We start from the raw sequence: 144,179 nt of genomic DNA on the forward strand, positions 1-144,179 counted from the left end.
TGAACATGGTGTATGATCCTTTTAATGTGCTGTTGGATTCTGTTTGCTAGTATTTTGTTGAGGATTTTTGCATCTAAGTTCATCAGTGATATTGGTCTGTAGTTTTCCTTTTTTTTGACATCTTTGGTTTTGGTATCAGGGTGATGGTGGCCTCGTAGAATGAGTTTGGGATTGTTCCTCCCTCTGCTATATTTTGGAAGAGTTTGAGAAGGATAGGTGTTAGCTCTTCTCTAAATGTTTGATAGAATTCATCTGTGAAGCCATCTGGTCCTGGACTTTTGTTTGTTGGAAGATTTTAATCACAGTTTCAATTTCAGTGCTTGTGATTGGTCTGTTTATACTTTCTATTTCTTCCTGGCTCAGTCTTGGAAGGTTGTGCTTTTCTAAGAATGTGTCCATTTCTTCTGGGTTGTCCATTTTATTGGCATAGAGTTGCTTGTAGTAATCTCTCATGATCCTCTGTATTTCTGAAGTGTCAGTTGTTACTTCCTCTTTTTCATTTCTAATTCTATTGATTTGAGTCTTCTCCCTTTTTTTCTTGATGAGTCTGGCTAATGGTTTATCAATTTTGTTTATCTTCTCAAAGAACAAGCTTGTAGTTTTATTGATCTTTGCTACCGTTTCCTTCATCTCTTTTTTATTTATTTCTGATCTGATCTTTATGATTTCTTTCCATCTGCTAACTTTGGTGTTTTTTTGTTCTTTTTTTCTAATTGCTTTAGGTGTAAGGTTAGGTTGTTTATTTGAAATGTTTCTTGTTTCTTAAGGTAGGATTGTATTGCTACAAAATTCCCTCTTAGAACTGCTTTTGCTGCATCCCATAGGTTTTGGGTCGTCGTGTTTTCATTGTCATTTGTTTCTAGGTATTTTTTGATTTCCTCTTTGATTTCTTCAGTGATCTCTTGGTTATTAAGTAGTGTATTCTTTAGCCTGCAAGTGTTTCTATTTTTTTACAGATTTTTTCCAATAATTGATATGTAGTCTCATAGAGTTGTGGTCAGAAAAGATACTTGATATGATTTCAATTTTCTTAAATTTACCAAGGCTTGATTTGTGACCCAAGATATGATCCATCCTGGAGAATGTTCCATGAGCACTTGAGAAGAATGTGTATTCTGTTGTTTTTGGATGGAATGTCCTATAAATATCAATTAAGTCCATCTTGTTTAATGTATCATTTAAAGCTTGTGTTTCCTTATTTATTTTCATTTTGGATGATCTGTCCATTGGTGAGAGTGGGGTGTTAAAGTCCCCTACTATTATTGTGTTACTGTCTATTTCCCCTTTTATGGCTGTTAGCATCTGCCTTATGTATTGAGGTGCTCCTATGTTGGCTGCATAAATATTTACAATTGTTATATCTTCTTCTTGGATTGATCCCTTGATCATTATGTAGTGTCCTTCTTTGTCTCTTCTAATAGTCTTTGTTTTAAAGTCTGTTGTCTGATATGAGAATTGCTACTCCAGCTTTCTTTTGATTTCCATTTGCATGGAATATCTTGTTCCATCCCCTCACTTTCAGTCTGGATGTTCTTAGTTCTGAAGTGGGTCTCTTGTAGACAGCATATATATGGGTCTTGTTTTTGTATCCATTCAGCCAGTCTATGTCTTTTGGTTGGAGCATTTAATTCATTTACATTTAAGGTTATTATTGATATGTATGTTCCTATTCCCATTTTCTTAATTGTTTTGGGTTTGTTATTGTAGGTCTTTTCCTTCTCTTGTGTTTCCAGCCTAGAGAAGTTCCTTTAGGGTTTGCTGTAAAGCTGGTTTGGTTGTGCTGAATTCTCTTAGCTTTTGCTTGTCTGTAAAGATTTTAATTTCTCCATCAAATCTGAATGAGATCCTTGCTGGGTAGAGTAATCTTGGTTGTAGGTTTTTCCCTGTCATCACTTTAAATGTGTCCTGCCACTCCCTTCTGGTTTGCAGAGTTTCTGCTGAAAGATCAGCTGTGAACCTTATGGGGATTCCCTTATGTGTTATTTGTTGTTTTTCCCTTGCTTTTAATATTTTTTCTGTGTATTTAACTTTTGATTGTTTGATTAATATGTGTCTTGGCGTGTTTCTCCTTGGATTTATCCTGTATGGTACTCTCTGTCCTTCCTGCACTTGATTAACTATTTCCTTTCCCATATTAGGGAAGTTTTCAACTATAATCTCTTCAAATATTCTCTCAGTCCCTTTCTTTTTCTCTTCTTCTTCTGGGACCCCTATAAGTTGAATGTTGGTGTGTTTAATATTGTCCGAGAGGTCTCTGAGACTGTCCTCAATTCTTTTCATTCTTTTTCCTTTATTCTGCTCTGCAGTAGTTATTTCCACTATTTTATTTTCCAGGTCACTTCTCCGTTCTTCTGCCTCAGTTATTCTGCTATTGATCCCTTCTAGAGAATTTTTAATTTCATTTATTGTGTTGTTCATGATTGTTTGTTTGCTCTTTAGTTCTTCTAGGTCCTTGTTAAACGTTTCTTGTATTATCTCCATTCTATTTCCAAGATTTTGGATCATCTTTACTATCATTATTCTGAATTCTTTTTCAGGTAGACTGCCTATTCTTTTGTGAGGTCTGGTGGGTTTTTACCTTGCTCCTTCATCTGCTGTGTGTTTCTTTGTCTTCTCATTTTGCTTAACTTACTGTGTTCAGGGTCTCCTTTTTGCAGGCTGTAGGTTTGTAGTTCCTGTTGTTTCTTGTGTCTGTCCCCAGTGAGTAAGGTTGGTTCAGTGGGTTGTGTAGGCTTCCTGGTGGAGGGGAATGGTGCCAGTGTTCTGGTGGATGAGGCTGGATCTTGTCCTTCTGGTGGGCAGGTCCACGTCTGGTGGTGTGTTTTGGGGTGTCTGTGACCTTATTATGATTTTAGGCAGCCTCTCTACTAATAGGTGGGGTTGTGTTCCTGTCTTGCTAGTTGTTTGGCATAGGGTGTCCAGCACTGTAGCTTGCTGGTCGTTGAGTGGAGCTGGGTCATGGCATTGAGATGGAGATCTCTGGGAGATTTTTGCCATTTGATATTACGTGGAGCTGGGAGGTCTCTGGTGGACCAATGTCCTGAACTTGGCTCTCCCACCTCAGAGGCACAGCCCTGACACCTGGCTGGAACACCAAGAGCCTGTCATCTACACGGCTTAGAATAAAAGGGAGAAAAAAAGAAAGAAAAAGATTAAATTAAATTAAATTAAATTTTAAAAAGAGTTATTAAAATAAAAATCAAAAAATAAGTGTTAAAAAATTTATTTTAAGTAATTTAAAAAAAGAAAGAACAACCAAACCAAAAAACAAATTCACCAATGATAACAAGCATTGAAAACTATATTAAAAAAAAAAAGGACAGACAGAACCCTAGGGCAAATGGTAAAAGCAAAGCTATACAGACAAAATTGCACACAGAAGCATACGCATACCACTCACAAAAAGAGAAAAAGGGAAAAAAAAAAATGTATATCATTGCTCCCAAAGTCCGCCTCCTCAATTTGGGATGATTCGTTTTCTATTCAGGTATTCCACAGATGCAGGGTACATCACGTTGACTGTGGAGATTTAATCCACTGCTCCTGAGGCTGCTGGGAGAGATTTCTCTTTCTCTTCTTTGTTCTCACAGCTCCTGGGATTCAGCTTTTGATTTGGCCCTGCCTCTGCGTGTAGGTTGCCTGAGGGCATCTGTTCTTCACTCAGACAGGACAGGATTAAAGGAGTAGCTGCTTCAGGGGCTCTGGTTCACTCAGGCCGAAGGGAGGGAGGGGTATGGAGTGCAGGGCGAGCCTGCAGCGGCAGAGGCCATCATGCTTTTCTTGGCTTCTTTTGAATGAACTTTTTTATCATTCAAATCCCTACTCCCCAATAGTTTAGAACAATATACTCTGTTTCTTTTCTTTTGTTACTTTATTTAGTTATTTTGCTCTTTGGATCTCTTTTTTTAAAAAATTAATTAATTATTTTTTTGCTGCGTTGGGTCCTTGTTGCTGTGCGTGGGCTTTCTCTAGTTGCAGTGAGCGGGGGCTACTCTTTGTCGTGGTGTGTGGGCTTCTCATTGTGGTGGCTTCTCTTGTTGAGGAGCATGGGCTGTAGGCACGTGGGCTTCAGTAGTTGCAGCATGTGGGCTCAGTAGTTGTGGCTCACGGGCTCTAGAGCACAGGCTCAGTAGTTGTGGCACATGGGCTTAGTTGCTCCATGGCATATGGGATCTTCCCAGACCAGGGCTCAAACCCATGTCTCCTAAATTGGCAGGCGGATTCTTAACCACTGCGCCACCAGGGAAGTCCCTGGTTTTCTTATTGTAACTCACACCTTCTATCCAGGATCATTTTCTTTTCGCCTGAAATACATCCTTTAGTGTCTCCTTTGGTGATAGAATGCAGGTGATGAATTCTGATTTTGTTTATCTAAAAACATCTTTGTTTGGCTCTCATTCCACTATAAGACTCTTAGAGGAAAACATAGGCAGAACACTCTTTGATATAAATCACTGCAAGATATTTGTTGACCCACCTCCTACTAATGAAAATAAAAACAAAACTAACAAATAGGATGAAAATAAAACAAAACTAACAAATAGGACCTAATTAAACTTAAAAGCTTTTGCACAGCAAATGAAACCATAGACAAGACAAAAAGACAACCCTCAGAATGGGAGAAAATATTTGCAAACGAAGCAACTGACAAAGGATTAATCTCCAAAATATACAAACAGCTCATGCAGCTCAATATCAAAAAAACAAACAACCCAATCAAAAAATGGGCAGAAGACCTAAATAGACATTACTCCAAAGGAGACATACAGATGGCCAACAAACACATGAAAGGATGCTCAACATCACTAATTATTAGAGAAATGAAAATCAAAACTGCAATGAAGTATCACCTCACACCAGTCAGAATGGCCATTATTTAAAAATCTACAAACAATAAATGCTGGAGAGGATGTGGAGAAAAGGGAACCCTCTTGAACTGTTGGTGGGAATGTAAATTGATAACAAACACTATGGAAAACAGTATGGAAATTCCTTAAGACTAACAAGATAACTACCATATGACCCAGCAATCTCACTCCAGGGCATATACCCAGAGAAAACCATAATTCCAACAGACACGTGAACCCCAGTGTTCATTGCAGCACTATTTACAATAATAGCTAGGACATGGAAGTAACCTAAATGTCCATCAATAGAGGAATGGATAAAAAAGATGTGGTACATATATACAATGGAATATTACTCAGCCATAAAAAGGAACAAAACTGGGTCATTTGTAGAGACGTGGATGGACATAGAAACTGTCATACAGAGTGAAGTCAGACAGAAAGAGAAAAATATCGCATATTAACACATATATGTGGAACCTAAAAAAACCTGGTATATATGTTCTTATTTACAAAGCAGAAATAGGGACACAGACGTAGAGAACAAATGTATGGACACCAAGGGGGGAAGGGAGGGTGGGATTAATTGGGAGATTGGGATTGACATACGTACACTGTTGATACGATATATAAAATAGCTAACTAATGAAAACCTACTGTATACCTCAGGGAACTCTACTCAATGTTCTGTGGTGACCTAAATGGGAAGGAAATCCGAAAAAAAGGGGATATAGGTGTGTGTATATATATATATATATATATATATATATGAAGCTGATTCAGTTTGCTGTACAGTAGAAACTAACACAACATTGTAAAGCAACTACACTCCAATAAAAATTAATTTTTTAAAAAAGGGGGGTTGCTCTGAAGGTGTTTTGTAGATCTGTAAAGTCCAGAATCAGTTGACTTTAAGTTAGGAAGATTATCCTAGATAATCTGTGTGGGCCTGATTCAATAATGGAAAGGCCTTAAAAACAGAGCTGAGGCTTCCCAGATTGAAGAAGAAATTCTGCCAATGGACTGCTATTTCAGCCTGTTTCAATGAGTTCCGGTCCACGCTTCTGAGGGCCTGCCATACAGATTTCAGACTTACCTAGCCAGGCCCCACAATTGTGTAAGCAGATCCCTTGCAACAAGTACCTTCATATGTATCTCCTGCTCGTTCTGCTTCTCTGCTTGAACTCTAATGCAGCAGTTATTTTCTTTCAGCTAATTTTCTTTGAGACATTATGGCATTGTTTTCTGGCTTTCATTTTTTCTGTCAAGAACTCAGTTGTCAGTTTAACTGCTATTGTTTTGAAGATATACTCTTTCCTTCACCCTCTGGCTTCTTTTACAATTATGATGTATTTCAGTGTGAAAATCCCAAGCGGCAAAAATAAAAAGATATTCTGAGTCTCTGGAATCTGTGGATTGGTATCTTTCATTTTTTTTTTTTTTTTTTCCTGAAAAATGCTCTGCTATATATTATCTCTTCAGATATTGCCTCTTCCCAGTCTCTGTCTCCTTCTGGGATTCCAATCACTAACAGGTAAGAATTTCCCACCCTGTCTTTCATGTCTCTTATTTCTCCACAGTATTTTTCATCCTTTCATTTGTTACACATTCTGAGTAATCTTTTTTTTTTTTTTGGCTGCGTTGGGTCTTCGTTGCTGTGCGTGGGCTTTCTCTAGTTGTGGTGAGTGGGGGCTACTCTTTGTTGAAGTGCGTGGGCTTCTCATTGTGGTGGCTTCTCTTGTTGCGGAGCATGGGCTCTAGGCACATGGGCTTCAGGAGTTGTGGCACATGGGCTCAGTAGTTGTGGCTCACGGGCTCTAGAGCTCAGGCTCAGCAGTTGTGGCACATGGGCTTAGTTGCTCCACGGCATGTGGGATCTTCCCAGACCAGGGCTCAAACCCATGTCCCCTGCATTGGCAGGTGGATTCTTAACCACTGTGCCACCAGGGAAGTCCCCTGAGTAATCTATTTTGATCCATCTTTCAGCTCATGAATTCTTCTGTTACCAAACATGTCTTTGAGTTTTCATTTGGATTGCTGTAGCATTCATTTCTAGAATTTCATTTCCCAAATCTGCTGTCACTTTTAATGATTTCCTTCAGATATTTTCAAGCTTGTCATTTATATAATTTGTGCCTGATAATTCTGACATCTTAGATTTAGTTGAGTCTGTTTCTCCTGTCACGTTTTTCTACTGGTTTTCATTCATGTTACCTTGCTTTCTTGTGTATGTTTGCTTGCTGATCATCACCTTTAAGAAAAACTTGGTGGGTTCTCTGGTTTCTAGGCTAAATGAACCTTATTTCATAGAGGTTTTCTGCCAAGTGCACAGGCACCCCAGACGTGGACCATCTCACCTTGAGATTCTCTGGTTCACCCAGGCTATGCTTATGGAGGATACAAATTCTTTTAAGGACCAGTCTATAACATTTTTAAAAAAAATAAATGTATTTATTTTTGGCTGTATTGGGTCTTCATTGCTGTGCGTGGGCTTTTCTCTAGTTGCGGTGAGCGGGGGGCTACTCTTTGTTGCAGTGCTCGGGCTTCTCATTGTGGTGGCTTCTCTTGTTGCGGAGCATGGGCTCTAGGCACATGGGCTTCAGTAGTTCTGGTACGTGGGCTCAGTAGTTGTGGCTTATGGGCTCTACAGCACAGGGTCAGTAGTTGTGGCACACGGGCTTAGTTGCTCCGCGGCATGTGGGATCTTCCCAGACCAGGGATTGAACCCATGTCCCCTGCATTGGCAGGTGGATTCTTAACCACAGCACCACCAGGGAAGTCCACTATAACTTCTTAGGGACTCTTTCCTTGTTACTTTTTGTTTTTGTTTGCTTGCTTGTTTTTTTCCTTTCTGTTACTTCAGGGAGGTGGGAGCTTTGTTCTGATTTACCATTTCTTTAATTATGTAACTAATATTCTGTCTCCAATTACAATGTGTGGGGCTCCCCTTCACACACCCCTGCACCCCCCCATACCAAGCAGCTCTCTGACACCAGCTTAGTGTCCTACAATTCAACTCAATACTGACACCAGCTACCCAGAGATAGCATCAGATCCCATGGGTTAAGGGTTTATTCCCACAAGACTGTCCCCATGTTGATGTCAAACACAAGTCAAGGTTGTTATCTGTGCTTCTGAATAATGGGCTGTAAATCAAAGGTTCCCATGACCCCCTCCTTGGGTTTGACTAATTTACTAGAGTGGCTCTCAGAATTCAGGAAACCAGTTTACTCACTAGATAATTGGTTTATTATAAAGGGTATGAATCAACAGCCAGATGAAGAGATGCATAGGGTAAGGTATGGGCAAAGGGCTCAGAGCTTCCATGCCCTCTCCAAATGAGCCACTCTCTCCAATTCTCCACATGTTCACTAACTTGGAAGCTCTCCAAACCACATCCTTTTGGATTTTTATAGAGGCTTCATTATGTAGGCATGGTTGATTAAATTATTGGTATTGGTGAATGATTCCATCTATAACCCCTCTTTCATCACCAGAAATCAGGGGGTGGGACTGAAAGTTCCAACCCTCTGTTTATGGTTTGTTCTCCTGGCAACCAGTCCTCATACTTAGGCGGCTCCAAATGTCACCTCATTAACATAACAAAAGACACCTATGTTGCTCTCTTTGCTTAGGAAATTCCAAGGGTTTTAGGATCTCTTTGCTGGAAATGGGGACAAAGACAGAATATATGTTTTTATTATAAATTACAATATCACAGTAGCCTTTTTGGGTCCCTATGATGTAGGTAATGTCCCCTCTTAGTTTCCTCTTCTTGGGTGGACTCTGAACCTTGACTGTCTCCTTTGCCACATGAGACCGGGGAACTCAAGACTGAGTGTTCTGCATTAGGAGACACCTGAGCACAAAGAGGTTTCGGTGCTCAGATACTTTCCCTTGACTTTTAGGTTCAGGCTTTCCCCCAAAATTTAGCATGGCAGGTCCCACTCTTTTTTCTTTATTGTTTTTAATGTGATTTTAAATATATTTTATCCAACATTTTTCATTTTAGAGAAAATTATTATCTAGCCCATCATGATGGAAACTGAATTATTGTTTGTATAGGATATTACAACACACAAACTAACTTTCGACTTCCTTTTAACACTCCCCAGTCAGCTAGCCTGGGAGTGAAGAATCTTAGAACTGCATGCTAGATCTGTACTTCATCATTTCATCCAACAGGCAATGCATTTTCTAAAACTGGCTTCCAGGTACCCAAACCCCAACCATTAAAATAAACAAATTCAATTGTGAGCTCATCTACAGGCATGTTCTAGCAGGAAGGTACTATGCAGGGTCGGGTGGGAGGGTTTCCCTGAGAGCTTCTTTCTGAGAGTGTGGAGCTTGCAGAGACATACGGAGGGTGAGACAGAGATAGAACCTGGACTTAGAGTCAGTTCCTGGCAGGTGATCTTGCTGGTGATACAGGCAGTTAGAGGGGACCCTCAATATCCAGTGATTAGAGAAGGTAGCTAACTTCACCTGGAACTGGGGAGATTGGTTTCACTTGAAGCTAGGCTTAACAAGCAAGAGGCTTGAACCTTCTTAGAGAAGGAATAAGACTTGGTGGAAAGCATGGTGTGGTGTGGTTAAGAGAACAGAGCTGGGTCAGCAGGAGCTATTTGCTTTTGGCAGGGGTGGAGCAATGGGAGTTATCTGGGGGTGGGAGGAGTGTTTAGCAGCAGTGTTTTCAGGCGCAGAAGGCTTGGGAATGAGAGTCTGAATAGCCTAGAGGAGACCAAGGGCTTGGTGGGCTAGAACTGTTCCCCTATACCTCTCTTCTGGCAACTTATCTTGTCTACCAACAGCTTTTCCTCTCTGCCATTTCTGTTTCCTGCCCATGTAGGTCTCCTTTTCTCTGCTTACTTGAACTATGGATATAAATAGAGGTGAGTTCTGATGGCAGATCCTACAAATTAGTGTGCTCTAGTATCATGCTCAAAGAATATGCAAAGTTCTGCTGGGAGGTACAGAAAACTATAGGACAAGGGAACATCTTCAAGTTTTACTTCTGTTTGGAAGATTTGGGGAACAAAATTCTTTCTTTTTCTTTTTTTAAAGACTTTTTTTGATGTTGACTTTTTTTTTTTAAAGTCTTTATTGAATTTATTACAATACTGCTTCTGTTTCATGTTTTGGTTCTTTGGCCGTGGGGCATGTGGAATCCCAGCTCCCCGACCAGGGATCGAACCCACACTCCCAGCATTGGAAGTGGAGTCCTAACAACTGGACCACCAGGGAAGTCCCCAAAATTATTTCTTTATTCAAAGGAATAATTTACTTTATAGTCTTCTACTACCCACCTTCTTTTCTTAGCTTTCTCCATACACTTTTCCAGGGGATCATTTCAAGACCAGGGCTTCAGTTACCAAATATATGCAGTTAACTCTCAATTAACATTTATAGCCCTGGTATCTTTCTGAGGCTCCAGGCTCTTACACCTCAAGCTTTACAGGTCTAAAACTCAGCACAATCTGCTCTTCCCAAAGCATACATGTTCTTCTCCTGCATTCATTCATTCCTTCATCCACTCATTCAAATAGCTATTGGGCTCCAGGTACTACATTACACTAGGCACCGTAAGATGAATAATGAGCAAGATATATATGGTCCCTGCCTTCATCAAGCTTCTAGTTCAGTGAAGTATATTCATAAGAAAAGAAGAAAACTTCTCAGAACTGAAGAACATGAATCTCCAGGTTAAAAAGACCCACCAAGGGCCCAGAACAATAAAATTTTAAGACTGACCAAGAAAAAAATCATAAAATACCAAAAGACTTGGAACAAAGAAAGTATTTTTTTTCAGAGATTTTTTTTTTCACATTCATTCAAAGAAACTGGACTAGAATGACAGTAAGACTTTTAGTACCAACTGTAAAACTTGAAGACCACAGAAGAATGTCAACATTCTGAAGAACTGTTATCTTCAAGGGAGATTACTATGTCTTTCAAACTAGCAATTATGTATGAGTGTATTAGTCAGCTTCTTCAGAGAAACAGAGACAACAGTTTGTGTATTTACATATAAAAAGATTTATTTTAAGGAATTGGCCCATCTGATAATGGATTCTGGCAAGTCCAAAATCTTTAGGGTGCACCTGAAGGCTGGGGACCAGGGAAGAGCCAATTCAAGTCAGAAAGCCATCGGCTGGCAGAATTCCCTCTTGCTCAGGAGATCAGTCTTTGGTGTCATTTAGCCCTTCAACTGATTAGATTAGGCTCACCATGTTATGGAGTACATTCTGCTTTACTCCAAGTCCACTGTAGTGTGTCTGACATTAAGCTTTTCTTTTTTTATTGTAATGTATTGCCTGACATTAAGCTTTGATTACCAAGACATCCATTTCAAAGACCTCCATGCCGAATAAGCATGTTGCCAGCTCTATGATACAGCTACTAGTCAAACAACTAGATAAGAACCCAGGCCACCCTACCTATGAAGTTCCCTTTTCAGAAACCCTTGGGTAACCTAGATGACTGACCACTTGAATGGTTCCACTTTTCCCTTCCTGGGCCCTAATTGCCACTCTTACATTTTAAATTCGCCAATAAAAAGTGAACCCTAGGCACATCACCCTCAGACCCCAATTAAGGCAGAGCCCCAGGTCTGCGCCCCCCTCCCTCTTTTTCTACCTTTGACCTCAGTGTGTGGCCACTGGGTGTGCCATGTACCCTTCAGGACCTGTAATACATTTTGTTATTCAAAGTTCCCTCATGGTGTTTGCTTAGGTGTGTCTTCTGATCATAGTAAGAATCACAAGGGCCAGTCCAGCCACAACACTGGCTCCAGTCAAGGAAATGTCAGTGGGGGCCTCACCACAAGTAGTACGGACCAGGCAAGTGCCTCAGGCATCCCTAGCTGACAGCATCACTATCAACAGGCAGAGACTGACAGAACATCTACCTACGTAAACATTAATCTCATCCAAATACACTCTCAGAGAAACATCCAAAAAACTGTTGGACACATATCTGGGCACTGTGGCCCAACCAAGCTGACACATAAAATTAACCATCACAATGAGGGAAGAAAAAAATATTTTTAAAAATTCAAGGCCTCCAAAAGTTAACCTCCCATGTATCTTTTCCTATGAGCCCCTTAGAAAGCTTCAGAAAACAAGAGAGTAAACTAAGAAAGAAAAGCCACAGATACAGGAAAAGGTTCTCACAGGCTAGTCTCAGGGCAATAGCAATGCAGCAGGCAGAGGAAGCAACCTGGGCAGACAGGAGCAGCAGGATGGCGCTGTTCAGGGGAAGTAAATGGAAGATGGACTCTCTGATGTATTCCTGTATTTTTTCTCAGAGAGTCTCTGTGGGATGGTTACTAAGGGCACAGACACTGGAGCCATACTTCTGGGGTTTAAATCCTGGCTTTACTACTTTGTAGCTGAGTAATATTAATCTCCCAGTCTTCTGTTTCTTCACATGCAAAACTAGGAAGATTACACTATGTTTTGTTGGGAGGGCTGGTGGATGGACAGGATGAGCTAGGTTGTGTTTCTTAACAACCCTGAAATCTCAATGACTTATAACCACAAAGATATTTTTCTTTCTCATGCTGTATGTCCCGCGGGTTGGCTGGGGGTCCACACTTAAGCATACAAGTGGAGGGAGTCTCCATCACCTGGAATGACAGTGTTTTCTGTGGTAGGGGAAAGCAAAGTGGGAGTTACATACCAGCTCTGAAAGACTTCTGTCCAAAAATAACATGTCATTTCTGCTCATGTTCCACTGGCTAAAGCAAGGAACAGGCAGGGACAGGCAACTCTACCTTATGTCCAGGTGGAAGAGAAGGACGAGAATGCTGAAAGACACTCTACTGACCACCACAGACCCCCAAGCCCTCCCACCACAGGGAAGGAATCTGAAACTTTATATAAGAAGTGCACCATCTCAACGGAGGAACAAATGGGTCCTTGAGGAGGGAATAAGGAGAAGGCCGGAGGGAGGGCAAGGAGCCGTGAGTCCAGGGACACAGGTTTGGAGTTTAAGAGAGAGAAGAGAAATGTATGATTTCCTATGAGAAGTAGAAACTTAAGAGAACATGAGAGAGCTCTGACTAGGGCTGACAGGAATTCTTGTTAGATGACTGCCATGTAACAACACATATCAGAGAGGAACCCTCTGATAGCTCCTCAAGAAAACTTAGCAGACTTTCCTTAGGTTTCTTTAAATGTATCCAATCCCATTTAATTACATCTTCATATATTTATGGCTCATTTAACAAAGTCCTTCTTTCCCATATTCAACTTGTTCTGCAAAAATATTGTTTTTAAAATATTTTCCATGGTTCCAAAAAGAAAAAGAAGGGAAATTAGGTTCTTGTCTCACTTTTTAAAATGTATTTTAAAAATAAACTTATTTTGGAACAGTTTAGACTTACAGAACAGTTATAAAAATACTAAGTTCCCACATACCTTATGCCCATTTTCTTCTATTGTTAACATCTTACATTAGTATGGGATATTTGTCACAATTAATGAACCAATATTGATACATTATTAATAACTAAAGTCAATACTTTATTCAGATTTCCTTAGTTTTTGCGTTATGTCCTTTTCTCTTCCAGGATCTCACCCAAGATAACACATTGCATTTAGTCATCATGTATCTTCATTTTATTTTTATACAGATGAAAATCGCACACATTCACTTGTACTGAAAATAAACTGAATTCAGAGCTAGCTGACTGCGAGTTGGTATTTAAAACGCTCCAAGAGTTTTTTTTGGGGGGTGGGGGTAGGGCTGGTGGAGAGGGAGTGGAAAAGAAAACAAAAAACAAAAAACAAAAAACCACCACTCCAAGAGAAAACAAGATCTCCCCCTAGTGTTTAGAATAGAAAACAGCACCTTGACTTTCCAACTTAGTACTAATACAGAACAAATCGTCCTAAAAAAGTTTTTTTTGGAAATAATAAACATCATAGTTTAAATATCACCCACAGAAAGAGAAGGCACAGTCAACTACTAACAAAAATGTCAAACAACCTCAACAACAAAATGTCCTTGAAGAGAGAGGGAGCTGCAGACCTGGTCGGGGGTTCGTGTAAAAGCGAGCAGGGTTGGCGGGCAGGTATCCTCTGCGGCGCCCAGTATCACGCCTCCTAATAGGTAATCAAGGACTGAATGAGCAGTTTTCTGTGGGCTTACATTTTTTATATTCATTATAATATAATAGAATCAGGATTAATGAATATAAAAGGTAAGGCATTCAACTCCTGTGCTGTCTACTTCCCTAGTCTTGATGAGCATTACAGTTAGTAGCACTTTTCACCTTCCCCACCCCCAATGACTGGGTATCAGATTTCTGGCTATTCAAACATTTGAACATAGTGAAAAATCAAAAAGCATGTCGAGGGAGGCTTGTGAAATAACTGTCCCAAAGAAAGAGAAACAGAAACTTGGCATCCATGCAGAAATAGACATAGTCAAGGACTTAGAACTTACTGGCTATTCTTATATGTAATTCTAATAATTAGGATGATGTGATTTGGGTCCACATATGCACATGGTAAAGAATTCAAAAGTACAAAAAAGTATGCTGGTAAAATAAGTCTTTTTACTACTATTAACCTAGTCCCCAGTTCCCCTCTCCACAGGTCAGTCACCAGTTTCTTTTGCTTTCCTCTAGAGACAGTCGTTGTTAATCAAGCAAGTATCACACACAGATCTTTTTACTCCACAAATGGCACTGTTTGGCACTTTGTTTTCACTTTTAACACTGTATCTTTGGTATCATTCCACACCATTATATAGAATTATTGTATCTTGGTCTTCCTTATGGCTACATGATACTTCAGTGAATAACGTATCATAATTTATCCAGTGTCCTACTGATTGTCATTTAAGTTCAGCCTTTGCCACAAATAACACTATAATAAATGTTCTATATTCACATCTATACAAGCACACATACAGGTGTAATATAAATTCTTGGAAATCACTGGATCTACATTTTAATCTACACTGTAAATTTTGTTAAGTGTTACAAATTGCTCTCTCAAGAGATTCTCACCAACAATGCTTTCATTCAATATTTAAGTGCCTACAATGTGCTAGGCACTGTTCTAGGCACTTGAGGTACAATGATAAACAACTCAACGATCTCTGCTCCTGTGAAACTTATATCGTGTGTGTGTGTGTGTGTGTGTGAGAGACAGAGGAGTTATCAAGAATGACTCCAAAGTTTTCAGCCTGTTGCCATCAGCCAAGATGGATGCAGAAGGTTTGCAAGATCAGAAGTTTGTTTTGCATATGTACACCCTGAGATTTCTGTTGGATATCCAAGTGAAGATACTGAATCAGCAGATGGGTGTGTAAATCTGGAGTGCAGGAGATGGGTCTGAATTCCAGACATATAATAGATGATTTCTAAGCTATGAACCACTGAGTGAGTACAGAGAGAGAAGTTGACCAAGGACTGGGTCCTGGGATACATCAAATTAATAGCTGCAATTAAAAAATTGAGAAACTCTTGGTGAAACTGATAAGGGAGGAGAGGTGGGAGAAGGACAGGGAGAATGCAAGAATCCCCAAATATCAATACAGGAAATGAAAGGGACATCACTTCAGATTATATATTCATTAAAAAGAATCGTGAAAAACTTTACTAAAAACTATCTAAATGTACTTATCCACGATACATATAGAACTCCTACTGATCAGTAAGAGAAAGAAAACTCATCAGGCAAGCTAGCTGAACCAACTTCACAAGAGGATATCTAAATGATCAATGATCATATGGAAAAGCACTCAACCACATAAATTATCAAAGAAATGAAAATTTAACCCACAAAGATATCACAACACACTCTGAATGACTACAGACTGTCAATACCAAACATTGGCAAAGATGTGGAGCACTGCAGGTAGGAATGGGAGCTGGCACACCACTGTGGAAAACAGCGGCACATCATTTTACCCAGAAATTCCACTTATATACATATATCTAGCAGAAATGCATGCACATGTACAAGAAAGTTCATAGCAGCAGTACTTTGACTCCACTGATTTCCTCAATTGTTGAGGAACAACACTGCTTGCACTGAACATGCCTGGACAGTCTCCCCATCTCAAAGTCAGCAGATTAACCTGAATTCCATCTACAACTCAATGCTCCTTTGCCATGAAATCTAACACACTCATAGGTTCTAGGGATTAGGATGTGAATATCGTTGGCGAGCTATTATTCTGCCAACCACATTTTTACTTAATATAAGCATTTAATACTGTAAATTTCCTTCAAGTTACTTTAGCTGCTTTCCCCAAATATCAATGTTTTGTACCTTCATTTTCATTCAACTCAAAATATTTCCTAATTTCTCTTGTGACTTTGTCTTTGATGTGTGGTTATTTAAATATATGTTTTATATAAAATTTCCAGATAGTTGTATTTTCCAGTTATCAATCTTACTGTAATTTATTTGTTTTTTATTTTTAAATTTTATTATCACTTATTTATTTTTGGCTGCGTTGGGTCTTTGATTCTGTACACGGGCTTTCTCTAGTTGTGGTGAGCGGGGGGTTACTCTTCGTTGTGGTGTGTGGGCTTCTCATTGCAGTGGCTTCTCTTGTTGCAGAGCACAGGCTCTAGGCGCCAGGCTTCAGGAGTTGTGGCTTGCAGGCTCTGGCGCGCAGGCTCAGTAGTTGTGGTGCACGGGCTTAGTTGCTCCGTGGCATGTGGGATCTTCCCGGACCAAGGCTTGAACCCATGTCCCCTGCATTGGCAGGCGGATTCTTAACCACTGCGCCACCAGGGAAGCCCCTATTTCTGTTTTATTCAGAGAATAAAATGTGTTAAAAAGTCGTTCTTTTTGTTTTCTATAATCCAGCATATATTTTGGTTACTATTCCATTTGTACTTAAAAAAATATGTATTATGCTGTTATTGGATTGAGTATTCTTTAAATGTCAATTCAACCAAGTTGCTTGATAGTGTTGTTCAAGTCTTCCAAATCCTAATATTGTCTATTTCCTCTTTCAGCTCCATCAGTTTTTGCCTCATGAATTTGAAGACTTTTAGGTGCGTACATTTTTAGGACTGTTACAGCTTCTTGGTGAATTGACCTTTTATCATTATGTAATTTCCCTTTTTTATTCCTGGCTAACCTTCCCTGTTCAGAAGTCTACTTCGACAAATGCAATCACTCTAGCTTTCTTTTGATTGATGTTTGCATTGTACGTCATTCTTCATCTTTGTATTTTTAACCTACACGTTCATATTTATATAAAACATATAGTTATAAAGCATACAGCTGAGTGTTTTTATGCAATCTGACAATCTAATTTGGTGTGCTTAAATCATTTACAGTTAACGTAATTATTGGTATGGATGGATTTAAGTCTTCCATTTTAATATTTGTTTTCTGTTTGTCCTGTTTTTGTTCTTCTATTCCACCTTTCCTGCCTTCTTTTAGATTATGTGAACTTAAATTATAACATCTATTTTCTCTCTCTTAATTGCAATTGCAATATCCATATTCTAGAGATTACGATATATACACCTGACCTTTCACAGTCTATTTAGAGTTAGTATTTTGTCACTTCAGGTAAAATATAGAAGCCTTACAACTATACAGGTCTCTTTACTATTCTTATAGTTGTCATATGCATTATTGCTAAATGCACTGAAAACTTCTTTTGACAAAGTTATAGTTTTTGCTTTCAACAGTCATACATATTTTAAAGAACTCAGAAAATTTTTCTTTTATTTTTAACCACATAATTAACATTTATGCTGGTTTTCCTTCATTCTTGCAGTTCTAAGTTTCCCTCATCCATCATTTTCTTTAAGTCTGCAGACAATAAATTCTTAGTTTTCCCTCACCTGAAAATGTCTTTGTTTTGCTTTGATTACTGAAGAAAATTTTCAATGGATAGAAAATTGAGTTATTCTTTTTTTCAGCACTTTAAAGATCTTTTTCAGTATTTTCTGGCCTTCAGAGTTTCTGACGAGAAATCTGTGATCATTTAAATTGTTGTTCCACGGGCTTCCCTGGTGGCGCAGTGGTTGGGAGTCCACCTGCCGATGCAGGGGACGTGGGTTTGTGCCCCCGTCCGGGAGGATCCCACATGCCGCAGAGCGGCTGGGCCCGTGAGCCATGGTCGCTGAGCCTGTGTGTCCGGAGCCTGCGCTCCGCAACGGGAGACGCCGCGGTGGTGAGAGGCCCATGTACAGCAAAAAAAAAAAAAAAAAAAATTGTTGTTCCACGATACATAAAGTGGTTTTTTTCTTTGCGCTGTGTTGGGTCTCTGTTGCTGTATGCGGGCTTTCTCTAGTTGAGGCGAGCAGGGGCTACTCTTCATTGTGGTGTGCGGGTTTCTCATTGTGGTGGCTTCTCTTGTTGTGGAGCACGGGCTCTAGGCACAGGGGCTTCAGTAGTTGCAGCATGCAGGCTCACCAGTTGCAGCATGCAGGCCCTAGAGCACACAGGCTTCGGTAGTTGCGGTGCATGGGCTCAGCAGTTGTGGCACACGGGCTCTAGAGCACAGGCCCAGTAGTTGTGGTGCATGGGCTTAGTTGCTCTGCAGCATGTGGGATCTTCCCGGACCAGAGATCGAACCTGTGTCCCTTGCATTGGCAGGCAGATTCTTAACCACTGCCCCACCAGGGAAGTCCCCATAAAGTGTTTTAATCTAGCTGCTTTCAAGATTTTTTTTTCTTTATCTCTGGTTGTCAGCACTTTAATTATGATGTGTCTCTATGTGTATTTCTTTTGAGTTTTTCCTTTTTGAGTTAAGCAGTTTAATTATGATGTGCCTTGGTGTGGTTTCCTTTCAGTTTATCCTGTTATCAACCCAGGTAGGTTCAGTTCACTGAGATTTCTGAATCTGTAAATTTCTGTCTTTCATCAAATTCGGCAAGTTTTATCCATTACTTCTTCAAATAATTGTCCCATACCTAGCTCTTTCTCCTCCTTTTCTGGGATCCCAGCATTGCTGTGCTAGAGCCAGCTTGTACCAACTCACAAGCTGATTTTGCACAACTCTTCCCAATACTACATTCAATGACATCATGTTGATAGCTTGAAAATGGCCATGGTGGGAATATTTACCTGGACATTGGAAAGCATTACAAATGACTTTTTTTGAGAGCTAGTTTACTACTAGACTCCAGTGAAACCAATGTTACGCCTTTTGATATTGGTCCTCTGGTTCCTGAGGCTCTGCTCATTTTTTCAATCTTTTGTTACTCTGTTATCTAGGTTTAATAAATTCTATTGATCTCCCTTCAATATCACTGACTCTTCTGTCATCTTCAGTTAGCTACTGGATCCATCTAGCAAATTTTTAAAATTTCAGATACCTTTTCAGTTCTAAAATTTCCTTTTTTTTTGAAAAAAAAATTTCTACTTTGTTGAGATCTTCTATAGTTCCATTCATCTCAAGAGTGTTTTCATTTGTCTCATGTTATAGTTATAATGGCTGCCTTAAAGTTTGATAATTCTAACATCTGGACCATATTGGTGTTGACATTTGTTGTCATACTTCTTGAGGAATGATCTCATTTCCTTGGTTCTTTACAGGCTGAGTAATTTTAGATTATATGCTAGACATTTTGAATATTATAGACTTTAGACTCTAGGTCCCATTAAAATGTTCTGGACAATGTTGATTTTTGTTTGTTTAAACAGTCAACCTAGATAGGTTCAGAATGTAACTTCTGTTCCATCTTCTGTGGGCTGTGGTTCCAATGTCAGTTTAGTTTACAAAGGCTTTGTTATTCTATGTTGGATCTACCTCACACATGCACTGCTCAGTGCATGACAGACACAGTTAGGCTGTGTCATGTTCAGTGGTTTAAATTAGTTCAGTTCTCAAAGGCTTTGCTGTGCTGCTTTGGGTCTGAGTATGTGTAGCTCAGGGGTAAGCCTGGTGCTTGCACTAATCAAAACAAAGGACCGCTTTCTCCAGCTCTCTCATCAGTTCCCCCCTTGCCCCAAAGGGCACCTCTGCCCTGTCCTCTGACCAGATATAAGGGTTCTCTCAGAATTTTAGCTCCATCACTATTACTGTGCAGTTGCCACAACTCAGTTTACCTTCAGGACAAAGAGAGTAGAGAAAAATGGGGATTATCTTCACATTCTTCAAACTGCAGAGGTTCTTTTCCCATTTCCTCTGTCAGAAAAACAGGCTTCCCATCAATTTTAACTGTTGGCACTGTTTGCTACTAGGGCTTAACTGGGGTGCTCACCAGTGACAAATCATGAAAGAAAAGCAAAAATAAAAGCCCCCAACATGCCCTAGCTTCCAAGAGCTATTTTTTTTTCTCATTTTTTGGGATTTTCCTTTCATAGGTTTTCCCTCAGAATTTCCTCTGGTTCAAACTATCAGAGGAGTCCTTATGACAGCTCTGTTGGGTGCCCTCTCTGAGCTCAGGGCTAAGATAAAAGAGGAAAAAAATGGAAAACTCATCCCTGTATGGGTCTCTTCTCCAGGTTTGACTCTCCTCCCAATCCACCTGCTTTTGTTTACTTTTCAGTGTCCTCAGGTAGGTGTCTTTTGCATTTTGTCCAAAATTTTTAGTTGTAAGTGGGAGAGAAGGGCTTTTGAGGGCTTACTCCATCTTGGTTATCCCTGAAGTCAAAATCTGCATTATTTTCAAGAGACCTAAACTGGAAACAACCCAAGTGTCCTTCAACATTAGAATGGATAAATTGTAATATATTTATAAAATGGCATATAATATGGCAAGGAGAATGAACACACTACAGTGACATCAGAAACATAGGTGAATCTCACATTATCTTTGTTGTTTACTGCCAAGTCTGACAGAAACACCACTTTTAGCCTTTAATCAAAATGATAGGCAGAAAAAAATTACAAAGTGTCTGGTTACATTTAGATAAAGTTCAAAAATAGGCAAAACTAAATTATAATGTTGGAAGTCAGGATACCTGTTATCTTTGAAGGGGAGGAAGGAAGTAGTGATTGGCAGATGGCATTAGGGGAGTATTTTTGGGGTGCTCTTAATAGTCTAATTCTTGCCTACATGGTGGTTACACATGTATTATAGTTACTCAGTAATTCATTCAGCTGAACATTTGTTTTGTACACTTTTCTGTACATATTTTATATATCAATTTAAAAAACACTTAAAAAGTTAAAAAAATTAACTTCCTTCTGGTGGCAGATGCCAGAATCTTAGCTTAAATCAACCTTTGTATTAACGGGAACTTATAATAAGGATACTGAGGTGTTTTGTGGAATTCAAGGCAGGAATGATACTAGGCTGCATGAACAATTTGAGCCAAGGGCTCAAAAATACTATCGGAACCTTCCCTCTCACTACAAATGTTTTCTCCAGGAAAACATGACCATTGACATGAAATAACCATTCTATACGATATACACTGAGACATTTGTGTAAGTACCTACTGTTTTGTTTGCTCAAGACTAGGCCTACTTACTGGGGATAGCACCACTTTCAGGGAAAACGGTCTTCCCTCATTCTCTCCATATGGTTTTCACAAGAGCTACCTGGTTTTTGTTACGTGGTTGTTACTTAACCCCAATCACCTGCCATAGTCAATTAGCCCAGTAATGGGCACCTGACCTGTGCTGGGGAATCCTATTCCTAGAAGTTTTGTTCTTGGGACCAGGGTTCTATTTTTAAACAGGAATGCTTGGGGTAGGGTGCAGAAATCTGCATTTTAGCAGTCTGTCAGGTGATTCTAAAGTCTGAGAACTCTAATCTAGACTATCTTGATTCTTTATTTGGTTGTGCCTATTTCTTCAGACGTATTTTATTTTGAAACGGGAGTTGTACTCAACCAATACTGTCAATTCATGGCTTGGTAGACTGGGGTGGGGTAGGGTGGAAGCTCAAGTGTCAATAAAAGATACTATATAAAGAATATGAGAATATAAATTTGGTAAAGTTTTGGAATATTTGTATACTCTTTCTGGAACTTATTTCTCCCCGAGCAGAACCAATCTAAATGATGGCAGTCCTCAGTGACCTCAGAGTTAAGAAAAAGTTACAATGTCAATCATGAATGTCAATACAATTTCATTAGGGGGAAAAAAGACAATATCCTTAAATTAAGTGAGTGATTACCTATGGAATTAGTGCTTTTTCTTCTTTATAATTTACTGTTTCTCTACTTTCCTAAAATAATTTTTCATAACAGAAACCAATTGATGTTATAAAGATACAAACAATATATTTTTTTAAATCAAGGAATATCTACAATCAGGAATTGAGAAATGTGTCATGCTTTCAGCAGGCAGTTAATATACACGTATCTCTGTTCAAAAGCAAACTCATGTCAGCATTGTAAGTGAAAAGTATTTTCTCATCTTAAACATAGACTTCTTACCCTTCCACTTAATACAGTTTTCTCCTGCTACTGAAAGTAGAAGCATTTCTATGAAACCTTTCCTAAGCTGAAATGGCATAAAGTGAAGAAGCAATTATCTGAGGACACATCTTACTAACAGATACACAAAATAAATCAAGATAAAGCACAGATGCTCACATAGTTCCAAGCTATGGTGGCTTGATGCTGAGATGCTGAGTAGTTCCTGATGAAGGAGCTTCGCAGTGGGGGGCACACTGCTCCCTGCAAAATAAACACTGAATGCTATTTTTGCTTTCCCCTTTTTCCATAAAAGCAAAAATACTCTTCAGATTTCTTTTGATTAGTGAAAACAGCTACTAATAGGTCTTTCATAAAAGCAAAGTGGCATACAGTGAACCTTTGAAATGTGGGAGATACCTGCATTTTATAACCATGTTAAGGTCAGCACTTAAATATTTATTTCTGGAAGGTGGGATTGCAGGATCCCAAGGTGAAATGTGTGATCATTTCCCCTTTTACATTTCTTAGTATTTTCAGTTAAGTAAAAAAGTAATGGGTCTATTATTTTTAAAATCAGAAGAAATAAGCTCTTTTCCCCTTCTTTTTAAAGAGAAAACATTAAAGTTATCCAGTGTAAAGAATTGCTGTGAAATTAGCATGCAGTTAATAGTTTTAACTGAGTTGTATTAGCTAAGGTCCATGAGTGAAATCCGTTCCATTTTCATACTAGTAACCAGAGGGCCATTTAGTCTACTCAGACTTTTATTTAGATCATTCAAATATGTTAGTGGTTGCTAACTTCGGCTTCATGCTCATGTGAACATGCTGTTCACTACCTCCCTCCAAGTTAGTTTCACTATCATTTATTCTTATTCTATTTTGTAATTCAAAGCTAAACTTTGATACAGCAAATAGTTCACAAGAACCACCATAAACATTTTCCTGTTACACAGGGTATATAACAAGTTTAAGTAAACTTTTCATTCATTAATTTACAAGTATAATGGCATTTAATTTTAAATGGTTCTTAAAAGTTTTCAGGTTGGCTTGGGAGAAAATTCAAGCAGGAAGGTGTCATTTCTTATGACTCATTAGTGAGACTAATTTTAACATGGAGGACAGTAAAAACTTCCAAAAGGGATGCAGGGAACTAATAAAACAGTGTACGATTCTTGATATTTTCTGTTTATCCATAAGAGAAAGATGCACATGATCAACTAAACAAATATTCATATTTGGTTTGAAAAAGTAATTAACTTTCCCTCCTGGATACTCTTATATAATAGTTTTTTGCTTGTTTTACGTATGCTACCTTTTTCTAACTAGATATCAATTCACAGCAAGTTAAAAAGTTCCAGGAAAATAGCAATTTTGAGTAAACTACAAATTTTACCCCCAAATAATCCACATATGAAATAACTAGGGCAGAGAGAATACAACATGATATATTCCAACCTCACAGAGATCAAGTCTGGAGGGCAATATGATTTGGGTTTGTGTTTTTAAAAAATCAACTGAGCTATTTATTATTACCAATTGTAGGCAACTGGTGGGAAGGGGGGGCAGATCTTACCATATCCAGAAATTAATAAAACACTTAAAAAAACAATATAAATTTAATAATAAACATTATGGTCAGGTTGTTTATTAAGGAGGCAACCACACATACAAGTTCGGCTATAGAAATGTTTTTGCAAATCAAACTTCATGTGATCTAAAAGGACCATGCATAACGTCAAAAATGGACGCCTGTACATTCAATAAAAAGTTAAATATACATAGTCTAGATCATTCTAGAGTTATACAAACATCTGGGGACACATGTATCTAATTTCCTTTCAGAAAAACTTTTTTATAAAAGTGATGTACTGAGATAATAATTTTAAAAAGTATCTGACAATTATGAATGGTCCCCAGTATTACAAAATGTGATTTCCAGGGTATGAAAACCAAAAAACGCCAACCCTTCAGAGAGCGTTTTATATTATACAAACAAGTTTTGTAGAAAAATGATCCAGCAAATGCTTGAGTTAAGAATATTTATATTTTTTCCAATTCTTTACACTTTTATTAACACACTTACAAAAAATAACATTCAAACACTGAGAAAATTAAATAACTTTGGAAGCAGAGCTCACAGCTTTCTGCTTACATATAAGTGACAATTCTGGGCTGTTGGCACAAAAAAATAATCAACATTCATAAAACCCTTACTACTATATATCAAACATAAGTTAAAATCATAGGCACTAGTTTATCAAATCCACACTTCATCTGTAAGACTAACCACAGTGAATCCTTAGATTTTTCCCAAACAGAAAAATTGGCAATACACAAAGGCTTTCTAGTAAATAGGCAATTTTTCTCTTTAGGAAACTAAAAGCCAATAGTCTGTGGTAGTACAACAGCAGGTAAAATAATACTTTACCCAACTCAGATCCAAATATGTTTTTAACAAGTGATGAAATATTTTAATTAAAAAAAAATAGACATTTTTTTTCTGATGCAGCCATTTAAAAACAAAGTTAAATAACCTGAATATTCCTTTTGAAACTGATAATCTAACTTAAAAATGTAATGGGTGTTTTGTAATAGGGTTAAAATTCCTTTTAATTAGTAGATTGCAGCATTTTTTTTTCCAATGTTGCACTGAAAACTGAGACCTATTTTCTTTTGTGTATATGTGGTTTCAAAAAGAGACAGTGGCTAGTTCTTTCTTTTACTTACTTAGATTTTTACATGCGATACCCCTCTACCCAAAAACAGATGCTTTATCTTCCTCTGAAAAGCAACATTTTTAAGTTCATCATCATGTGGAATTCTGGCGCCATCCTTTCCTGACCCATCCCCATCACCCTCAAATCCATGGATAAAATTTCTTCCTTGCATGAAACACCAAAATACATTAGCACTGGCATTTTGAATCTCCAGCTGTTTGTGCTAACTGAATGACTCCCTACTGGTCAAGCTAATAAAGACTACCATGGGGTCCATCATGGCAGAACAGGGGTCTTGGTTTTAAAAGTTTTATCATTCTCTCAACCTATCAACCTCAGTGCTATCCTGAATATAAGCTTCCCATTTCTCTCTCAATTTCTTTTGCCAACTTACAGAATGTGTTTGACTAATAGGAAATGAACTTATGTTCAAATATCTAAAATCCTTTAGTGACCCAGCTGCCAATATTTTAGAGCTGTTCAAATTAAATACTTAAAAACAGACTTCACCATGAAAAATGAGAAGCCTGCTGAAGAAGGAAGTTTTAGTCTGGTAATAGTCGAATAAAAACCAAAATAAGTGATTTCCAAGATATACATAACGGCCATCATAGAGCAAGTGTTTAACAGCTTAGACTCATATGCAGTAGGTTTCATTTGTTACCAAAAATGCAAAAAATTGATGTCAGGCAGAATCCAAAAGGGGCAGTATTTTCAAAGGATGTTTTGAAACAGTTAGTTTAAAGTGGATCGACTTAAGTAGGATTCAGCAGGCTATAATTTCCCACCACATAATAGGCTACTGTGTCAATTAATAGTAACAATACAACTGTCATTACCAGAGATTTTGTAAGGTAAGTGCATAGATTTCCCTCCCCGGTTTTACTGTATGGTTTTGTTCCAGGTTGTAAGCACTGAGGTGGTGTTATTTATATCAAGAATAAACACGCATACTACTTGCTCTTTCCCATCGTGGAAACCTGCTAATAAAAACAAGAACTCTTAGTTCTGTAACAGATGACAGCATGTGAAGAAGTTGGCTTCAATAGCAAAGGCTATCTTTCCTGAGCCAGGAGCTATAAAGTTTAGAAAGATTGTACAACTGATATTAAGCCCTTTTGGCAATCAAAACAAACACACAGAAGTCCGATGTGTCAATGCAACATGATGGATGCATGCTGTAACACTAACTTGTGGTGGTGATATGTGAGCTACACCCAAAACTTAAGATTAAACAAAATAATTTTTCTAATCTAATGAATCTGCAAAAATAACTTATAGGATTCTTCCAAATTTAGGTATCATGTTTTAAATCTCTAGCCCAGGTTTCTTCCCACCCTGCCCCCCTGCCATCTCAATCTAGTTTCCTGGAGAACTAGTGAAACACTAGTGAAACATTTTAGATAAGTAGTCAGAATATTAGTTCTCATTAACACAAATATTTATTGATACTATTTATACAGTAAATTAGGTTGAATGTGAAGTTTTGGATAGCTTGAATTCACCAGTTTCTTGTGCACAAAGGTACTCTCTCATTTACAAATGGGCATTTCTCTTTGGCATCCATTAGTTTTTTGCCCAGATATTGGCCTCTGTCAAATATTAAAAAATCAACCTAGTTTCTATTAAACAAAACTAAAAGTGATTCCGTGGAGAGTGATTGTATGATTACCAAACACATCTGATGTTAAATGTCATTAAAGTGCTGCTTGATCATCTCTGTCAGTTTGTGCTAATTAAGACAGAGAGGGCTGGGATTTTATAAATCCCAAGAGTCTTATCTGAACAGTCTGCATATAAAAGTTGTCTCTTAGCCTGGTGAAGGGGTATCCATGAAGCTGTGGACTCTGCATTCTTGTCTTTGCTGGTCAATAACAGCCATCTTTCCAACTGTCATCTTTCATGCTACTGTAGGTTTTAGGAGCTGGCAAGGATCTGAAATAAAGCAATTTATAAAGTGATTTGCAAGTTTTAATGGAACATTACCATTTTATCTTCCAAATATATTAATTACTTTGCAGGTGGCATCACGATCCAATGTTCTAGGGCACTGCTGAGATCAAAGCTCTAAACAGCTATTAGCGCAACCATCCCACACTCAACATGTCTACAACTTTCAAGTTTCACTGGGCATCAGGTGACTGCACTAACCTCTTTTTTGTTAACATAGCCACTTGAGTAAGAGAAAAGATTGTCTTGTCTTTTCCAACTGAATGGATCACCAAGCTTATTATTTACTTATTTATTTGAGGGGCAAATTAATGAATGTGATATTAGAGGCGTAGTGTCACCATCACGAGAGAGGCAGAATGGGACAGTGCTTAAAAGGACTCTGAAGTCAGACATACTTAGAACTGAAGGTCTTACTAGCTGAAGTCTTAGGTAAATTACTTAACCTCATTAAATTTTAATATTCTCCTCTGAAAAATAGGCATAATAACAGTACCTACATGTTTAAAGCTATTGTAAAAACTAAATAAGGTACAGATATGTTATTTAGCATAGTACGTAGCAAAAAGCTGTTATGCTCTATTGAATTCAGAAATGTAATATGTTATCTTAGAATAAAAGAGGTACGGGTAATTCAGTTTCAATGCTTACAGCACAAAAGCACTTTTTTCATGCAAATAAATATTTCAAGTTTAATTATATTTGACACCTAAGTTTACTGATAGTGGTAAGCACATTTCTGAAAGGTAGATGAAGACTACAGATACAGGTTCCAAACCTGGCTAGGCTCAGAATCACCTGAAGATTAAACAAACAAATTTAAAAACAGCATACCTACAGATTTTGGGCTTCATACCAGATCTACTCTCTGTGGGTAAAACTTAGGCCTCTATATTTACATAAATTCCACAGAAGATTCTGAATTGTAGCGAGGTTTGAAAACCACCCTCCTGGATTACATACTCAGACCTGATGGCTAGAAGTTTTATCTTAAATCTCATTCTAGGTTCTATTATGCTTTTAGTATCTTTATTGAATATCAATATATTCAAAATGAACAAATACCACATCCAAATGAAGTGGTTCTAACAATTTTTTCTAGAAGTTCACCAAGATACTTAGTCATGTTAGGCATCTGGGCAAATTTAACCTGTAACAAAGTGATATAATACCCCAATGTCCCAAGTGAGAATTTCTTAAGTAAGGAAAGTAATGTTTTATTCAAATTGTACTAAGATGCTAGTGGGAACCCACTAGGACTTTTGATCTTCACTATCAAATGCAGAGATGAGGATAATTCCAGTCTACCCACTTCCCTATGCTCAAGAAGATCAAAGCAGGGCATTTGCCACTTACCTGCGAACAGGCTGTGCAAGTTTGCTGCGAGGCACTGGTATACCCCCAGCAGAAGGGGCACTGGGTCTGGGCAAGCCACTTCTCATCACAGTTGTCCCTGCAGGTCTGGTTAGAGTAGTGCTGTTGATATTGCTGGGAGGATTTGCTGGGACTGTGTTCTGAACCATGGGAGGCCCAGGTGAGGAGGTGGTTTGCATGAGTTGTGTTGTTTCTTGGCTACCAGGAGAACCAGAGCCATGGTTACTAAATGCTTTTACTGGTTGCCGGAGAGCCAAAGGAGATGGTGCTGCAGGGGAGCGGAATTTGCCTGGAGAAGGTACTGTAGAATGGCAAAGAAAAATCAATGTTTTCAGTGGAAACCAAGTGCAAGTGAAACCACTGCTTTATGACTGGGCACCAGTACATCTGTATTCATGAAAACTCACTCTACAGAAATGCAAGGAATAAAGAATATTTCTAGGGAGATAGATAGATAGATAGATAGATCGATCACTGGTAGCTCTTAAGTAACCAAGTCCTTACTCAGAGGATTGCAACTATCCTTGACAACAGTGTTTTAACTAGATCAGCTAGGAATCTACAAAACCAGAAAAGGCACTGCAGCATTCTGTTTTACTGTGGAAACCAACCTGAGCCATATTCTAGAGGTAAAAAAAATGCTGACTACTAGACAGCTGACTGGAATTTGAAACACACTTTCCCCTCAAAGAAACATTCATGTAAACATGTATCAAGTATCTGGAGAGTGTACCTCCAAGTCCTGCACCATCCATAGTGTAACTTATAATTTAGAAACTAAACCTGCTTCTATTGTTGTGCTTCACCAAGTAGGGAAGTTATAAATCTAGTTAGGGGCATATCAAGAGGTATATGAAGTCACAGGATAAAGATGGTACATTTTGCTGGAATGTCAATTCTACTAAGTGGTTATTTAAAATACATGTTGAAACAAATAATGATATATGAAAGAATTAAATGTACAATTTGCATTAACTTTTAAGTCAAAATAAGACTTCAAATAAACTTTATTCTTGTAGTGGTCCCTTAGCATTGTAAGTTCAGATGTCCTGGGGGACATTCATCCTTTCCTGTTTATCCTATTTGGATAAATCATCTCTGGAAGGTTTCTTCAAATGCCCATGAATGGCTATATACAATATAAATAAAAAATATTACCTTAACATGCTTTACCTAGCAAAGAACTCTGGGGTGAGGTTCAGAGTGAATTGGGCGGGGGGGCAGGGGGAGAGGAAGGGAGGAGAGTGCAGGGGAGAAATGAATCAGAGTCACCATATTCTCTCTCAACCTCCATTAGTTTGCCAAGGATATGAGTAGAGGAAAGTTTGACTGTGTGTCAGAATCCGAAGAAACTTTAAAAAAAGGTTGGCAGGGTGAGGGGGAAGCCTAGGCACCACCCCTAGAGAATCTAGTGTGGAATGGAAATCAAGATATTTATTTTAAAACCACCATAGGCACTTCCAACCATGTTGACAAAAACAGGACAGGGCTTACCCAGTTAAGGTACATAAGAACAGTTTTCAAATATTGGACAATAGGCAGTACGGGACTGTAATCCCTGAGAGAGGGAAAATAAATGTGGTGAGCTCTACTGGCACCCTGGCTTATTTTTTTTGCGGGGGGGGGGGGCTTGGATTATAGAGTGAGGAGGAGGATCCAGAGTAGATCAAAGTTATCTTGCTGACTTGAGAAGACTAAACTTGGAATCTGAGGGGAAGGTTACCTTAGAGGAGGGAGGTGCTCCAGAAGACCTATATAACTCAGCTTAGAGGTCTGCTTGAACCTTTGCTGGAATATTGAGCTGTGCATGCACCAAGTGAAGCTCCATGACACTGGGCAAAGGAGGGCTGGAGCACTGTAAACTGAACAGTTTCCAAAGCTCATACAGGACTAGGAAACATCTGAGTTTCAACCAATTAGATCAGAGAATCCTTGTCAAACACCCAGGGCAATCAGGGGACACTCCAAAAGGAATAAACTAGTTCTAGAATAAAGCTACCCCAAATCCACTCAAACAAAACTTAAAAACAAGCCACTAAAACAGGGGTCAGCAAGCTACCACCATGGGAAAGTAAAATGCTTTTTTAAAAAAAATTTTATGAGAATATGGCAATACTCATGTGTTCTGTATTGTCTATGGCTGCTTTCCAGCTACAAGAGTAGCTGAAAATTTACAACAGAGACCATATCACCCACAATCCTAAAATATTTACTATTGGGCCCTTTAAGAAAACGTTTGCTGATCCCTGCTATAAAGGATTAAACTAACCCATAAAAAACTTACCTGTTTACCACAACAAAGTCTACACAATTTAAAAGAAGGTAACAAAATCCAGCACAGAACATAAAACTTCACAATGTCCATTAACCAATAAAAAATTAGTAGACATATAAAGAAATAGTAAAATGATAACCAAAACTAGGATAAAAATTAGTCAAGAGAAACAGATTAAGAAGTCACAGGGATGACTGAATTACCACGCAAGGACTTTAAAAAGAACTATTACACATATGCTTAAGGATATAAAAAAACATATACAAATATGAGGTAATAAAAGATTTTTTAAAGAGCTAGATAGAACTTAAAAAAAAAACATTTTTTCTATTATTATTGTTATTATTATTAGCCATGCCCTAAAGCTTGCAGGATCTTAGTTCCCGAACAGGGATCGAACCTGGGCCCCCTGCAGTGGAAGCACAGAGTGCTAACCACTGTACCGCCAGGGAATGCCCAATAGAACTTTTAAAGATGAAAAACTTATAATATATTCCAAGTGCTAAGTTCACTGGATGGGAATTAATAACAATTTAGATGTTGCAGAAGAAGAGGTAGCTGAAGACATAACAATAAGAATTATCTAAACTAAAGCATACAGAGAATAAAAAGACTCAAAAAAGAAATGATAAAGCCTTACTGATCTACACGTCAAAATCATGTGGTCTAATACATGCAACTGGAGTCCCAGATGAAAGGGGTTGTAAGTGGGACAGAAAAGATTTGAAGAATGGCTGAAAATCTTCCAAATTTGATGATAACTATAAACTCAAGTATCTAAGTAGTTTAAAAAACAAACTTTTTTTTTTTTCCGACACAGACCTACTAAAGAATGGACTTGAGGATATGGGGAGGTGGAAGGGTAAGCTGCGACAAAGCAAAAGAGAAGCATGAACATATAGCTAGTGGGAAGCAGCCGCATAGCACAGGGAGATCAGCTCGGTGCTTTGTGACCGCCTGGAGGGGTGGGATAGGGAGGATGGGAGGGAGGGAGATGCAAGAGGGAAGAGATATGGGAACATATGTATATGTATAACTGATTCACTTTGTTATAAAGCAGAAACTAACACACCATTGTAAAGCAATTATACTCTAACAAAGATGTAAAAAAAACCCCAAAAAACTCAGACTTCGATCTAGAGTTCTATATCCAGCAAAATTATCATTCAAAACTAACATCAAAGTAAAGACTTCTAAAGACAAACAAAATCTGAGAATATCTGTTGCCAGCAAGTCTTTCACTAACAGAAATACTAAAGGAAGTTCTTCAGGCAGAAGGAAAATGATACCAAATGGTAACCCTGATCTGCATAAAGCAATGAACAGTGCCAGGAATGGTAAATATTTTGGGAAACATAAAAGACCTTTAATAAATCATTTTTAATTTCACTAAAAGATAACTCTGTAAAATAAAACTAACAAAAACATTCTCTGTGATTTAATATAATATATATAAAGAGAGTAAAAGTAAATGATAAATGTAGCACAAAAAATGGGAAGGAATGGAAATATACTATTCTGAGGTTCTTACATTATAAGTGAAGTGGTACATTACTTGAAGATAACTGTAATAAGTTAAATATGTGCACTGCACACTCTAAAGCAACCACTTAATAAAAAGAAAAAAAGAGAAAGTAAGCCAACCGTGAAAATAAAATGTAATATATAAAAAGTACTCAGATATTCCAAAAGACTGAAAGCAAAGGAGAAAAGGAACAAAAATCTGAAGAGACAAAGAGAAAACAAGTTGTGAGACAGATTTTAAACCAACCATATTAATAACTGCATTAAACGTGAATAGTGATCACTCCAATTAAAAGGTAAATATTGCCAGTATGGACAAAAAAGCAAGAGCAACATGCTATCTAAAAGAAACACATTTTAGATATAAAGACACAGGTTAAAAGTAAAAGGATAGAAAAAGTTACCTTATACAAAACCAATTATGAAAAAGATGGAGTGTTTATAATAATATCAGAAAGCAATTACCATCAGAGATAGAGTTCATAAAGTTAAAGGGGTCGATTCAGCAAGAGGACATAAGAATACTAGCTACGTATACCCCAAAACAAATATACAAAACACATGAAACAGACATAACTGAAAGGAACTAAAAAAGTCCATAATTAGTTAGATATTTCAACACTCCTTAGTAACAGATGAAACAAATAGGTAGAAAGTCAGAAAGGACAAAGACATGACCAACACCATCAATCAAGCTGACCTGACATTTATAGAACACTCCATTCAACTGGACACAGCTCAAAAGTCCATCAGCAGGTGAACAGGTAAACAAATTGTGGTATATGCATACAACAGAATACCACTCAGCAACAAAGAGGAGAAAACTGCTGATACAACAAGGATGATTCTCAAAAATTAGGCAAATCTAACTTATGGTAACTAAGCACAAATCAGATATTTGCCTGAGGCTGGGAGAACTGACTGGGAGGAAGTACAAAAATAACTTTGGGGGATGATGTAAATGTTCGATAACTTTACTGGGCTGGCTGCATGAACGTATACTCTTGTAATTAAAATTGTGCATTTAAAATTCCACCTGAGTAAAGCTGATTAAAAAAAAAAAACTCCAGGACTTCCCTTGTGGTCTAGTGGTTAAGACTCCGCGCTTCCCCACGCTTCCACTGCAGTGGGTGCAGGTTCGGGAAGTTCTGGATGCTGCAGGGTGCAGCCAAAAAAAAAAAAAAAAAAAAAAACGAAAACCCCCCCAAAACTCCATAAGGGGCTCTAAAGTAAGGCCATAATTGAGAATAATTATGAACCAATTATATCTTGAATCAATTATATCCAACAAACTGTTACAGTCTCTTCTGGTAGAAAACTGAAGACAAGATGTCCACAGGATCCAAGTACCCTGAATTGCAAATTCCATGATCTTCACAGAAGTTGTTTTTTTTTTTTTTTTTACCTTACATAATCCATCTTCCCCTTTCTATAGGTGACTATGAAAGTGTTTTCTCAATTCTATTCCCTGCAGTCCCACCTTTGTCTCTGCCCAAGTTGTTTCACTGTCTTCCTGGAAGCTCACTGAATAACTGAGACTCTATGTCTAAGTTATCCTCTAGCCACTATCTAAGGGTGGTGCCTAGACCTGCTCCTTCCAGTACCAACTCCAGAAAAGCCACCTTCAGTCCTAGTTTTTTTTTTATCATACTTGGCAGCCTTTTGACTGGGATTTTGTTTTGGTGGGGATGCAGGTTTCAGATAGGAGGCAAGAACAGTAAAGTTCAGAGGAGGATCACTGAGTTTCAAGGAGTATTTTGGAAAAGTCTGGAGAGATGGGGATAGACAGAAATGAGGTCAGGTTAAGAGATTCACTAAGACATTGTGAACGACAATCTAGTAGGTGAGAGACGACCAAGGAGTCCTAGGCTTCTTTCTTATGGTGACTGATGTAGAGGGTATGCTGAAATTAGGCAGATCATCTTGATGAGGCTGACAGTGTTTCATTTCTTTCTTTCTTTTTTTTTTTTAATAGTATTTATTTATTTGCTTGCGCCAGGTCTTAGTTGCAGCAGGCAGGCTCCTTAGTTGCGGCTCATGGGCTCCTTAGTTGTGGCATGTGAACTCTTAGTTGCCACATGCATGTGGGATCTAGTTCCCTGACCAAGGATCGAACCCGGGCCCCCTGCATTGGGAGCACAGAGTCTTAACCACTGTGCCGCCAGGGAAGTCCCTGAGAGTGCTTCATTTCTACATCACAGCTTTATAAATACTGGAATATATCTATAATGTTTGGAATGTCTCACCAAAGCTTATCTTGAAAATAGGCTTTGTGAAAGCCTTTTCCTCTGGAAAAACTTCTGACCACCATTTTAACTATTAATAGTTATGCCAGGGAAATGGTTGTCTCCTGAAATTTTTTAAGAATGTGAATCTCAGACTTCCACTTGGAAAATGGAATAGATGAACTTTTCCCTATTTCTCCCAGTAAGTATAATTTAAGACCGTGGGCACTGTATATAAAACAGACATAAGACTGAAACATGGAGAGAAGAAGAAACACTACCCAGGAACCTTGAGATCTGAGGGATGACATGGTAATGAGTTCCCAGGATTTTCTTTTGCCTCATATACCCCAGATTAAAGCTGAAGAAGGCAGCAACCCAAAAAGACCTTTGGGTATGACAGACCAAAAAAAAAAATCTGCTCTCTCTAGCCAAAGGACTAGGAAAGAAAACTTTTAGATAACTGCTCTGCTCCAGCCAAACACCACAGAAAAAACTGTGACACTACTGTCACCAATGCCAACAAAGGGTAGTGGGGAGCCTGGACTTCTATCCTTTTGAGACTGAACAAGGCCTACAAACACCTTATCCAGGGAGGTAAGAGAGAAGGAAGAATGAGGTGCTCTTTTCCCTCCTCTTGGGTTGGTGTCAGAGGAGGACTAATGGAGAGTCAGGACTTTCATGATTGCTCACTGGTAGTAAGACCACCCTCAACACAGTTTCAGTGGAGACCATATGGGGAGCCAAAATTTCTACCTCCACCCAGTCGGTCCCTCCCCCTTGGGTGTCAACAGGAACTGAGTGGGGAACCTGGGCGTCTATTCCCATAGCAGTAATGAAATCCCCTGCCCCATATCCACCAAATGCCTGAGTGGTGTCAGAGAAAGACATACCCTTTCATAAAAGGGTAGGTTTAAATAAGATCTAGACTCTCATAATCTGAAAATGTCCAGATTGCAATTTAAAAAAAAATTTATCATACCAAGAACCAGGAAGATCTTTAAATAAAGAAATACAATCAAGAGATGTGAACACCAAGATGACAGAGACGTTAGAATTATTTGACAAAGATTTTAAAGTAGCTATCACATATAAGGAATCTAAAACAACAGTACTGAAGAACCTAGTGGCAGGGCAGTAATAAAGACACAGATGTAGAGAACAGACTTGAGAACACAGGGAGGGGAGGGGAAGCTGGGACGAAGTGAGAGAGTAGCACTGACAAATATACACTACCAAATGTAAAATAGATAGCTAGTGGGAAGCTGCTGCATAGCACAGGGAGATCAGCTCGGTGCTTTGTGACCACCTAGAGGGGTGGGATAGGAAAGGGTGGGAGGGAGGCTCAAGAGGGAGGGGATATGGGGATACATGTATACATATAGCTGATTCACTCTGTTGTACAGCATAAACTAACATAACATTGTAAAGCAATTATACTCCAATAAAGATATTAAAAAAAATAAAGTAGCTATCATAAAATTTTTTGAATGAGTAATTCTTAACACTTGAAATATGCAAAAATACAAAGTCTCAACAAATAAATAGAAGACACAGAGAAACGGGAATCAAATGTAAATTTTAAAACTTAAAAATGCATTAACCAAAATAAAAAACTCAGTGGATGAGCTCAGTAGCAAAATGGGGGCTGGGGGAATGCCAGTGAACTGCAAGATAGAACAAAAGAAATTACCCAATTTGAACATAGAAAAAATAGACTTAAAAAAAAAAAAAAAGCCTCCCAATGAAATAGAAATAAAAGTGAAAATAAACAAATAGGACCTAATCAAACTTACAAGCTTTTGTACAGCAAAGGAAACCATAAACAAAACAAAAAGACAGCCTGCAGAATGGGAGAAAATATTTGCAGATGATGTGACGGACAAGGGCTTAATTTCCAAACTATACAAACAGCTCATACAGCTCAACAACAAAAAACAATTGAAACAACCCAATTGAAAAATGGGCAGAAGACCTAAATAGACATTTCTCCAAAGAAGACATACAGATGGCCAATAGGCACATGAAACGAAACTCAACATCGCTAATTATTAGAGAAATGCAAATCAAAACTACAATGAGGTACCACCTCACACTGGTCAGGGTCACAGGGTCATCGTTAAAGAGTCCACAAATAACAAGTGCTAGAGAGGGTGTAGAGAAAAGGGAACCCTCCTACAGTATTTGTGGGAATGTAAGTTGGTGCAGCCACCTTGGAAAACAGTATGGAAGTTCCTCAAAAAACTAAAAATATATCTAGCATATGATCCAGCAATCCCACTCCTGGGCATATATCTGGATAAAACTACAAGTCAAAAAGATACATGCACCCCTATATTCATAGCAGCACTATTCACAATAACCAAGACATGGAAACAACCTAAATGTCCATCAACGAATGGATAAACAAGATGTGTTAAATATATACAATGGAATACTACTCAGCTGTAAAAAAGAATGAAATAATGCCATTTTCAGCAACATGGATGCACTTAGAGATTATCATACTAAGTACGATAATATAACTAAGTATGATTATCAGAAAGAGAAACACAAATACCATATGATATTACTTATATGTGGAATCTAAAATATGACACAAATGAACCTATTTACGAAACATTAACAGACTCACAGACATAGAGAAAAGACTTGTGGTTGCCAAGGGAGAGGGCAGTAGGGGAGGGATAGATTGGGAGTTCGGGATTAGCAGATGCAAACCATTATATCTAGAATGGATAAACAACAAGGTCCTACTGTATAACACAAGGAACTACATTCAATATCCTGTGATAAACCATAATGAAGAAGAATTTTTAAAAGAATGTGTGTGTATATATATATATATATAAGTGAATCACTCTGCTGTACAGTAGAAATTAACAAAACACTATAAATCAACTACTTCAATAAAAAAAAAGAAAAAACTGAACAGAATTTTTGGGGACCTGTGGGACTACAAGAAAAGACCCACATTTTCTTGCCAATGGAGTACTGGGAGGAAAGGAGAAAGAGAAGACAAAAAGTACTGTGAGAAATAATAACTTCCCATATACGAAAACTTCCCGTATTTGTCAAAGGACATAAACCTGCAGATTCAAAAAACTAGGAGAACACCAACTAGGTAAATCCAAAGCAATCCATGCCAAGACACATCAGTTATAAACTTCTGAAAATGAAACACAAGAAAAAACCTTGAAATCAGAGAAAGAAATAATACCTAACCTATAGGGGAAAATGAATTCTAACAACAGTGGATTTCGCATCATAGCCCTCAGAGGCCAGGAGAAAAGTAGCAAATATTTTTCAAGAGTTAAAAGAAATGTCAACCCAGAATCCTATACTCAGAGAAAATATCCCAGAAGAACTAAGGGAAAAATCAAGACATTCTCAGACAAAAGAAAACCAACACAATTTGTGGCCAGCAGACTCCCCTCCCCCCCAAAATCCCCAGCTAAACAAATTCTATAAACAGAAAGAAAATGATAAAAACATGGAAACCTGGAATATCAGAAAAGAAGAAAGAACAAGGTAAGCAAATATATGGGCAGACACATAGGACTTCCCTCTCCTTGAGTTTTCAAAATTATACATGCAGGTTGAAGAAAAAATTATAACACTGATGTTGTTGAAATATTATTTAAAGAAAATATTTAAGACAATTATAAATGGGGTGAGGGTAAAGGTACATGAAAAAAGGTAAGGTTTGGGCTTCCCTGGTGGCACAGTGGTTGAGAATCCGCCTGCCGATGCAGGGGACACGGGTTCGTGCCCTGTTCCGGAAAGATCCCACATGCCGCGGAGTGGCTAGGCCCATGAGCCGTGGCCGCTGAGCCTGCGCGTCTGGAGCCCATGCTCCGCAACAGGAGAGGCCACAGCAGTGAGAGGCCCGCGTACCGCAAAAAAAAAAGGTAAGGTTTACATATTTGAACTGATAAAATGATAACATCAACAGACTGTGATATGTATATATGATGTTATGTATACGTAATGTAATGTAATGCAACCACTACATATGCAAACATATGGACTAAAAAACACTATATATAAGTCAAAACGGAATTCTAAAGAATGTTCAAATAACCCACAGGAATGCAGGAAAAAGAAAATAGAGAAATGAAAAAGAGAAAAAACAATAAACAAATAAAATGGCAGACTTAAGCATATCAATAATTACATGAAATGAAAATGGTCCATCTACACCAATTATTAAGACAGAGATTTGGTAGAAATGCATTTAAAACATAACCTAAGTTTATGCTGTCTTTATGAAACTCACTTCAAATATAAAAATAGGGCTTCCCTGGTGGCACAGTGGTTGAGAGTCCACCTGCCGATGCAGGGGACACGGGTTCGTGCCCTGGTCCGGGAAGATCCCACATGCCGCGAAGCGGCTAGGCCCATGAGCCATGGCCACTGAGCCTGTGCATCCAGAGCCTGTGCTCCACAACGGGAGAGGCCACAACAGTGAGAGGCCCGTGTACCAAAAAAAAAAAAAAATATATATATATATATATATAAATATAGGGAGGTTGAAAGTTAAGGGATGGAAAAAATATATCAAGCAAATAATACAAAAGGAAAGCATGATGGTTATATTAACATCAGATAATGCAAAAGAAAATTATCAGGGACACAGAGGGATAATACATAATGAAAGCAGGGTCAAATTACCAAGAAGGCAAAACAATCCTAAATGTGTATGTACTAAACAGAGCTATAAAAATGTGAAGGATAAACTTACAGAACTGAAAGGAGAAACAGACAAATCCACAATAGTTGGAGACTTTAACACCCCCCTCTTAACAACTGACAGAACATGTAAGAACTCAACATCACCACCACCAACCACAGAATCTAACTGACATTTATAGAACAATCCACTAAACAACAGCAGAATATACATTCTTTTCAAGTGTCCACAGAATATAAGCCAAAATAAGACTATGCCCTGGGCCATAAAGTAAATAACAACAATTTTTTAAAAACTGAAATTACAAAGAGTACTTTCTCTGACCATAATACAATCAAACTAGAAATCAATAACTAAAAGGTAACAAAAAGATGAAAAAAATCACTTGAAAACTAATGATATACTTCTCGATAGAAATTTTATAATACATGGAATGGAATAAAAATTAAAATACAAAATATCAAAGTTTGTGGGTCATAATTAGGAAAAAGAAAAGTCTTAAATCAGTAATCTAAGTTCCTACTTCAAAAAGCTAGAGAAAGTAAAATAAACTCAAAGCAAGCAGAAGAAGATAATAAAGAGCACAAATCAATGAGACTGAATAAAGAAAACCAGAGAAATCAAAGAAATAAAGATTTCTTTCAAGAGGACAATACAACTGACAAGCCTGACAAAATAAAAAGGAGAGAAGACACAAATTACCAATATCAGTAATGAAATCGGATATCACTGCAGACCCTGAAGACATCAAAAGGATCATAAGGGAGTACTAAGAACAATCCTACACACATTAATTCGACAATTTAGATGAAATGAACCAATTCTTCAAAAAACTAGCACGACTCATCTTGTATATAACAGATAAACTGAATGGCCATATAATTATTAAGGAAACTGATTTCATAATTCAAAACCCTCTGAAAGAGAAACCTCCAGGCCCAGATGGTTTTGCTGGAAAATTCTACCAAAGGTTTAAAGAAGAATTAACACCAATTCTATACACTCTCTATCAGAAAACAGAAGAGGAGGGAACACATCACAATTCATTTTACGAAAGTAGTATCACCAGTAGTACCAAAAACTACTGTGTCACTAGACAGTGACAAAAAAGATAGTGTCAAAAAAGAAACCTATGGACCAATATCTGTCAGGAAAATAGACATAAACCTCCTTAACAAAATATTAGCAAAGAGAACTCAGTGATACATAAAAAAAAATTATATACCATGATTGAGTGGGATTTATTCCAGGATGCAAAGTTGGTTCAGTATTTGAAAATCAATCCATGTAATCTACCACCATAACAGGCTAAAGAAGAAAAATCACATGAGCCTATCTATTGCTGTAAAAAAAGTGTCTGACAAAATTTAACACATATTCATGACAAAATTTTCAGAAAAACAGGGAATAGGAACTTTAACTTGATAAAGAGCACCTACAAAAAATCTACAGCTAACATTATATTTAATGATGAAAGACTGAATGCTTCCCCTCTAAGATCAGGAACAAGGCAAGGATATAGCCTCTCACCACTCTTATGTAACACATGCTGGAAGTTCTAGCCAGTGCAATAAACAAGAAAAGGAAATAACGGACATATAGATTAGAAAGAAAGAAAGAAACTTTCTCCACGATTGTTTACAAAGAAAATCCCAAGGAATCTAAAAACAAAAGAACAAAAAAAACCTTCCAGAAATTTCAAGTTCAGGAAAGTCACAGGATGGAAGATTAACATACAAAAATCGATTGTATTTCTATACGCTGGCAATAAATGCATGGAAATAAAAATTTTAAATGCAATACCATTTGCACTGCACCCCAAAAAAGAGAAAATAGATATACAGATGTAAACCTAATAAAACAAATCTCGGCAAATATCACAGGTTAGCTGCAAAGATCAAATGAGCAATGTGTAAGTAAACTGTTGGTAAAATGTAAAGTATTATAGGATTTGTAAGGCGTATCATGTCCATGCCTCCCTTAGATAAGGGAGATGGTGCTTTTCAGCCTGCTGCAGCTCAGTTATCTGGAAAGATATTCAACAATGTCACTCAGGACTCTCCTAAGCTGTCCTTATAAATTAACTAAAACATAGGGATTAAGTAAATTAGGCTCCATTACCCAAATTAATTATGACAGCAGGCTATAGTTTCTCTTTACTCATTGTGGATACTGAGAATTACACTTGAATCAAGGCACAAAATGAAGGAATGTTATCGGCTCCAAGCAAGAATTAGAATTCTATTTATAAAACTGAGATACGACTAAGAATGTTAACTGTGGTGTCTAAGTCATCTCTAAAATGGAATGGTGGGTGATATGAGGATTCTTAATTTTTCAATATTCATTTTTGTCTTTCAATAAGCATTTCATAAAAATGGTAAGTTTATTTTCTAATTAAGGCTTGTATAATTCAGCAGGCACTTTAAAATGGAGAAATTGAGTAAACTGTATACTGTTTTTAGCTTGATACTCACTGAATACAAAATGTTTTACAAGTAATATATCTCAATATTAAACACTATCTTGCAATATAAAAACTAGACACTTCAAGTGGTTATCTTCACAGTCATGTGTCAACCAAACTACAAATTACATTAATTGTATAATTTTTAAAAATATGTAAATATCCAATAAATGCGCAGTTTGCAATAAAAATACACACATTGTCAAACACTGGCTACCATGACTGATGGGGAGCAAAGTACATATGCCATTCAATTATTTAAAAAATAAAGACAAAAATACTTCCTTGTCGGGCTTCCCTGGTGGTGCAGTGGTTGAGAGTCCGCCTGCCGATGCAGGGGACACAGGTTCGTGCCCCAGACCGAGAAGATCCCACATCTCGTGGAGTGGCTGGGCCCATGAGCCATGGCCGCTGAGCCTGCACGTCCGGAGCCTGTGCTCCGCAATGGGAGAGGCCGCAACAGTGAGAGGCCCGCGTACCGCAAAAAAAAACCAAAAAACTTCCTTGTCAACTATCCCTTACTTTATAGGTATATCATTCCAGTCACTCAATGGTCTATGCACCATAAATGATGGCAACAGGTTACTGACATAATAAAGACTTTAAAATAATTTCTGGTTATTAAAGACCACAGAGATGAAGTAAATATGATTCTCTCATTACAGAGTTAAAGAATCCTTGTTAGGACTTCCCTGGTGGCGCAGTGGTTAAGAATCCACCTGCCAATGCACGGGACACGAGTTCAAGCCCTAATCCGGGAAGATCCCACATGCCGCGGAGCAGCTAAGCTTGTGCGCCAGAACTACTGAGCGTGTGCTCTAGAGCCCATGTGCCACAACTACTGAGACCATGAGCAGCAACTACTGAAACCTGTGTGCTCTAGGGTCCACATGCTGCAACTACTGAGCCCATGAGCAGCAACTACTGAAACCCATGTCTTCTAGAGGCCGTGAGCCACAACTACTGAGCCTGAGCGCCACAACTACTGAAGCCCGCATGTTCTAGAGCCTGCATGCTGCAACTACTGAGCCCACGAGCCGCAACTGCTGAAACTGGTGTGCTCTAGGGCCCACGTGCTACAACTACTGAAGCCCGTGTGCCTAGAGCCTGTGCTCTGCAACAAGAGAAGCCACCACAATGAGAAGCTTGAGCACCACAACGAAGAGCAGTCCCCACTCACCACAACTAGAGAAAGCCCACGCTCAGCAACAAAGACCCAACGCAGCCAAAAATAAATAAATAAATAGATAAATAACTTTTAAAAAATCCTTGTTAAAAGAGATACTAGTAATTACTACAACCCTTCCACTTTACAGAGAAGGAAAATTGCCACAACCACAGAAATCAACTGAGCAAATAAACAGGAAGTCAGGACTTGAATTCAGGTCTCCTGATTCCCAGATTGGTGTTCTTTACCTCTCGGTAATACCAAAAGAGAAACACCTCTGGGAGTAGACATTAAAATGTCTTTTTTGCCATTTTAATTTTCAACTAGACTCAGAAAGTTTATTTGTGGGGCTACTATCCTATGCAGGTTTTATAATATACAACACCAAGGCATATTAAGTTTGTAATGGCTGACAAGTAATCATAAAAAAACAAGACATAGAATCCCTTGATTTCTTCTTTCATTAGGGTACAGTACTTACCATTATTTTTGTAAGCATATATTTATCAAGAGAATATTTATTAAACATAAGAGGCAGAAGAAACCCCTGGGAACAGGTTTTGCTAGCTTTTCTTCCATACATACAAAAAGACTGATAGATAAGAATAAATAAGCTACCAGCAAACATTTGCAGCATTAGCAGCATTATTTACAACAGGTACAAAGCGAAAACAACTCAAATGTCCACCAACTGATGAATGGATAGACAAAATTTGTTTGAAAGAAGCCAGTTGCAAAGATCACATATTGTATGATTCCACTGATATGAAATGTTCAGCACAGGCAAATCCAGAATCAGAAAGATTAGTGGTTGCCAGTGACTGGAAGGAGTGGGGAATGGGAGTGACTGTTAATGGGCATGGTGTTTCTTATGGGGTGATGATAATCTCTAAAATCAGACAGTGGTTAACAGTTGCTCAACTCTGTGAATATACAGTTGACCTTTGAGCAATTCAGGGGGTTAGGGGTGCTGACCCTCTGCACACTGGAAATTCCACATATAACTTTGCAGTTGGGCCTCTACATGCATGGTTCTGCATCTGTGGATTCAACCAACTACAGATTGTGTAGTATTGTAGCACACACTTAGTGAAAAAAATCCGTGTATAAATGAACCCATACAGTTCAAACCCGTGTTGTTCAAGGGTCAACTGTACTAAAAAACAGTGATTTATACACTTTAAAAGGATGAATTTTAAAACAGGGGAGGGGAGTAAAAGCAAGAAATCTCAGAAAATAAACAGCCATATATATATTTTTTTTGCGGTACGCGGGCCTCTCACTGTTGTGGCCTCTCCCGTTGCAGAGCACAGGCTCCGGACACGCAGGCTCAGCGGCCATGGCTCACGGGCCCAGCCGCTCCGCAAACAGCCATATTTTTGAACAGTTTCCTAAAACAAAAGAAGAGGGAGCACTAGAGCCATAAATTAGAAAATCTTAAACTCCCTTTCTAAACGTTTAGAAAAACCAATTTCACAGAAAAATGAGCAATAGAAAAAGAGTAAGGCAAAATCCCATATAAAGTTATTAAATAAAAAATAGAGAGAATAAGGAATAGAATAATATTCCTACTAATGGTGAAACCTTGCCAAATATGTCCACCATGCACACGCACAAAAAGATGAAAATTACGAGATATGAAAGAACATAAATCAGAATGAATAAACACTCAAAAGGGAGGTGGTGGAACACAGAAAAGAATCAGGCATAAAATAAATCATTTCAAAATGAAGTCTAAGACAGAAGGAATACAAAAGTCACCATACACATGACCTTATGCTTTAAAAGAAATAAACAATGAAAATAAACTTATAGAACAAGAAGAAATGAAGAAAGATGAAAAGGATTCAAGAGAAGGCAAGAAACACAGAAGAAAGGCAAAGAACACCCAACATGTGTACAAGAAGAGTCCCCACAAAAAAAGAAAGCCAAAGCAAAAGAACACAATAAAAAAAAACTATAATTCTAAAGAACTTGCCTAAAATTTTTAAAACTCTGCAATTTCAAATTGAAATAACACACCACATATTTGGGGAAATCAACTCAGAATGACAAACACTAAGACATATTCTAATAAATTATTGAACTTTAAAGGAGAAGAAAACAACTTTTGGACATCCAGATAAAAAGACCAAACGATTGGAACGGAAACAATTCTTTATTCCTGACAAAAATGGAGCCATATATTTAAGATACTCAAGGAAAGAAAATGTGAGCCAAAGATTTCGTATCTAGCTAATGACTTTCAAATATAAAAAGAGCAGACAAGCTGTCATCGACATGCAAAAATTGAGGGAATGGATATTGTTCCCATAACTCCTTAAGGAATCTAACAGAGGATAAGCTTTAAACAAGAAAACTGACTGGTGAGACAATATCAACAGACAGGTAGCAAGCATCAAATATTATTTAAATGTAGGGCTGAGACTAAATGAGGCATATAAAGGAGAGTATATAATAGTTATTTATGGAAAAAGTTTTTTTATTTTTATTGGAGTATAGTTGATTTACAATGTTGTGTTAATTTCAGGTGTACAGCAAAGTGAATCAGCTATACATACACATATAACCACTCTTTTTTTAGGTTCTTTTCCGATATAGGCATTACAGAGTATTGAGTAGAGTTCCCTGTGCTATACAGCAGGTTCTTATTAGTCATCTATTTTATATATAGTAGTGAATATATGTCAATCTCCCAATTTATCCCTTCCCCCCTTATCCCCTAGTAACCTATTTATGGAAAAAGTTTTATAAACTGCTTTTAGTAACCATATTGTATGGTATTACACTAATGTTATCCCCAGAAGATTCTGTGTAAAATGTGGGAGAAAACAAATTATTAAATGATACTCTATTTCTATGTGTTTCTGAGAGACAGACTTCTCGGAGCAGAATAAAAGAAAGAAAGCTTTAAGTTAAAAGAGGTTAAGTAATTATCCTCAAGCCCTAAATTTGATTAGGAAGTATCAGCATGAACTCATTAAGGCATTCAATCTTAAAAAATATACAAACACAAATCTACACATATATATTTCTAGTAACTGAAAAGAACTAGAAACAATGACCAACTGGATAGTAAAGAGCACAACTAAAAACTCAGACTTTGGTTTCGAAATTCCATTTCCTACCAAAAGAAATCAGGATTTTTTTTTTTGAGAAATAACTAAATTCAGGTCTGTGGCAGGAAGTGTATAAGATGAGCCTATCTTGTCATACCAGTTATCAAGACGTTATCAAAGACTACCAGGGTTGTGTCAAAAAGACCTGAACACCAACTTGAAGATGCTTCTACCAAAGTTGGGAAAATACTCAGACTGAAACACATTAAAAAATGTTTAAATCTGTAAGTTTATAATGATATATATATGTACGTGTGTGTGTATATATATATATATATATATATATATATATATATATATGAAAAATATTGGTCACCTTTGGAGGATCCTAGATTGCCAATTTTTTATTTTGTAAACTGGTAAACAAAGGGAAAGAAAAAGTACTGAAATAAAACCTCAGTGCTAGTTAACCAAAGAATAAGGTAAAGTTTCTCTTAGGAATGTTAGAATTGAAATAACCCAATTCTGCAATTCCTAATAAAGTAAGGATATAGGCATTATGCATCAATGCCTGCTAATATCATATGAAACAGGCAACGCCAAGAAGTACCACCACCTATATAGTAGTCTTGCCAAAAATAACATAACTGAATCTAATTAAGCATGTGGATAACTAACAATTTATAGGAAATACAGAGGAATCTGATAAATGACACCATGGAAAATCCAGTCTGTGTGAACATCTACAGGACAAGTGATTTGGTGGTTTCTTCAAACAACAAGGGGGAGTAAAGAGTTGGAGGAAAACTATAAATTAAGAGAAACTTTAAAAATACATATATTAAAGAGGCAAAACTATAATTTCATTACTTGGATGATAAAAATTATACAGAAAAGTAAGGAAGTGATTGCTGTAAAAATCTGGAAGAATGGCTATTCTTGGGAGAGGGGGTCAAGAGAGGATTGTGTTTGGAAGCAGATGGGTATAGAGTATCTGAGGTAGTAAGTTCTAGTCTCCTGATATGAATGGTAGTTACAAGGGGGTCACCTTATAGGAATTCATTAAGCTCTCTATGTATTATATGGTTTTCTGAATTTGTGCTATATTTTAAAATAACAAAGATTAAAAAATAGATTTATAAATTAGAAATCCTTTTAAATTTATTAATCCTTATATTCTTAGGTAAATGTACTACAGTTTATGAAAGGACAAGTCAAAAAGTTCTACAATCTCCAGATATGGAGAGAAATGCTTTAATAAGGTTAAAGTATAAACTGAGGGAAAACTAGAGTATATGAAGAGGTGCACTAAGCTGTAGTTTCACTATTGTAAAAAATGTTTCCTCCTCTAATGGTAGCAGCATTTTGCCTTATCTATAAACTTGGGAGTTAGGGAGGAATAAAAATATAATGAGGGTTAATTGGAATCAGGTGATCTTTTAAAACCACAGAATGTTAAAGGCTTTTAATATTTTAAAATGCAGTCCCATTTAATCAGGAAGATCAAGGCACAAGTTTCAGAGAGGTGGAAATTTTGATCTAGGACTTTCTCAGCAAAGAAAATTGATAGATGTAGTCAAGATTTAACTAAAGAGGAAAAAAGAATCTTAGAAAATCATAAAAGCCTTAGCAAGTCTAAATATAAGTAAAATCTATTCAAGTATCATTACAAAGACAGCATGAAATGATCTAACACAAATTTGTGTGTTTGGAGGGAGCCCCAAGAACAGCCCCCATGCTCTCTCCTTTCCTTCTCCCAATTGTATGTAACAGTCATGGGAGGGAGAGCAACTCCTTCAATTTTAACTGTATCTAAAAACTGTTTATGGCAGAGGCTGGCTTTGATCACAACTTTTAACAGAAGAAAAAGTAAAGAGGGGCTAGAACAGAGGAAAAAAAGAGAAAAGAATGTAATGCATGTATCTTGTTCATGCTTCAGATTCAATATGCGTTAGTTGATAGAAAAGGGAACACGAAATTTAAAATTTCGGATCCAGGGTAATGACAAAATCCCTGGGTTCATATCAATAAGGCCTCTTATAAATATTGCTTATGTCACCTTAAATATCTCAAAATATAGTGAATTAGAAAATTAAAGCAGTATTAGACAACTACCATCATGAACTCCTCCTTAGTTGTTTCTTTCCTTCTAAATAAAAGTATGTTTGTACATTGAAATTTGTCCTTACCTCTACATTCACTTCTCTAATTAGTCTTCATTTTCTTCCCCTGACTTGTTGAGGTTTCTACCCTGTTTATCTCTACTTGACTGAGTTCCCAGCAACTGGAGATAAATAAAATATATCTTTATCAAAGCAGTTTAAGCAGTCACTTCTACGAAGTCTTAAAAAAACACAATGCGTTCTTTCCCTCAAAGAGAAAAGTGGGCTGAAGAAACACAAAAGCTTTGCAAGAAGAAAACGCAAAGAGGGATGTGTCCAGCCCTTCCTGAGTTAGTGGCATGATCGTGTTCATCAAGAAATGTTTATGGAATGTTTCTTTGTGCCAGGCAACACAGTTTTACTTCCCTTCCCATCTTCAAACTCCAGCTACTACTAAGTGCAATTAAAATCAAAGTGACCATTTTTCCAATAGTTAAGGAAACCATCTTCTTCCTCTTCCCATGATTCTGTGACTCCTTAAAATAAGTAAATCAGCTTTCTAGAAAATGTTATAGGCTCATCCCCAGGATGAGGAACAACTGATTTATGTGGCAATTTACTATCTAGTCCATGTTTCTCTACTGGATGGGATTAATGTGCAAAGGTACCTATGAAAACGTGGTGTCTGAATCCTGTCTGCTTCACATCCCTACAAGAGCAGAGAATCCCACAGTCCAATGCAGACTCCTCTCTCTCAAAGTCTAGACATGAGGGTAAATTAGAAAATCCATTTTGACCTTGGATCCAAGAGATATTCTCCAGCTCAGCTTTACCAGTAATTAAACTAGTATTTTAAATCCTATCATATATTGTTCCTTTTTCAATTGGTTTAGAATTTATAGTGTAAAATGATCATCACCAAGCCACAGTACTGACCAGAAAATAAGGGAGTCTGGATTAAGATAAATGAGAGATTAAACAAAATGAAACAAAAAGGAACAAAAAATCAAACATGCACACGCACAAACTTCTCTCTCTTTACCATGTCATCTAGACAGCTAGAGGTACCAGGAATTATGAGACTGGGTTTTCCTGTTATCACAGAGGGCAGGCAGTTTGGTAGTTCAGAATCACAAAAATAATGTAACCTCCACAGGCGTCCCCCACTCCCCCAAAAAAAATCAGCCAGAAGTTATGATCTTCTCGATCTAATAAACAGCAACGTAAAATCTTCAAGTAAAATTTTTAAATTATATAAGCATACCTAATGCCAAAAACCATTATGAAGCAGCTTATAGAGGCATACAAAAAATAAAATTTATATAAACTTAAAATCCTCTCTTGCCCTGGTATAGATACTACAACCCTTTTATAATCATCTGTTTTCACCTACCTTCTACACCTAGAAGTACTCAAAAGTATCTGGAAATCTCAAAAAAGAGGTTTAAGGTCCTCAAATAATTTAAGAACCGTTTCTACAATGATCCTTAATAAATCACCTTCTTCTCCATCAAAAGAGCATAATCTATTCAGTCTGTTATTATTTCTGACAGTGGCACCAAAACACACCCTTACTGGAGGCCTATAATCAGCCCCTGACATCCAAAACACAAACAATCCAACATTCTACTTTTCTATTTGACTATTCTCTTTTCTTTGGATTCTAATATCTAAAACTATTTCCTTAAATTATACTTAATCCACCAAATCACTGCTAAAACATCTGCATTAGTGAACTTGCTAAAGTACCTATTTCAGTACTTTTATAACCATATTAACTAAATCATTTTTTCAACAAATCAAATCCCAAACCTCCTCTTTCCATATAATGTCCTGTTAGTGTTTTATCCTTCTTATATATCTTTGTTATTTATTGAGTTCTGAAGCTATCAGGAAATCTACATGTCCTGGATAGGGGAAATATTTTTCCTCCTTGCCTATATTTGTTCTGTACCATTTCCTCTGAGGCTTCTATTCATTCTTATTACTGCTGGTCTATCTAATCCCACAGTGTTTCTCCCAATTCTACTTCTTCCTAGCTGTCCATACATCCAATCTCTTGAAACCAACATGATAACTTTGATGTCAACCTTCATATATTTCTTCAGCTGTCAGTTCTTACAAAAGCTACCATTCCATGAATGTTCCAAACATCATCAGTTAACAACTCTGCTTTAACATCAATCAATTTCTAATATGAAAACATGCTTGTTTCATCCTACAGGTAAGTAAATCCAAAAACCAAAGACAGAAGAAAAAACATAACATACAGAATGTCTGGCATTTGGTTCATTTTAAAGCATTTATTAGTTTACCTAACAAAGTTAAAACAATAACCTTCAGTTTTAGGTAAGAAAAATGATAAATTCTCTAATATTAAATGCTATATATCACTTATTCCTTTTAGAATTGCAACCCAATACATACCTCTGTAGAAAATGAGTTTCTTCTGGATTTATCCAAGTAACAGAGAATGAATACACATTATTTTAGTATTAAAAAAAAAAGACTAAAATGTGCCTTATAGACATCACTGACTCAGTATGCCAAAAGGTAAAAGATTTAACTAACTTGACCATTTGCTGAAATTTAAAACTTAGTAAGAGGCTGTAGTTACCTCTTTTTGTAGATGAAGTTTGAAGCAACTGTTTGGCTTTGAGGGAAGTACGAGGCAAATTTTTCAGCCTTTGCGAAGCTGTTGAAAAATAAGGAACTGTAATATTTGCCTGGAAGGACAAGATAAAGACTATAGCTTCTGTAAACTTGAATATTTTAATACAAACTTGAAAATTTATCAAGGAACAGATAAGGTGAGACTATGTTAGAATCCTAGAAGCAGAGGAATCTTAAAGTGATGCTTAGTGCATTAAGTTGGAAAAGAAAGGGAATGGAAATCTTAGTGCAAAGTGCATACTTTCCAAAATTATTTCTTATAGATGAGAAAATCTATAATATGTAAACCAATCAAAATATCAAAGAGAAAACAAACCACCAGCAAACATGCTACAGGATGCAAAGAATACAAAGCTAATAAGTAAAGTGATGAACGCAAGCACACAGTACAGAAAAAAAATAAACGTAGTACTTGTTCAGCGCAAAAAGCAGACTTTGGCAAAGCAGTTATTGTTAGATGAACTGTCCTAACATGAAATAGTAATCCCCATACTCAAAAAGGAGAAGAAAACTCAGAACCAGGCAGGTCCTCAAGGGAGTAAACCATCTAGTTGCTTTAATATGTTCAACATCATCTTGCTGTAGAATTCAACTAATTGCACTTTAGACTTTGGGTAGCAACATATCTGGACTATGCACACATGCATATGGGGTGGGCAGGGGTGTGTATGTGTTGGGGTTGAGGGATTTGGAAGAGTCAGAGCATCTGGTTTTTAAAGTGATCAATGAGGAGTTCTAAGCTTTCTTTGGAACTCCTAATCTATTAACTGCAGCAAAACTCTCATAACCGGCAATTAAGCTGCAGTTCAGAGCCATCTGGAGTTAAATCTCACTTTGGCTCCAATGACTGATGATTCCCACATGTACCACTGCAGTCACCTATTTAAGTGGCTCTAAAATGTCGTTCTACCCATTTGAAAGTCAGACTTCATATACCTCTAGGATCTATATGCAACGCCCCCAACCCGCCCACAAAAAGAGATCTCAAACCATAAATCTGGCCAGAGTTTAAACTATCATTGGGTTGATAAATGGATTACTGGATATATCACCAAAAAGAATTAAGGAGAATTTTTCTTTCCCTCTGTTGCTTAACCGTATCAATGCTGATAGGATTTCCTCACTGTCTAATAGTAAACACTTTTAATGTTAAACCAAATGCATTTGATTTCAATTTCTGTAACACTTACTACAACACATTACTGCTGCTAAACAATATTGTATGCCAGTTTAAGTTAAATATATTGCCAGGCAGACAAGCAAAAAATTCTCCAAACCTAAAAAATACCAATTTTATAATGCATTACCTCATATCTATCCCACAGAAATATAGGATGCTATCGTCATTGAATATTCTTCATTTACATATTTATTCATACATGCTTTCAACCATTCACATTTTCATTCATTCACTCGTTCATGCATTCCTGCTTTCTTTCATTCTTTCAAGTAATTATCTACTTTATTAGAGGCACTGTTTTAGGAACAATGGATTCAGTATCCAGCTAGATAGACAAAGTTCCTACTTTCATGTAACTAAGATTTTAGGGAAGGGGAAACACAATAAACAAAGAGTAAAATATATGGCCTGCAAGATGGTGATAGCTGCTAAGGAGAATATTAAGTAGGAAAGGGTGACAAGAAGTAGGAAATTTAAGTTGCAATTACAAATAGAGTCATCAGGAAATATTTCCCTGAGATGACATTTGCCCAAAGATCTGAAGGAAGAGAGGAAGTGAGCCATACAGATATCAGGGGAATGCACTCGATATGGAAGGAAAAGCAGCAGTAAGGACCTGAGGTAGGAGTGTGCCTGCTATATTTGAAGAACAGAAGTAGGTCATGGTGATTGGAGTGGAGTAAATGAGGGCAAAAGGTAACCAACTGTACATACACTGGCAATCCACAGTATCTATTAACTATTAAAATTTTTTAAACGAGGGTTTAACATATCACCTCTAATCAATTGTCCTGGAAAGATCTTATTTAAATTAATAGCTACAATAACTCCAATGGAACTTATTTATCCCTCAAGTTTCATGGGTGATGCCACAAGAACAGCATCTACAGACAAGTGAAAACTGTCCAACAATAAGTCAAAGAATCAGATAGGATCCTGTTTATAGCAAATAGGATCAGGCAGTATACTCTAAATTTGCCTGATACAGATGGAATGAAATGAATGATTTTCATGAGATACCACAAAGTCACATAATGTTACTCAAATAAGAACAAAAACTAAATTTTAATCTGAATTATCAATCGTAATTTGATCTGTTTTCTAATGACGAAACCACTTTTTATTTATTTTGTCCGCACAGCTTGCGGGATCTCAGTTCCCCAACCGGGATCAAACCCAGGCCCAGGCAGTGAAAGTGTCAAGTCCTAACCACTGGACCGCCAGAGAAGTCCCCAAAATCACTTTTTAAAGACAAATTATAGTAGTTAAACTGAAAGTCTCCAAATCCTTCTAGAACTTTAATCCATTCTCCACATTGCTACCAGACTGAGTTTCTTAAGAAGTAACCCTGATTAAAAGCCTATGATGGCTCGCCATGCTTATAAGATGAAATCTAAACTCCTTAATATGAAATTTATTTGATTCATTTATTTTTTTGGCTGCACTGTGTGGCTCGTGGGATCTTAGTTCCCTGACCAGGGATCGAACCCGCACCCTCGGCAATGAAAGCATGCAGTCTTAACCACTGGACTGCCGGGGAATTCCCAACATGATATTTAAAAGCTCCCACAATCTAACCCCTACCTACATCTCTCATCCTTCGTCACTGCACCAACTAACCATCCTGTGACCCACACTTTAGTCAAACAAAACCACTATAATCAGGATGCCATTCTTAAGACTTCATTACTGGTCCCACTGTTTGGAAAACTTATACTTCCTTTCCTCGTGTGACAACTCCTTCAGAGTTGGCTGAGACATCTTTCAATACCTTTCCTGAAAACCTCTTCATACTGCAGTGTAATGCCTCTCCTGTTCCCACATCACTTCCTGCCTGTCACTTCCTCTTTTGGAGGGCATGAGCTGTCTCTTTCACATTTATATTCCCAGTGCTTGGAACATATACACCCAATAAATATCTGTTGAATAATTAAGAAACACATAAGTGACTGAGTACTGGATAAAATCCAGAGATTCAAACTAAATATTCGAGATCCTCCACAGCTGAGGTCCAATTGAGTGGTTCTCAAACTTAAATATGCCAGAGTCAGCTAAGACACTTCTAAAAAATAGATTCTGGGTCCCCATCCCAGATGTATTCAATCAACATTTCCAGAAGTAAAGGTCAGAAAAACTACATTTATAAAATCTCTTTGTGATAACTGACAACATCATTACACTACTTATCCTTAAACAGGAGTTCTACAAGTATCTCACTCATTTGTACATTAGCCAATTACACAGATTTATCATGACTTATTTATTTCAATTTATGTTTCACAATTATATAAAATTTGAGTGTAACCTTTTAGTGTTTTGGTTACAAGTGAAATCTGGATGAGAATTCCTTCCCCATGGGCCTAAGTGCAGTCTGGCCTATGTATAAGCTGACAACTGCCCTGGACACTTCCTCTTCAGTGAGAGGTCCAGAGTACAATACTGATCCTATACATCTTTTCTTTGGGAGTATACTCTGTATCCTATTCAAATATATTCTTCCATTTAGTTAAATGTAAGCAAGCAAGTGGATAAATGTTACAATGACTTATTTTACTCTTTTGTGGTAATTCACAAAGTATTTATAGTTCAGTCTCAAATCATGCTCCAGTAGAGTCATCCAAGAATATTTTCCAAGATGCCTCCTCATTTGAAATTAGGTCAGCATGATGTAATCCAAACAATGATTGGGAGGAAATCAGGAGACTCATGGAGGAGTTGAGAAGAGGGAGTAATTTGGCTTGGTTTTGCCACTTTTCTAGTTACTTGACATTGTACATATAATTTATATGGATCTCTTTTCCCTCTCTATAAAAATGAAAAATGAGATGTTGTGAGGTTCAAATGAGACAATACATGTGAAAGTAAACTCATACTACTTTTTATAAAACCAGCAGATTGCCTTGGGTTTTTCTCTCTTCTCTTATTTCTGAACCAGTAATTCCTATATTTTTCTGAAAATTAAACTCTCTATTAAACCTGTGCTCCAGTGGTCTTAGAAAGCAAGCACTAGTCTTTTGAAAAACTGCCCATGAGAAACATTCCTTCCTTTAACTGGAGAATCTGAGAAAATTACATGTATCCATGACCTCTGCAATGCTCTGGTTTTCTTAAACTTTTTAAGTTACTCACATTTTCCAAATATAAAAGTCAAGAATTGGTAATAGCTATCAAAATGAAAATATATTAGAACTCTCATAATATTCATATTTGAATGCCAACATCCACAATAATGCAGCCATAGCAAATAAGCATATAAAAATAGTGACTGGCATAGTAACAAGGCAAAAGAAGTGGTCCCTTAGGTGGAAATAAAGCAACCTTGCAAAGTTAGGTTCATGCAGACCAGCAAGTAAGAACCAAAGCTTTACCACTTAAGAGCTGGAAAAATACTTATAAGAAAATAAAATGCAGCAAATATATAAACTTGGTTTATATAAAATATTTAAAATGCTAATTCATATATAAAACTTGCCATTGTAATATCTATACATAATTATATATCAAAATAAAAAGGCTATTATGAAAACAGTACACCTATATGCACACACTAGTTAAAACACACATATATATTATGTATCAAAGATATATGTAAAATTTTCAGAAAAATAGGTAGCACTTTATTTTGCTTTATAATGTATTAACTTTAAACAAAACGTTTTAAATTTTTTTTCTTTTTTTTTGGCCGTGCCACACGGCTTCCGTTATCTTAGTTCCCCAACCAGGGACTGAACCTGGGGCCACGGAAGTGAAAGCCCAAGTCCTAACTACTGGACCTCCAAGGAACTCTCAAGTTTTAAATATTTTTATAAAATAAACTTTATTAAATTTTAAACCTGCCAATATTCTGGATTTACTACTTTCCAAATACGTTTTTGTGAGTAGTGTGATTCTATACTAAAATAAATATTTGTGACATTTTCATCATAAATAAGCTTCATTACAGCTACATATATAAAAATAAACAAGTATATGCAATTTTTAAAAAAGGATGGTACCTTACTTTTTCTTCTGCCTATACATTATTCAAATATTGAAATACGACTATGAAACAGTATACATATATCCCACTTAAAAGTAAATTAGTGATTAGAATCTCATTATGTTTCTTTACGTATTTTCCTTAATTATCAACTTCTGGGGAAAAAGAAAAAAATAATTTACCTACAGGAAAAAAAAATTCTAGGGAATCAGCAGTTGATTATACAATGGTAATTCTACCACTAGAGAAGGTGAGTAGTTATCATAAAGTTTAAGATATGGTCAATATATTCTTTTTTTATTAACATTTTTATCCTAGGTTCTCAATCTTTTATTGTTCCTTCTCTTTTTGTAAAGAGTTATTTTTCATTTCCATACAGCTTTAAGATGCTAGAATAGTTTAAATAAACAAACAGCATGTATGAGGGCATGAGGGAACAAATCTGAGTAAAGATTTGGTACTGACAATAATGGAATGAGGTAAAAAGGATATAGATATAGCTGGTTTCATCAAAGAGCTGGGAAGCAGTCTGAAAATATGTCATGGAAAGATTTGAGAAATTCAGAATTTAACAATTTCAAACTAAGTATTAAAGCACCTCTGAAAGCCAAGTGAAAATGGTGTTTTGGATTATCTGTGCATAGAATGTAAAAGTGTAGCTTATAATATACATGAGTTTTGTTACTTAATATTCTTAACGATATAAAAGTTTCTTTCCTGTTGTATTAACACTGTGAATTGCTCTTCCCAAGGGGGAAGAAAACCCCAGAAACAGGATATTATTAAATCAAATTAACTTAATTTGCAGGTTTAAAGGCACAAAACCTGTCACTCACCACTTCAGCAATAACTTAGAGTTCAAACTGTATCTTTACATTCATTTTTAAAATTTTGTGAATCTCTATTTTCTACACCATTTATGAGTACCACATGAGTACCATAACGGCACTCTTAAACACACAGTTCACATGGTCTGTGTGTTTAAAATTTAATGTGATAGAAAAACATGTTTTTGCACACCTCCATCTAAAAAAATGAGGTACCCAAATCTCTAGGTATCAGTTTTCTACAATGCCTTAAATTTTAGAGTTTATCTTAGAAAAAAAAAGAAATAATATTTCTGGATAATTTTTATGTCTTAGTACTAAACCACTGATGTGACAAATCTCTCTAAATGGGCTTTGGCTTTCAATCAGGATCAACATGGGTCTGAATCCTAACTTGCTACTTATAAGCTGTATGGTATGATCATAGATAACTTATGTAACCTTTCAAAGCTTCAATTTCCTAATTTGTAAAATGTGTTAGTAACTGAACCTACTTCATAGAATTGTTCAGAGGATTAAACAGAATTATGAATGTTTGGTACCGTACAATGTGAGTTGTATAATAAAAATAATATTATATGCAATCTGTAAATAGGGAAAATTTATCAATATATCACAAAAGTCATTTTGGTTCAAATGTATTTTTTTCTGGACTGGATTTTTGAGCCACCAAGTAACAGCAGCTTAATACAAACTACACAAAGTCAGCTAAACACAACAGAGCCAAGGAAGAGTGCAAGGGGATTTAAAAAGAGTTGAATGCTTTCAAAGTTGTGTTACTCAATACACAAGTTATAAATGGACAGTCAATAACCTCGTGTTTGTATCACTTCTTTGTCACAGCTTTGAGGAAATGAAGGAACCACATCACAGTGACCACTCAACCACTGACAGTAAACATGCTACAAAGGAACTGAATGAATCAAACTACAAAACTGATGTGAACTGTGGGATAGAAGGCATGCATATTGAGCATTTCTAAGATTGTAGAAATAACTCTGATAGTTGTTTAAAACTGGTTTGACTGCATGCTCATATCTACCCTACTTAATACGCAATACTTTTTGGAAAGTATTCAATTCTGTTTTAGTCTCTCTGTAAAGTACAGAGTGCCATCTACTCCCACATCACTTCTTGGCTCAGTTTGGCCACTTTGTCTTAGAAGTTCCTTCTGCATGATTATCTGATCTTTGTTTATGGTGCATATGTCTCCTTAATTCAACGGTCTCAACGTTCCTTTCCATCAGGTTACCTTCAACTTTTTTTAAAAATGAAATTCTACATTTGCTGGAGTATTTATTTTATTTATTAAGAATTTAACATGCCTTTAATTGTGCTATTATTTTCATGGGATCATTATTTTTATTAATGTTCTAGTAAGAAAGCTCCTTGGGTTTTAAGTGGTCTGCTTCAGGACTATTTCCCCCCAAAATCCTGTCATTTTTAATGTGCAGTATTGCAGAATATAAGATTTTTAAGGCATATATATTTATACATTAAACAGCTAGAACTTGCTTATTTTAGAATTCTAGAGAGACCACAGTTTCATACAGATTTAAGTATTGATACAATTGGGTATTTTATAGGGACAAATTTTAAATTTTAATATAGCTATGATCATCTTATAGCCATTGATAATCACTACATTTTACTATAGTTTAATACAGCTATTCAGCACAAAATTAAAATCTATAATTTTCATTTATCTTTAAATAACTGATACATAAAGGATACTTACTGGCTGAAGCCTGAGGTTGCATGCGAGGTATTCCTCCATTTGGCACTTGAAAATTTGAGTCACTTCTGCTGCTTTTCACTGAGTCAACTTGTGTATTGGATGTTCGGGATAGGTTTGGAAGACTGCGTCTTAGTTTTTCTACGACAACAGAAATTTAATTAAAAGAAAAAATCAAAACATTCTTTCCGATGGAGAAAATTAAAATTAATTAACATTCAAAAATCAAATTCTTGGGCCTCCCTGTAGTGCAGTGGTTAAGAATTCACCTGCCAATGCAGGGAACACAGGTTTGAGCCCTGGTCTGGGAAGATCCCACATGCCATGGAGCAACTAAGCCTGTGCCCCACAACTACTGAGCCTGTGCTCTAGAGCCTGCAAGACACAACTACTGAGCCCATGCACCTAGAGCCCGTGCTCTGCAACAAGAGAAGCCACTGCAATGAGAAGTCTGAGCAGCACAATGAAGAGTAGCCCCTGCTTGCCACAACTAGAGAAAGCCTGCCTACAGCAACAAAGACCCAACACAGCCAAAAGTAAAAATTAAATAAAATAAATAAATTAAAAAAAAATAAAATTCTTTATTTAAGTGTTATGCATATTTTAGAAGAGCTAACAGGAAGTACACGTCTTATAAAAATAAACAATACAGTTTCTATAAATGGGTAGAACTGTTTAAAAGAACCATAAATTACTTAAATCAAAATCTATACACAGGGACTTCCCTGGTGGCTCAGTGGTTAAGAATCCGCCTGCCAATGCAGGAGACATGGGTTTGATTCCCTGGTCTGGGAAGATCCCACATGCCACAGAGCAACTAAGCCTGTGTGCCACAACTACTGAGTCTGTGCTCTAGAGCCCTCGACCACAACTACTGAGCCCATATGCTGCAAGTACTGAGGCCCGCGTGCCTAGAGCCTGTGCTCCGCAACAAGAGAAGCCACCACAATGAGGAGCACGCACACTGCAACGAAGAGCAGCCCCTGCTCGCCACAACTAGAGAAAGCCCGCGCGGAGCAACAAAGATCCAATGCAGCCAAAAATAAATTAAAAAAAAAAAAATCTATACACAGATCACTTCATGAGTATAACAAAGCAAAACTAACATAATCAAGTAAAATTAAATTCACTTCTTCCTTTATTTTTGCATTGACTCAGTATTTTTAAAATAAATTTATTTATTTTATTGTATTTATTTTTGGCTGCGTTGGATCTTCGCTGCTGCGCGTGGGCTTTCTCTAGTTGCGGCAAGCGGGGGCTACTCTTCCTTGCGGTGCACAGGCTTCTCATTGTGGTAGCTCCTCCTGTCATGGAGCACGGGCCCTAGGCTCGTGGGCTTCAGTAGCTGTGCCTCACAGGCTCAGTAGTTGTGGCTCAGGGACTCTAGAGCACAGGCTCAGTAGTTGTGGCGCACGGGCTTAGTTGCTCCATGGCATGATGTGGGATCTTCCCAGACCAGGGCGCAAACCCATGTCCCCTCCATTGGCAAGCGGATTCTCAACCACTGTGCCACCAGGGAAGTCCCTGACTCAGTATTAATAAAACAATAAACTGTCTAAATTCTTGATCTACTTTCTAAAATACAGAACCTTGGTAAAAACTGTTACTTTCATACTGAAATATGAAGGACAAATTTTTTTTTTTTTTCTTGCGGTACACGGGCCTCTCACTGTTGTGGCCTCTCCCGTTGCGGAGCACAGGCCCCGGACGCGCAGGCTCAGCGGCCATGGCTCAACGGGCCCAGCTGCTCTGCGGCACGTGGGATCTTCCCGGACCGTGGCACGAACCCGCGTCCCCTGCATCGGCAGCATCGGCAGGCGGACTCTCAACCACTGCGCCACCAGGGAAGCCCTGAAGGACAAAGTTTTTCCAGACATTATAGTTACCTTCATTTTTAACACTGGTTGTCTGTAAATCTGTGGGATGGCCTTGAAGGGAAAGGCGAGGTTGCTGTAAGCGGCTAATCATAGGCTGTGGGGACACTCTACTATATTCTATTCCCCGAGCAGGAGATCGAGAACGAGGTGAATTTCGGGGTGACTGCTTAGGAGATGGTCGAGGTGAATTGCGTGGTGATGGTGAAAACCTGTTAACAGCAGGGTATACTGCATGATGCATATTGTCATCTTCATCATCTAAACTTTGTGCATCAAGTTCCTGATCACTAAAAGTACCCCGTCTTGTAGAATTGCAAGATGAACCAGAACTGCGCCGAGACGCGGTGGCTGCATATTCTTGCCGGAGACCTGACAATAATGAATGTGTTATTTTATTTCTTTAGTTTTATTTTTAAACATTTAAATATTTTTAAGGTTTAAAAGCAAAAGATTATCATTGAGAAATTCAAATAGGGTATAACGTGTAAAGGAAAACTCCCTTTCACTTGATTCACCTTAGACTTTCCCACACATAAGGATGCATATACCACATCTAAAAGGCTATTTTTAAATTAAATGAAATTCATAAATTTTTGCCCAATTTCAACATTTCTTCTTGAATCCGAAATCTATATTAAAAATAGAACAATAAATTTAAAAATATTTCTACTCCAAAAGACAGTAATCCAAATTTGAGATTAACATTGAAGGAATACTGAAGGAAAACAATTACTGCCCAACCAGTGTAAAGAATACATCAGTGAGTAAATATACTCCCTGGATACTGAATCCTTGCATTAATCTTACTCAAGAAGATGATGAAGGAAACTTCTATCCCACTCTTAGGAATTCAATACTTGGACACAAACATAATTTCAGTTGTTTCATAACCTAAGAGACTTCAATAAAACAAGATAAATTCTAAGCCATCAAGTAAGAATTTTCAAAGGAGTCCCTTAATTATATTGATACCTCCAGAAATACCCAAGCAACCTTAGGAGCCCTTCAAATAGTATAAAACCTTCTAGAATAAAAACAAATGCTGATAGATATTCAACGAGAAAAAAAATTACAATTGAAAAAAATGTATGGAATTTAGATAACATTTTGAGGAAGTCCTGCTAACTATTGGCAGTTTAGCCCAAAAGATCTGTTCTAGAGAAGTATCAAACTTTTAAGTTATATATTCATTCACAGAAAGTGATATCAACATGGTTCCCCAAAGTAGTGGATGAGAATCACACCAGGGTACCTGTAAAACTAGATTCCTAGGGCCCGTCTAACCCTTTGGTCAGGTTTGGGGACCACTGTAGCAACCAACAAATTACTTAGTGTCATGTTATAGCAAACATGGCACTAAAGTCACCTAGCAAAAGATGACAGACCAGTGAGAAGAGCGGTGTTTTAAAAAAGAAAAATCCAGATCCCAATGCAGGTTCTCCATTAACAAGGGGGTCTTAGGGAAGTCACAACCACTATGGGATTGTGTGTTTCTCATTTTAAAAATGAGGGAGCTTAACCAGGCAAACGCCCAAATCTGTTACTCTTCATTTTTGTTACCAAAGAATGGGAGAAACAATGTTGTAAAAAGGAAAATCATTCTCTCTTTAAAAAAAAAAAAAAAAAAGCTGGTGCTTTCAAGGAGGTATCACACACATTTTCAGCATTTTTTGTTTTATTTTTTAAAAAATTCACCAGGAAAAGAAATATTTGTGCGTGTGAATAGCTTAGAAAGGATTTTTAAAGTAAGACTAAAATTTCTATTATGCATTACCAACACACAATATGAAAACTACAGCAAATAGCTGGTTGAATTTCTAACAAAATACTGCAGTCTAAAAAGTCAGGATTCAAAGAAGAAATGAGTGAGTTTATTCTAACTGGTAGTTACACAGCATTCTTTATTCTTTTTTCACATCCATGATAATAAGTAACCCCTCACTAGCTGACAATACCATACTCCCAGTGAGGAGTTACATACACAAAGTTACAGAAGAAAAGGGTAAAATGTTATTAGTTTCTAGGGCTAAAGATAGATAAAACAAGCACCAAAGCTTTCTATCTTTCTAAGGGAAGATGTGTGAAAATGAGACAAGAATTAGCAGAGTGAGAAACATTGCAGTTTCTTAATAAATGTTATAGCTTGATAAAACTTACTACATATTTACATAAAAGGACGGACCTAAACAGAAAAAATTTGAACTAAACTATAGCATTGCTCCATTACCTCAGCCAACTGTCAAGACTCTGAAATCTGTGTTTCAAGGATCTTTTCATTATGAAGGTTAGAGAGACTGCTTCCTTCACAGTTAAGCCTATGGCATCATACAATAAAATATACAGGCAAGAATAATACTATCACCAACATCTTACATTCAGATGAGAGTCAGGGCACTAATGAGCCCTTGAAATAGTATGAAAAATTTTGTGCGTATGCATATTTTGGGAATGACAGGGGACAACACTTTTATCAGATTCTCAAAGGTATATGTGACCTAAAAAGTTGCAAGGACCACTTTGCAAAGCAACATCACATGCTTCATTTAACTTAATGTCACAATCCCGATTTTCCCATGAAGGTCTTTTTTACAGACTACACCAAACATTCTAAGAAAGATAAAATTTGCCCCCAAGGAGAAAAAAAATGATTTGGGGGATGTGAAAAAAATCTTAGATATCATAATAGTTTGTAGCCCTTACAGTACAAAAAGAGATATACAGTATATCAACGGTATTAAAATTTAATGGGAGTGGGGGTGGCTAAAAAGGGGGAAAAATGTCTAAATCGGCTCCTTGGGGAGGCAATAATGAAAGAACAGTTGAGAAACTCTGGTCTACACTAAGAAAACACAGAGCAACCGAGTAATAACTACAGAGTTACAGTGTAGAGTAACATGCAGGGTATGATTACCAGTCACAGAAGCAGAGCATAGCCTGTTTTTCTTTGCTCCTCACACAGCAAACCGCTCTACATACTATGGACTCTAAAAACAAGTTAATGAACAAACCAGTCCACTTGTTGAAAAAGCCTCTGAAATTTCAACATTTCTATTCTTACTACATTATTATTCCACAACACTTTGACATATTTAATAACAACAACAAATTTGTACAGTAATGAAAGACCACAACTTTAACAATTAAAATACTTACTTTCTTCCTGCATCCGAGCTAGAATCTGCACATCAGTTACATCATTTAGCTTATAATTGGATCCAATTGAATCTTCATCTAATTCTGAAGCACTTAATTCACTGTCTATAGAGGATTGAGGACTGAGTGGAGGATTTCTGTCTGACGAACTTTTCAAATTACCTTAAAAAAGAAAATGATTCAAACTTCAGCGAAACAAAAGTTGAATAAACATCTGTTGCAATTAACTTGATATTATATCTTTGGATTCAGTTGTTATTCTGCCTTTTCTGTTTATAAAATTCCCAAATGTTAAAATTAAAAATTGTCCTGATTAAGTATAAAGAGGGCTACAGAGACTCCTTCATATATAATGACAAATACAAAACACATTTTCTTATAGCTATAACTTATCTATATTCTTATGAAACAATTAAGTTTTCAAAACAGTACCTGGCAAGTAATTAATGTTCAATAATACATGCTATAGGATTTCAACTTTTACAAGGTAGCCAATGAAACTACTCTATAAATAGATTAATTTAAGATGTGTTTTCTCCTCCCAAATTCAGTCACTAGCAAATACCACCATCTTTTCCCTTGAATAAAGCACCTACTTTTCCTAAACAAGAAAGCTATAATTTGAGGAAAATCAGGACTCCTTAGAGATTTAGGAACAAACCAAAAAAAGAACACTAAGCTCATTTCTCCTACATTATGCCATGTTTACAAAATTCCTTCGCTAAACTAGTAATGGGGATCCAAGGAGTTCTCTGAAGTTAACTAGTGAAGCACAAAGATGGGATGAAGAAAATGACTGGATGAAAAATTCATTTTATCACTGTAAACCAAAAGGGGGATAGAAGACAGGTCAGAGGAATAAAGCATATACATATCCAAAAGACTCTAATTTGTTTCTAAGGAAATGCTTTCATCAGATCATCAACTTCTAATGAAGAATTTAAAAAATCCCAGGACTGTCACCAATATTTCTAATACAGATTTGAAACTTGTTTTCCAGAATTCTTCACCATAAGAGTCAGCTCCAACACGAATGGCACATAAAAAGAGCAAGAAGAATACGAAACAGTTTATGTTGTCAAGAAGAGCATAGTGCACATGATAGGAAAAGTACTATAAGGTCAGTCTCAAATAGTGCCTGAATAAAATTCTCTATATTAAACAAATACAACCTTTTTAGTACAACAGTCATGGGTGAAATAAGTAGCAAGTAACAACCTACGTACAGAACAAACTTCAGGGTCAATAAGTGATGAGACTAGGGAGTATACAAGTCAAAAGTTTGAGGTGGTTAATAATACTTTAATTTTTAAGGAAGCTATGATAATTAATCATACCAATAGCAGTAATAAGAGTAACTGAATGCTGAAATCTAAAGAACAGTAAGCTACAGAATAACAGTCTCAGTCACAGAACCACAGCAGAACATTCTTCCCCCAATTATAGCAATCTATCCCTCTCCCATATCATTTAGAGCTCTAAACACCCTCTTGGCACATTCATATACAGCCTTGTACTATTATTTAACTACAATATCAAAGCTTATTAAAACTCCTATTAGAAGAGTTTAACTCTGTAGCTTTTACAACCTAAGCAAGCTACTCAGTAAGCATCTACTGGTTAAAAAAATAAAGCCTGTGACGCTATTTTATCAAGCCACATTAAAAAACTTTTACACACATGCTAAAGAAAACTTTATGAATGTAACTTGGCTTATCTGTATCACTGGTGCCCAGTATCATACTACCTGGTGCTAAGTAGCACCTCAATGATATCTTCTCTAACCAGTTGGAGGTTTCATAAATAAAGGAACTTGAACTACTGATGAGTAAGTTATTTTCTGAGGCAGGGCAATAAGTTAAAAACCATTTCTTAATTACTCCATTTTGTCTCTCCTTACCTGAATTTCCAGGAAGTATTAGCTGTTTGACTATAGTAGGTCGCACTGGGGTTGAGGACGGAGAATTGAAACCACTGCTGTATGGGCTACTGGCATTTGGACTGTAAGGACTTGTGTAACTGATGGAGTTGAAAGGATTATTATACAAATTCTGCCTCTTGAGAGCTGCATTAATGACAAGGGGAAAAATCAAATTGAAGAAAAGGCTAATAACATCGCAAAAGTTTTCCTACTGGGGGACTTCCCTGGTGGCGGAGCGGTTAAGAATCCGCCTGCCAATGCAGGGGACAAGGGTTCGAGACCTGGTCCGGGAAGATTCCACATGCTGCGGAGCAACCAAGCCCGTGCGCCACAACTACTGAGCCTGTGCTCTAGAGCTTGCAAGCCACAACTACTGAGCCCATGTGCCACAACTACTGAAGCCCATGCACCTAGAGCCCATGCTCTGCAACAAGAGAAGCCACTGCAATGAGAAGCCCGCACACTGCAATGAAGAGTAGGCCCCACTCGCTCCAACTAGAGAAAGCCCGTGCGCAGCAACGAAGACCCACGCAGCCAAAAATTAAAAATATAAATAAAAATAAATTTATATAAAAAAAATTTTCCAATTAGGAAATTCAGTAAGTCATTATCTCAGTTTAAACACAGAAACATTTCTATAGTAGTGGAGAGAAATATATCACATTAATAATCCCAACAAAATATTTCCACTATCTTAAATTTTGTTATGCAAATAAAACAGGAGCCACACCAAACAGAAATAATACTATAGGAAGAATATCTCCTCAACAAATTATTCGTTACTAAATTAAGTTACTTCTATCTTGTTGGAAAGTTTATTCCAACTGTGTCAACCTTGAATGGCCTTTAAAAATAAAATGAATATAAAAGCATATTTGTGTTGTCTCATTTTTCTATAACAAACACATACTGCTAATAACAACAAAAAACTATGAAATAATGAGTTTTAAAAATAGTCGTTCCAAAGTTTGGATTTTTGAAAAAATAAAGCAATACTATTTAGGCCAGATTAAGGTCAAACATACAAGAATTCTTTTTTTAAAAAGAACCCACCCCCGCCCCATTTTCTGGACCAAGGAGAATACTTCTGCCAAAAAAGGGGAAAAATTTGTGCTATGCATATAAAAATATAAAAATAGTATGAAAGTAGGGCTAAGATATCAATTATATACAAGAAAAATTAATACTTAAAGTATTTTTTCTTTTCTTCACCCTATTCTAAAATCTACAGCTTATTCATATTTATGACCATCACCAAAGTACTATGCAGAATAAATACACAAATGTGACATGGTACTTCTTCTCAAGAGGCCTAAAGCCAAGTAGTGCAGGCAGAAAAAACAGTGATTTCAAGGCAAAATGAAATGAGTACTATCATAAAGGCGCAAAGAGGCTAATGGAAATGATGAGATAGGAGTAATTCATTACAACTGAGAGAAACTAGGTAGTAAGGCTTTTTGGAAGGAGAGGCACTGGAGCAGTCTTGAGAGGATAATTTGGTAGGACACTGAAGTGGGGAAAGTATATGTTTTCATCTGTGTCTATAACATAAACTAAAACCATGCCTTGAAAATGCATAGAGTGTCCAGGGAATAACAGTGAGTAATCTAGAAAGGTAAAGTTCATGGTGAGGGACAAAACAGAAACAACCAGCTGGGGCCAGGTCACAGGAGGCCTGGAATACTATGCTCAGGAGTCTGAAATTTGTTCAGTAGCAGTGATAACACCATCAGGGACTTTTGAGCAAGAGTAATATAATCCAATCAGCTTAAGGAAAAAAAACTGATGGAAATTCTAATGTTAAATAGATTAGACTGAACTAGGCAATAAAAGTGGCCAAAAAAAAAAAAGGAAGAAAAGGATAAATATTAAAAACCGGGGCTTCCCTGGTGGCGCAGTGGTTGGGAGTCCGCCTGCTGATGCAGGGGACACGGGTTCGTGCCCCAGTCCGGGAAGATCCCACATGCCTTGGAGCAGCTGGGCCCGTGAGCCATGGCCGCTGAGCCTGAGCGTCCGGAGCCTGTGCTCCGCAACAGGAGAGGCCACAACAGTGAGAGGCCTGCGTACCGCAAAAAAAACAAAAACAAAAACAAAAAAAAAACCTGGTAAGGATTTCTAAAGGGAAAAAACAATAAGATGTTTCTGAAGTTTCTGGTTTGCCTATAAGCAGAGCACTGGTTTTGGGAGGAGTAACACATGCTTTCTGTTTAGTTTTTTTGTTTAGTTGGATAGTGTGGTAAGTTGGTCAGTATAGTTTTCTACATATTTTTCTACATATTCACCATGAGACAAGACACCACGAAACATATTTAGTATGTAGCATGATCTCAATATATCAACCTGAGCAGAAATAGGGGTGTTCATTCCTTCCTATCTCTTTACTCTTCTATTTCCTTTGAAGCGCAGTCTCTCTTTATTTGGTTATTTAATCACTAGCATTTCAAGTTCTCAACTCTTTTATCTTCTCACTCTAAACCATATTCTTTTTCTTGAGAAATCTCATTCATACTCACAACATTAGTTATTATCTCTATTCCCCCAAATATCCATTATTTATATCTCCAGGCCTAAGTTTCCATGAGCTTCAGTCCCATATATGCTGCCCATTTAATGTTTTCCCTGAGGGTATGGCAAATGCACCCCAGAGCCAACAAGTCCAAATCCAAACTCATTATTTTCGAGCTAAAACAAATTCTCTTCCTGGGGTCTCTATCTCAGAATGATAACAACATTCATCCTATTACACAAGCTGGAAACCTAGAAATCACTGCTGATACTTTCTTCTCCCTCATTTCCTCATATTTGGTTCATTCCTTTTTCCTTTCACACCTTTTCATCTCCACTACGACCCTTTCCCCCCAACACACACTACCCAGCTATCATCATCAACCCTCCTCAAAAGCATCCTACGGTTCACTTTTGGCCCTCTCCAATCTACTCTCCATACTACAGCTAAGCATGTCCTCATCAACGTGCAAATCCTATCATTTCTTCTTCCTGCCAACACATACCATACCCTTGAATAAAACCCTTCAGTATCTTCCCATTGCTTTTAGAATATTAGAATAAAGTCCAAAACCTTTAACATGGTCTCTAAGGCCTTGCAGAGTCTGGCTCCTACATATTGTTCTGACTTCATGTCCAGTTCCTCATGTACACCAGGCTCCCTCCTATATGCTCCCAAAGGCCTCCCACAGAGCCTTTGCACACGCTGTTCTCACCACCTGGAACATTCTACTCCCTCTGTCGCCTTCCCCTTTAGCCCACTTAAATTTTCCTGAATCTTTAGGACTCAGGCCAAACATTACTTCCTGAAGTAAAATTCTAATTTCTCCAAGCTCAAAGCACTGTAGATCATTCTTTTATTACATATCACCAGTTATAAAAATTATTTTATTAACATGTTTCCCCTACTAGATGCCAAACTCCGTGAGTGCAGGTACAGTGTTAGTCTTTCTTCATCATGTATCTGCTACCCTTTCCCCAACGCCTGATACATAACAGGCTCTCAAAAAATATTGATTATATGCATAAATAAAGGAGATTAGTTTGAATAAAGATGATACTGGATATAGTATGAATGGATGAAATCATCAAAACAGAGAGAAATGGGGCAAAAGAGAGACCTGGGCAGATGGGGCGGGGGTGGGGGGAAGGCAGGAAGAATGGGAAGTTTAATGGGTACAGAATTTTAGTATGGGATAACAAAAAAGTTCTGGAGATAGAGAGTAGTGATGGCAATGTGAATGTACTTAATGCCACTGAACTGTATGAACTGTATATTTAAAAATGGTGAAAGTGGGAAATTTGTGCTATATAAATATTACTCCCCCCCCAAAACACACACAAAAAGATGGGCAGAGAAGGGAGAAACTTTAAAGAAGACTGAAAAGAAAACCGGAGGGAGAATAAGGGTAAAAAAGATAATGCGCTATCAAAAAAACAAGAGAAGAATATCTTAGGAACACGTGCTGGTACACTAAAGAGAAGCTGAGTATGATGGAGTAGAAAACGGCTGTGCTAGAATATAATAGCTAAGTTCCTAGGAAGCTTTGCCTTATCAAAAAAATACATTTAAAGAACAATCTTCCCTTTAACTTGGGAAAAGAGAGGTTTAGGACTACAAGGTTCAAACTTGCAACAGCCAAATTATTTTTCTTTAAATATATACAGCTATAGCTATTGCTCTGTGCATACAGCTATAAAATCTAAACACTGTTAAGCAGATCCAGTACTTGATTACACCTAGTTTTGGTTCAAGAGTAACAGCTTTTCTTACATGCTCCTACTATCTTTAATGCCTTTGTTATAATAAAGCAAAAAGCTACTCACTCCAATTGCTACTTTTGAAGTGCAACAGCTTTGGTTTTCTCTCCTATGTCCATCCCATACATTATTTTCTTATAATAACCACTGCTCCTGCCACAACAAACTACTATATGACAGTTTAACTGTGTAGGCTCCCCCCTGCTTCCCCTGACCATTTGCAGCTTACACTCTAAAAAATAGCACGTACCTCAATAACAAAACCAAAAAAAAGCAATTTTAAGGACATGGCTGCCAAGTAAACACAAAGCAAAACTCTATTTAGGATTAGTAATCATGCATCAATCTTTTACTACATGAGCATTCCAGGAAATTGATATTCTTTTTTTTTTTTTTTGGCCTCGCTGCGAGGCTTGCAGTATCTTAGTTCCCTGACCAGGGACTGAACCAGGGCCCCAGCACTGAAAGCGTTGAGTACTATCCACCGGACCCCCAAGGAATTCCCAGAAACTGATATTCTTTTTTTTAATTTTTAAATTTTTTTTGAAACATATTTTTAAAAGATAGAGAGTAATTCCAAGAAAGAGTCAATAATATTTTTCCTACATTTCTAACACACTGGCATGCTACATTAAATGCCATAAACAGCGACACATTTTGTCAGCTTTGTGAATGCTATTAAACAATAGAACATAAAAGCAGTTTAACTTAAAATGCCAAGTTAAAAAAAAAAAAAAGAGGGGAAATGAATACATTTACTAAGCACTACCATGAGCCAGAAAAACATGCTAGGCTCTTTCAACATTATCATTTAATCCTTAAATAACACTTACAGGGTTCATCATGCTTATAAGAAAACTGAGCTTACAGAAGTTAAATAATTCGCAGAGTCACATAGCAACAAAGTGACAGAGTGAGAATGAGGGCTCTTTGGTTCTCAACTTGTATCTTTCTACCACATCAGAATTTCCCTGAGGCTGGTGAGATGATTTTAGATGATATCAGACAAAACATTTTTTAAAAATAATTATTTATTTTAGCTTGCACCAGAAAAAACCTTATTACATAAAATCCATTATTTCATGGATATTTTTTAGGATGAAGCTAAATAAAAATACGGAGATTTTTTTTAAAGGCTATTAAGAAAATAACAGAACAGGGTTATGTGCATATGGCAAAAACTCACGATGGCATGCACAATGTGATTTGGAAAACACCCCCCAAGCAAAGAACTGCCTTCCTAAAAACATACCAGTCAACATTTATCTGTTTTTTGATTAAAGAAAGCAAAGAGATGAAGTTACAAGTAAAATTATAGACATACCTGACATAGTTTGATCAAGTTTGTGGATAAGAGACTTTTTAGCACATTCAACATCAGGACTTGGGTAATCCAAAACTTGCCTGCACCAAACTAAAGGACTAACTGATTTCTGCATTGGTGTAAGTTTTTTCTTTGGTGATGAATACAGCCTAGAAGAAAACAAAAAACAAAAACAAAAAAGGGTAATGTTAATTATTAAGCACAAGGTTATAAAATAGGGATCCTTTGGAACAGATTTAAATTGGGGGATGGGGAGTAAAAATGATGGAGTATGTTTAAAATCACCCACATTTACTTTCTGCACAGGAAGAAAACGACACTACAATCATCAATATAAGCCCAAATCTCAACTATTAAATGAACCCAAATGAGGCCAACTGTCCAGTCCTAAAATGTGTCTTATTTTTCTCTTTTACTCTCATTTCAAAAACTATGAAGAAACATGTCTTTATAATATTTTATTCTGTTTTCAATAGTTCTTAACTCCCTAATATAACCATATCATTAAGTCCTGTCTAGAAGGCAGATAAATACCTTGCTTTCCAACTCCCAGTTCCCTTCCTACCACAAACCACACATTCACCATTAGTAATGTATTCCTTTTACTTAAGCAGTACCCACTCTGTAGCCCTTTTTTCAAATGATACGTCAGAGAAAAGCAATACATTAAAAAATCCTTAATAACAATATGAATCAATTTATGAAATTACTTCAGTTTCAGTAAAGAAGAAAGGAAAAGTATTTTATAAGCTCCTGGGGAAGGTATATAAAAACAAAAAGGTGAGAAGATACTTCCTACTTCATTTGTTTTTCCTCAGATTAGTTCAGATTACATCAATTGATGTTAATTTACTTCAAATGTGACTCTATATGAAAAATGTGAAGTTACTTGAATTCTAACCAGAGTGGTTTCCAAATTAAGACACTTAAGTGAAATCTATGATGTAAACAAAATTATTGCACTTCCAGATGGATGGGATGTAAAATCAGCTCCTTTACTGCACCTGACTAACTCATGGAGGATGGGGAAAAGGGAGAAAAAGTGCCCCATCTGACATTGCCTCCTCCTGTCTTGTTGATGCTGCATAGAGGTGGAGGTTCAGCTCTCCCACTGGGCCTCTATGACTTAATTTTAGCAGAAATAGGGGAATAAAGCAATATTTTTCAAGTTTTCTTGACAAGTAAAATCTTGACAATCTCAACTTATAAGTTACATTAGCCATCAATAAATTGGCTGTGTCCATCAGAGAACAGTCCCTCTTGACTGAACTGTATATTATTATTTAAGAAATTCAAAAGCATCAGTGAAAAAAATGTTTTTAGTAGGCAAATTGATAAGGGTAGGAAATAAAAAAAGATGGAAGAATACAAAATTACTCTTAAATTTTTAGCTGTTGTAACTGAAAGAATTATAGTGCCATTGACAAAAACAGGAAAGCTACCTACCATTCACCTGGTATAGGCGAGATTATGATGTTTTAAACTGATTTTGAATTATTGATGTTTTATTCATTTAGTTTATAGTAGTTTCTGTATTTTTAAAGATGCTAAAAGTACCCTACAACTTTTTTTAAAAACAGCCTTTTCAAGATGTAATTTACATGCCATAAAATTTGCCTGTGTAATTTCTGCACCATAAAATTCATTGTATAATTTGATGAATTTAGTATTTAGTTACCCGAACCATCACCACCATGTAATTTTAGAACATTTTTGTCACCCTAAAAAGAAACCCCCTTTCCGTTTCTACCTCCAGCCCTAGGCAGTAACAAATCTGCTTTCTGCTCCATGTTCTTTTCTAGACATTTCATATAAACAGAATCATACAATGTGTGTTTTGTGTGTCTGGCTTCTTTCACATGAATTGCCAAAATGTGAAAGAAAGAGTGATACACACTACTATATATAACTAATAAGGACCTACTGTATAGCACAGACTATAGTAGAGACAATGTTTTGTAATGGCATCTATGGGAAAAGAATATAAATGGACATACATGTATGTATAACTGATTCATTTTGCTGTACACCTGAAACACAATACTGTAAATCAACTATACTCCAATTTAAAAAAAAAAACAAAAACAAAAAAGCCCAACATTTCCTAAAAGTTCTCAACACAAGGAAAACAATAATTTTCTTCTTCTTCCCCCCCTCTTTTGTATCTATATGAGATGATGAATGTTAAATAAACTTATTGTGGTAATCATCTTGCAAAATACGTAAGTAATGTCATTATGCTGTACACCTTAAACTTATACAGTACTGTATCTCAATTATATCTCAATAAAACTAAAAAAAAAAGGAGTAAGCATTGCTACAAACACTACCAATATTAAAAGAATTGTAAGGAATATTTTGAAGAACTTTACGCCAACAAAACAGATAGACTGGAAGACTGGATAGACAAATTCCTAGAAAGATACAAGTTATCAAATGGGACTCAAGAAGAAATAGAGACTCTGAAGAGATTTATAAAAATAAATTGAATTAGTAATGAGAAATCTTCCTGTAAAGAAAAGCCCAGGCCCAGATGCCTTCACTTATTAATTTTATCAATACTAAGGAAAAGTAATGCCAATCCTATACAAACTCTTTCAGAAAATAGATCTAATGGTAAAAGACTGAATGCTTCTCCTAAGACTGGGAACAAAGTTAAGGATGCACACTATCAACATCTCTATTCAATGTGGTACTACAGTGTCTAGCCAGTGCAGAAAGGCAAGAACAAGAAATTAAGGCATCCATGTGGGAAAGAAAAAAGTAAAATTGTCTTTATTCACAGACAGTATGATCCTGTACATAGAAAATCCTTTGTAGGAATCTACTGAAAGCAAACGAAATCAACTAGACTTAATTAATGTGTTTAGCAAGGTCACAGGATATGAGATCAACAGGCCAAAAAAAAAAAAAAATCAACTTATTTCTATATATCAATGAACTTAAATATGAAATAAATATAACAATTCCATTCACAAGAGCATCAAAAAGAATACTTACGAATAAATTTAACAAATGAAGTGCAAGAGTTGTACACCGAAAACAATAAAACATTGCTGAGAGAAATGAAAGAAGACTTAAATAAATGGAGAGATGTACCATGTTCCTAGATCTGAAGACTCAGTGTTGTCAAGATGTCAATTCTTCCAAACTGATCAGCAGAATACAATCCCTACAAAAATGTCAGCAGGCATTTTTATAGAAATGGACAACCTAATTCTAAAAGTTACATGAAAATGTAAAGACAAAGAATGGCCAGAAGAATTCTGAAAATGAACAATCTTTAAAAAATTTTAAAATCTCTGGTCTTGCTCCCTTCCAATCCATTCTATATATTGCAGCCAAATTGTTTTCTGAAATATGAATCTGACTATTAATATTCCTCTGCTAAAAATTCTATGCCAGTTTCCTTTTGCCCTTATGATAGTTTTTCCAAAACACAGCCCCCATGGCCCTTGAAACACAGCAATGATCTAACTGTTGCAGTACCTTTTTTTTTTTAGCTACATTTCTCACCCTTCTCCACCACTCAAATCTAAATAATAGCCATATGGTACTAAATTCTACTCCTGAAAAGCCCAACACTTTTGCTTCTAGGTCATTTTGTGCATGCTGTTCCCCTTGCCTTAAACAAACTCAATTCCACTTCTTGGTTACCTCACCCTCCCTTGCCCAACTTCGGCCAGCCCATTAGTACTTTCTACGAAGTCTCAACTTAAATGTCCCTTCTTCAAGGAAACCTTCCTTAAGTACCTGTCATAAGACTATATTAGGGGCTTCCCTGGTGGCGCAGTGGTTAAGAATCCACCTGCCAATGCAGGGGACACGGGTTTGAGCCCTGGTCCGGGAAGATCCCACATGCTGCGGAGCAACTAAGCCCGTGCACCAAAACTACTGAGCCCTCGTGCCACAACTACTGAAGCCCGAGAGCCTAGAGCCCATGCTCCGCGACAAGAGAAGCCACTGCAATAAGAAGCATGCGCACCAACACAAAGAGTAGCCCCCGCTTGCCGCAACTAGAGAAAGCCTGCGCTCAGCAACAAAGAACCAATGCAGCCAAAAATAAATAAATAAATAAAAATTTAAAAATGTGTTACGGGGCAATAAAAATGCTACAATATGGATAAACCACAAAAACATTAAACTAAGTAAAAGAAGTCAGCCACAAAAGACCACATACTGCATGATACCATTCATATGGAATGTCTAGAATAGGCAAATCTATGAGACAAAATAGATTGGTGGTTGCCCAGGGATGGGAGAGGGGATGGGGAGAGAGAAATGGGAAATGACTACTAATGGGTACAAAGATCCTTTCTGGGATACTGAAAATATTCTAAACCAAGATTATGGTCATGGTTGTACTACTCTGTAAATATACTAGAAATCACTCAATACTAAAAACAGGTGAATTTTATGTATGTAAATTCTATCTTAATAAAGCTGTTAAAAAAATGTTAGAAATAATTGGTCTCTCAAGATGTTGCTTTTTCCCTTAGGACAATTATTACAAAGGAATTAAACACCATTAAATATAATTTATGTCTATTGTTAATAGTGAGAGAACTAGTAAAGATGTAATTAAGAATATGAATGTTATGAAACTGATCATAACAAATCATATTTTGTCCGATATGTCACACATACCTGTATAATATGACTGGTGATAAAAACAACTAAGAATATAACTATTTTGTAAAAGTAACAACTTTAGGGACTTCCCTGGTGGCGCAGTGGTTAAGAATCTGCCTGCCAATGCAGGAGACACAGGTTTGATCCCTGGTCCAGGAGGATTCCACATGCCGTGGAGCAACTAAGCTCGTGAGCCACAACTACTGAGCCTGTGCTCTAGAGCCTGAGCCACAGCTACTGAACCTGTGTGCCGCAGCTACTGAGGCTCACGTGCCTAGAGCCCGTGCTCAGCAACAAGAGAAGCCACTGCAATGAGAAATGAGAAGCCCGCGCACCGCAACGAAGAGTAGCCCCCGCCCACAACTAGAGAAAGCCCGCGCGCAGCACTGAGGACCCAACGCAGCCAAAAATTAAAAAACAAAACAAAACAAAAAAAGTTTAATAATATAGAAATGTATAAATGTAAGGAGTGATAATAACCTCCCTCCCCCTACCAATTCTATCCTCTCAAGTTATTTACAGTTTGCAGTATGTCTCTTGGGACTTTTTTATGCATACACATAGCAGACATATTATTAAAAGACAGAGATAGGATGGGAAATTGGAGACACTTTACTGAATTTATAGTAACCACAGTAATCACTTTTCATGCTGCAGTCAGCTGAAAGTAGGCTAATAAAGCTAAGAACAACAAAGAATTAACTTTATTTAAAGTAAAAATAAAAATTATATCAAAACTGTTATTGAAATAAATTTCTGTAGATTGGTATGGAAACTTTTTCACAGGCTAAGGAAAATCATCAGATTTTAATACCTCAAAATCATACTTCTCTATTTACTGAGTAAGGTGTATTCAACGCAAAAGAAAAGAGCCTCTGTCTTCACAAAGTTCAACGTATATTCCCTGCAATAGTAATGACATTTACAGACTTATATATTTGCATCTGAATGAACCCTGAACAAAACACCAATGATTACAATGTTTTTTAAGTGCATATGAAAAAAGATAAAGGAAACATAACAAAGTAAGTTCAAAGTGGCCATTTTGAGATTGTAATTTTGTTTCTATTCTTATAATTTTATGGGGTTTTTTTTCAGATTGGAAATTTGAATTTATTTTTATTATTTATTTATTTTTAATTTTTATTTTATATTGGAGTATAGTTGATTTACAATGTTGTGTTAGTTTCAGGTGTACAGCTAAGTGATTCAGTTATACATATACGTATATCCATTATTTTCATATTCTTTTCCCATATAGGTTATTACAGGATATTGAGTAGAGTTCCCTGTGCTATACAGTAGGTCCTTGATTACCTACTTTATACATAGTAGAGTGTATATGTTAATCCCAAACTCCTAATTTATCCCTTCCCCCGACATTTCCCCTTCGGTAACCACAGGTTTGTTTTCGAAGTCTGTGAGTCTGCTTCTGTTTTGTAAATAAGTTCATTTTTATCACTTTTTTTTTAGATTCCACATATAAGTGATATCATATATTTGTCTTTCTCTGCCCAACTTACTTCACTTAGTATGATAATCTCTAGGTCCATCCGGAAAGGCTTGAATTTTTTTTTAAATTTTTTATTCAAGTGTAGTTGATTTACAACGTTATGTTAGCGTACAGCAAAGTGAATCAGTTATACATATACATATATCTGCTCTTTTTTAGATTCTTTTCCCATATAGGTCATTACAGAGTATTGAGTAGCATTCCCTGTACTATTCAGTAGGTCAAGGAAAGGCTTATATTTAAATCAGGGTGATGGAAAGGCTTAAAGGTCTGCCCAGAATGTGGAATCAATGGATCAGAGTTGGTGGTCTGTGGAGTAACTTCTTCAGAAAAGGCACTGGGAACAAGACCAAGGGTTGAGTAAAGACGGACAGATATGTCAAAGGGGTATTGCAGAAGGCTAAAGTTGGTTAGCTACACAAGGGAGCAGAGGAACAAGAAATAGATGTATGTTGAACTCATTTACTGTTTTTTTTAAGTTAATTTTGATTGGAGTATAGCTGCTTTACAATGTTGTGTTAGTTTCTGCTATACAGCAAAGTTAATCAGTTATACGTACACATATATCCTCTCCTTTTTTAGATTTCCTTCCCATTTAGGTCACCACAGAGCATTGAGTAGAGTTCCCAGTGCTATACAGTATGTTCTCATTAGTTACCTATTTTACACATAGTAGTGTATATAAGTCAATCCCAATCTCCCAATTCATTCCACACCCCCCTTCCCGCCTTGGTATCCATAAGTTTGTTCTCCACATCTGTGTCTCTATTTCTGCTTTGCAAATAAGTTCATCTGTACCATTTTCTAGATTCCACATATAAGAGATATTATATGCTATTTGTTTTTCTCTTTCTGACTTATTTCACTTTATATGACAGTCTCTAGGTCTATCCACATCTCTACAAATGGCACTATTTCATTCCTTTTTATGGCTGAGTAATATTCCATTGTATATGTTTTTTTTTAAACTTTCATTAATAAAAGTATCTTTGGCCATACCCACACCTAAATATAATTTAATAAACTATTAGGATACCTTGCTTTATAATGATTTAACAACCTTCCTGAGTCAATGTGAAATAATAATTAATGTTATTATTAATCAAGGGCTTATTACATGCCAGGCATGGTTTCAGTATTTATTTATTTATTTATTTATTTTGGCTGCACCAGATTTTAGTTCCCCAACAAGGGATTGAGCCCAGCCCCCCAGCATTAGGAGTTCAGAGTCTTGCCCACTGGACCACCAGGGAAGTTCCTCAGTATTTAAAATATACTAACCCTTTCAATCTTCCCAATAAGCTTATGAGATAGGTACTAATATAATCCCTGTTTTACAGATGAGGTCAATGAGGCACAGTGAGCTAAATGACTTGTCCAAGGTGACATAGCTGTTAAGTGGCAAAACCAGGATTGCTTCAGAACCTAAGCTCTTAACTTTACCAACTAATACTTTACATACTTTACCAACTAATACATTGTTCTAAAAGAATGTACAAGATCCTTGACTTAAAGGCTTCAATATAGTAATCATTCTAATGGCCTCCTGCTGTTCCCTGCTCTCTTCTAAGCCTTATGAACCACAAAATATAAAGTTGTAATAGATCCCACTATTAAATACAATAAAAAAAATCACAACTCAATTGAAGAAAAATATCTTCAGTTCATATGTAGTAAGAGTCTTTTTGAAATTTTAGTAATAAATAATAGTGGTAATTATTTACAAGGCAAATTCATTAATAAAGTCTTAGAACAGTTTACAAGCCCTGAAGTGACAATAGCTGCAGGGCAGGATACAGATATAAACTGCTGGTATGATAGCAGAACACAACATGGTGAATCAACAAACAGGGCAGAGCAAGCAGAACAGACTGAAGAAAAGTTTTAAAGTAGTAAATCCCAAACTTTTAGACAGTGACACTCTATGCTTCCATTTTCATTTCATGAGTCTCTTGATTCTCATTCTGGTATGGCATGGGTTTTTTAATTTTAAGAGTATCAAAACAATTTTGATATTCCTTGGGATGCCACAAAACTGAGGTTGGAAATTACTTCTTTAAAGAGACAAACATCTAGTGTTGAGGCATAATTGTGTACTGCTGGGAGACCAGCTGGGAGTGTGGCAATCAGAAAATGAGTTGTTTTGTTTTGAGAAAAGACATGAGGAAGACTGGAAGTCTCAAACTATACCAGACTGCAAATTGTGGCAAGAGCTGCAAAGAAAGAGACAGTTTTAATGTATATTGACTAATACATATCTGCTTAGCTACAATTGCATACATAGATAGCAATTACAAAAAAATAAATAATTAAATAAAATATCAGGTAATTAAAGTGCTAAAGAAAATTTGGCAATATCTTTACGCTACGCCACAGTAGGAAGAGAGAATACACTATACTCTGCTTATGGAACTAAAGTTAATATTAAGACCAGCCCAGGGACTTCCCTGGTGGCGTAGTGGTTAAGAGTCCACCTGCTCATGCAGGGGACATGGGTTTGAGCCCTGGTCTGGGAAGATCCCACATGCTGCGGAGCAACTAAGCCCGTGTGCCACAACTACTGAGCCCGTGTGCCACAACTACTGAAACCCGCGTGCCTAGAGCCCGTGCTCTGCAACAAGAGAAGCCACCACAATGAGAAGCCCGTGCACTGCAACGAAGAGTAGCCCCTGCTCTCCGCAACTAGAGAAAGTCCGCACACAGCAATGAAGACCCAATGCAGCCAAAAATAAATAAATAAATTTATTAAAAGCAAAAAACCTTTAAAGAAAAAAAAAAGGCAACCCAGACATTCTCTTTTCTCTCTCTTTTTTTTTTTTTTTTTTTTAAGTTTTTGGCCATCCTGAATGGCATGTGGGATCTTAGTTCCCCCAACCAGGGATCGAACCCCGCATCCCTTGCAGTGGGAGTGTGGTGTCTTAATCACTGGACCACAAGGGAAGTCCCATCTCTTCTCTTTTTCTTTTGAGTTACATAGAAAGATAAGAATGGGTATGTGAGGATTCCTTATTATTAAAGTGTACGGGATACCAAGATGGTTAAAATGCATAAAATACATTTGGGGGGATGGGGGAAAGTAGTTGTGTGTGTATATATAAGCTATATATAATTGTTTAACTCTCTCTCATATAGCATTCCAAGCATCTCAGGGACAGGAATATTTCACATCATTCCTTATGCCTCACCCTCACCCCCAAAGAAAACTGCCTGGCACACAGTATTATAGAAACGGAACACCATATTGCAGAATGAATGAAGGAAATAATTATACAAAAATTCATAATAGAGTACTGCCTTTTTCCTGAAAAATTATAATCATGGAAATTCTACAGTTATACTTGATGTACCAGTTGGGGACCCCAGTTGTAAGATCAGCAGAACTAAATTCTTCCTGTTTTAATTCATATCCATTTCTACCCTCCTCATTCCTTTCAAAATACCCATAACCACTGACCAGGATCTCTCTCAAGTGACAGTAATCAAATTATCCCAGTGTCTTTAAGAGGCTAAATTTAACCTATTCTCCAGTCCCTTAACTTTCTTCCCTTTCCTACTAGTTTTCTCAAGATCACTTATTCATTACCAAAGCTAGAAGTGATGACATGAGGATCTGAAAATACACATTATAAGTGTAAAACCTGAGCTCTTCACACACTTCCTACATCACATTATTTTTGTTATTTTATCAACTGCTGCCTCACAAGATATAACCATATATTTATTCCTACTATTTTATGTTTACCAGAAACTTTTTTTTTATTATTGGGTTTTTTTTGGCCTTGCCACGTTGGTAGTGAAAGTGCTGATGAGTCCTAACCACTGGACAGCCAGGGAATTCCCAGAAACTCTTTTTTTTTTTTTTTTTTACGGTACGCGGGCCTCTCACTGTTGTGGCCTCTCCCACTGCGGAGCACAGGCTCCAGACGCGCAGGCTCAGTGGCCATGGCTCACAGGCCCAGCTGCTCCGCGGCATGTGGGATCTTCCCGGACCGGGGCACGAACCCGCATCCCCTGCATCAGCAGGCGGACTCTCAACCACTGCGCCACCAGGGAAGCCCCCAGAAACTCTTTTAATTTGAATAAGTCTTTTGTTTGTTTCATCATAACCAATCATCATTTTTTGGACATACAATATGTTCTAATAGTTTTAGTACTAATTTTTCTCCTGGGTGTAAGTCACAGAGCTGTAAGTGCTTACTATAGACATTGTCTCAAAATCAAATATCCCCAAACAAACCTAAAATGACACCATTATTTTTTCCAGTCAACAAATGAAAATTTTTATAATGACCTTGACTGTTTTCTCACTCGATACATTCAATCAACACATTCTATCGATTCATTAAACTGGTTTCCCCACACCTACCAGACTTTCAACCTTCCAATCCATCCTCTACTACCACTTAGCTCTCCAAAACACAGGTCAGGATAAACATTGTTTCACAGCTCAAAAACTTTCTCACTGGATGTACTCCCCAGCTTAATTTTCAAGATCCTGTGTTTTCGATGCAAAACTACATCCTTGATCTTCTCTCTCAAGTACTCCAATAAAAAAACCCTCTTGTCCAGCCAAAATGGCCAAATAAATGTTCACTTCACACATCTGTTAAACCACAGATGTGTCTTTGCTTATAGCTCTTTTTACTACAGGGGCAAAAATAATTTCTTTTCCATCTTCCTTGTCTAACCCAAGCCTTACCTCTAGACCAATTCAAGACTTTCCATTTTTCATGAGGCTTTCCAACTGCCACAGTTCTTCTGACTACTCCTTACCATCTTAACACAGTGCTCTACTCATAGTAGGTACTCAATAAATGTTTTATGATTACTCCCATAGTAACTGTTCATCCCAGTTTGCCCAGGTGTAAGTCCTCATTTAAACCTGTTGTTTTGGCATCTCAGCACTCCCTTGACTCTCAAATAGTTTGTACAATAAATCACACAATCATTTTAATTTTTCCTAATTTTCAGAACATTATTTTATGACTTAGAAATGTAAATGGAGAAAAGTTACTAGAATAAGATACTTATTCCTGCAATACAGCACTAAATATTTCTGGTCAAGTAGACACCATAAGTATGCTTTAAGGCAATACTTGGGGTGATTTTGCCCCCAGGAAACATCTGGCAATGTCTGACATTTTTGCTTGGCCAGGGATGTTGCTAGACATCATACCACACACAGCACAGCCCTCACAACAAAGAATTTTTCTGGCCCCAAACGTCGATACCCTTATATAAGAAAGCAAGATCAAAATGATATTTTTAAACAATGTAGATGTTTTATAAGAGGAACTAAACAAATCTGATCTTTATTCATTTAGCTTGAGATGATTGTTTTCATGCAATCAATTGTAAGTGGTTGGGATGAAATGAAAAGACTATCATTATGGACTCAATACTTTGGTTTGAATTTCAGTTTTGCTATGTGTGTCTGGGCCCAAGAGGTTGGTAAAGATCAGAGGTTCCGTTTTCTAGCCCACAAAAGTACCTACGCCTTCTCTTCCCACCTACATACTACTGCCACACTAATCTTTCCAAAACACCATGTTGTTAAGGATATTCCGACACTCAAAAATCTCCTCCTAGATTTCACAAGCAATCCACAGTATGGTCCCCAATGATTCAAATTTCTTACTTGTTCCCCAGCAAATCTGTATCTTCACAGACTTCGCTTTACCCTACTCAAATGAAGCACTCATTCTTTTCCCTGCACTTTTTGATTGACAGAGCGGCAAGAAATACCCTTCCGCCTATCTGTACCTAAATCCTAAGTCTCAGCTCTCACATTCAAGTCCATATAAACCTTTCTGCTGTGAACTCTCATTGCTGATTTCAGAGAGGACCGAATTCTGTGTTCATTCTGTCTCCAAGCTAAACTCTAAGCACTTGAAGGCTTAGTATCAAGCCACAGTCATTTAAACAAATGTTTATGTGGCAGCTACCACTGGCCAGGCATGGTGCTCAACAGGAATTCAAAAATGAATTAAGGGGCTCCCCTGGTGGCGCAGTGGTTGACAGTCTGCCTGCCGATGCAGGGGACATGGGTTCGTGCCCCGGTCCGGGAAGATCCCACACACCGCGGAGCAGCTAGGCCCGTGAGCCATGGCCGCTGAGCCTGCGTGTCCGGAGCCTGTGCTCCGCAACGGGAGAGACCACAACAGTGAGAGGCCTGCGTACCGCAAAAAAAAAAAAAAAAAAAAAAAAGAATCAGACAAAATTAAATGATTATACTTCTCATCATGCTGGTTGTTAGCTCTCTCAGTCATAGGGGGTACTACCATAGGAACCTACAGCGCCTGCTCAACAAGTTCCAAACCTCTAGATTCAGGTTTCTAGGACTTATCTGTTTTTTTGGATTTTATTTTTTAATTCTCTCCAGATCAGCCCCAGCTAAAAATAACCAATGGCAAACAAGAGTTTCACTATGAGAAGTCAACGCAAGACCCATTATCTCCCTCCAAGGGGGGAAATTAGCAGGCTCACTCAAAAGATAGTCACATCCTAAAATTACTAAAGTACTCTCTCTATATCTACTAGTTATTAAAAAAGACATAAAATATAATCTCTATAATTATAAAATGCAGTACGAATTAGGCACTAAACGCATTATACTTAAAAACCTCCTCACTAACTTGATAGCATCTATTAAATTCCATTCCTCAAATTTATCAGACTCATAGGTCATTTGTGGACTTAGCCTGGCCCACACCTGCTTCTTTTTTTTTGTATATATAAATTTATTTATTTTATTTTTGGCTGTTTTGGGTCTTTGTTGCTGCAAGTGGGCTTTCTCTAGTTGCAGAGAGTGGGCTTCTCACTGCGGTGGCTTCTCTTTTTGCAGAGCATGGGCTCTAGGCGTGTGGGCTTCAGTAGTTGTGGCTCGCAGGCTCTAGAGCGCAGGCTCAGTAGTTGTGGTGCATAGGCTTAGTTGCTCCACGGCATGTGGGATCTTCCTGGACTAGGGCTTGAACCTGTGTCCCCTGCATTGACAGGCGGATTCTTAACCACTGTGCCACCAAGGAAGCCCCACCCCCTGCTTCTTATTCACGCTTTTCAAACAAAACAACGCTTAACAGCCACACATGGTTGGGTACTTTCTAATTCTCTCACAGGCAGATGAGCAGAAGTTCATGAATGGAGCAGTGGAGGGCTGTTGTGTGGGAGAGAGTTCCTTCTAGTAACTGTAGAAGTGGGACATGGTTTGATTCATCCTCATGAATTCTAAACCTCTAATTTTTAACTAAACACTATTTGTCTCTCTCCAAATATTTTCATAAACTTCATGGTACTGCATTATCCTGCTTCTATTATTTCCCACATTTCAAGGAGATATAATCACTTTTTTCTTTTCCTGCCTATAGTTCCTTAATACCCTCAAGAAATCTCAATTTTACTCCAGAATTTGAACCTTTTCCAAGATCAAAGCAAATTGTATGTTTTGCATTTATTGAGCCTTCCTCTTAAATAAGCTAATTTGTTCCTAAAGGTATCCATTTCCTCCATAATTTAGATTCCCAAATGAAAGAGCACAGAGGATGTGATTTTACGTAAATAGAACAGGCAAAATAAGAACTTATATTACTGAAAGCCTTAAAACCTAAATGCTTCTACAAGTTCATTTTTGCTACTAAACTATCACAACAGGAGTCAACATGCAGTGTGCTCTGGCTAGTACAAGTCATTACTATAAGGAACAGAACATTATTGTAACTCAATTCATTTACATTGAGACACTATTTAATGCTATTTACTACCCAAATTATTTTATTTTAAATCATGTCGAAATTAAACTGACTTACAGATATACTTATAGATATGGTCCTAGCAGAAAGGCAAGGAGGCAGGGATCTGGGTAAATAAAAGAGAAGGGAATGAGCCCTTTTAGGCTACCAGGGCATCGGCACCACCAGGGACCCTGGAAAGTTTGGCATAGGGATTTGCATGCAGAGTAGTCCCAAAAATGAGACTGAGGAGAGCAGCAACATCAGTAACCCCAAAGACTCACAAAATGTGAACTTTGAAATTCCTTATCTGATATTCCTGGAAAGTAAGGAAGTTTGGGTTTTTCCCCCTCAACAAAAACAGACTACAAATCACAGCAATATCTTTTTTGATCCACCTCCTAGAGTAATGAAAATAAAAACAAAAATAAACAAATGGGACCTAATTAAACTTCAAAGCTTCTGCACAGTAAAGGAAACCATAAACAAAAAGACAACCCACAGAATGGGAAAAATATTTGCAAATGAAGTGACCGACATGGGATTAATCTCCAAAATATACAAACAGCTCATGCAGCACAGTATCAAAAAAACAAAAAACCCAATCCAAAAATGGGTGGAAGATCTAAATAGGCATTTCTCCAAAGAAGACATACAGATGGCCAAAGAGCACATGAAAAGATGCTCAACGTCACTAATTACTGGAGAAAAGCACATCAAAACTACAATGAGGTATCACCTCACACCGGTCAGAATGGCCATCATCAAAAAATATATAAACAATAAATGCTGGAGAGGGTGTGGAGAAAAGGGAACCCTCCTATACTGTTGACAGGAATGTAAATTGGTACAACCATTATGGAGAACAGTATGGAGGTTCCTTGAAAAACTAAATACAGAACTACCATACGGGGGACTTCGCTGGTGGCACAGTGGTTAAGACTCTGCACTCCCAATGCAGGGGGCCCAGGTTCGATCCCTGGTCAGAGAACTAGATCCCACATGCGTGCTGCAACTAAGAGTTTGCATGCCACAACTAAGGAGCCCGCCTGCCACAACCCAGCGCAACCAAATAAATAAATAATACTTAAAAAAAAACACAAAACTACCATATCATATAGCAATCCCACTCCTGGGCATATATCTGGAGAAAACCATAATTCAAGAAGATACATGCACCCCAATGTTCACTGCAGCACTATTCACCATGGCCAAGACATGGAAGCAACCTCAATCAACGTCCATCGACAGAGGAGTGGGCAAAGAAGATGTGGTAGATATATACAATGGAATGTTAGTCAGCCATAAAAAAAGAATGAAACAGTGCCATTTGCAGCAACATGGAGGGATCTAGAGGTTGTCATACTGGGTGAAGTCAGACAAAGACAGATATCATATGATATCCCTTATACGTGGAATCTAAAAAAAAAAATGGTACAAATGAACTTATTTACAAAACAGAAATGGAGTCACAGATGTAGAAAACAAACTTATGGTTACCAGGGGGGAAAGGGGGAGGAGGGATAAAGGGAGATTGGGATTGACGTATACACACTACTATATATAAAATAGATAACTAGTAAGGACCTACTATATAGCACAAAGAACTCTACTCAATATTCTATAATGACCTATATGGGAAAAGAATCTAAAAAAGAGTAAGTGTATGTCTATGTATAACTGATTCACTTTGCTGTACACCTGAAACTAACACAACATTGTAAATCAACTAAACTCCAATAAAAATTTTTAAAAAAAGACTACATACTTTAGGTAAATCTGATAAACTTGTTAATATTTGCATTTGTGGAATCTCATTTTTAAAATGCAAAGTTAAAAACAAGAATAACGGATAAGATCATACACATCAGCTGACTTGGGCTCCAGTTCTATCAAAAACACATGTCTAAACTTACTGGAACCAAAATTTGTTCATCTGTGAAATATAATCTTACTGATTCTAAGTAACAAGGAAAACATCAATGGCTTTTTAATGTATCATGCTGTATTATGGTCCCTACCCTATGTGACTACAGAGTAATGAAACTGACTTAAATCAGTAAGACTTACCAGGATTTTTTTAAATTATAAAAACAATTTGTGGGCTTCCCCGGTGGCACGGTGGTGGAGAGTCCGCCTGCCGATGCAGGCGGCACGGGTTCGTGCCCCGGTTCGGGAGGATCCCATGTGCCGCGGAGCGGCTGGGCCTGTGAGCCATGGCCACTGAGCCTGTGCGTCCAGAGCCTGTGCTCCGCAAGGGGAGAGGCCACAGCAGTGAGAGGCCCGCGTACCGCAAAAAAAAAAAAAGGAAGGAAAAAGCAATTTGTGTTCATAACAGAAAATTGAGAAATTACAAAAAGTACAAAGAAGTATAAGACAAGGTGTAACAGTTATCCTACAAAAGAGAGAATTTTAAAACTGATTTTAAACATCAGATACTGTATCTGGACAGAATTTTCTTTAATTCATTCATGGGAGAGTACAGTTTAAATATTGCCATTATGCAGAGTATGTATGAAATTCCTCATTTGTAACTGGCATAGGGGTCATGCAAGTCATGCAAGAAATTTGGTCTCATTATTTTACCTCGTTCACCTCGTTTCAACTTAACATCATTGACAATCAGATTGATTCAATTTAATATAACTGAATTCTTACTACACACAAGATTCTGAGAGCCTGTTCCGACACACAAAGATGAATATGATACTGCTTCCTCTGCTTAAAATGCTCACCATCTAGACAAGACAAAGTATGAGGTTGTGGTGTTACATATACTCTAAAAAGATATATAAACAGTGATAGGCAACACTGAAGAGGAAGTAAACCAAGTGGGAAATTGAGAACTTCAGAAAGGAAAGAAGAAAGGTACTATACAGAACGAAAATTAAAAGGTAACAGGCATGAATGTTTATGAAGTTTTCTGACAACAGCAAGAAAATCCAGGAAAAAGGTGAATTGGAGTTGGACTGCTGAGGACTTCAAATATCTTGCTAACCCATTTTTATTCACGAGGCATAATAATGACTTTAACAGTTTTCAAAATTCAAACCTACCCTCAAAAGGAAAAGAATCTTCTCTTACTATGGATATTTGGAGAAATGTGCCATAGATTTAGGAAAAGAAAAATCCATGATGCTTACATTGCTAAAGATCTTTCCCACATTTAAGCTTAGCAATTTGTGTTAGGGTATCTTATGTTCCAAAATAGATGACAATATTTTAATCACAGAAACACAGATTAAAAGAACACTTAGAAATAACCAAATTTAACTTTTACCTCTTTGAAACATCCCTTGTCACAGGACCATTAAGCAGTCTTTACTGCTAAAGGTTACTCACGCTTTTTAAAGGCAGTCTATACTATCTAGGAACAGCTCTACTAGAAAATTCTTCCTTATATTAAATAAATATTTGCTTACCTCTAATGTATACCTATTGTTCTAGTAATGATCTCCAGAGTTATACAGAATAAGTCTAAAAAATCTATCTACAGGTTAAATAAATCAAGATCAAATGTTTTATCAGGCACGGTTTTCAGGATTGGTATGAATCTCAACGCACTATATTAGCTATGTGACTTCGAGTTTAGTTTCCTTACCTGTAAGATATGGATAACATGACACCTGCTACAACACAGATGAATTTTGAAGAGACAATGATAAATGAAATAAGCCAGACACTAAAAGATAAATACTATATGATTCCACTTATATGAGGTACCTAGAATAGTCAAATTCATAGACACAGAACATAGAATGGTGGTTGCCAGGGGCTGGGGGCAGGGAGAATAGGGGAATGGGGAATTACTATTTATAGAGTTTCAGTTTGTAAAGTTCTAGAGATGGACGGTGGTGATGACTGCACAACAATGTAAATGTATTTATATGCCACTGAACTGTACACTTAAAAGTGATTAAAATGGTAATTTTTGTCTTGTATATTTTACCCCAATTGAAAAAAATGGGGATAACAATAACTACAACTCAAAATTGTGCAGATTAAATTATTTAACATGCATAAAATGCCTTATACAATACTTGGTATATAGAACATGCTTAAACAATAATGATTGTAATATATTTTACCAATCATGTGGCCCTTCCTGGCCAAATTCAATTTTTCAAGAAAGCAAGAAAATGCATTATCATGTCTCTAAGTGTTCCCAGCATTGCAATGCTCACACATAGTGGGGTCTAGGTATTTTTTCCATTAAAGAAAAAAAAAATGTAAACCCATGTTAGAATCACTGGAAAACCACTGCTAAGAAGGGAATAAAATGATCATCTAGATGTATAACTTCTGATTCATTTAAAACACACACACACACACACACACACACACACACACGAACCACGTTACTTTAAAGTAACATCTCCCTGGTATAGAAGAGTCTAGAAAACAAAACTTCAAGATGTTAATCAGTGAATGACTGCCAAATTATAAGTGGTGGCAATTATACAAATTAAATTGCTTTATAAACCTAGGCTCATCATATTAAATCACAGGCAAATTCTACCAATGGTCCCCTACAAAAAGCATACATAAAACAAAAAGGTCAAGTAGTAAAAGTCCATTATCAGAAGTGAAGGGCTATGAGAGAAAAAAATACAGTAAGAAAAAACCACAGACATATCTACCTCTGAGTTAGGGAAGTTTATCCATAAAATTTATTGATGAGAAGTCAGCATGAGTTCAAAGTGTCTTCATAAACTTAAAAGAAAACTGATTTAAAGTAAAATGGATTTAACGGGATATGAGGAATTTATTAGATTTCCAATCTCAAAAACCTTTAAGAAAAGAAGAAATAATCATCTGTCCTGACCAGCTTGAATATTAAATCAGCTTAAAAACAAGAGGCATGACCGCCTGGTCTCAAAGTCCATTTCTAATTTTATTTTCTATGATTTTAAGTTCTGCAAAAGTTCCTAAGGGCCCCACAAAGAGTCAGACAGCTCATGTCTATTTTCCCTAAAATCATTATTCTCAATCTGTAGTCTTCTCTACAGATATAGAGAGTGTATGTCAGCAATAATGAATCTCTCAAAGAAAAAGTAAAAAAAAAAAATAAAGCAACAAACTTCTAGATACTGACAAATAATTTTAATTAACAAATACTGATTAGATAATACAGTCTTTATGCATATATACACAATACTAAACTCTCATCTACAAAAATGCAGCAGAGTGGATGAATAAACAATCTAAAACTCATTTAGAAAGTATTTCACACATACACCCTCCTTTTGCCCACATGTAAATTCCTTTTCAATTAGCACAATTCACACTAGGAATGGAGAAAAGAATCTGGAGACTTGGAGAGATGGAGAGGTCAGTTCCTAATCCTCCCCCTCAACAATGAATATTTTAAATAGTAACATAAAGATGTTTTATGTATTATATGTATTTGTTTATTCTTTTTATGAGGCTCTTGAGAAATTCTAATAAAAACCATTTAAAAAGAGTCCTTTCTTTGAGACCCACTACTGTTTCTTTCCTCAGTAAAAGTATACCTGTTTTAGGTAAATTTAATGAAGAACATGAGGATTTATGGAAAATTAGACTAAAATTATTTTGTTTTACAGAAACCTGGGAGCCTAAAAGTACAAGTACATGGATGAAAAGCACAGAGACACTAAAACTAAATTTAACTAAAAATGTTATATAACTGTAAAAATAAGAATGATATTACAGGAGCTGATTACAGGCCAAGAGGCCAAAGGAAGATATGAATGATGTTACTCACCTAATTCAAATTTCAGTTCTAGTACAAAGAAAGTATGTAATAATGACATGGGATCACTTCCAAGTTTTTAGACATCTGCCGAAAACCTCACCCTGCACGGAGAACACCTAAGAAATTCTTGATTTACCCAACAATTAACTTCTCAAAAGGCTTAGGAAGAAATGAGAACTGGACCTGTTCTGACCATCACCAACAACAAATTAACTGGGGATAACAAAATGATCAAAATACTGGAAGAAAGAGGCCATTTCATTTTGGAGTTTATAGCAAAATAGAAAAAAAATTCTAAACAAAGAAGTGCAAACCTTTTTTTAGAAAATTTGATCTAAAAACATTCAGAGCACATTTGATGATATTAAAGAACTATTTTTAATGGGGAGGGTAAACTGGTAGTGTAGTTATGTTTAAAAAGAGTCCTTATCTTCTACTACAATATTTAGTAATTAAATGATATGATGTTTGAGATGAAATTTGCTTCGAAATAGTCCAGAGGGTTGAGGTTTGAATGGTATAGATAAAACAAGAATGGCATGAGTTGCTAAGTGTTAAAGATGGGTTGTAAATTAAGTGGAGGTTCATTTTACTGTTCACTCTATTTTTGTATATGTTTGAAATTTTTCAAAAAGTTTTTTTAAGTTCACTGCAAAGACAGACCAGTCTAGAACTAAAATAAAATGGAGATGATAAAGACAAAGCTAACACTTATATATTTAATTTGTGTCAACAACTGTTCTAAACCCTTTACCTATATTACATTTAATTCTATATGGTTGATACAATAATTAACTCTACAGATAATGAAAACTTTCAAGCACAGAGAGTAAGTGGTTAACAAGGTCATGCAGTTGACAAAGGTGGGAGCAGGGATTTCAACTCAGGCGACCTAATTCCAGAGTCATGGCTCTTAGCTACAATCTGACTCCCAGGGGCTCCAAAGGCCAATTCAGCACAAGAATAGTGAGTACAAAAAGAGGTCATCAGATAAAGAAATTCATAAAAATGTACATAGGGCTCCGGTCGTTAAACACAAATGATTAAAAAACAGAATTAGGTAATATAAAATAGCCAAAGGTGAACAACAGTACAAATGTACGAAGAATAACATGAAAAATACAGATAATTAAAATTAGGTAAGAGTTGAAAATGTTTAAACATAGTCAGACTGTGTTCCAATCCTAGCTCATCCACATACTTGAGAGACTACAAGCAAATTATTTAACCTAAGCTTGAATTTCATCATCTTTAAAATGGGGATTAATAATAGACTAACCATACTGGGTTATTAAGAAGATGAAATACTGTATATAAAGTGCTTAGCATGTATCTGTCATGTGTTAATGCAATAAATAATTGTTAGCAGGGTTTCCCTGGTGGCGCAGTGGTTGAGAGTCTGCCTGCCAATGCAGGGGACACGGGTTCGTGCCCCAGTCTGGGAAGATCCCACATGCCACAGAGCGGCTAGGCCCATAAGCCACGGCCGCTGAGCCTGCGCGTCTGGAGGCTGTGCTCCACAACGGGAGAGACCACAACAGTGAGAGGCCCGCGTACCACAAAATAATAATAATAATAATTGTTAGCAATTACTTAAAATAAAAGAGTAATAAAAATCACATTGAAGGATGTCCACTTTCAACACTTGGACCTAACATGATACTGGATGTTCTACTCAGGGCAATTAGACGGGAAGATGAAATAAAAGGCATCCAGATTGGAAAAAAGAAGTAAAATTATCTCTATTAGCAGATGACATGATCTTTTATATAAAAAATCCAAAGGGGGCTGCCCTGGTGGCGCAGTGGTTGCGAGTCCGCCTGCCGATGCAGGGGACATGGGTTCATGCCCCGGTCCGGGAGGATCCCACGTGCCAAGGAGCAGCTGGGCCCGTAAGCCATGGCCGCTGGGCCTGCTCGTCCGGAGCCTGTGCACTGCAGCGGGAGAGGCCACGGCGGTGAGAGGCCCGCGTACCGCAAAGAAAAAAAAATCCAAAGGAATCCACACCAAAAAAAAAAAACTATTACAGCTGATAAATGACCTGAAGAAGGCTGCAGGAGACAATGACGTCAATATACAAAAATCAACCGTATTTCTATACAGTAGCAATGAAAAATCCAAAAATGAAATTGAGAAAAACAATTCCATTTACAGTGGCATTAAAAAAATAAAATGACTGAAAATAAAATTAAAAAAAGAAATGTAACACACACTGAAAATTACAAAACACAGTTGAAAGAAATTAAAGACCTAAATGAATAGAAAGACATCCAATGTTCATGGATTGAAAAAACTCAATACTGTTAAGATCTCAAAAGTTAAGATCCCCAAATGATCTACAGATTCAATACAATCCCTATCAAAATTCCAGTTGCCTTTTATTTTTTGCTGAAATTTACAAGCTGATCCTAAAATTCACATGGAAATACAAGGGTCACTGAATAGCTAAAACAATCTTGAAAAAAACAAAACTGGAGGACTCACTCATTCCAATTTCAAAACTACAGTAATCACGCTGGGCAGTACTGGCATAAAAGATAGTCATAGATCAAGGGAATAGAATTGTGAGTCCATAAATAAACCCATACATTTTATGAAGAACTGATTATTTTTTTGAATTTTTGAATTTTATTTTATTTTTTATACAGCAGGTTCTTAGTACTCATCCATTTTATACACATCAGTGTATACAAGTCAATCCCAACCTCCCAATTCATCACACCACCACCCCCACCTGCCGCTGCTTTCCCCGCTCACTGTCCATACACTCGTTCTCTACATCTGTGTTTCAATTCCTACCCTGCAAACTGGTTCATCTGTACCATTTTTCTCGGTTCCACATATATGTGTTAATATATATTTGTTTTTCTCTTTCTGACTTACTTCACCCTGTATGACAGTCTCTAGATTCATCCACGTCTCTACAAATGACCCAATTTCGTTCCTTTTTATGGCTGAGTAATATTCCATTGTATATACGTACCACATCTTCTTTACCCATTCGGCAGTCGATGGGCATTTAGGTTCCTTCCACAACCTGGCTATTGTAAATAGTGTTGCAATGAACATTGGGGTGCATGTGTCTTTCTGAATTATGGTTTTCTATGGGTATATGCCCAGTAGTGGGATTGCTGGGTCATATGGTAATTCTATTTTTAGTTATTAAGGAACCTCCATACTGTTCTCCATAGTGGCTGTATCAATTTACATTCCCACCAACAGTGCAAAAAGGGTTCCCTTTTCTCCACACCCTCTCCAGCATTTGTTGTTTGTAGATTTTCTGATGATGCCCATTCTAACGGGTGTGAGGTGATACCTCACTGTAGCTTTGATTTGCATTTCTCTAATAATTAGTGATGCTGAGCAGCTTTTCATGTGCTTCTTGGCCATGTGTATGTCTTCTTTGGAGAAATATCTATTTAGGTCTTCTGCCCATTTTTGGATTGGGTTGTTTGCTTTTTTAAATATTGAGCTGCATGAGCTGTTTATATATTTTGGAGATTAATTCTTTGTCTGTTGATTCATTTGCAAAGATTTTCTCCCATTCTGAGGGCTCTCTTTTCGTCTTGTTTGTAGTTTCCTTTGCTTTGCAACAGCTTTTAAGTTTCATTAGGTCCCATTTGTTTACTTTTGTTTTTATTTCCATTACTCTAGGAGGTGGATCAAAAAAGATCTTGCTGTGATTTATGTCAAAGAGTGTTCTTCCTATGTTTTCCTCTAAGAGTTTTATAGTGTCAGGTCTTACATTTAGGTCTCTAATCTATTTTGAGTTTATTTTTGTGTATGGTGTTAGGGAGTGTTCTAATTTCATTCTTTTACACATAGCTGTCCAGTTTTCCCAGGACCACTTATTGAATAGATTGTCTTTTCTCCATTGTATATCCTTGCCTCCTTTGTCATAGATTAGTTGACCATAGGTGTGTGGGTTTATCTCTGGGCTTTCTATCCTATTCCACTGATCTATACTTCTGTTTTTGTGCCAGTACCATACTGTCTTGATTACTGTAACTTTGTAGTATAGTCTGAAGTCAGGGAGCCTGAATTCTCCAGCTCCGTTTTTTTCCCTCAAGACTGCTTTGGCTATTCGGGGTCTTTTGTGTCCCCATACACATCTTAGGATTTTTTTGTTCTAGTTCTGTAAAAAGTGCCATTGGTAATTTGACAGGGATTGCATTGAATCTGTAGATTGCTTTGGGTAGTATAGTCATTTTCACAATATTGATTCTTCCAATCCAAGAACATGGTATATCTCTCCATCTGTTGCTATCATCTTTAATTTCTTTCAACAGTGTCTTATAGTTATTTGCATACAGGTCTTTTGTCTCCCTAGGTAGGTTTATTCCTAGGTATTTTACTCTTTTTGTTGCAATGGTAAATGGGAGTGTTTCCTTAATTTCTCTTTCAGATTTTTCATCATTAGTGTATAGGAATGCAAGAGATTTCTGTGCATTAATTTTGTATCCTGCAACTTTACCAAATTCATTGATTAGCTCTAGTAGTTTTCTGGTGGCATCTTTAGGATTCTCTATGTATAGTATCATGTCATCTGCAAACAGTGACAGTTTCACTTCTTCTTTTCCAATTTGTATTCCCTTTATTTCTTTTTCTTCTCTGATTACTGTGGCTAGGACTTCCAAAACAGTGTTGAATAATAGTGGTGAGAGCGGGCATCCTTGCCTTGTTCCTGATTTTAGAGGAAATGCTTTCAGTTTTTCACCATTGAGAATGATGTTTGCTGTGGGTTTGTCGTATATGGCCTTTATTATGTTGAGGTAGGTTCCCTCTATGCCCACTTTCTGGAGAGTTTTTATCATAAATCGGTGTTGAATTTTGTCAAAAGCTTTTTCTGCATCTACTGAGATGATCATATGGTTTTTCTTCTTCAATTTGTTAATATGGTGTATCATATGGATTGATTTGCGTATATTGAAGAATCCTTGCATCCCTGGGATAAATCCCACTTGATCATGGTGTATGATCCTTTTAATGTGTTGCTGGATTCTGTTTGCTAGTATTTTGTTGAGGATTTTTGCATCTATATTCATCAGTGATACTGATCTGTCATTTTCTTTTTTTTGTAGTATCTTTGTCTGGTTTTGTTATCAGGGTGATGGTGGCCTCATACAATGAATTTGGGAGTATTCCTTCCTGTGCAATTTTTTGGAAGAGTTTAGAAGGATGGGTGTTAGCTCTTCTCTAAATGTTTGATAGGATTCACCGGTGAAGCCATCTGGTCCTGGACTTTTGTTTGCTGGAAGATTTTCAATCACAGTTTCAATTTCATTACTTGTGACTGGTCTGCTCATATTTTCTATTTCATCCTGGTTCAGTCTTGGAAAGTTATACCTTCCTAAGAATTTGTCTATTTCTTCCAGTTTGTCCATTTTATTGGCATAGAGTTGCTTGTAGTAGTCTCTTAGGATGCTTTATATTTCTGCAGTGCCTGTTGTACCTTCTCCTTTTTCATTTCTAATTTTATTGATTTGAGTCCTCTCCCTCTTTTTCTTGATGAGTCTGGCTAACAGTTTATCAATTTTGTTTACCTTCTCAAAGAACCAGCTTTTAGTTTTATTATCTTCGCTATTGTTTTCTTTGTTTCTATTTCATTTATTTCTGCTCTAATCTTTATGATTTCTTTCTTTCTGCTAACTCTTGGTGCTGTTTGTTCCTCTTTCTCTAGTTCCTTTACGTGTAAGGTTAGATTGTTTGAGATTTTTCTTCTTTCTTGAGGTAGGCTTGTATTGCTATAAACTTCCCTCTTAGAACTGCTTTTGCTGCATCCCATACGTTGTATTTTCTTTGTCATTCGTCTTTAGGTATTTTTCTATTTCCTCTTTGATTTCTTCAGTGATCTCTTGGTTATTTAGGAAAGATTGTTTAGCCTCCATGTGTTTATGTTTTTTACGTTTTTTCCCTGTAATTGATTTCTAATCTCATAGCATTGTGGTCAGAAGAGATGCTTGATATGATTTCAATTTTCTTAAATTTACTGAGGCTTGATTTGTGACCCAAAATGTGATCTATCCTGGAGAATGTTCCATGGGAACTTGAGAAGGCAGTGTAATCTGCTGTTTTTGGATGGAATGTCTTATAAATATCAATTAAATCTATCTGTTATATTGTGTCACTTAAAGCTTGTGTTTCCTTATTAATTTTCTGTTTGAATGATCTGCCCATTTGTGTGAGGTGTTAAAGCCCCTCCCCCCCATATTATTGTGTTACTGTTGATTTCCTCTTTTATAGCTGTTAGCAGTTGCCTTATGTATTGAGGTGCTCCTATGTTGGGTGCATATATATTTATAATTGTTATATCTTCTTCTTGGATTGATCCCTTTATCATTATGTAGTATCCTTCCCTGTCTCTTGTAACATTCTTTATTTTAAAGTCTTTTATATGATATGAGGGTTGCTACTCCAGCTTTCCTTTGATTTCCATTTGCATGGAGTATCTTTTTCCATCCCTCACTTTCAGTCTGAATGTGTCCCTAGGTCTGAAGTGGATGTCTTTTAGACAGCATATATATGGGTCTTGTGTTTGTATCCATTCAGCAATCCTGTGTCTTTTGCTTGGAGCTTTTAATCCATTCACGTTTAAGGTAATTAATGATATGTATGTTCCTATTACCATTTTCTCAGTTTTTTGGGTGTGTTTTTGTAGGCCCTTTTCTTCTCTTGTGTTTCCCACTTACAGAAGTTCCTTTAGCATTTGTTGTAGAGCTGGTCTGGTGGTGCTGACTTCTCTTAGCTTTTGCTTGTCTGTAAAGCTTTTGATTTCTCCATCGAATCTGAATGAGATCCTTGCCGGGTAGACTAATCTTGGTTGTAGGTTCTTCCCTTTCATCACTTTATCATGCCACTCCCTTCTGGCTTGTAGAGTTTCTGCTGAGATCCCTTGTATGTTACCTGTCGTTTTTCCCTTGCTGCTTTCAAAATTTTTTCTTTTTTTTTCTTTTTGCCAATTTGATTACTATGTGTCTCAGTGTGTTTCTCCTTGTGTTTATCCTGTATGGGACTCTCTGTGCTTCCTGGACTTGGGTGGCTATTTCATTTCCCATGTTAGGGAAGTTTTTGACTATAATCTCTTCAAATATTTTTTCGGGTCCTTTCTCTCTTCTCCTTCTGGGACCCCTATAATGCAAATGTTGTTGCGTTTAATGTTATCCCAGAGGTCTGTTAGGCTGTCTTCATTTCTTTTCATTCTTTTTCCTGTATTCTGTTCTGCAGCAGTGAATTCCACCATTCTGTCTTCCAGGTCACTTATCTGTTCTTCTGCCTCAGATATTCTGCTATTGATTCCTTCTAGTATATATTTCATTTCAGTTATTGTATTGTTCATCTGTTTGTTTCTTCTTTAATTCTTCTAGGTCTTTGTTAAACATTTCTTGCATCTTCTCAATCTTTGCCTCCATTCTTTTCCGAGCTCTTGGATCATCTTCACTACCATTATTCTGAATTCTTTTTCTGGAAGGTTGCCTATCTCCACTTCATTTAGCTACTTTTCTGGGGTTTTATCTTGTTCCTTCATCTGGTATATAGCCCTCTGCCTTTTCATTTTGTCTGTCTTTCTGTGAATGTGGTTTTCCTTCCACAGGCTGCAGAATTGTAGCTCTTCTTGCTTCTGCTGTCTGCTCTCTGGTGGATGAGGCTATCTAAGAGGCTTGTTTCCTGATGGGAGGAACTGGTGGTGGGAAGAGCTGGGTGTTGCTCTGGTGGGCAGCGCTCAGTAAAACTTTAATCTGCTTGTCTGCTGATGGGTGGGGCTGGGTTCCCTCCCTGTTGGTTTTTTGGCCTGAGGTGACCCAACACTGGAGTGTACCTGGGCTCTTTGGTGGGGCTAATGGCTGACTCTGGGAGGGCTCACGCCAAGGAGTGCTTCCCAGGACTTCTACTGCCAGTGTCCTTGTCCTCATGTTGAGACACAGCCACCCCCCGCCTCTACAGGAGACCCTTCAATACTAGCAGGTAGGTCTCATTCAGTGTCCTCTGGGGTCACTGCTCCTTCCCCTGCATCCCAATGTGCACACTACTTTGTGTATGCCCTCCAAGCATGGAGTCTCTGTTTTCCCCAGTCCTGTCAAAGTCCTGCAGTCAAATCCTGCTAGCCTTCAAAGTCTGATTCTCTAGGAAGTCCTCCTCCCGTTGCTAGACCCCCAGGTTGGGAAGCCTGACGTGGGGCTCAGAACCTTCACTCCAGTGGGTGGACTTCTGTGGTATAAGTGTTCTCCAGTTTGTGAGTCACCCACCCAGCATTTATGGGATTTGATTTTATTGTGATTGCACCCCTCCTACCGTCTCATTGTGGCTTCTCCATTGTCTTTGGATGTGGGGTATCTTTTTTTGGTGAGTTCCAGTGTCTTCCTGTCAATGGTTGTGCAGCAGGTAGTTGTGATTCAGTGTTCTAGCAAGAGGGAGTGGGAGCACGTCCTTCTACTCCACCATCTGAACCAATCTCTGAGCAACTGATTTTTGACAAGGGTACCGAGACAATTTAACGGAACAGAAAAGTCTTCTCAACAAATGGTACAGGGACAACTGGATATCCACATGCAAAATAAATGATGTTGGACTCCTACCTCACACCATATAAAAACTCAGAATGAATCAAAGCAAGTGTTGGCAAGGATATGGAAAAACTGGAACTCTTGTATAATGCTGGTTGGAATGTACAATGGTACAGCTGCTGTGGAAAACAGTATGGTGGCTCCTCAAAAAATTAAACATAGAATTACCATTTGATCCAAAAATTCCACTTCTGGGTATATACCCACAAGAAGTGAAAGCATGTATTTGCACAGGTTATTTGTAGGTTCCCATTCACAGCAGCATTATTCACAACAGCCAAGAAATGGAGGCAATCCAAGTGTCCACCAACAGATGAAAGGATAAAGAAAATGTGTTATATACTATAACGGAATATTATTCAGCCTTCAAAAAGGGGGAAACCATGTCATATGCTACAACATGGATGAACCTTAAGACATTATACTAAATGAAATAAGCTAGTCACAAAAAGACAAATTCTACATGATTTACTTATAGGTATCTAAAGGGGTTAAGCTCATAGAAACACAGTAGAACAGTGCTTTCCAGGAGCAGGGGGAAGGGGAGTTACTCTTCTGTGAGTGTAGAGTTTCAGTCATGCAGGATGGGAGGGTTCTGGAGATCTGTTGCACAACAATGTACATGTAGTTGACAGTACTGAACTATAAACGTGGAATTTTGGGGAGGCTAAATTGAGGGAAATTGTAGTTCAAATGAGGCAAGGTGATACACAGAAAGCCAAAAGGTAGCTTGGAACAGGTTTAAGTCTACTCTTCCAAATAATGGAAGATAACTGAAATTTTATCACCAAATTATTGTTGACCTGAAATTTGTTGTTCTGAAATATCAATATTATGGCAAGCTCAAAAGCCTGGATAAGACAAAATAGGATAATTTCTGAAGAGAAAAACAAGCAATGTTTAGAAATTCCAGACCAGACTGATTCCTTGCAAAATTTAAAACTAGGTTCAACAAAATGTTTGTAAAGTTAGAATAGGAAAAACCCAGAAGATTCATCATGAACAAGTCAAACCAAATTAACTGCAATGTCTATGCTAATAAGTTTACTTCATTGAAAGTAAGAACTCTTTAAGGCACCATATAGCTTAATTATAGCAAGCCACTTGGCAAAATCTTTCATAATATCCATACAGGCAAAATGGCATATGGGCTTGATAATAATAAGTAGTACTAACAGTTACTGAACAACCACTGTGTGAGTTGATTAATGATGTTCATTAATCTGGAGGGAGTCTAGTCAAGCTGCATATTTCAGAGCCCTTTATTCTGTCATTTTAATATTTTTATCAACAACTTAAATGAAGGCCCAGTAGGTATGCTTATGAAATACAAAAATGACAAAAAAATTTGGAAGGAACAGATATTAAATGCCTAAATCAAGACTAACAAAATGAAATATAAAAGCCTAATATTCAAGCTAAAAAAATTCATTACAGAAAACCAGGGTTAGGAAGACTTAGTGTAACAGCCTATGTATAAAACATATGGAGTGTAATTGAAGCTACTCACTCATTTTAAGCATAAATAACAGAAATTAAAACAGTTAATGAAATATTTGGTTTCAAAATAATAGCATTTAGCTCAAGCAAGACATATCCACCACACACTGTCTGGTCAAATACCATCTAAAATGCTGAGTACAGTTCTGGGTACCACGTTTAATGACAAGGAGCAACCAGAATTCATTAAGAGAAAAATGACCACAGTTGAAAGATCAGAGAATTACATTATCTAAGGAATGATTAAGTAAACTGGGATTGTATTACTCTGAAGAAGAGATGAGAATGCTCAGAGTGTGTGGTGGTGAGGAGTCAGCAGGGTCATGATGGTAGTATTCAAATATCGTAAGGGGCCATTCATGTGGAAAAGGAATCAGACTTGGAGAAAGCAAAATATAATGGAAACAGCATAAGCTTTGATGTCATAAAGACCTAGATTCAAATCCTGACTCCATCATTTACCATCTGGTATTTGATGCTTGGAGAGAGAAGAAGTGTCGTTACCTAAAAAATGATAGCTACCTCATAAATGGATAAAAATTAAATGCAATTAAGTGTAAAAATGTTTATAAGTTGCCTGGCATAGATTGACACACTGTGATACACAATAATGTTAGTTCCCTTCTCTAGACTTTTCTGAGTTGTTCTATAAGAGCATTTTTCAAACTGATAATTAGCCATTAATGGGTCACCACATCAGCTCAGTGGGCTGTAACCAGCATTTTTTTCTAAAGAAACAGAACAGAAAACATTAGCGCTTTACCACATATACCAAGTATAGTTTTGTGAAACTTTTGTTTCAATTATTCATAAACATGTGTGTACTAGGCTATGGTATAAAATGTATTTCTTATCATGAAGCAGGAATTGAGAAAAAAACAAAACAAAACCGTGAAAGCCACTGCTGTAAATACAATACTGTTTTCTAAGTGTGTTCTAAAGATACTAGTTCCTTGGGAGAGCAAATAAGTTTAGGAAACAAACCATACCACTTAGAGACTTACTATATTCAATACATATTAGCATATTTAAAAAGCCCAGCATTAAAGAAATCTGGTGGGGTTTTTTGGTTGTTGTTGTTGAACCTCGTTTTTCCCAGATATATTTGATCTCAGACCCACAATTATTTTTTTCACACAATATCTACTAACACTTTCAGGACTGACATTTTGTGGTATACATTTGGGAAAAAACATTCCTCTAGATGAAAAGGAAGGAAATGGGTATAAGTTATAGAAAGTAGACTTTCAGCTTGCTAAGAAAAACTCTTGACTCTTTAAATCTTTCCCTCACTGCTACTAACACCCACTACCCCTTATAACTTATACTCCATACACATACTCCAAAGCACTTTAAATATGATTTTCAAACTTTCAATTCACACAAATCTTTTCAGAAAAAGCACAGGACATCTATAACATCAAGATATGTAACCAGGATCAAAGTAGTAAGCAGGAATCAAATGGCCAAAAGAAACTTCTGGCATAGTATTTTAAAAGACTTGCTTTACCTGAACAAAAACACTGTGATCAGAAACCAAAGCAGCAAAAGACTTAATCAGCTTCTCCAAGGGGAGTCAATGTGTTCTAAGAATACATAGTCTAAAATGGGCTAATGAGTGCAGCTAATCTTCATTATTATTATGAGCATCATTATCATCATCACTTGGAAGAGGCATGTGATATTAGATGATTCCGACTTCTTTTAAAGTGTATACATACCTAGGATTCCTTTGTAAGGACGTGATTTCACACTAATATGAAAACTGTCACTACCACAGTCAGTTCTAATAATATTTGGTATCACTTAGCAATAAAATAAAGGCTTGACATCATATATTCAAGAGCATCTCTGTAACTCAAACCTTTCTAATTGAGAGTTACAAATATCTCTGACTCTGCTCTAGCAGTTGTCAGAGCATAAAATGCCCTTCCCACTCTTTCTCCACTCTCAGGCTCCAAAACCACCTCTCCTCAAAGTTTGCCCCAACCAGACTATTATCTTCTTCTCAATTTCTGAGCACTCTCAGTACTTTTTGTCCCTATCACTCTTTTAAGCAATACACTGTGTATTTCCTAGCTTATTTCTTTATTCCTCCATAAAACTTGGCTCCCAAACAAGACTATAACTTCCTTAATGAACAGGGATCAACATTTAAGAACCTCCCTCAAGATCCTGAAAGCACTCACTAAATATTTCTTGATTTAAACAACTAGGCTTAAGAGTAATAGTGGCTAGTCTCACAGAGCTTATATACCAGACCCATGCTAAAAGCATACATGGATTAGCTCACATAATCTTCACAACTCTACAGAGGTAAGAACTATTATCTTCTCCATCAAACAGAGGAAGAAAATGATGCTCTGATTAACTTGCCCAAAGCTACTAAGTAGCAGAGCCAGGATCTGAATCCAGGCAAAGCTCTTAACTACCTCAGTACACTCTGTAAGGGTTGCAGCCCTGCGAAACCGGAGTCTATGAAGGATTTCAACCTTACTAAGTTAGAAGTTTCAGTTTCAACAAAGAGCAGAGATACTTTAGCTAAAAATTAAAACTTTAAAAAAGGATAAATTAAGACAAATTAAGAATTTCCCGTTGACATCTTTATGCAATTACAATAAAACATGAGGGAAACTGCCTCTCATGTCCTTTCTATATATGGAAATGATATTACGGTGTGGGTCATAATTTTATCAAGAAGTAGCTTATGACAATACAGTTCGGTTTAGATTTTTAAATACGGCTGTTTTTCTCTGCCCCTAGGATGACATGGAAATGAAAGATAGATAACTGTCACTTCACAGCTTCGAAAAATGCCAGACCCAATTCTTGTGTAAAAAATGAGAGCCAGGGCTCTTGTTCCACCCTTGACTCGTCACACAAAGCAGCACCATCCTCTGCCCTCTTCACACAAAGCAAGCGTCACCCTACTACCCAAGGGGGAGTGCTGCTGATCCACACGGTCTCCCCATCGCCGCCAGAAATGTACCCATCTCCCACGGGTCCAAAACACTGACCGCTGCCCGGACTTAGATTACCCTGGTCTGCTCCGCGCACCGGGTGACACCTCATCACACCCAAAATGCCCAGGCCGCCATCCGAAAGCCAGTATTTCACACAAAGCTGGATCCCTTCCTACAAAGCAGTTTCCCATCTCCGACTCCTCCCACGGCGAGCAGCCCTTCTTAGGCTGTGCCAGACCCCAGACCCCAACGGGGTCCAAAGCTCAGAGGGTCCCCAATCCAGAGGAGAACTAGCTACAAAGCCTGTTCCTCTTCCAAGCCTCGAACCCCCAACTCTCGCTGACCGTTCCGCAGCCAAAGCAAGAAAACCATGAATCAGAGAGCGGACCCCGCTACACAAAGCGAGGTGTCTTACCAGGGGGCCCTCGGAAGACGCTCTCCGCCCCCGGGCCCGTCCCCGCCCAGCTCCGGCCCGGAGCCCCGCGCTCACCAGCTCTCCTCCTCCTCCTCCCAGCCTGACAGGCGCTCCAGCTCCTCGGGCCGCAGCGGCTCCACCTCGTCCAGCAAGCCGCCCTCGCCCGCTGCCAGCAAGGAGGTGGCGTCCCGCAGCTCCTCGCTACTCGTCCGCCTCGGGCCCGACCCGGCCCCGCAGCCCGACTTGGCGCTGAGGCCCAAGGGGAAGCCCCTAGGGGACGCCGCTCCGGAGGAGGGAGTGGACGCGCCGGCCCGAACCGGGCTGCCAGGCCCAAGGGAGCCGGCGCCCTGCACGGCCCCGGAGCGGCTCCTCAGCTGTTCGTTCTGCTTCTCCAGCTTCTTCACCAGCTCCTGCAGCTTCCGCACCTCCTGGTCCGCGTTCACATTGGAGTTAATGTCCTCCATCCCGGCCCCGCCGCCTCGGCCGCCCGCCACCCGCTCAGACTCACAGCGACAGGGAAAGAGCCGGAGGAAAGAGGCGCCGCCGCCGCTCACTCTAGCCGAGGCGCCGGCATATATCAGGGCCAGGCCCCACTGCCACGGTCCCCCCCTGCTCCGGTTCCGACGCGCCGCTGGCCCCAGCCGAGCCGCCTCATCTGCGCCGGCTCCAGGATTGGGGGAGGCGGCGCCAATATCCGGCCTCGGCCGCCATCTTCCCTCTGTCCCTCCGCCCACCTCAGCCCGGCCCCGTCGGTGACCTCAGAGCGTCGGGGGGTGGACCGGCCGGCGGCAGGCGCTGAGAGGACCCGGCGGCGATCTCGCGGAGGGGTGGGGCCACGGGCGAGGCCGGGGGCGGGGCTTAAACCGGAAGGGGCGGGCCGGAGCGTCGGCGGAGGCGGGTCGTTGCCCTGGTAGCTGAGAAGAGCGATTACGGCCGCAGGCGGGGCCCGAGGGGAGTGTGGACTTGGCGGCGGGTGGCGCTAAGATTGCAAATCGAGACTCTCCCTTAACCCCGCCTGTTGGCCTTGGATGAGCACCCGCTTCTGGGTCCAGCATCCGAGCCTGTCCTCCCTCCCGGCTGGTTCCCTGGTGGGCGCTCAGCCCGGCTCCGTGGAGAGACAGTTTGCTTCGTCTGTTTGTTCAGCAAATATTTATTCGATGCCTCCTTGAAATAGGAAATTGTCGGGGCTGGCAGGATCCTAAGACCATCTGTGACCCATTTATTCCTCTGAAAATGAGAAAGCAGAATCGCAATGGTTAAGAGAGGTCTAAGGTCAAAATAATAACCATAAATTGTTAAGTGCTTACTACGGGGAGACACTGTGCACTTTGAAGGCATTATCTAGAATAGTTTTCCCGACTTCACTGCAGTTTACTGCACACTGGCACGGAAGCGGCGATAGAAAACTGCTCCTCTCTCAACTTTGTCTGTTAATTGATGCAGAATCTGCTCTTTGTATCGTTTTCTTCTGAAAATCTTTTTCATAGTCTTGAAAACAGTTGTGTAGTGAAAGTACTTAATAAACGTGTTGACAAATACTGATGAATGCTGAGAGAAGTATGACTAAGAATCTGCCTTCAGTCGCACCCGTTTATTATTCGTACTACTGACAGCAAACAAAACACCTAAATTCTTTGTTGTGATCACATTAACTGCTCTTGAGTTGTCAGTTGTGAACTACTGGTTTATGTTTGCAGCTTTCCTCTAATTGCCTCCTCCACCCTTTGCTAATAATGATCCAGTCCTATTACATACACCTGGGTGTGGACTCGCATGCCATGTCACTTGCTTCTACCCTTTAGCCTTCCTGTGCTATATTTTCCTTACTTAGAATGTTCTACCAAATCTGATTCCTTTTCATAAAACTGCTAAATCCGATTCCTTTTCTTAAAACTCACGCTCACCCATCTAGGAAAATTTTTCCTGACAATTCCACAACAATCTAGTGGTTCTGTTTACTCTAGCATTGCCTGATCAATAGTTTGCAACAGGTGTCTGCACTTTTAAAAATTTTGCTTCTTTTTCTAAGTCACTTTCAATTGTTTTTGTGTACCTGATGAAAAGGGACCATTTATTTTAGTTTTTCATGTCTAGTAGAGTGTCTGACACAGTGGACATTGAATATCTGGTTTGTTGAAAGTTATGAGGAATGTAAATTCTGATAAGTCAAGGACCGGATAGATGGTTATTCACAGCAAAAAAAAGCATTGAGTATTTTTGACGTTTGCTGACCAATTATAAATAGGTAGAATGTCGGGACTTCCCTGGTGGTCCAGTGCATTAAGACTCCACGCTCCCAACATAGGGGGCCCAGTTTCCATCCCTGATCAGGAAACTAGATCCTGCATACATTCAGCAACTAGGGGTCCGCATGCCCCAACTAAGAAGTCCGCATGCCACAGTGAAGATCCTGCGTGCTGCAACTAAGACACGGAGCTGCCTAAATAAATAAATAAGTAGAATATTTTCCTAGCTATGCACACCTAGTCAAAGGATATCTTTGTGTCACAATAATTGTATAATCTATATGATGCACATATAAATATTATTGCTGTCTCTGGCACATCTGAACTAGTCACCAGAGGATTAAACAACATGGCTGCTTCATGTATAGCACTTTCACTTGCATTTAATAGTTTGTGAAATAGATCCCAACTAGCCAGGTTCTGTAACAAGAACATTTCAAATATATTCCTTGAAAAGAATAGTTCATATAACATTATGAAGTTCATGGGGGCAAGGAGAGGTTGGTGTAATGTGGAAAAATGAATGGAGCATGAGAACACTGGATGGCAGATCCTAGCTATACCACAAATCTGGTACTTGACTTTAATCTCTGATCCTTACACAGGTCATTCTGGCTCTATATTCAAAATATGCCTGAATACTTCCTAGCACCACCACTGGTACAGCTGTAGTTCAAGTTGCCATATTTTCTTGTGTAGCTTATTGTGGTATTCTCTTAATGGGCTGTTCCACTTTGCTGCTTACAATCTGTGATGCACAGAGCAACCAGATGGTCCTTTGTGTAAGTCAGATCAGGTCACTCCTTTGCTAGGGATCCTCTACTTGATTTCCAACATACTTAAAAATCCCAAATCCTCTCCTTGGCCTAAAAGATTTGATACTTGGCAACTTCTGCAGGTATCTCATTGACTACCCTATTCTTCCCCTCCGTCACTCTACTCCAGCCACACTGGCCTTTCTGATGTTCTTCAAACCTGCAAGCATGTTTCTATTTTAGGAACTTTGCACTTGCTATTCCCACTATCTAGGGTCAATTCTTCCTCCACTCTGTCACATTACTAACTCTCTCCCTTCATTCAGATCTCAACTCAAATATCACCACCTAAGTTCACTATCCTCATTATTATGACCCTCATAAAATAGCATCCCTATCATCCCCCATCCTCTTAGCCTGTTTCATTTTTCCTCAGACACATCATCTATTTCTTCCTTTGTTTATTGCCTATCTCTCCCCAGCAGAATGTAAACTGTGTGAAAACAGGATTCACTGATGTATCCTTGGTGCCTAGAATAGTGCCTACTGTGTGGTAGGTGTTCAGTAAATGTTGAATGAATGGATGGATTTAGGTCGAGTGAATTTCAGATAAATGCGTTTATTATGTCTCAAATCATTAAAGTGGAGATTCCTAATAATGTTGAATGGTTGATTTTCTTAATTATATTTTCCTCTTTCCAAAGAGCAACATGTCACACTACATATGTCATCTTCAAAACTAGGTCATTCTCCACATCCTGAATGCCAACAGCCCTTAAGAATTGCTGAGGAGAGAAAGTCTTAGGTTCTCACTGAGACGTATGAGGACAAGAATACTTCCATTCCATCCTAAACCTGTCTTTCTCTTTCGGGTTAACTACAATTCTCTGGTGACTCAGAAGTGTTACAGCATGTTTTTTAAAAGTCACTCTAAAAGTGACTCTCAGGTAGACATGAGGAGTAAAGCTAGGAGGTGTCTGCAGTATGCACAATTATCCCAACTGGCTCTTCAGGTGTTGTCTTTTTTGATAAGCTTGCTTTGTTCCTGGACGAAGGAGTTGCTTTTTTTCTAAGCAGGTGTGTCCCTTTCCATAACTTGTTTCTACTTGTATGTTACCTCTTGGTGAAGCTCCTGACAAAGTGGAAAATATTACAACCGCTAAAATTATTTAAGTAAATAAACTATTACTCAATGGCTTAAAGGTATTTAGGAATCCTAAACAAAGATGTGTGTGTGTGTGTGTGTGTGTGTGTGTGTACGGGTGCGCTCATATGAGCACATGCCCAAAAGGAATTTAGAAATTGCTAGGCACTTACAGAAATATTTGCATTTGTTTAAAAAATGCTCCAATTCTTTGAAGAAAGCTTTACTATCCAGTACATTTATTTTGTCTTCACAGGCACACACTGCACCAGTCATTTCCTACATGTTCTTTCTCACCTATTCCTCACCAGCATTCTTCCCAGAGATCTACCTCCCTCTGGTCTATCAAGAGGGCTCTTCTTTACTGTCTTGGCACATGCAACTTTAAGGAGGAATCTCAAGAACTTTAAAGGCTATGTGTATAAGAAATTGTGAATTGAAATCTTGGGGACAAAAAAAAGAGGGGCACAGGATTTGAACATAGAATTTTTCCAGTCAGCATCAATCAAATCTTAAAGTTATGGGATGCCTCAAAAGTGACCATAATGGCAGACATCACTTCCTTAAGAAAGTCCTCCGGCCAAGGGTGGCCCCCTATCACACTGTTGGGGGTATGTATTATATTGATGCAAAATGGGAAGGTCCACGATAAGGGCAGAGGTAAACAGGCTCTCAGACTCTTAGAAGGCTGCCGTCTTAACCCCAAATGGAACAATACCTAGTCTCCCACCCTTTTTGTGGTAGCAAGAGGGAGGGTAAGATTGTTAAATTTATTATTTCCTCCTTTCTTTAAGTAGTATATCAGATAGTGAAGTTGGAAAAGTAGAATATGAACCACTTCTGGATATCCATGATGTTCTAGAGAACCTACCATTCAAGGATAGGAGAAAACTTAAGAATCATCTAAATCTCCAAGTTGATACAAGCCACAGTAATCTGATCTAAGATTTTAAATATATTATTCTGAGTATTGACTTAGAGATGCTAGAGAGATAATAGGCTATGAACAGAGGCTTGTATTAGGCTAAAGTAAATTAAGCTGTCATAGAGATATTTATACAGTTACTCTTCTATCTAAGGAGTTGTAGAGAATTCCATTCCTGAGTCTTTGGGATACTCCTGGAATATTACACAGACAGAAAGACATAATCAACTATTCAATTTGCTGAAGCACATCTAGAAATTTCCTTTCTTATTCATCATCATCCTTATGTAAACAAAGTTATATGTACCCTGGAAGTGTAATTCTGTAAATATCTAGGTCTTTTTGAATTAGCCCAATAATAATAGTAGCTAACAATTATTGACCACTTTTATGATATGTAATAATGCATTTAAAACTCACAATTGTCCTTTGAGGCAGCAGCTATTAGTATCATCATCTCCATTTTACAAATGAGGAAACTGAGACAGAAATGTTAAATAATTTCCCAGAATCCCATAGCCAGGAAGTAGTAGAGCTGGTTTTGAACACAGGTGGTCGGACTTCAGAATCCGCACTCATAATCTCCAATAGTTCATGACCAAGATGAGTTCTCCATTGTTCTCCTTACAAGAATATTGATACCTCAGTCAGCTACCATCTGGAGTGGGGATTGGGAGCAAGGGTTATTGCTTTTTTTTTTTGGCGGTACGCGGGCCTCTCACTGCTGTGGCCTCTGCCGTCGTGGAGCACAGGCTCCGGACGCGCAGGCTCAGTGGCCATGGCTCACGGGCACAGCCGCTCCGCGGCACGTGGGATCTTCCCGGACCGGGGCATGAACCCGTGTCCCTTGTATTGGCAGGCGGACTCTCAACCACTGCGCCACCAGGGAAGCCCAGGGTTATTGCTTTTATGATACCCAACAACTTGATCCTCTTGCTCTAGGAGCAAGTTTGCCGGTTTTGAAGTCTCAGCACCTCTGGGACTCAACAAATTGAAACAAGCTGTTCCTTAGAGAGGGAAGCAGTTCCTTTATCTCTTGCTCAAAAGACTTCCTAGTAGGCCATTTACTCCGATAGTACTCCAGATACTCCAGAGAGGTGGGTGGAAGAGCCCTGAAGACCATGTGCCTCCCACCCCCAGTCAGCAGTTTACTAAGATGAAGCTTCAGCATCTGAGCTTCTTACTGGAAAGGCTGATAGACTAGTCCAGCTTGTAGGAGTTTTATGGGGAAGAAGCTAGCAGAGGGAGTCTTTTACCTAGGGCAGTAATATTACCCCACAATCAATAAAGCAGGAAGATTTAAAGGTCAGAATTTAATGGCAGGAGTTCTAGGCTTATACATGAGCGAAGGAAAAATTGAACGGGCCCTGAAACAAGCGAGACAAAAGCAGATATCAAAAGACAAAGTGTAGAGCCAGGGAAACAGATGAGAATAGGAGGAATGGTCTCAACAGTAGATGAGAGGGGTGATTCTCTGCTAAAGCTAAGTGGTTACAGGCTTTTTAGCAGGTTGTGTGGGCAGAAGCGTTGCATTTCAAGGGCCAGTGATGCTGCTGCCTGTCTGGGTTGTGAGTTTCTAGTCTTGGGACACACTGGTAACCAGATATGTTGGACTAGGGCCTGCTCTTCAGAGCTCCCTGACGTACAGGAGTCCACCACTGTGTCGATCTGTAAACAGATTCCATCTCCCCAAAGTTCCTGGAAACCAGATAGCTCTCATCTCACATCTGCACTCTAGTCTAGAGAAACGAGGGTAGGGTGTCGGGCAGGGAAGAGATGAGTAGTAGGGCATGGCACAGGTGGTTCCCCTGTTATCCGTGGGTATGGTTTCCTTCAGATAGGGCACCTGCACATGAAGAGGTGGCTCTCAGTTCAAACAGAGCTGCTCTGTCTGTCGGCATGGTTGTCTACCCCAGCATTATGGAAGACTTGTTTCCTCTTTTCTACCATCACCATTCTCCCAAATCGATGGCACTTTCACTATTGCCGGTTTTTGCAGCCCCCGTCAGTTGATCAGGAGGTGTGGCCAGGTATTCAGGCAACCTTCAGTCACACACAGCTGTCAGTTCGCAGTTCTGCTTCAGCATCCTCTGGTCCTTCAGTACTGGACCCGAATTATGATGTGATATCTTTGTAAACAACTCTTGAGAAAACCACCAAAATTCTGCTGTGCATTGGCAGCAGGACAGATCATGGTGTTGCTGGCAATGATACTGGCAGGGAGAGGGTATGTATTCTATGGGATAGCAGGGCAATGCGTATTGCTTTCAAAGATGGGATTGCAGTGTGCGTGGAAGGCGATAAATTTCTCAACCTCTCCACCCAGCAGGATAAAAGAGATGCTCTTCTACTTCTCCACCACAGATGCATTCAGAGCTACATCATAATGTTGTACAAGGTCCCCTCCAAGAGTGGGCGTAGCCTATTATACTCCAGGCAGATAAAACAACTCCTCCTGCACTTAAGTCAAAAGGCTGATAAAGGCCACCACCTCCACACGGAAGCAGATGTGCTCCCTGAGCACAATAATGTAGTTGCCAGATCTTCCACATGACTGTAGTAATGGGCTTGGCTCTGGAGCCTTATATTTGGGCAAGAACATTCAGTCATCCCTTGAAGGGTCAGCCCAGCAATTAACCAGCCAGGATTAGTACCATGAGCAGAGAATATGGGCAGGAACTATGTGAGAAGATCCCTAATGATGGGCTAGAGGGCTCCAGGCTCATTTTTACTGGGTCAGTCTAGCTTAAAGCCACAAAGTTCAGACAGTCCTTTCCCTGACCTCTAAACAAATGCTAAATATCACACCTTTTTTTCTTATAGTTTCTTAGAATTCTTCCATTCAATTTTTCAGTTGACATGGGATTTATTCTGGTGGGTTGTGTGAGGCATATCTCTAAATGGACAGTTTTATATGGGGCATTGTCGTATGCTGGATTATACTCTATGTATTTATTTGGTCACAGTTACTAGTTCAAGGTACACTGTTAAGGGCCAGAGATGATAAAGGTCATAAGGACTGTGCTCCTTGCTCTGGAGCAGCTTATTGTCCAATTAAGGGGATGAAATGTACACAAGATAACAATACATACAAAGAACCATGTGAGCCATATGGACAAGAGAAAATATAAGGGCTTTTTTGGTGTGTTTGTTTTTCCTCTGATTTTTTTTTTTGAGAGTATTAAGGGAATAGAAGTGGAGTCTTTCTGCTTGAGATAGTAAGAGCTTTCCCAGAAGAAGTGTGATTTCAGATGGGCCTTCAGGGATAGGTAGCTATTTTAATCTTGACTTGTTGGTTGCAAAGAACAGAAAACCACTTGAATAATCTCCATTTAATCTCATCTCACTCGTAAGAATTGATTCCAAAAGGAAACTGGAAATAAATATGAGCAGAAATATGCACAAGGCAGTTTACTATTTTTATGCCATTATCTGTAATATCAAAAGACTGAGAGCAACCCCGATGTTATCAATATGGGACTAGTTGAGAAAATCATGAAGCATCCACACAATGGAGGACCAAGCCTCAATAAAAAGGAAAGAGAAAAATATCCATATGTCTCCAAGATAACTGGTTCAGAATGGTGCTTAGTGTCAACAGCAGGAGGGATATAAAATATATACATATATGCTTATATATGTACAAAAATATACATATAAATAAAAAACAATGGAAGCCTAAAATCGATTTAAGCCTAAACCAAAAATCGATTTAAAAAAATGGTGACCCAATGAGGAAGGAGGAAACAGAGTGAAGGGCAAAGAAATTGTGAAATAAACTTCATATTTTATGGCAAGACAAGAAAAATTTAAACATGAAAAAAATTTTCTCTGCCCTTTGGCCTCCTCTCTCCCCTCACTGTGTGCGGTGTATCTGCATTGTGCATCAACCACAGCTCCCCATCAGCAGAGATACCTGCTCAACCATAAAGAGCAACATTCTCCTAGCACCAGCTAGACAACTCCTTTAAAGATTACATTCCTTCTTGATCATTTAAAGGGGTCTCAATGACCCACCACTGTGTACTTGCAGATCTGGATTGTGTAAACTGTCGATAATACATCATTTAATGTACAGCCTTCTGTCTCCAAAAATTTTCATAACTGTACTTTGACTTCTAATAGGTGGAACAATTCTCAGAGCTTTCTGAGGAGCTGTTCCCAGGTTATAATCCTCAATTTGGCTCAAATAAAAATTTCCATTTCTTTTTTAGATTGATTGATTAATTTTTCATCAACAAAATAGAATTTATCTTGAGTTTATCTTGTAACATGCTTTTGACTTTGGAACCATGTAAATATTGACATGCTTAAGAAACAAAAATTAAAAGTAAAAAAGGGGAGATATTAAAAAGTTGTATCATACAAAAATAAACTCAAAATTGATTAGAGACCTAAGTGTAAAACTGGACCCTATAAAACTCTTAGAGGAAAACATAGGAAGAACACTCTTTGACATAAATCACAGCAAGATCTTTTTTGATCCACCTCCTACAGTAATGGAAATAAAAACAAAAATAAACAAATGGGACCTAATGAAACTTCAAAGCTTTTGCAAAGCAAAGGAAACTTCAAACAAGACGAGAAGACAACCCTCAGAATGGGAGAAAATATTTTCAAATGAAGCAACTGACAAAGGATTAATCTCCAAAATTTACAAGCAACTCATGCAGCTCAATATCAAAAAAATAAACCACGCAATCCAAAAATGGGCAGAAGACCTAAATAGACATTTCTCCAGAGAAGATATACAGATTGCCAACAAACACATGAAAGGATGCTCAACATCACTAATCATTAGAGAAATGCAAATCAAAACCACAATGAGGTATCACCTCACACCGGTCAGAATGGGCATCACCAAAAAATCTACAAACAATAAATGCTGGAGAAGGTGTGGAGAAAAGGGAACCCTCCTGCACTGTTGGTGGGAATGTAAATTGATGCAGCCACTATGGAGAACAGTATGGAGGTTCCTTAAAAAACTAAAAATAGAAATATCATATGACCCAGCAATCCCACTACTGGGCATATACCCTGAGAAAAACGTAATTCAGAAAGAGTCATGTACCACAATGTTCATTGCAGCTCTATTTACAATAGCCAGGACACGGAAGCAACCTAAGTGTCCATCAACAGATGAATGGATAAAGAAGATGTGGCACATATATACAATGGAATATTACTCAGCCATAAAAAGAAATGAAATTGAGTTATTTGTAGTGGGGTGGATGGATCTAGAGTCTGTCATACAGAGTGAAGTAAGTCAGAAAGAGAAAAACAAATACCGTATGCTAATACATATATATGGAATCTAAAAAAAAAAAAAAGGCTCTGAAGAAACTAGGGGCAGGACAGGAATAAAGACGCAGACGTAGAGAATGGACTTGAGGATACAGGGAGGGAGAAGGGTAAGCTGGGAAGAAGTGAGAGAGTGGCATTGACATATATACACTACCAAATGTAAAATAGATAGCTAGTGAGAAGCAGCCCCATAGCACAGCGAGATCAGCTCTGTGCTTTGTGACCACCTAGAGGGGTGGGATAGGGAGGGTGGGAGGGAGACACAAGAGGGAGGGGATATGGGGATATATGTATACGTATAGCTGATTCACTTTGTTATACAGCAGAAACTAACACAACAATGAAAAGCAATTATACTCCAATAAAGATGTTAAAAAATTTTTAATAATAGCAAAAAGGTAAATTGTATTACCTATAAGACCAAATTATCTTCCAGTTATCACTTGAGATATTAATATTACAAAATTGCTCTCCTATTAAGAAGCAGTCAGAGATGATAAAGCCAAAACATGTAAGAGATATAAGCATTATAGTTGTGTATCATGTGTGCTCATTTATTTTGAAAAAAAAAAAGATTTTTCTGGATATTATAATGCTAGTGATATATGTCAACTATTAAAAAATCTAATGAGTAAAAAAAAAAATGTTGTATTATAACATCGGAGAGTAGGTAATACAGTGTGGCCAGGCCACTTGAGGAACAGAACTACAAAGTAAGAAACCAAGGAAATGTCTTCCATCTCCTTTAATGAGTCATTCATTTATTTATCCAACATACTTATTGAGCACGTACTATGTACCAGGAATTGTTCTAGGCAATGGGCATATAGCAAAAAAATCAGAGGAAAAAGACCTGACTTCACAGAGCTTACATTTTACTGATGGGTGACAGACAATAAACACATAATTAAAATGTAGAGTATGCCATATGATGATGGTGCTATGGAGAAAAACAAATCAGAGAAGAGAATAAGGAATGTGGGCAGGGGTGGTATTGAAATTTTAAATAGTGTGGTTAGAGAAAGCATTGCAGAGAAGATAACATTTGAGCAAAGGTCTGAAGGAGGTGAGAGAGTAAGACATGCAGGTAACTTAGGAAGAGCATGCCAACAGAATAGCAAGTGCAAAGGCCCTGAGGCAATAATGTGCCTGGCTTCAAGGAAGAACAACATCTATGTGGTTAAACTGGAGTGAGTGATGGGGAGAGTCTTGGAAGATGAAAGTCAGAGGGATGGAGGAAAGAGTCTATAGGACCTACTAGACTCTTGTAAAGACTTTGGCTTTTACTCCAGCTAAAATGAGAAGAAAAGGGAAGATTTTGAGCTGAAGAGTGACATGACCTGATTTACATTTTAACAAGAGCCCTCTCTTCTCTGCTTCTTGCGTGTTTGCCAGTTGCTCCATTCCCCTAATTCTCTCTCAAAACTTCTGCTTACTCATGGCTTTTGAGTTCCCTTCACAACATCAGTTTACATGTGGGTTTTTGTTTGGTGTTGTAACAACTGTTGACATTTGTGTGCCTACTGTGACCTAATCACTCAGTCTCTCAGTGTCTCAATTCCAGATTCTTGGGTGACATAACACTAGACTCACGTATTATTAGGCTAAGATTAGTCCAATGTGGGAGAACAAGATGAGGTGGGGGTGGGGGCAGAGGTGAACAGAATCCTATAGCATTTCCAGGAAGGGATTATGGGCAGAAAGGCAATAGTTAGCACATCAACTTCATCAGGTACCTCAAATATTTTGGGTTTTCAAGGAATACATAACAGGGCTTCCTTGGTGGCTCAGTGGTTAAGAATCCGCCTGCGAACGCAGGAGACACGGGTTCGAGCCCTGGTCCGGGAAGATCCCACATGCCACGGAGCAACTAAGCCCGTGCGCCACAATTGCTGAGCCTGTGCTCTACAGCCCGTGTGCCACAACTACTGAGGGCTGCGTGCCTGGAGCCCGTGCTCCGCAACAGGAGAGGCCACCACAATGAGAAGCACACCGCGAGGAGGAGTGGCCCCCGCTCGCCGCAACTGGAGAAAGCCTGCACGCAGCAACGAAGACCCAACGCAGCCAAAAAGAAAGAAAATAAAATAAGTAAATTAAAAAAAAAAGAGTATATTCAGTTTTATAAAAGATAATATGTAATTTGTTCTATTTAAATTTTCTATTACAGATTAACTCTACTGCTAAATATAGCTGAAATAAATTCTAGTTTCTCTTGGGTTAGAAATGGGACCCACAAGGGGAAAAAGAAAATATATTTTCTTAAATTTCAGAGATAGACAACAAAAAAGTACTAACACTAAATTAGAGGAAATGGTGCTTCTAAGTATTCGTCTTTCATTAAGATTGAAAATCTTGGTTCTATAATTGATTTGTGGACCATTTTCTAATTTAGCTAATATTTAAGCACTCAATTGCTATGCTAAGTTCTCTATAAAGTGAATTAAACTGATTAATTCAGTATTTTATGGTCTCATCATCTAAGACATACGTATCAATAAGTGTAACTGAAGAAACAGTAAATAAATCATCGATTTGTTTACAAACTACCATTCCATAATCACTGATTGGAGAGAAATCATAGAATAAGGTTACTCTGATAGCTGGTTTATTTCCTAACACTATATGACTTTCTTCATCTACAGAGTTCTGGGTAACCAGAATTTCAAATTCATGTACAAACATAATTTTAAAAATCTGAAGTGGTCATGAGGGATTAAATGAGGGCATTTAAGTCCCTTAGTACTGCCTTGAATTTCTTTTAAAGACAGCTATAAATGTTCCAAGTTTTGTTTTTATTCATACAGAATCAGAGTAGTTCAGATTCCCTTAAGCAGGGAAAACATAAAACAATACCCTTCTTGACCCTTTGCCACAATCTACTCTTTATATATTTATTTATTTATTTATTTATTTTTGGCGGTATGCGGGCCTCTCACTGTTGTGGCCTCTCCCGTTGCGGAGCACAGGCTCCGGACACGCAGGCTCAGCGGCCACGGCTCACGGGCCCAGACGCTCCGCGGCACGTGGGATCCTCCTGGACGGGGTCACGAACCCGTGTGCCCTGCATCGGCAGGCGGACTCTCAACCACTGCGCCACCAGGGAAGCCTATTTATTTATTTTTAAAATATTTATTTATTTATTTGGCTGCACTGGGTCTTAGTTGTGACACACGGGATCCTCGTTGCCGCGTGCAAGATCTTCGTTGCAGCATGTGGGATCTTTAGTTGTTGCATGTGAACTCTTAGTTGTGGAAGTGGTATCTTTAGTTGCAGCATGCAAACTCTTAGTTGTGGCACGTGGACCAGGAATTGAACCGAGGCCCCCTGCATTGGGAGTGCGGAGTCTTTAGCCACTGGACCACCAGGTAAGTCCCCACAGTATACTCTTTAGAAAAAGAAAATTTAGAAAGTGAAATTAGTTTTAAAGAATTATTTCAAATGCAACATTGCCAGGAATTTAAATTGTTCTCCTCCATACCAATTGTTGTGAAAACACATTAATATTGTTTTCAAAATATTCTATACCTTTTGGGAAGAGTTTTTTTGTTTGTTTAAGAAAAACAGGTTCTACGGGACTTCCCTGGTGGCGCAGTGGTTAATAATCTGCCTGCCAATGCAGGGAACAAGGGTTCAATCCCTGGTCCAGGGAGATCCCACATGCTGCAGAGCAACTAAGCCCGTGCACCACAACTACTGAGCCTGTGCTCTAGGGCCTGCGTGCCACAACAATTAAGCCCACGTGCTGCAACTACTGAAGCCCGTGCGCCTAGAGCCCATGCTCTGCAACAAGAGAATCCACCGCAATGAGAAGTCCTTGCACCGCAAAGAAGAGTAGCCTCCGCTCGCCACAACTAGAGAAAGCCCGGGCGCAGCAACGAAGACCCAATGTAGCCAAAAAAGAAAAAAGAAAACCAGTTTCTAATGGTAAGGTTCTATAAGATAAAAACAAGTAAATATTCCCTGAATTCATTTGTAAAAAGTGCTAAACTTATTCCCACAACCATTCTAAAAGCTACCACGCTCCAGAGATTTTGGTGGATGTCTGTTATTTTTTTGGGCTTAGGGCATCCTGTCCCCCTCACCTGCCTGGTGGGAGCCATTTCTCCCTGGATCTCTTGCATTTCTGCATATCTTGTGAGTGAGGCACTGCCATCCTTGTTCTGGATTATCTTTTCAAGGATGTTTATACAACAAACAACCTTGGAATATAAAGATAATGTCTCTCTGTAGCAAAAAAGCAGGTTTGTTTATGATCCAATACAATAAAAATAATGTTTCCTCCCAGGGCCAAGGTCAGGCATGCATCCTGCCCATTATAGAAGATTCGGGTTCCCTAAACTTGGAGTTTCTCACCTGTAACACAACACACTGGGTGTGTAAGCACCACCTGGCCCTGTGGGAACTGGAGCTCAGAACCAGTGCAAATGCTGATCCTCTGACTACTGCTATGGGTATGAATGATATATTGTTCTTTGTCTCTGACTCAGGAACCTTCTGTCTTCTGCCAGAATGTAACGGTGGCAGGCTAACTTGTTAGCTTGCATGTAGGGTAAAATCCCCAGGTTCCCTACAGTACCCCAGTTCCTGTGTTGAGTTCTTTCCTAAAACACATCTGTACCTTTGCCCTTCAGCTTCCTGAGAGAATCCTGTATCTGCATCTTTTTTTTTTTTTTTAACATCTTTATTGGAGTATAATTGCTTTACAATGGTGTGTTACTTTCTGCTTTATAACAAAGTGAATCAGTTATACATATACATAGGTCCTCATATCTCTTCCCTCTTGCGTCTCCCTCCCTCCCACCCTCCCTATCCCAACCCTCTAGGTGGTCACAAAGCACCGAGCTGATCTCCCTGCGCTATGCGGCTGCTTCCCACTAGCTGTCTATTTTATGTTTGGTAGTGTACATATGTCCATGCCACTCTCTCACTTTGTCCCAGCTTACCCTTCCCTCTCCCCATATCCTCAAGTCCATTCTCTAGTAGGTCTGCATCTTTATTTCCACCTCTGTATCTGCATCTTAAATGGGCTTCCTTTACTTGTAAGCAAAGTAGTCCTGATACGACCAAGAAAATCTGTTTCTTTTTGAAAATTGAACAATAGGGGAAAATATTCAAGTGGTTTTCTAAGTGCTTTCATTCAACAAATCTTTATTGAGCCGTTTTAGGTATTTTGCTGTATGCTGGGGCTACAACAGTAAGTAGCGTGTGGTTCATAAAGGTTTAATTCTCATAAGAGAAACAGCCTAAAGTATAAGTAAAGCAACACATAATAGTTGCAAATTGTGAGAAGTGCTGTGAAGAAAATGAAAAGGAGATGAAGGAAGGGAAAAAAAAAGGAGGCTACTTTACAAAAAGTGATTGGAGAAGGTGACTTTGTGAGAGGCATATTTAAGCTGAAATGTGAAGAATGAGAAGGCAAAAGATAGGTACAAATTGAAGGAACAGTAAGTGTCAAAGCCTTGAGATGGGAAGCGCTTAGGAAATGTGAAAATTGAGAGAACAAATGTGAATAAATGTAGTGAGGAATGGGAAGAATGCCAGGTGGGGACTTAGGCCAGATTATTCAGGGATTTACTCTGTGTACAATAGGAAGCTATTGGAGAGTCTTAGGCATTTAAGTGACAGGACCCAATTTACATTTAAGAAAACAAGTTTTGCTGTTGTGTGTGGGATAGGCTGGAGGAAAGCAAAAGTGGAAGCAGAGAGGCCAGTTAAGAGTTTGTTGCTTTGTCCAGGAGAGAAATTATGGTGGCCAAGAACAAGTGGTAGCAGTGGAGATAGAGAAAGCGGATTCTGTGTACTGGGGAGACTGGGACAGTGGATGTGGATGGGGGTGGAAACCTGGGGGAATGGTGGGTGGGGAGGTTTGGGGCTGTAGAGATCAAGATTGACATTTGGGGCTATGTTTAGTTGTATATTTCTGTGCAATGCCCAAGGGAAGATATCAGGTTGGGCATTGGAAATTGGAGCCTAGAGTTAGATGTGAGATATAAATTTGAGGGTCATCAACAGATACATGGTATATGGTCCCAGGATCATAATTTCCAGGATTTGGTGCCTACCCTCCCCAAGTTGGGGCATGCAGGAACTTCTGAATCTCCTGCAAACCACCCACAGAACATGAAGTGCTGGGAGCACCATCTCCAGATTTCTCTCTGCCTAATGGTGCCACCATTACTATTTTTTTTTTCTATTATGGCTATTCCAGGTTGGTGAGGGTCTTCCTGTAAGGTGGCCTCCTCCCAGAGACCCTGACAGAAAGGTGCCTTTGATTTCAGCCTCTACCTCAACCTACCTGGAGGGTTTTTACTGACATAGTTTAATGGGGTAGAGTTCTGGGTCCTTTCTCAGATTTATATGTATCCATGTTCATGTCTGTAGTCTAAAATAACATTCCCGGGCTTCCCTGGTGGTTGAGAGTCCGCCTGACGATGCGGGGGACACGGGTTCGTGCCCCGGTCCGGGAAGATTCCACATGCCGCGGAGCGTGAGCCATGGCCGCTAAGCCTGCGCGTCCAGAGCCTGTGGTCCACAACGGGAGAGGCCACAACAGTGAGAGGCCCGCGTACCGCAAAAAAAATAAAAATAAAATAAAATAACATTCCCTCCCTCTCCCCCAAGCATAAGTGTTTATTCTTTAAAGACTTTTTAAAAACAGTGGGGGTTTTTTTGGACATATAAGTTACATACTCTAACATTCACCCATTTTAGGTTTATAATTCAATGAATTTTAATAACTCACAAAGTAATATACAAAGTTGTGCAACCATCATCACCATCCAGTTGTAGAATATTTCCATCACCCCCTAAAAATCTTCTGTGCCCATTGGCAGGCACTTTGTTTCCTCTCCCATGGCTCCAGGCAAACACTAATCTATTTTAGGCACTTTTTTGGCCTTTTTTAGACATTTCATATAAATGGAATCATATAATATGTGGTCATTTCTGTCTGGCTCCTTCTACTGAGCATAATGTTTTTGAATTTCATCTGAGTTGTAACATATAACAACATTTCATTGCTTTTTTATTGCTGAATTTCCTTCCTTTGTATGGATATACAACATTTTGTTTATCCATTTGCTTGCTGATGGCCATTTGGGTTGATTTTGGCTATTATGAATAACACTGCAGAAATAATGTTCTTATTCACCAACCTCATTGTGTTGTTGAAAGAATTATATAATTTTTTTAATTAAAGTATAGATGATTTACAATGTTGTTGCAATCACTGCTGTACAGCAAAGTGACTCAGTTATACACACATATACATTCTTTTTTTATATTCTTTTCCATTATGGTTTATCACAGGATATTGAATATAATTCCCTGTGCTATACATTAGGACCTTGTTGTTTATCCATTCTAAATGCAACTGTTTGCATCTACCAACCCCAAACTCCCAGTCCATCCCTCTCCCTCCCCGGCCCTCCTTGGCAACCACAAGTCTGTTCTCTATGTCTATGAGTCTGTTTCTGTTTTGTAGATAGGTTCATTTGTGCCATATTTTAGATTCCACATATAAGTGATGTCACATGGTATTTGTTTTTCTCTTTCTGACTTACTTCACTTAGCATGATAATCTCTAGTTGTATACATATTGCTGCAAATGGCATTATTTGGTTCTTTTTAATGGCTGAGTAGTATTCCATTGAATATATGTACCACATCTTCTTTATCCATTCATCTGTTGATGGACATTTAGGTTTTTCCATGTTTTGGCTATTGTGAATAGTGCTGCTATGAACATAGGGGTGCATGTATCTTTTTGAATTAGAGTTTTGTCCAGGTATATTCCCAGGAGTGGGATTGCTGGATAATAAGAATTACATAATTTTTAAAAATCGTGGGTTAAGGGTATGATTTGGGGTGAATTTTCCTCTATTTTCCAATATTTGGGGGAAATTTGGTTACACTGTGTGTATAGTTTTAAAGCTAAACTTTATTTGATTTAAAATTTATCATGAAGTAGTTTAGCCATACACAAAGGCATAAGGATTATAATAAAAAAAATCATGTACCTACCACAGCTCAAGAAATAGATGTGGGAAATTCCTCTGGGAATTCTCTGGTGGTCCAGTGGTTAGGACATGGGGCTTTCACTGCTGGGGCCTGGATTCAATCCCTGCTCAGGGAACTAAGATCCCGCAAGCTGCACAGTGCAGCAAGAAAAAAAAAGAAATAGCTCTTTGTCCAGGAGATAACTGCTATCATTAATTTGTATTTTCATTCACATTCATATCTATGTGCTTTTACATGTATACATTCTTACAAAATACCGAGTATTTTTTGCATGATTTTAGACTGAAGATACACTGTATGAAAAATAATGGTATTATGTATTCTTCTCAGTACTTTAGTACTAACTCATTTTTCTTTTCATAATAACCACATTAAGTAGAACAATTATTATCCCCATTTCACAGAGAAGGAAACTGAGGCCAAGATGGGTTAAGTTACTTGCCAAGGTCACACATGTAGTAAATAGTGGAGATGGCTTTGAATTCAGGAGTCTGACTTCAGAGTATATGCATGACTAAGCCACACTGTTTCAAATACTGTTATATTGTTATACTATGTTTCTTTTGCAACCTGCTTTCCCCTTCATCAACATTATATTTGCAAGATTCCTCCATAATGATACATGAAGCCATAGTTCAGTCCTTTTCATTACAGCACAGTATTTTGTTCAATCAATAGGCCACAATTCAGTTATTTATTATACTATTAATAGAGATTATAACCAACAATACTGCAAGTACATTCTTGTACAGGTGTCCCTGTGCATATATGCAAGAGTTCTAGGATATATATCTACGAGAAGGATTTCTGGGTCACATGGTACGTGCATCTTCAAACTAACTAGATATTTCCAATTATTCTCCATAATGATGATATCATTTTACTTTATCAGCTTGTAAAAAATTCTGCTGTCTCTGGTTACAATATAAAAAATAACCAAGCACTACAAGAAAGTGGAATAATATGCCAAGAAAGGTGACAAGAAATGGAAGTAAAACAGAATAGTATAGTAACCCAAATCTGTCATTTATCAATTCTCCCTTTCAAGTGCATGCAACAAAGATGAAACACAGCTTTTTTTCCCCCTCTCCACTGTCATCTCCTTTTCGCTTTCCTTCCAAGCTATATTCAACACTTGGATCTTCCCTGAAAAGCATGAATGTGATGTATTACTATAAATATTAAAATCCCTGAATTCTTTCCAGAGGGAGGAGTGAATGATGTTAAAGTGGAGCACCTTCACAATCCAGTGTTTCATTGACCCCCTCTTTTCCTTGAACATTGCCATAGGTTTCCTCTCTACTAGTCTGAAACTTGCTGTTTTATTTTATACTCACAATCATGTAGTACTAAAGGGTTGAAACTCTCTTTCACATACAGATACAGATATAATATAGAGATATAGGTCTCAAGTAATTTTTCTCAGTGAAGAACTTGTAAAGTTGTAAGCAAACAATATGTTTAGTGTAAGAAATTTTAGCCCAATTGTTTAATTTACATGAACTTTAACACTGCATAAGAAAAAATCTTATATAAAAGAAATATAAGCAAACTTTGGTAGGTAACTATTCTTTTCAAAATATTTTACCGTAAGATTCCTTTCAGGGACTTCCCTGGTGGTGCAGTGGATAAGAATCTGCCTGCCAATGCAGGGGACACGGGTTCGAGCCCTGGTCCGGGAAGATCCCACATGCTGCAGAGCAACTAAGCCCGTGTGCCACAATTACTAAGCCTGTGCTCTAGAGCCTGCGAGCCACAACTACTGAGCCCACGTACCACAACTACTGAAGCCCGTGCGCCTAGAGCCCGCACTCTGCAACAAGAGAAGCCACTGCAATGAGAAGCCCGTGCACAGCAACGAAGAGTAGCCCCCGCTCGCCACAAGTAGAGAAAGCCTGTGCACAGCAACAAAGACCCAATGCAGCCAATAAATAAATAAATAAATAAATAAATAAATAAATAAATAGATTTAAAAAAAGATTCCTTTCAAAAGCTTTCTCCCTTATGCATTAAAGTAGAATCAAATGCAGTTTGCTTCTAAATTAAGAGCACTATACTGCTTCCTCTGCAGCTTGGAGGGACATCAAGGATGATGCCTTTCAGGTATAGAGAAGGGGGGAGGATTAGCAGGAGTGCAGGGTGGGAGGAGAGAGAGAAAGCCTCCAAAACACAAGCTCATGGAAGATTGTAAACACTGCACTTTTATCCTTCAGGCCAGCTAGGCACCTTAATCCATTTGTCTTGTCCCCCTACCCACCATGCTCTCTGAAACTGCCTCACTTTCTTCTATGCTCCTCTTTCACTAGTCTCTCCTCCTTTGTCCTATTGTGGCAGGACAGGATTTACAATATGCAAGTGCTACCCTCCTGTATGCTTTCTTTCACTTGATGCCCCATCCCTAAAGAAGATATGCTCTTTCATCTCACAGATGCTTCCTGTCCTTCCTGGTGTGCCTTACAGAGCAGGGGTAGCAAATTCAAATGCCCACAGGAGGTAGAAAAGCAACCTGAATGAGGAAAAGTGGGGAGGGATCATGGAGAACTGGAGTGATGCCCCACCAACGGAGACGGCTGCTATCAAGCTCCCGTTGATTCTTCCCACGGAGAAAATGGGATCCCAATGTTGCCAGGTCTTTTAATTTTCCAGAAGATCTGGAAATTCAGATTTTTAGGTGAAATTCACCCACTGTTAAATGTTGGAAACTAACTCAATAAAGACAACAGCAACACTCTACAACTTAAACTAAGTTGGAGGGCTAGGGGTAGCTTGTGGGCTGCCGTTTTGCCACCTCTACTTTAAGGAGAATCTTCTCTTGGCCAGCTTGATTCCCAGACCTTTTGCAGAATTGAAAAAATGAATAGAGAGAACCAAGGTCTGGGAGGTGAAATAAAATACATAAGGACCTAACTGGATGAGGTAAGAGGATCTAGATAACAAAGAGCTGGCAGAGAGAGAGGGTAAGAGGAAAAGAGGTCCCAGGGTTGGGCAGTCCAGGTGTGGAGAGGTGGGAAGTTTGTGAGTGTGATGTTCTAGAGGAGCTCTGAGTGAGAAATTTCTCAGGGTGGAGGTGGGTGAGGAAAAAGCATGAATATCAGTAAATATGGGTCACAAAAGAGATCCCTTTTAATGTTCTTCAGAGAAATTAGACAGGGATTGGAACTCTTTTTACAGTTCTTTTTGGATGCAGGATTGGGCTATTAAAATGTGACTAAAAAAAGAGACAGAAAAGAAAGAAAAAAACCCAAAAATTAATAAAAAAAGAAAAAGAAAATGTGACTCCATGTGGAGACCAGGTCACTTCGAGCCCTGGGAATTGGTAAGAATAAGTTTCTTGATTGCAGACAACCAAAAGCAACTCTGGATAATTTAAGAAGAAAACGGATTGATTGGAAGGATATTAGGTACATCAAAGAATTGGTAGGGAAACTAGAAAAGCAGGCTCAGAAAATGAGCAGGAATGAGGGAACTTGGCAGTCTGAAAGACAGCTAGATCACACCACCGGAACAGTCTGCTTATCTTGTCACTACTGGACACTCACTGTTACACCCCTGACTGCACTCTCACTGCTGTCACTCCACTGGACACTGGCAGCTGCCACTAGCAACATAAATGATACTATAATATACTGTTCTTGCTTCTTTGTATTAAGATTCAAAGTCCTGAGTCCAGAGCTTCCAAATGGCTGACCTTAGGTCACATGCCTATTCTCTAGCTGTGAGGAATCTGGGAGAACAAGGGTCAGGTCTTTTTGGCTTCCCCAGTGGGAGGCAGAAAGTGCCTCCTGACAAAATTCATGCAATGGCAGCTTCTCCAAACAGGAAGTTTGCTTGTATCAAGTACTGGGTAGCCATACATCTATTACAGAACCTCAGTGGAGGTAGTACCCTGTGTGAAAGAATGACTAGGAGATGGCCAGTATATCAGCCAGTATAGGATTCTTTTTATTTTTATTTTTAAAAATTTACTTATTTTTTGGGCCACACTGTGCAACATGCAGGATCTTAGTTCCCCCGACCAGGGATTGAACCTCCGCCCCCTGCAGTGGAAGCACAGAGTCTTAACCACTGGACTACCAGGGAAGTCCCCAGGATAGGATTCTTAATGCTGCAGTAACAGATAACTCCAGAAGCTCAGTGGCTCACAGCAAGAAAGGTTTACTTCTCGTTCGTGTCCATTGTAGATTGTCCACATTACTAATCTCATAGCATGGGGGAAAAAAAGGAGCATAGCAAGCCATGTTCTGACTCTTAAAGCTTATGCTTGGAAGTGACAAACGTAACTTCTGCTCACATATTCCTAGTCCAAACAAACCATGTAGCCAAACCTGATATCTGTGGGACAGGGAAGTATGATATGACTCCAAGGAGGGGCAATTATTGTACTATTTTGGAAAAAGAAATAAAGTCATTTTCAGGGAGCAGGGTATGCTAAGTAATAGGAATGAGCATATTAGAGGCAAGAAACAAAGTGGTGTTTGTGCAGTAGCTATAAATAGCTTGCTATTAATGAAGTATAAGGCTCAGGACAGGAGGAAGTAAGATGCAGCAGTAGTGACAGGTGGGGGAGAGATTAGCAGACCCTTGTCAAGAGCTTGATCCTTATTCTGTAGGCAATGAGGCACCCTTGAGGGCTTTTAAACAGGAATATGAGATGGCTAGATTTATGCTTTAGACAGACTACTTTATGTAAAGGTTGATTTGAGAGAGCTCTGTTAGGAGGTTATTGCATTTATTCAAGTGAAGGATGACAGCCTGAACTAGAGAAGCTAATAGGGGTGAAGAGGTGGTGACAGACAGAGAAAAGGCAGAATGGCTGGGTTTGTTGATTGATCAGTTGTGAAGGGTTAGAGAAAAAGAGGCAGGGAGGATGCTCCAGAGTGTCCAGACTGGGCAATTCAATTTCTTTCACCTTCCCACCAAATGATAAAGCTGAATGTCCCAACATCACCAAAGTATCTTAGAATCTAGGATCTTCTGTTTCCCTAGATGTGTACATCAGACCGGGCTAAAAGCTCCCAAGAAAATCAAAATGGCTAAACATCACCTCACACCCTAGTGTAAAAAGATAAAAGTTAGAAATGAATGTTCTTCCTCAGGCGACTACTTGATGTCTCTTTTCCATTTATCTCCCTTTTTATCATCCTATTCTTACTTCTTATCCTATCCTTTAAGATGCAGTGTCAGAGTGAGAAAGGCATTCGCTCTTATATATGGCTGCTGAAAGGGTAGATTATAGCAAGCTTTTTGGAAAACAATTTGGCAATATGCTCCAAGAGCTTAACTATATTCATAGACTTTGACCAAATATCCTACATCTGGCAATCCAACCTAAGAAGATAATTATCAATGAGAACAGAGATTTATGTACACAAATGTTTATTCCAGCATTACTCAGCATTGTAAAAAACAGGAAACAAACTCAATGTAAAAATTAGGACACGGTTAGGACACATCTATGTTTGCATTAATGATGTTTACAAAAACATTTAAATGAAATGGAAGAATGCTTATATGATAACATTACAGAAAAAACAGGATATAAAAGTAAATGCCTATAATAAAATCAAGTTTGTTTTACAAGAGCATAGAAAAAACTGGAAGAAATTATATCCGAGTGTTATAGTATTATGGTGATGTTTGTTTTCTTCATTTTACTTTCATTTTCCTCAGATTTCTAGAATGTGATGATTTCTTTTATCATCAGGAGAAAAGGTGCTTTTCCCAACCCTACCTGACTTCTACCTCTTAGATCAACTCTGAGGTTATAAGGCAAGGTCATTGACGATGCAAAATATTTAAAAGACAAGTACAGCCAACTGGACTTCTGGAGCACATTACTAGAAAAGAGAGTACAGCATCAAACTGAGGTGCACTCACCTATCCACAGAAACTCAGGTTGCAGATTACGATTAGGAAGCTACAAGATACCAAGCCACCAGTGATGCTGGACTGATAGAGGTGGCCTCTCACTTTCCGCCACTTCCTCCATCAGGAGAGCTTTGCCTTCTGAGTATCACTTCATTTTTGTGGACCAGGACTAAGACTTAACTCCTCACATCCAACTTTTGGGCCCTCTCAATAATTATTGGGATGAGAGCAAGCATGGGCTGGGGAACACGTTGCTCTTTAACCATGATTAATAAGACCCTTAATAATTGGTCTTATTAATCCAAAAAACATTAGAGGGAGAGGGAGAAAGAATATACTAGCTCCCACAATTCCATTGATGACTTGCTAGGCAGCTGGTACAGTTTTCCCAGTCATATAATTATACATAAAGAATATAGAGAAACAGACAGATTCAAGAAATATTCAGGAGGCAGGATATTCAGGGCTTAGTGGTTTATCATATGTTCACAGTGAGGGGGAGGGAGAAATCGCAAATGACTGGGGACCATTTGGGGTCAAAGGGACTAAACTGGTACACCTGGCAGGTATGGTAGGGCCGGGACAATGTTCTTGTTGGAGAAGGGGGTACAAATATGGAAAAGGGGGAGGCGAGAATAAACTTTGAGGTATTGGATTGGAATTGTAGAGATTGCTGTGAAGTCAGAGTTATTTACATATATAAATGAGAGAGGGGCAGAGAAGCAGGGGAAGAGAGAGGGAGAAAGAGAAAAAGAAAGAGAATGTTAGAACAGATATAGGTGTAGATACAGGAGTAATCCTAGCTCTTTTTGGTGAGAGGCCTGCAAGCAATGACACCCAGATCTTGGTTTCTAAGTAGCTTACTAAAAGGAACCAGAGTTCATTGGATAAGTTGCCAGTTCTAGGGCTGTGCCATGGAAAGTAAAGATGAGTCTGAAACATCTTCTTGTTCCAGAAAATAAGGAAGCTCCCAAAGTATATTGGGAACAGGTTAAAGGATACAGAATTTAACCTGAAGGGGCTCCCAGTGGTGAAATATGGGACATTTTGAGCATCAAAATAAATAATACTAATAATGGGTTATAAACCATTGAACAAAAGGAATCCATGAGTCTATACTGGTATAAAGAAATGAATAAAGAAATGGAAAGAATGCCAGCTAATTAATGTAGAAGGAATAATGGAATTAGAAAATGAACATTTAGTAACAACCACAGTAATAATTTATGCAGGCAAAATAGCAGGTGAAAGTTTGATGAGAAAAAGGATATTTACATAGTCCCCACAAAATACTTAAAAATTATATGTTAATTAGTAACTACAAAATATTTATTAATTATCTCTGAGTGGAGAAACAAAATGAGAAAGGTTAGTATTAACAATAAGAAGACACATTGACACTGTGTGCTTCCTGATATGATGCACTGAGGACATGGCATCGCATTTGTAATATTCCTGACCCCCAAACCATAACTTGTATCTAATCATGAGGAAACAACAAACAAACCCAAACTGAAGTTCGTACAAAGTACCTAGCCCTCAAAAATACCAAGACTATAAAAGATAAGGAAAGTCTGAGAAACTGTCCTGATTTTGATAGGGATGCTGTCGTTTTTGTCGAACAGTGCCCCTTGTTTATAAGACCAATGGGACATCATGTCTGCAACTTACTCTTAAATGGTTTATAAAATTATACATAATTGATATCTCATATATTTATACATGTGAGATAATGAGAAGGGGAGGGAAAGAGAGAGAGAGAGAGAAAAGGCAAGAGAATGGTGAAATATTAATAAGAGGGAATCTAGGTCTTGGGTGAAGGGTGTATAGAATTTCTTTGTACCATTTCCTATAACTCTGATCTCAAACTAAAAAAATAGGAATGAAGCTATTGAATATCAAAAAACATATTTTTCAGAAAAAATATCTTTGACACAGTATTAGAGATAGATATTGCTAAGGAACTGAATAAAATAAGTGGCTTGGGGAAACAGCAAGCTTCAGAGATGTGTCCCCAGTGCCAACATGGTGTGACAGGCAGAAAGCAGATATGGCTGTCTGGGTCCAGATTACAACTCCTCTGGTGCTTTTGCCTAGTCCCTTCCTCCAATGATGATGCGGAGTAATTACAGAAATGTAGCAACCTAATAGAAGACAATACAATAAACTACTCAAAAGCCAATAGGCACCATCTAGTGGCAAGAAGGTGATTCTCCCCATAGTTTAAGGATGGTCAATTTGCACGCCTACCAGCAATGTGAGAGTTCCCGAAGTTTCACATCTTCACCAAGCTTGCTAAGGTCAGACTTGTCAAGTTTTATCATTTTGATAAATATGGGATGTTATTTCCTATAAACTTGCAGTTAGATTTAGAGGCTTGGTTTAGATTTAGGTTTATTTACTTAGGCAAAGATACTTCATTCATTATGCTGTATACTTCCTACTGTATTACAACAAAAGGCACGTAACGCTGATTGTCAATCAATAGGTTCAAAAGTGGTCAACCTGATGTCAACACATGTAATAATAACGCCCCTCATCAACATGTCACCTAATGATTTTAGCAGCCATTGATAGTCCCCTATGCTTCACTTACTCATCCCTAATCCCTTCCTCCCCCAGAACTTCTGGCAACCACTGATCTTTTACTGTCTCCATAGTTTTGCCTTCTCCAGAATGTCATATAATTAGAATCATACGGTATGTAGTCATTTCAGATTTGCTTCTTTCACTTAGCAATATGCATTTAAAGTTCCTCCATGTCTTTTTGTGGCTTGACAGCTCATTTATTTTTATTGCTGAATAATATTCCATTGTTTGGTTGTACCACAGTTTATATATCCATTCACCTACTGAGGGACATCTTGGTTGCTTCCAAGTTTTGGCAATTATGAATAAAACTGCTATAAACATCTGTGTTCAGGTTCCTCTGTGGATATTTAGGTAAATACCAAAGGATGTGATTGCTGGGTCATATGGTAAGAGTATGCTTAGTTTTGTAAGAAACTGCTAAACTGTTTTCCGAAGTGGCTGTACCATTTTGCATTCCTACTAGAAATGAATGAGTTTCTGTTGCACCACATCCTTCCCAGCATTTGGCGTTGTCAGTGTTTTGGATTTTAGCCATTGTAATATGTGTGTATTGGTATCTTGTTGTTTTAATTTGCAATTCTCTAATGACATACCATGTTGAGCATTTTTTCACATGCTTATTTGCCATACCTTGTTTCTGGTTTTTTCCTTCCACTACACGTAACCATTTTTATTGGCTTTTGGTTTGTCCTTCTATTGTTACTTAAAAAACACACACACACATATATCTATAGTCTCCTTTCTTACACAGGAAGTAGCATACTGTGCATATTCCATAGCATTTGTTTTTTCTTTTTTCTCCCCCGTAGCACTTTACAGGGCATCTTTTACAGCAGCATAGGACGAATCATATGGATGTACCATTGTTTCTTAAACTAGTCTCTTACTGGTGAACATTTGAATGGTTTCTAATCTTTTACTATTACAAATAATACTACAATGAATCACCTTGTACATACATCATTTCATATTTCTGCCTATATATCTTTGAGATACATTTTATAGAAAGGTGATTATAGTGTCCAAGGTTAAATGCATAGATAATTTTGCTAGATATTGCCAAATTCCCCTGATATTCCTGCATTCCGACCAGCAATGTATGAAAATGACTGCTTCCCTGCAGATTTTCCAATAACATGTTTTGTCAAACTTAAGGATTTTTGCCAACATGATGAAAAACTGTAATGTTCTACATTTTAGCTCTATGGTGGGTACAAAGAAGTTTGTTCTGTTCTTAATTACACATTTTGATGCATTTAAGATATTTTATAAAACAAGCTAACATAAGGAATTGCTTTTAAAGAAGATAGGTTTTTGGGCTTCCCTGGTGGCGCAGTGGTTGAGAGTCCGCCTGCCGATGCAGGGGACGTGGGTTCATGCCCCGGTCTGGGAAGATCCCACATGCCGCGGAGCGGCTGGGCCCGTGAGCCACGGCCGTTGAGCCTGCGTGTCTGGAGCCTGTGCTCCGCAATGGGAGAGGCCACAACAGTGAGAGGCCCGCGTACCGCAAAAAAAAAAAAAGAAGATAGGTTTTCTATTTCAGTCTTAGAAGAAATATACCACTTTCATTGATAATCTAGCCGTTGATTAAAGAACTAGAGGGAATTCCTGCTGGTCCAGTGGTTAGGCCTCCATGCTTCTACTGCAGGGGGCACAGGTCTGATCCCTGGTTGGGGAACTAAGATCTTGCAAGCCGTGTGGCCCGGCCAAAAAGAAAAAAACAAACAAACATTGGAACAATAGCTGCTAGAACTAGAAAGAATTTCAGAGATATGAAAGTCTTATCATTCAACAAATTAAAACTCTTGGGCTCAAAGAAGCCAGGTAATTAACTTCAAGTCATATGGTTAATGAAAAACAACAAGCTCACTTTAAAAAAATAAATAAATTTATTTATTTTTGGCTGCGTTGGGTCTCCGTTGCTGTGCGCGGGCTTTCTCTAGTTGCGGCGAGCGGGGGCTACTCTTCATTGCGGTGCGCAGGCTTCCCATTGCGTTGGCTTCTCTTGTTGCAGAGCATGGGCTCTGGCATGCGGCCCTCAGTAGTTGTGGCTCATGGGCTCTAGAGCTCATGCTCAGTAGTTGTGGTGCACGGGCTTAGTTGCTCCGCGGCATGTGGGATCTTCCCGGACCAGGGCTCGAACCTGTGTCCCCTGCGTTGGCAGGCGGATTCCCAACCACTGCACCACCAGGGAAATGCCCAATATTAAGTCTTGAGTCACAGTACTGGATAGGAGTTGCCAGGATATTTCTCAGAACATCTGTTAGTTCAATGGATGACAGCTGGGGTTTTGTTAACACCTGATGCCTAATGCTCTGCCATTTGGTAAGAAATTTCTTTTCTGGAAGGATTGAATGAGTAGCTATTTTTCATATCCATATAAAACACCTCACACCCAAACTTCGCCTTGCTGAATGTTTGGATGGAAGGGTGTATATACAAAGCTGATACAACACTTACTTTGCGTCCACCAGGATGAAAAAGATGGTACACAGCTTCCTTTTTAATGACTGTGAGAACTAGAAAAGTGAATTTCCCCCCTAAGACTACCTAGCTGAATCAACCCAAGCTTTAAAATCCTTGGTGAATTTTCCTTATTATGAAATTTCTTTTAAAGCAAAATTAAAGAACAGCTTATTAGTCATTGCCAATACCAAAAATTATACAACAACTTCCACTGATTCTCCATAGATAGAAGGCTCATCTTTCAGAGAGGTGGGGCAGAGAGAAAATTGTTTCAAGTGATCACTTCCTTTTAATGTTTTCTTTTGTGTTTATATGTGAGGCTTTCTTCATTTTTTCACGATGATTTCTCTAGCCTGTATTAAGGACTGTTTTTTTTCTTAAGCTATTGAATTTTTATTTCTTATTAAAAATCATTAAGTTCAGTAAAACTGTTAACAATGAGAGTTTAAAAAAAATAATAACTGGGGATTCCCTGGTGGTCCAGTGGTTAGGACTCGGCACTCTCACTGTCCTGCAAACAATACCCCCTGGATCAAATGGTATAAAAACTTTTAGGGCTTTTGATATTTACTACAGAATTTCTCTTGGTAAAGCTTATATAATTTATACACTCAAAAGCATTTTAACCCCCCCTTTTTTTTTTTACTTTCTTACAGATAAGATTTTAAATTTGTTGGTCCTACTCTATAGATAATACATGTCAAGCTTGATAATATTTATCAATATCCAATGGAACGTTGATCCATTAGCATCCATTTAGTACAATGTTATCCATTAGAAATCTTACCATATACTAGCTAACTATTAATCTGAGAGCCATTTCTAGCATTAAATAAAGATGAAAATTAAACTTAAAAACTTAGACTTCCGGGAAGATGGCGGAAGAGTAAGACGCGGAGATCACCTTCCTCCCCACAGATACACCAGAAATACATCTACGCATGGAACAACTCCTACGGAGCACCTACTGAACGCTGGCAGAAGACCTCAGACCTCCCAAAAGGCAAGGAACCCCCCACGTACCTGGTTAGGGCAAAAGAAAAAAATAAACAGAGACAAAAGGATAGGGACGGGTTCTGCACCAGCGGGAGGGAGCTGTGAAGGAGGAAAAGTGTCCACACACTAGGAAGCCCCTTCACGGGCGGAGACTGCAGGTGGCGGAGTGGGGGAGCTTCGGGGCTGCAGAGGAGAGCACAGCAACAGGCGTGCGGAGGGCAAAGCGGAGAGATTCCCGCGCAGAGGATCGGGGCCGACCGGCACTCACCAGCCGAGAGGCTTGTCTGTTCACCCGCGGGGGCGGGCGGGGCTGGGAGCTGAGGCTCCGGCTTCGGTCGGAGCGCCGGGAGAGGACTGAGGTTGGCGGCGTGAACACAGCCTGCAGGGCGTTAGTGCACCGCGGCTAGCCGGGAGGGAGTCCGGGGAAAAGTCTGGACCTGCCGAAGAGGCAAGAGACTTTTTCTTCCCTCTTTGTTTCCTGGTGCGCGAGGAGAGGGGATTAAGAACGCTGCTTAAGGGAGCTCCAGAGACGGGCGCGAGCCGCGGCTAAAAGTGCGGACCCCAGAGACAGACATGAGACGCTAAGGCCGCTGCTGCCGCCACCAAGAAGCCTGTGTGCGAACACAGGTCACTATCCACACCCCCTTCCGGGGAGCCTGTGCTGCCCGCCACTGCCAGGGTTCCGGGATCCAGGGACAACTCCCCCGGGAGAACGCACGGCGCGCCTCAGGCTAGCAACCTCACACTGGCCTCTGCCGCTGCAGGCCCGCCCCGCACTCCGTGACCCTCCCTACCCCCGGCCTGAGTGAGCCAGAGCCTCCGAATCCGCGGCTCCTTTAACCCAGTCCTGTCTGAGCAAAGAACAGACGCCCTCCGGCGACCTACACGCACAGGCGGGGCCAAATCCAAAGCTGAGCCCCTGGGAGCTGTGAGAACAAAGAAGAGAAAGGGAAATCTCTCCCAGCAGCCTCAGAAGCAGCGGATTAAAGCTCCACAATCAACTTGATGTACCCTGCATCTGTGGAATCCATGAATAGACAGCGAATCATCCCAAATTAAGGAGCTGTGCGGATGAAAGGCTCTTGCTGCTGCAGCCAGGAGTTAGTGCTGTGCCTCTGAGGTGGGAGAGCCAACTTCAGGACACTGGTCCACAAGAGGCCTCCCAGCTGCACATAATATCAAACGGCGAAAATCTCCCAGAGATCTCCATCTCAACGCCAGCACCCAGCTTCACTCAACGACCAGCAAGCTACGGTGCTGGACATCCTATGCCAAACAACTAGCAAGACAGGAACACAACCCCACCCATTAGAAGAGAGGCTGCCCAAAATCATAATAAGTCTACAGACACCCCAAAACACACCACCAGACGTGGACCTGCCCACCAGAAAGACAAGATCCAGCCTCATCCACCAGAACACAGGCACTAGTACCCTCCACCAGGAAGCCTACACAACCCACTGAACCAACCTTAGCCACTGGGGACAGACACCAAAAACAACAGGAACTACGAACCTTCAGCCTGCAAAAAGGAGACCCCAAACACAGTAAGATAAGCAAAATGAAAAGACAGAAAAACACACAGCAGATGAAGGAGCAAGATAAAAACCCACCAGACCTAACAAATGAAGAGGAAATAGGCAGTCTACCTGAAAAAGAATTCAGAATAATGATAGTAAAGATGATCCAAAATCTTGGAAATAGAATAGACAAAATGCAAGAAACAGTTAACAAGGACCTAGAAGAACTAAAGATGAAACAAACAATGATGAACAACACAATAAATGAAATGAAAAATACTCTAGATGGGATCAATAGCAGAATAACTGAGGCAGAAGAACGGATAAGTGACCTGGAAGATAAAATAGTGGAAATAACTAATGCAGAGCAGAATAAAGAAAAAAGAATGAAAAGAGCTGAGGACAGTCTCAGAGACTTCTGGGACAACATTAAACGCACCAACATTCGAATTATAGGGGTTCCAGAAGAAGAAGAGAAAAAGAAAGGGACTGAGAAAATATTTGAAGAGATTATAGTTGAAAACTTCCCTAATATGGTAAAGGAAATAGTTAATCAAGTCCAGGAAGCACAGAGAGTCCCATACAGGATAAATCCAAGGAGAAACACGCCAAGACACATATTAATCAAACTGTCAAAAATTAAATACAAAGAAAACATATTAAAAGCAGCAAGGGAAAAACAACAAATAACACACAAGGGAATCCCCATAAGGTTAACAGCTGATCTTTCAGCAGAAACTCTGCAAGCCAGAAGGGAGTGGCAGGACATATTGAAAGTGTTGAAGGAGAAAAACCTGCAACCAAGATTACTCTACCCAGCAAGGATCTCATTCAGATTTGATGGAGAAATTAAAACCTTTACAGACAAGCAAAAGCTGAGAGAGTTCAGCACCACCAAACCAGCTCTACAACAACTGCTAAAGGAACTTCTCTAGGCAAGAAACACAAAAGAAGGAAAAGACCTACAATAACGAACCCAAAACAATTAAGAAAATGGGAATGGGAACACACATATCGATAATTACCTTAAATGTAAATGGACAAAATGCTCCAACCAAAAGACACAGATTGGCTGAATGGATACAAAAACAAGACGCATATATTTGCTGTCTACAAGAGACCCACTTCAGACCTAGAGACACATACAGACTGAAAGTAAGGGGATGGAAAAAGGTATTTCATGCAAATGGAAACCAAAAGAAAGCTGGAGTAGCAATTCTCATATCAGACAAAATAGACTTTAAAATAAAGACTATTAGAAGAGACAAAGAAGGACACTACATAATGATCAAGGGATCGATCCAAGAAGAAGATATAACAATTGTAAATATTTATGCACCCAACATAGGAGCACCTCAATACATAAGGCAAATACTGACAGCCATAAAAGGGGAAATCGACAGTAACACATTCATAGTAGGGGACTTTAACACCCCACTTTCACCAATGGACAGATCATCCAAAATGAAAATAAATAAGGAAACACAAGCTTTAAACGATACATTAAACAAGATGGACTTAATTGATATTTATAGGACATTCCATCCAAAAACAACAGAATACACCTTTTTCTCAAGTGCTCATGGAACATTCTCCAGGATAGATTATATCTTGGGTCACAAATCAAGCCTTGGTAAATTTAAGAGAATTGAAATTGTATCAAGTATCTTTTCCGACCACAACGCTATGAGACTAGATATCAATTACAGGAAAAGATCTGTAAAAAATACAAATACATGGAGGCTAAACAATACACCACTTAATAACGAAGTGATCACTGAAGAAATCAAAGAGGAAATCAAAAAATACCTGGAAACAAATGACAATGGAGACACGACAACTCAAAATCTATGGGATGCAGCAAAAGCAGTTCTAAGAGGGAAGTTTATAGCAATATAATCGTACCTTAAGAAACAGGAGGAAACATCTCGAATAAACAACCTAACCTTGCACCTAAAGCAATTAGAGAAAGAAGAACAAAAAAACCCCAAAGGTAGCAGAAGGAAAGAAATCATAAAAATCAGATCAGAAATAAATGAAAAAGAAATGAAGGAAACGATAGCAAAGATCAATAAAACTAAAAGCTGGTTCTTTGAAAGGATAAACAAAATTGATAAACCATTAGCCAGACTCATCAAGAAAAAAAGGGAGAAGACTCAAATCAATAGAATTAGAAATGAAAAAGGAGAAGTTACAATGGACAACTCAGAAATACAAAGCGTCCTAAGAGACTACTACAAGCAACTCTATACCTATAAAGTGGACAACCTGGAAGAAATGGACAACTTCTTAGAAAGGCACAACGTGCCAAGACTGAATCAGGAAGAAATAGAAAATATGAACAGACCAATCACAAGCACTGAAATTGAAACTGTGATTAAAAATCTTCCAACAAGCAAAAGCCCAGGACCAGATGGCTTCACAGGCGAATTCTATCAAACATTTAGAGAAGAGCTATCACCTATCCTTCTCAAACTCTTCCAAAATATAGCAGAGGGAGGAACACTCCCCAACTCATTCTACGAGGCCACCATCACCCTGATACCAAAACCAGACAAGGATGTCACAAAGAAAGAAAACTACAGGCCAATATCACTGATGAACATAGATGCAAAAATTCTCAACAAAATACTAGCAAACAGAATCCAACAGCACATTAAACGGATCATACACCATGATCAAGTGGGGTTTATTCCAGGAATGCAAGGATTCTTCAATATACGCAAATCAATCAACGTGATACACCATATTAACAAATTGAAGGAGAAAAACCATGTGATCATCTCAATAGATGCAGAGAAAGCTTTTGACAAAATTCAACACCAATTTATGATAAAAACCCTGCAGAAAGTAGGCATAGAGGGAACTTTCCTCAACATAATAAAGGCCATATATGACAAACCCACAGCCAACATCATCCTCAATGGTGAAAAACTGAAAGCATTTCCAGTAAGATCAGGAACAAGACAAGGTTGCCCACTCTCACCACTCTTCTTCAACATAGTTTTAGAAGTTTTAGCCACAACAATCAGAGAAGAAAAGGAAATAAAAGGAATCCAAATCGGAAAAGAAGAAGTAAAGCTGTCACTCTTTGCAGATGACATGATACTATACATAGAGAATCCTAAAGATGCTACCAGAAAACTACTAGAGCTAATCAATGAATTTGGTAAAGTAGCAGGATACAAAATTAATGCACAGGAATCTCTGGCATTCCTATACACTAAGGATGAAAAATCTGAAAGTGAAATCAAGAAAACACTCCCATTTACCATTGCAACAAAAAGAATAAAATATCTAGGAATAAACCTACCTAAGGAGACAAAAGACCTGTATGCAGAAAATTATAAGACACTGATGAAAGAAATTAAAGATGATACAAATAGATGGAGAGATATACCATGTTCTTGGATTGGAAGAATCAACATTGTGAAAATAACTATACTACCCAAATCAATCTACAGATTCAATGCAATCCCTATCAAACTACCACTGGCATTTTTCACAGAACTAGAACAAAAAATTTCACAATTTGTATGGAAACACAAAAGACCCCGAATAGCCAAAGCAATCTTGAGAACGAAAAATGCAGCTGGAGTAATCAGGCTCCCTGACTTCAGACTATACTACAAAGCTACAGTAATCAAGACAGTATGGTACTGGCACAAAAACAGAAATATAGATCAATGGAACAGGATAGAAAGCCCAGAGATAAACCCACGCACATATGGTCACCTTATCTTTGATAAAGGAGGCAGGAATGTACAGTGGAGAGAGGACAGCCTCTTCAATAAGTGGTGCTGGGAAAACTGGACAGCTACATGTAAAAGTATGAGATTAGATCACTCCCTAACACCATACACAAAAATAAGCTCAAAATGGATTAAAGACCTAAATGTAAGGCCAGAAACTATCAAACTCTTAGAGGAAAACATAGGCAGGACACTTTATGACATAAATCACAGCAAGGTCCTTTTTGACCCACCTCCTAGAGAAATGGAAATAAAAACAAAAGTAAACAAATGGGACCTAATGAAACTTAAAAGCTTTTGCGCAGCAAAGGAAACCATAAAGAAGACCAAAAGACAACCCTCAGAATGGGAGAAAATATTTGCAAATGAAGCAACTGACAAAGCATTAATCTCCAAAATTTATAAGCAGCTCATGCAGCTTAATAACAAAAAAACAAACAACCCAATCCAAAAATGGGCAGAAGACCTAAATAGACATTTCTCCAAAGAAGATATAGAGACTGCCAACAAACACATGAAAGCATGCTCAACATCACTAATCATTAGAAAAATGCAAATCAAAACTACAATGAGATATCATCTCACACCAGTCAGAATGGCCATCATCAAAAAATCTAGAAACAATAAATGCTGGAGAGGGTGTGGAGAAAAGGGAACCCTCTTACACTTTTGGTGGAAATGTAAATTGATACAGCCACTGTGGAGAACAGTATGGAGGTTCGTTTAAAAACTACAAATAGAACTACCATATGACCCAGCAATCCCACTACTGGGCATATACCCTGAGAAAACCATAATTCAAAAAGAGTCATGTACCAAAATGTCCATTGCAGCTCTATTTACAATAGCCTGGAGATGGAAACAACCTAAGTGTCCATCATCGGATGAATGGATAAAGAAGATGTGGCACATATATACAATGGAATATTACTCAGCCATAAAAAGAAACGAAATTGAGCTATTTGTAATGAGGCGGATAGACCTAGAGTCTGTCATACAGAGTGAAGTCAGAAAGAGAGACACAAATACCGTATGCTAACACATATATATGGAATTTAAGAAAAAAAAATGTCATGAAAAATCTAGGGGTGAAACAGGAATAAAGACACAGACTTACTAGAGAATGGACTTGAGGCTATGGGGAGGGGGAAGGGTAAACTGTGACAAAGCGAGAGAGAGGCATGGACATATATACACTACCAAACGTAAGGTAGATAGCTAGTGGGAAGCAGCCGCATAGCACAGGGAGATCAGCTCGGTGCTTTGTGACCGCCTGGAGGGGTGGGATAGGGAGGGTGGGAGGGAGGGAGACGCAAGCGGGAAGAGGTATGGGAACATATGTATATATATAACTGATTCATTTTGTTGTGAAGCTGAAACTAGCATACCATTGTAAAGCAACTATACTCCAATAAAGATGTTAAAATGAAACAAACAAACAAACAAAAAATTTTCTTTGAATTGCTTCAAAATATATTCAGGAAAATACTTTTTTTTTTTCTTTACAAACTACTGTATCATTGGAGAATGAGTAAGAGTCACAAGAAAGGTAGGTTTTGAACAGAACCATATCTTTATATCATAATATAAACATTTGGAAATTATTCCTAAAGTTGTATAGGCTGAAACTATAATAGAAATGTTTTTTAATTTAGATAAATTAATGGATAATTGAAAAATGATTGACTCAAAAGAGAGATTAAGTATACTGTATATAATTATTTCACAGAGCAACTTTTCTACAAACTATATTATAAATACTAGACTAATAATCTGATCCCAAATGGAATTATTATATTCTATTGTCCTTACATTCATTCATTCAACAAATATTGAGTGCCTATATGTGCCACTTAAAGATTTTTTAGTCTTTTTTCTATAAACAGTCTTCCATTCGCAATTTCATATTCTACATAGCAAGAGTTTAGATTTCCATGATACCTAAATAAAAAATAATATAGAGGGACTTCGCGGGATTTCCCTGGTAGTCCAGTGGTTAAGATTCTGAGCTCCCAATGCAGGGGCCCGGGGGGGTTTGATCCCTGGTCAGGGAACTACATCCCACATGCTGCAACTAAGAGACCAGTGCAGGAAAAAAAAAAGAAAAAGTATATATATATATATATATATATATATATATATATATATACACAAACAGAGAGAGAGAGAGAGAGAGAGAGAGACTTCCCTGGTGGTCCAGTGTTTGAGACTCCACACTTCCACTGCAGGGGTCATGGGTTTGATCCCTGGTCGGGGAACTAATAAAATCCTGCATGCCATGTGGCCAAAAATAAATAAATAAATAAATAAATAAAAATAATAAATAAATAAAATAATGTAGAGAGTATTAAATCTTTGATATTTATGGAGACAAATGTGACTGGTGAATGACCTTGTAGTCCTAGAAAGAGAATTGCTGGGACTGGGGTTTCCCTGTTTCTGAAGTGGGAGGTGCTGCATCTTCCCACTAAGTCTCCAGATGCTAGGAGCCGCTTTCTCAGCACTGCTCAAAACTGCTGGCAATTAAGCTCAGACTGCCCAAGTGGTCCACTTATCCCCGTGACACTCTCATGCTCACCTTGCCTAAAGAGGGGGCGGGTCCCTCTATTAGAGGATGGCCCCCACATTATACCTACTATGTCCTGGCTCAAGTACCTCTCTTTTTAGAATGTGTAAAGAGGGGGAACACATCCACCTGCTGCCCCTTCTACCTGGAGTTCCTGCTGGCTCAATGTGATACCGTTGATACTCACTGGAGCCCTTTGCATGGCAATATTTAAGTAAACATTGTGGGAATCTTGGATCTGTCAGGGTCCCACTGCCCGCTTCCAGCCTTCTCCTCAACTCTACCATGTCTTGGCGAACTACTAGAGTCCCAGGCAGGACCATTAAGGCACATTCCCTTCTCCTCTACGCCTCCTGAGCTTCCCTGAGGGCAGCTCCACTGCTTTTTGTTCCCTTACCCAACACACACAGGAGCTCGGATGTGAGGAGTTGAGGGGGGCCGACTAACTTCCAAACCCTATGGGTTCTTCTGCATTTCTTCCCCACCCTCCCCAGGTTTAAGGAGTGTTTCTATTTTGGATCTTGATGATGGGGAAGGAACTGGCGTCTCTGTTGCATTTTCTTTCAAAACAATTTTTTTTTAATGACCTTACATCTCGACATTCCTTTTGAACTTAGAAAGCTAGGATTCAGTGTTTTTTTCCTCACACCCAGAACTGACCTCAGTCTTGACCCTACCCAGATGGTGGCCTCTTGTTTTGCAGCCCGAAGGGGAGAGATGGTCATAGGTTTGGGGAACAAAATACATGGACTAACACCTCATAGAATCATCCCATCACATATCTCATGAATATCATGTTTTGTTGTTGTAATATCATGTAAAATTGTTATGTTGTAATATGTGAAAATAATAGGAAAAACATAATTATACCTTGATTAAAGCAATATAAAATGAAAATGTCTGTATAGAAAATAAGACAGAGATGAGGAATACTAAATTGCTAATCTTGGTTACATTTAGAGTGGAGGGATTATGAGTGAGATTTTATCTCTGTTTTCAAAATGCTTGTGATTACTTTCATAAGTAGGAAAAAAAGTGAATTTACCAAAAGTAAAAGTGAAATGTCTCTTCATTGCTTGCATGTACATTTCCTTGAGCAGACCTTGAATAATGAAGAAATAACCTACATTTATAGATAATGATCCCAGTCTTCTGTGGTAAGCCATTCTAGTGCTCTAATAACCTTCTTGGTCAGGAAGTTTTCCTTTTATCTGTCATTAAATATCTTCTGCTATATTATTATAATGTTTTTTATGTCTCTGGCTAAAGTTTTAGCTTGTTATTTAGCCAATGTTTACATTATGGTTAATCACAAAGGAAAAGTATATTCATATATTATAAATAACAATAATATGTTAGCTAAACTATTAGTTGTTTATTGAAAGCATTACAAATTGTATAAACCTCTATCATAAAGTATCATAATATATTGGAATAAATATAAACAGGGATAAAATAATTTGTCTTTATCTACCAGACTTCTTAGTATATGGGAGACTTCCAATAAATGATTATTAAATAAACTAAATTTTATGATTTTAAAAATTATGATCATTTCTTACGTATATAATGATTTGAAACATCTTGATTTTTGAAAGTCTTTGGATTAAAATCTGGATCAAGGCTTTTAGATATTTATTTGAAAAATTGTCATCATCTACAATATGAGAGCTTTGCCTGGAGGGTCTAACTAACCCTTTCACCATCTATAAAGACATGTAATTCTTTTTTTCTTTTTTTTTTGGCCTTAGTTCCCCAACCAAGGATTCCCCGGCAGTGAAAGCGCTAAGTCCTAACCACTGGACTGCCAGGGAATTCCCTCAAGCTATGTAATTCTATGACTTTATGATTCATTAGCCCACAAATGCCAAAAAATTCAAACCTAGTTATTTTTTATATTTAAATATTGTTTTATTTTAAGAGACATTAAAAAAATTAGAACTGGCATATTTAGGCCAGACCTGTATTGTCAATAGAAGCAAAGTTGAGTGCTTCTCTAGTCTAGTGGATTCAGATAGCAGAGCTGTGTGACTAAACAATCCTCCCTCAAGATGACAGAAGGTAGGCTATTTTTACATGTAGTGAGGATAGTTTTTTTAAAATGGCTCTATGATTTATACAGTCTTTTTCACACTCCATGTTGACTATGCACATGGCCTAAAATAAAATAGTATTAAGAGTACAGTAGAAACACTACAGAGACAGCTCATTGACAATCAACAGCTTTGGAAGCTTTGATTATAAAATCACAGAAATTGCCTGGAGAAAGGGGGAAAAGTTAAACCCCCTAACTAAGGTGTTCTTCAGCCACTGGTACAGAATTTTGTATAGTTTCAGCA

At 38.2% G+C, this 144,179-nt stretch overlaps 1 protein-coding gene across 4 annotated transcripts; it reads right to left on the reverse strand.

The window, feature by feature from the left end:
- Positions 1-23,767: 23,767 nt before the first annotated feature.
- On the reverse strand, positions 23,768-104,563 carry SLAIN2 (SLAIN motif family member 2). Of its 4 annotated transcripts, none has more exons than XM_029235396.1 (9): positions 103,763-104,313; positions 70,643-70,791; positions 65,032-65,196; positions 63,132-63,293; positions 59,988-60,347; positions 58,105-58,242; positions 50,325-50,402; positions 28,177-28,495; positions 23,768-26,805 (listed from the first exon to the last, which is right to left on the reverse strand). In XM_029235396.1, the coding sequence occupies exons 1-9, from the start codon at positions 104,149-104,151 to the stop codon at positions 26,739-26,741; spliced, it is 1,827 nt and encodes a 608-aa protein (XP_029091229.1). In that variant the 5' UTR covers positions 104,152-104,313; the 3' UTR covers positions 23,768-26,738. The 4 variants fall into 4 exon arrangements, with proteins under 4 accessions (XP_029091229.1, XP_029091233.1, XP_029091230.1 ...); XM_029235400.1 differs by having other exon boundaries at positions 103,688-103,784; XM_029235397.1 differs by lacking the exon at positions 50,325-50,402 and having other exon boundaries at positions 103,763-104,563.
- Between the last annotated feature and the right edge of the window lie 39,616 nt (positions 104,564-144,179).

This window comes from Monodon monoceros, unplaced genomic scaffold (assembly GCF_005190385.1).
Source record: "Monodon monoceros isolate NGI ecotype Baffin Bay Population unplaced genomic scaffold, NGI_Narwhal_1 Super_Scaffold_20, whole genome shotgun sequence".
Lineage (NCBI taxonomy): Eukaryota > Metazoa > Chordata > Mammalia > Artiodactyla > Monodontidae > Monodon > Monodon monoceros.

Bases quoted from the DNA above. Each gene is read 5' to 3' on its own strand.
- SLAIN2 (XM_029235396.1), bottom strand. From the start codon at position 104,151: ATGGAGGACATTAACTCCAATGTGAACGCGGACCAGGAGGTGCGGAAG. The intron at 63,294-65,031 runs GTAAGGAGAGAC...TTCTTTTTTAAG, and splicing joins AATACTTCCTGGAAATTCAG to GTAATTTGAAAAGTTCGTCA. The intron at 26,806-28,176 runs GTAAGTGGCAAA...GCTTTATTTCAG, and splicing joins CTTGCACAGCCTGTTCGCAG to ATCCTTGCCAGCTCCTAAAA.